The 144,179-nt window shown below is 42.0% G+C and overlaps 1 long non-coding RNA gene across 1 annotated transcript; it reads right to left on the reverse strand.

Moving 5' to 3' along the window:
• Positions 1–8,637: 8,637 nt before the first annotated feature.
• Positions 8,638–79,814, reverse strand: LOC137498403 (uncharacterized). Its single transcript, XR_011017782.1, has 3 exons — positions 79,664–79,814; positions 49,752–49,880; positions 8,638–8,853 (listed from the first exon to the last, which is right to left on the reverse strand). It is a non-coding gene; the product is annotated as an uncharacterized lncRNA (long non-coding RNA).
• Positions 79,815–144,179: the final 64,365 nt, after the last annotated feature.

A 144,179-nucleotide genomic window follows, 5' to 3' on the forward strand; every position in this document is an offset into this window, starting at 1 on the left:
TTATCAAGGTCACTCACTCAAGCCTTTATAGATGGAATGAGTAGGTGTACGGAGGCCAAGGGATGCAATAAGCAGAACATTTTAAATTTAATGAAATATTTATTTTCAAAATTAAATAATCTTCCACAACAGTCTTGGTTTTTCTGCCGACAAGTTTTCTATGCTCCTTAACAGCTTTCTGCGAAGAGGTAGCTTGCTTCCGAAATTGTAATGCCTCCTGCAACATTCAAATTAAACAAAACCTTTATTGATTATGAAATATACTATGTATGTTATGCTTTACAAAGAAGTTAATGCCGTTCTTACCTTGTTGTCATTCATGTGGTTTGTTCCTTTTCTGAATCACCGTCATAATGTACTGAAATGAATGGAAATAGTTCATCCATACACTGTGTACAGTGTTTGATCCTCGGATTCGGTCCATCCCAATCATCATCATCATCATCACCACGAATTTTCACCTCGATGCTTTTATTGACGTTGACAGGTTCTGCATAAAGGTACATCGATTGACATTTTACTGTGTAGAAGAAGGATGTCCCAAAATGCATTTACGAAAGGGGCATCGTACGGAGATAAAAATCCTGGTGGTAAACATTGAATCAGATGTTTTGGCATCTGATATAACTCTCTATGTTTATAGAACATCTTAATAGCGTCACTTACTTGTGTGAGATAAATAAGATGTTGCGTATTAGCATGCGAACAGCATGCGCATTGACCGTTTTGTTTGTTATCAAGACGATTGTCGGTGACCGTATTGTCATTTTCTTCTTTCTGTTCCATAACGTACTTTATCGAAGCACACACTAATGTTCATGAAAAAAGGCTATCCTTATTTATAGTCTTGTAACAATATTCGTTAGCGGATGGTAAGTTGAGAGCTGTCAGGTCCAAACCACTCACTCAAGCCTTTATAGATGGAATGAGTAGGTGTACGGAGGCCAAGGGATGCAATAAGCAGAACATTTTAAATTTAATGAAATATTTATTTACAAAATTAAACAATTTTCTACAACAGTCTTGGTTTTGCTGCCGACAAGTTTGCTATGCTCCTTAACAGCTTTCTGCGAAGAGGTAGCTTGCTTCCGAAATTGTAATGCCTCCTGCAACATTCAAATTAAACAAAACCTTTATTGATTATGAAATATACTATGTATGTTATGCTTTACAAAGAAGTTAATGCGGTTCTTACCTTGTTGTCATTCATGTGGTTTGTTCCTTTTCTGAATCACCGTCATAATGTACTGAAATGAATGGAAATAGTTCATCCATACACTGTGTACAGTGTTTGATCCTCGGATTCGGTCCATCCCAATCATCATCATCATCACGAATTTTCACCTCGATGCTTGTAATGACGTTGACAGGTTCTGCATAAAGGTACATCGATTGACATCTTACTGTGTAGAGGAAGGATGTCCCAAAATGCATTTACGAAAGGGGCATCGTACGGAGATAAAAATCCTGGTGGTAAACATTGAATCAGATGTTTTGGCATCTGATATAACTCTCTATGTTTATAGAATATCTTAATAGCGTCACTTACTTGTGTGAGATAAATAAGATGTTGCGTATTAGCATGCGAACAGCATGCGCATTGACCGTTTTGTTTGTTATCAAGACGATTGTCGGTGACCGTACTGTCATTTTCTTCTTCCTGTTCCATAACGTACTTTATCGAAGCACACACTAATGTTCATGAAAAAAGGCTATCCTTATTTATAGTCTTGTAACAATATTCGTTAGCGGATGGTAAGTTGAGAGCTGTCAGGTCCAAACCACTCACTCAAGCCTTTATAGATGGAATGAGAAGGTGTACGGAGGCCAAGGGATGCAATAAGCAGAACATTTTAAATTTAATGAAATATTTATTTACAAAATTAAACAATCTTCTACAACAGTCTTGGTTTTGCTGCCGACAAGTTTGCTATGCTCCTTAACAGTTTTCTGCGAAGAGGTAGCTTGCTTCCGAAATTGTAATGCCTCCTGCAACATTCAAATTAAACAAAACCTTTATTGATTATGAAATATACTATGTATGTTATGCTTTACAAAGAAGTTAATGCCGTTCTTAAATTGTTGTCATTCATGTGGTTTGTTCCTTTTCTGAATCACCGTCATAATGTTCTGAAATGAATGGAAATAGTTCATCCATACATTGTGTACAGTGTTTGATGCTGCCATCTCAACAGGTCCTAACCTCGCTCTTGCCATCTTAACCACGTGGAGGGCGCGGGATTAAAAATCCATGTGCTTTTTGACAGCTGTCAGGTCCTAACCACGTGCACTTGTTTTGCCACGGAGTTTAAACAAGTGAACATGGCTATCCTCACTGCTGCCATCTTAAGCATGTAAGTGGGGCGCGGGTTTTAAAATCCGCATGCTTTTTGACAGCTGTCAGGTCCTTTGAGCACGTAGTCTTGTTTTGAACGTGGCTAACCTCAGTGCTACCATCTTGACAGCGCCAAATCTAACTGTGAATTGCGGAATTTAAATGAACTTAACAGGACTTAGCCACGCTGCCGAATTTTTTGAACGATCCTAAAGCTAGGGGGTCTATTCTCAGGTTAGCTGCACATCTCGACATGCCCCTTCCCGTTACTACCTTGAAGGGGTCTAAGTTATCATGCAAGCTGCCCTTCCCGACAAGACCCTTCCCGACAAGACCCTTCCCGACATAGTTTTCATGCAAGCTGCCCTTCTCGACAAGACCCTTCCCGACACAGTTTTTATGCAAGCTGCCCTTCTCAAACGACACCATCTTAGAGGCGGCCTAACCTCAGAGGATTAATGCAAGCTGCCCATATCGACATGTCCCCTTAGCCTCAAATACTATCTTGGAGGGTTCTAACCTTACTAGACTCCATCTGCCTCCGCAGTGGCTTAGCCGCGTTCCTCCTCCTCCTGACATTTCTGTATCCGACAGAGTGACATGACAGGACAGCACAGTCCCTCCTCCTCCTCCTTACAGTTACAGATGTCAGCTCAATACCCTCCACCTCATTACAGTACAATATCCGACAGCGTGATGTCATAGAGGACAGCACAATCCCTCCTCCTCCTCCTCACAGTTACAGTGGTCAGTTCAATCCCCTCCTCCTACTACAGTTCTGTATCCGACAGCGTGACATGGTAGAGGACAGCATCATCCCTCCTCCTCCTCCTCCTTACAGTTTCGGAGGTCAGCTGAATCCCCTCCTCATTACAGTACTATATCCGAAAGCGTGACGTCATAGAGGACAGCACAATTTCTCCTCCTCCTCCTCCTCCTCCTCCTCATAGTTACGGTGGTCAGTTCAATCCCCTCCTCCTACTACAGTTCTGTATCCGACAGCGTGACATGGTAGAGGACAGCATCATCCCTCCTCCTCCCCTCCTCCTTACAGTTACGGAGGTCAGCTCAATCCCCTCCTCGTTACAGTACTATATCCGAAAGCGTGACATCATAGAGGACAGCACAATTCCTCCTCCTCCTCCTCTCAGTTCCGGAGGTCAGCTCAATCCCCTATTCCTCGTACAGTTCTGTACCCGACAGCGTGAGATGATAGAGTACAGCACAATCCCTCCTCCTCCTCCGCTGCGATGACGTCAACATAGTTATGCTTGTTTAGTAGTGTTCGTTAACAAGGTTACTCTCTAGTAAACTCAAACCTTTACGACAGGTGTAAAGGGAATGCAATAAGTAGAACATTTATTTACTGGTTTTTATTCCATTTCTACATGTTATGTCACATTAACGTCATTGTTGTAACTTATATGCGTCTTTGCACAACAATACGCCTACGACGTAATCTGTCTTCTATTTCTTGAATCTCTCGTTCATACACTGTGTATCCATAACCTTGATACGTTCTTAGGAGTTGTAATCGTTCAACGAGTATCTCACATCTGCATAGGGTAACAGAGTTTTGCTAATACGTGTAGACAGTTGATGTGTAGAAAACGGGAGAACTTGTTTAGATGCGGTATGTGCTTCTGCAATGTTACCAGTAGATAAAAACTCAACACGGTTTGATTCAAAAGAACGGGTCAAACCTTCTTCCTTTTTTTCTACTACCACATCTTGCTTCTCTTCTTGAGATGTTTGCACACCTACAGAACATGTTGTCGGCTTAGAAAATAAAGTAGAATGAAAAAGATCCGATGGAAAAGAAACGTTGACTTCTTCTTTTTCTTCCTTATGCTGTTAACATGTTCCTGAATTGCTGACTAATTTTTACAAACATATAAATCTGAATTTAATATGGAAATTATGAAAATTAACATTCATTAAATAAAATACACACTCGTTGGACCTTGTACTCACACTTAATTGTTACCTGCTTACTTACACATACGTTATTTGAAGGGCGCCAGCTGCCACTCAGTGCAGCAATAATAGAATGAGACTCTTGACTATCTCTAGGGTGTGGGGTAATAAGCTTACTTTTGACAACATACCATATAAGTTCTGGGAAAAGGAATTGGCGTTCGGTTTCCCCATTAATTTTGAGGTTAAGATATTTTACTGTCAATGAAATGAAACTATGGATTCGTTTGATAGAACAATATATATTCTTTAAATAATATATCAAAAAATAGTGAGTCTTGTTGCGATAAAACAGATGAGAATATGAAATTATGACATTACAACTGAAAGAAACTAGGCATGAATTTGAATTCTTCTTGACCGGACATTTAACAATTTATACGAAATATTTCCCTCACTGATTCACTTGACTGTACCTTCAACACTTTAAGTGTAATTACGACGTAATCCATTGATCTGGCGTTTACTGTAGATGTGTCACGCCTAACTTGGTGATACATCCTTGTGACTGCTTCTTCTCCATATCATCTGACTTCTTTGTAAGTCAATATGGTATTACCTCTTGGCAGGTCCAGGGTTGCCCTCTCTGACTTCATGGTAAGCCCTTGCGTCCGTGTCTTCAACTGAGTGAGCGACCAACCTTTTGGCCTCACTCTCTCAATGACCAATGATTAATGGCTCACTGAGTCTTCTCCATCTCTCGTTCACACTCGTTCACTGACCAACTAAGGCCTCTTGATCTAGTAGACTTCTTCACTGTACTGCATCCGTATAACTAATGACTCACGCTACAGTATGCACCCACCTTTTATAGACGTTGGTTGACACAGCTACGTAATCTCCAGAAATAACAATGGCATACTCCCACCTACGCGACAAATATTACACACAGTGGTGAAATAGCCCTGGGGCGGTCGACTCTCTGAGCGAATATATTAAATAAATACGATGACGTAGCCAAGACTTGGCGATGACTTGGCAGAATCGCCAACAATATTGCACAATGCACCAACGTCACATCCAATCTCTGATATATACAACAATTCTCACTGTACAGGTATTGAGTGTTATTCTACACATACGTATATATGCATACATCCAAGTACAATCTTGCAAGCAACAGGCATTGCAAAATAGAATTGAATAAGACTGATAATTACAATAATAGTAATAATATCACAGATAAAATAATAATAATACTGATATAATAATAATACTGATATAATAATAATAATAATAATAATAATAATAATAATAATAATAATAATAATAATAATAATAAATATAATAATAATAATAATAATAATAATAATAATAATAATAATAATAATAATAATACAGATATCATCTTGTAACGGGATTTGAACCGTTACAATGCATCTCCTCTTTTTCTGGTGGGGTGAGGTTAGTAACAGAAGTTGTAGTAATCTGAGACGATGTCATATCGTTTCGATCATGCTTCTTTGTATCCCGTTTTCGACATTTGGTCAATGTTTCTATGCGTTCTACTGGTAGATTACTTAAAGAAATGTGTTTAGAATGTGCATGTCGTGTGAGATTATCACGTCTGTTGAATATAGCAGCACATTATTTGCATGCATATATTCCGATGTTATGCTTTACAGTTTTATGTCGTTGAAGATTGTCAAGCCTTGAAAAATTCACACTACAATGATCACACATAAACATAATAGATGTTTTACAGGTAGATATGATGTATAGTTTTACACTGCAACCGGCAAATAACAACTGCCTATCTAGCTGTAAAACTGCCCCTAATAAGGAGGAGGAGGGAAGGAGTATCTAACAGATAAGGAGGAGGAACGTAGCTGACCTGTGAGGAGGAGGAGTGGTATGGGAACGCGACTATGTCTCTTCCTTATCTGTTAGATACCCCGCCCCTCCTTCTTACAGGTATTTTAAAGCAGAAACAGGTTTCATGTCGAGAAGGGCATCTTGCTATAAAACTATGATCTCAGACCTTACCAAAATGGTGTCGAGGAGGACAACTTGCTTTAAAAATATGTTGGGGTCAAGAAGGGCAGCTCGGGAAGGGTTTTATCGAGAAGGGCAGCTTGCATGAAAACTTAGACCATTCCAAGAGAGTAACGGGAAGGGGCATGTCGAGAAGTGCAGCTAGCCTGGGGATAGACCCCCTAGCTTTAGGATCGTTCAAAAAATTCGGCAGCGTGGCTAAGTCCTCTTAAGATCATTTACATTCCGCGCTCCGCAGTGAGGTTTGGCGCTATTAAGATGGTAGCACTGAGATTAGCCACGTTCAAAACAAGTCCACATGCTCAAAGGACCTGACAGCTGTCAAAAAGCATGCAAATTTTAAATCCCGCGCCCCCTTACATGCTTAAAATGGCAGCAGTGAGGATAGCCATGTTCACTTGCTTAAATGCCGTGGCAAAACAAGTGCACGTGGTTAGGACCTGACAGCTGTCAAAAAGCACGTGGATATTAAATTACGCGTCCTCCATGTGGTTAAGATGGCAAGAGCGAGCTTAGGTCCTGTTAAGATGGCAGCACTAAGGTTAGCCACGTTCACTTTTTAGATTCCGCGCCCACGTGGTTTGGACCTGAGAGCTGTCATAAGCACGTGGATTTTAAATTCCGCGACCCCTATGACGTTAAGATGGTAGCAGTGAGGTTAGTGCCTGTCAAGATTGCAGCACTGAGGTTAGCCATGTTCACTTGTTTAAACTCCGTGGCAAAACAAGTGCACGTGGATACGACATGTCAGCTGTCAAAAAGCAAGTGAATTTTAAATTCAGCGCCCCTATATGTATAAAGGGGCAGCAATGAAGTTTAGCGCCGTCAAGATGGCAGCGTTGTTATGTTGCACTCTTAGGCGTCAGGAAGGGCAACTATCCGTCAAAGTGAGGTTAGGCCACTCAATATGGCGACTGTGAGGTTAGGCTCGCTCTCTTATGCAAAATCCGCGAATCGGCATTGTACAACTACTATACTAGGGGTCAATGTCCTTGATCCTCAACCGGCATAGTTACACTACTAGCCCGGATGTAACCCGACACCGGTGGGAAAATGCTTACGCAGTTCCCATTGTTTCTGAACTCTCACTGCTCCTCTACTCACCGACACAGATAGGTCTTTTTTTGCTATTTGTTTTACGTCGCACGGACACAGATTGGTTTTATGGCGACGATGGGATAGGAAAGGCCGAGGAATGGGAAGGAAGCGGCCGTGGACTTAATTAAGGTACAGCCCCAGCATGTTCCTGGTGGGGAAATGGGAAACTACGAATAACCATCTTCAGGACTACCGACAGTGGGGTTCGAACCCACTATCACCCGGATGCAAGCTCACAGCTGCGCGCTCCTAACCGCACGGCCAACTCGCCCGGTACAGATAGGTCTTATGGCGACGATGGGATAGGAAAGGCTTGGGAATGGGAAGGAAGCGGCCGTGACGTTAATTAAGTTACAGCCCCAGCACTTGCGTGGTGTGAAAATGGGAAACCACGGAAAACCATCTTCAGGGCTGGCGACTGTGGAGTTCGAACCCACTATCTCCCGGATGCAAGCTCACAGCCCCATAGAAATCTGATCGTTAGACGCAAATTCAATTTGGAGTGAACATCCAGTTGACGCGCCATTGAGCCTAGCACGCTCTGCACACGCAACACTGTGGGATACCACACCAAACTTCCTATCGGACGTGTCAACAATTACTGTAACTTGCTCCGCATTGGCCACGGTCACGACACACAGCGTGCTCTCGCGGCGAGCTAGTTTAACTTACTTTTTGATTTGCCCTCGTATGAGCTAGCCACATTCTAACACTCGGTATAACGTTGTATAATGTATCTGATTACAATTCATTTTTATCTTCACTCAGACAGGGGTAGAAATGTTTGTTCTTACCCTCGAATGAAGACATTTCTGTAGAGAGACATATTTGAAGACAATGCCTGATATATTTGCCTTGGATGTAAAATTTTTGTCCTTCATATCTGTTTAAATATGTAATGGTTTCATAATTTTTTCTCTAAATGAGAAAATATACTACTTTTCTTTTAAATACTAGTTTTTCATATAAATACGATCAAATTGTCTTCATGATAGTTTTAGAAGACATTGTTGTATTTACCTACGGGGATGTAAGATATTTCTCATATCTGGGAAGGTATTTATACCTCACACTAAACGAAACGAACGCGCAATTCGTTCAAAGGAATCGATGGTACAAATGATACCTTATGTAGGTACCTTGAAATGTAGCTTCGTGTTACACATATTATATGTTTCGTAGCTGAGGCGAATGAAAATATAACATATTTTATGAACCTACTTTATTAAATATTAAGATTTTTGAACAAGTTAATACTGATTTATCAGGACATGTTAACATACATAAAATTATTTATTAGATTGAAGTATTTCTTCAATGTCCATACAGTCTCTATCGCTGCTTCACCATGACAACTGCCGACACCACTTCTTCAGACTTGCCTTTGTACGCTGAATTGCTATCACCGGACGGTCGAATATTATGGTCCACATGCAATGCAATACCATCTGTAACACAAAATAAACCAAGGAAAAATAGAGAAGTTTAACATTGTTCAGCATAGGGAATATCTCATTAGTGTATGTGGCAGGGACTTTTTAAAATCTAAATTCAACACTTTGGTATGTTTGAAGTTCGTTTCCAGAAAACTTCATTTTCACACAGCGGCTGTTTGATATCTCAAAGACTATTCAAGATATCTCAATGAAAGTTTGCATGATTGTGTATTGTACTAACATGAATACCATGCTCTAAAATATTTAGTGTAGTATAGTATAGTATAGTATAGTATAGTATAGTATAGTATAGTATAGTATAGTATAGTATAGTATAGTATAGTATAGTGTATTTAGTGTAGTGTAGCCAACAAAAAAGTTCAGGCAGAGTAAGAATGTGAAAAAAATAATTTCCTGAATCTATACGTCAATAATTGTCGTTGTGTATTGCAGCCCTGAATCTTGCCAACAGTTTAATACAAAATTCATGTAAAATGTAAATTTGTGGGGTACTTACCATATGAACGCTGTACAACTATACAAAAATAGCTGAATGTTAATGACGAACGACTACAAGCATAATAATTAGCTAACTGTGTTTAATAATCCTGTTAATTTTTATTTCTTTACAACATATAGTTAATAGGAAAAACAGCCATGTGAAAGATGTACCTGCCCCCACCCCCCTTAACTTTCCAGCTTGAAGGTACTGCTGTGCTTTCTGTTGGAGTTTACAAATCCTGATAAAGGAGATTATACCGAGCAAGTGGCTGCGCAGTTTTGGATCACGTGGCTATCAGCTTGCATTCTGGGGATAGTGGACTTGAACACCACTATCCGCAAACCTGAAGATGGTTTTCCATGCTTCTCCATTTTCACGTCAGAAGAATGCTGGTGATGTACCTTAATTAAGGCCACGGTCGCTTCCTTCCCACTCCTAGCCCTTTCCTATCCCAACGTCGCCTTAAGACCTATCAGTATCGATGAGACATATAGCAAAAAGTAAAATAAAAAATGAGGATTACAAACAGCTGAATGTGAAACCATAGGGAATGCAGTGAAATGGAATAGTTATAGCCATTATAACCCAAGAAATATTGTAGATGGTAGAACATCTGTCAATTAAGGCCACGGTCGCTTCCTTCCAACTCCTACGTCTTACCTCTCCCATCGTCGCCATAACACCTATCTGTGTAGTGCGACGTAAAGCCACTAGCAAAAAATAGATCATCTGTCAGCGTAGCCTGAGCTATCTCAGCCTTCAGGGAAGAGGGTTGTGTGTTGTGGGTGAGTGTTTTTAAACAGAACCTCAGCCCAATTATGTAGATGATGGTGGTTGTGCTTTAAGGGGCACCTCTACGGTGACCACTTTCAAACTTCGGAAATGGTAGACATGTATACATAAGCTACAACATGTCTGGTTCTAACCATACCTTCACTATTCATATTTAAAAAATTAGAGAATTATTTTATGAAAGGAACATGTGAATTTCTTATTTTTATTTTATTTTAAGTCACTTTAGTGCCAATAAAGCTTGGGGTCCAGTTAACATACCAGGAGAACTACTAAAGAATATGGGTGAGAAAATGAAAGACCTACTTTATGATGCAATCTGCAGATGCTACGATACTGGTAGTGGCAAAATTCCTGAAGACTTCACCACAAGCAGAACAGTTATGATACCAAAGAAAGAAAGAAAGTAGTTTAGAATGCTCTGAACACAGAACCATAACACTGCTCTCTCATGCATCCAAAATATTATTGTTAAGAATAAAAGCCAGGATAAATAACAAACTTGATTTCCAAATTGATCCAGACCAGTCTGGTTTCAGGAAAGGGATGGAACAAGAGAAGCAATTTTGGTTCTAAGAACAATGTTAGAAAGAAGAATGGAGATGAATAGACACACATATATAGCATTTTTAGATACTGAAAAGGCTTTTGATCATGTAAATTGGGACCAACTCTTCAAAACTATTAAATCTTCGGGATTAGACTCTAAAGATACGAGGCTGACACTAAGACTTTATGAAGATCATACTACAATAGTAGACATCAAAGGAAGCAGCCAGGAAGTAAAAATCAAGAAGGGAGTAAGCCAGGGTTGCCCACTATCACCGTACCTCTTTAATGTATTCATCGAAAAAGCTTTAAAGAAGTTCAAGACCAACACAAAAGGAATTAAAGTAAATAGACAATAAATCCATTATATTCGCTTTTCAGATGATATAGCAGTGGTTGCAGATTCAGAAAAGGAATTATCCAAGGTGCTGAATGTACTGTCATCAAATTTAGTACATTTATACTTCAACATTAACGTGAAGGAAACAAAAATATTAGTTACAAGTAGACATCCTGAGCGAAATCACACCAACATCAGGCTTGTTAACAAAGTAGTGGAGCAAGTCACCAGTTTCCCTTACCTCGGAAGTCTAATCACAAATGATAACCGTTGCAGCGAAGAGATAAGAATAAGAATAGCGCTTGCCAAACAAACATTCAGCAACAAAAGAAATCTTCTAACCAATATACATCTAGATATTGAGATTAAGAAAAGTTTTGTGATGTCATTTGTGTGGAGCATACTCTTATATGGATGTGAATCTTGGACAATCCAAGAACAGGATAGGAAACGGCTTGAAGCATTTGAGATGTGGGTCTGGGGGCGAATGCTAAAAGTCAGTTGGACTGAAAAAAGAACCAACGAAAGTATCCTGCGAGAAATACAGGAGAAGAAACAGCTGATGATAACAATACATAGAAGAGCAGCTAAATTCATTGGACCCACAGTGCGTCATAATACCTTTCTGACCAATCTATACTAGAAGGAATGATCTTAGGAAAGAAGGGGAAAGGTCGACCTAGGAAGCAATTCCTTCAAGTAATGATGCAAAATGTTAGATGTAGTTCCTACTGTGAGATGAAACGACAAGCTGAAGACAGAAGACAATGGTTGAATGGACAAGGCATTGCCTTTAGACACTGATTAATTGATTGATTGATTGATTGATTGATTGATTGATTGATTGATTGATTGATTGATTGATTGATTGATTGATTGATTGAACTTAATTAAAGTTTCCTGAAATTGGAGGACACCCGCAGGTAAAACATTTGCTATTTGCTTTACGTCGCACCCACACAGATAGGTCTTATGGTGGCGATGGTTCAGGAAAGGCCTGCGAGTGGGAAGGAAGCGGCCGTGGTCTTAATTAAGCTACAACCCCAGCATTTGCCTGGTGTGAAAATGGGAAACCACGGAAACCATCTTCAGGGCTACCGACAGTGGGGTTCGAACCCACAATCTCCCGGATGCAAGCTCATAGCTGCGCGACCCCAACCGCACGGCCAACTCACCTGGTCAGATAAAACATAGAAACATACTGTATAATAATACAAATAATGAAAAGAAAACCAAAAACTCCTCTAAGTGAATATCTCAAGTTTTAATTTTTATACTTTTATACTTTTATGCTTTTGTCGTCTTTTGGCTATGAATTTCTTGTACATCAACCTTATGAATACATTTTTACAGATTTGTAGCTCTGCTTCAACCGAGTCCACTTGCAGACGTTTTTTATCCTTTGCCCATGTTGAAATCATTACAGAAAAAATATAACAGTATGAACATTACAACATGGAATTAAATGATACAGAATGTATCTATACATTTGTAACAAATGCCATGGGGGAATTCCTGTGATTAAAATAACAAAAATACCTCTGTGAACATATGTCCAACAATGCGCTGGTATTGAGGTGCAGGTGTTGCATCTGGCCACTACCATACTAACGTTTTTGTCGTCCGTCTTCCGTTTTGTTTCCCAACGAGGCCACATTTGAAAAAGATGGAATTTGAAACTTGTATAATTTACACACGCGTGGGCAGTTGAAAATCCCCATGGTATAAATGTTGCTGATCATCTTCTTTTTTTTTTTACTATTTGCTTTATGTCACACCGACACAGATAGGTCTCATGGCGACGATGGGATAGGAAAGGCTTAGCAGTGGGAAGGAAGCAGCCGTGGCCTTAATTTGCCTGATGTGAAAATGGGAAACCACGGAAAACCATCTTCAGGGCTGCCGACTGTGATTCGAACCCACTATATTCCGAATGAAGCGCACAGCTGAGCGACCCTAACCTCATGGTCAACTTGCCCGGTTTGCGAAGGTATTCCGAAGAGGTACTAAAATAGGAGAATAGACTATATGAGTACGAAGAGGTGAAATTTGCTGTGTCCGCCTTCGCTGGGATTGTTTGCCTTCTTTTAGTTTAGTCTTTTTACTTTCTACTGGTTTCGTAATTTTCCATGGTGAGACAGCTTTTCTTCAAACTTCATCTTTTTTTGTACTACCTTTCTAATAAGGGAGCTTCGGACCTCTCGGCGACATTCCTTACGAAACTTTCTGGAGTAAGCAAGCAAGAGACGAATTTAACTGGTGTAAAGTGCGGCATTTTGCAAATTACCCACAACATCTAAGACAGGGCTTACGAAATAAGGTTGCGCGACTGCAATGTTTTGTACAATAATGATGTGTGAAACACACTGTTCCTGAGGGCCATGATGTCATTATGTGATACTGCGCATGTTTGGCAGGTATTCTGCCTTGTGTAGGCCTAAATCAGTGACTCTTGCTTCCGCAGTCTAGCAAGGGCCTCTTCCTATGCTAACGTATACCGTATGTAGAATGTGCATACACGTTTTGTGTTTAGCGAAATGGCTTTTTAATTCTCGTGCTATGGTACAGGTACCGGTGATGGTGTGACCATGCGAGTTAGCTGCGTGGTTCAATCCGCATAGCTGTGAGCTTGCATTCGGAAGATGGTAGTTATGAACCCCACTGTCGATGGTCCTGAAGATGATTTTCCATGATTTCTATTTTTCACAACAGGGTGTAACTTAATTAAGGTCACGGTCGCTTCGTTCACAGTCCTAGCGCTAGCCATGTCCTGTCCCATCGCCTGAGTTGGTGCGACGTAAAACAAATAGTAAATGAAGAGAGAGCCAGAGACTGGTGAGTGAGGTGATTCAGAATTAACAAGCGGACAACATGTCTCCAGAATACATCGACAGGCACATTGCACATAAGTTATATAACCAACTGGAATAACATGTCACTGACGGCGCAGCGCTATATTGTGGAAAGGACAGAAATAGCTGCGTTGTGGTGGTGGAACATGGAAGGGACACTTTGTCGGAAGTTAGAGACACACCGGAGACATCACCACACAACGTGGCAACCAGTTCCAGTTCCTATGAATCATCAAACCACACGAACCCGCTCTTCAGAGTGAAACGGAAAATCAATTAAATCAGTCAACATTGCTCTTCATTTAGGGCAGTCACCCAGGTGGCAGATTCCTTATCTCTTGTTTTCCTAGCATTTTCTTAAATGGTTACAAAGAATTTGGAAATTTATTGAACATATCCCTTGATAAATTATTCCAATCCCTAACTCCCCTACTTATAAACGAATATTTGCACCTATTTTTGTCCTCTTGAATTCCAACTTTATCTTCATATGTGATCTTTCCTACTTTTAAAAACACCACTCAAACTTACTCGTCTACTAGAACGGTTTTCTGAAAGAAAATAATTCAAGGTACTGTACTTAAGACTGTGTCAGGATCGCAAAGAAAAGAGTTTCAGCAACTGCTCGAAAATGAAATAAATCACCTGGAAAAGTAAAGGAGCTTGAGAGAGATGGGACGTTAGAACACAAAACGACTCGAATTCGCAAGATTTTCTACAGTTGAAAAATAAAAATTGTCGCACCTCTCGAGACGTGAAATATAAGAAAGTCCACTTCTGGTATTTTCGGCTTTGTACAGTTATCGGAATATGTTTGGCAACACGGCCCGTAGTTCTCACTCATTGTGCCAGTCGCTCTCGCTCTACCCTCACTCCACTCCCTTCTCCTCGTTGCATGCACTTGCACACAGCACTATGAAATTATAAGCACATGGCATACTCGCACATAGGCCTAACGCAGTGGGTCAGCTGTAGGCTACAAAATTCGTGCCTACGGTAACAGCTAATGTTCGAATTCCGGTGTGACCGATGTATATTTGTTTCCGAATGTATACACCGTGTTGGCGTCAGACAACGGACCCACCAAGTTTGGAAGAGCTTATTTCGATGCTAAATACTTCACTGCATTCTGACATGGCACATTCCCCTATTCACGCGCATCAAGAAATCAAGTGCTGGCTCTCGTCCAACACGGCAAGTTTATCATTCATGAGGAAGCGATTCGGTGTGGCGTTTCGCATAGGGCTACTCAGAGATGGATACAGCAATGACGGGTGTCAGGGGAAAATGGACGTCTACCGGGTACGGGTTTAAAGCGGGTTTCGACCAGAGAAGAAGACAACACGTTATTTGAAACTTCATAGGAGAATCCATTCTTAAACTCGGCGGAGCCCATGCAGTCGAACAGTTTTACTGGATGTCAATACACGGTCTGTTAATGACTGCGAGAAGCCCGACTCCATTGCAGAAAAGCTGTCGCCAGGCGCGCCTTTGCCGAAATTGAGTCAAATCGTAATTTAGATCTTATGATCTCTGACGAGACTTCTTTCATTTCGGCGGAGATCGGGCCGGTTCATGTTTACAATCCACGGGGAGCCCGATACGACAATATACAGGGTTATTCACCTAACATGTTACACGGAAATAACTTCTAAACCATTAAAGATATCGGGATTGTGTTTTCATATTCGTAAATGGTACCCAGGGTCGTATAAAATAACGTGCTACTTAGTCTCATGGGATGATTAATAACAGAGATATTGATACTAACTCCATATTTTTAAATGGAATGGCACAAATTCCTACAGCTCTCCTAAAAGTTCAACTGCGTACAAGTTCAAATATGTAAGTATTTTTAAAATCGAACAGTTACTTTATGAGATATTAATAAAAACCGCATTTGGGCTTTTGCGTGCCGCATCAGACGGCGTGCAGTCGGCCAAGGACGTATTGGCAAGCAAGCTGTTTCCTGGCATTGATTCCAGCCACAGAACGAATACCAGGCATGTACTGTAAACATAATGTGATATACCGTAACATACCCTGGGTGTGCAACGCTATTGTATGACTGGCAAACACACAACGGGGAAGGGAAATTAAATTTGTTTTGTTTTGTTTTGTTTTGACATCCATGTGTAATAGGTTGCGCTCAGTTTAGAGTCGTTTTTCACGGATGGGAATGGGAGGGATTCGGAAAGGACGTCGGCCGTGGCCTATACCAAAGGTACCTATCCGGCATTTGCCTGGTGTTGAACATGGGACACTATGAAAATTACTTTCAGGTTGGGCGAGGCAGAACTCGAACCTGCGCTCTCCCGAATGCACGCCACTACAGTCGCGCTTGAGCTCCGTGGAGATTAATGCGTGTAGAATAAATAAATTATAGTGTTGATGCCATCCCACGACGATCAGCTCTGAACATCCCACATAATAAGTCGAGCTGTTTGTCTCCTAATGTCTAACCTATCCCAACCCAAATAATCCAGCATTGGTAACACTGCTTCTTCGCCTAAAATAGCCCAGCACAAAACGAGGTGCGCTTTGTACTACACACACACCCAGCAAACGGGGCTTCATGACCACACTGTCAAATCCCCGGAAATGAAATAACAACAAACAGCCACTCTTCTCCGCAGCCTGTCGAGTTTCTTAATCACGTGTAGCGGCTAGCATTCGTAGCTGTCGCCGCGGTGGTCCGGGTTCAATTCCCGGCTCTGATAAGCAATTTAATTCTGGTTGGAGGGCTGGAACGGGGTACACTTCGCCTCGTGAGGCAAAACGGAGAAGAGATGGGTTCGGTAACCATCTCAGCTATCCTAGAAGTGTTCCCGTGGTTTCCCACCGCTACTCCAGGGAAATGTCGGGATGGTTCCTTACTTACGATAACGGCCGCCTCCATCCCAATTCCCCATCTGAATTACAAATACAGTACACTACTACAGACATCACAATAACATAGGATATCAGGCACATTCTAACACACACACACACACACACACACACACACATATGGGGCTACACGACCACGATGTTCAAGCCTCGGAAATGAAATAACAACCACTATTCTCTGTACCACTTCGAATGTCTTAATCACGTACCTCGGACATTATTAATTTGCTTTTCTAGAAGGAGCTTTTCAGGTGTTTTGTGTTATGTTTATTCCTCAACTCATACAGTAGTATGTACTGTGCACTAAAACCAGTGACAATTATAGCTTTCGTTATGTTCCTTTCAAGCCAAAGTACTTATTTTATTCCCTCCCTGTCCTGTCATGAGTTCGCCTGTCATACACACTTTGCGAACCAATCACATGTGTACGATATGCTTACATTCCTGGTATCCATACTGTGGCCGGAATCACACCCAAGAACCTACTCGCGCGTGTCCTTGCCCAACTTCACGCTGTCTGATGCGGCATGCAAAACCGCGCATGCTGTTCTTATTTACTGTATATCTGAAAAAGTACTTGTCCGATTTTGAAAATAATTACATATTTGAACTTGTACGCAGTTGTACTTCTATGCCAGCCGCATAAATTTGTGCAATTCCATTTAAAAATATGAAGTTAGTATCAATATCTCGGTTATTAATCACTTCATGAGACTAACGTTATTTTATAAGTCCCTGGGTACCATTTACGAATATGAAAACAGAATGGCGATATCTTTAATGGTTTAGAAGTTATTTCCGTGTAACATGTTAGGTGAATAACCCTGCATATATTGCCGAGTGTTCACGCAGTGGCCGTATATATGTGTCGTGTTGAGGGTGGATATCATCTGATGTGACTGGAGTGCTTCATCAGATAAAATATGACTGTCTCAGATCGGATCAATATTTGGACATTCTCCAGAATACAATGGTTCCGGATGTGAGAAAGCGCCATCCAGATGAAGTAATACAATTCATACATTACAACCCCCCAATCCACCCGAGCGGTCGCGTTCAGCACTGGTTTTCTGAATAAGACACCATTGAACTGCTCAGTTGGGTCATTCGAGCCCAATACTTGAACCCTATTGAGCATGTGTGAGCAAGTGGAAATGGCATATATAGAAACATTGGCCTCCCCTCCCCTGCGTTCGCGTGGTGCTTTTTTGGGGTGTTTCGTTGGACACATGGGAGGATATCCCCTCGATGAGGAAGCTTGATGAGATAATGCCACCTCGGTTCTGACAAATTGTTCAAGCTGACGGATATTGGACGAGGTATTAACTCATGTCTAAATCATTCCTTTTCGGGACTAACATATATTTTTTACAGTTGGCTTTACGTCGCATCGACACAGGTTTATGGCGACGATGGGATAGGAAAGGGCTAGAAGTGGGAAGGAATTGGCCGTGGTCTTCATTAAGGTACAGCCCCAGCATTTGCCTGGTGTGAAAATGGGAAACTACAGAAGTTCATATTCAGGGCTGCTGACAGTGGGGTTCGAACCCACTATCTCCGGGATGCAAGCTCACAGCTGCGCACCCCTAACCGCACGGCCAACTCGCCCGGTCTCTAACATAACTAAAAGCACAATGACAAATTTCGTGATGAATAGAAATACACACGTGTTTGGTTAACGTAATACTCTTAAACGTTTTTTTAAATAACGCTTTGAGGATCCAAAAAATTTTCACCTTGACAGACGGTTACGCTTCCTCATAGCCAACTGCCACTCGCTTGAGCGTGCTTAATTTTGTAAGTTTATTCCCCACTGTGCATGGAACTATAGCATATTTACACCTCCATAAGAGTCCTTCGAGGGGTCAGTGATGATAAACTGCGCGCTCATTGCAACAATTCGGAGTAGAAATGCAAAGTATGTTAGTGTGGTACATTTGCGTAATAGAGTAAGGGAGTCCAGTAAAAAAAATGCCGATACCCTCACCTCCTTGTCAATAACCACGAATCTTTCCCCTACAGTAATCTGGCCGTCATTTCACGTTTTCATTTAGCCATTATGGCAGTTTGTCGGCCGTTTTTATTGTATTCTGCTATGCTATTCTGATTTGCGGATAACTGCATTGTGTACTGACAGTCGCATTTCGTCAGAAACGTGTCGTTTAAAAATAAATGAGTTAGATTACTTTTTGTTACAGCTGTACCACCTCGCTCTAGGACGATGATATCCGGTGCAGGACTTAACATTTTTCATTTTCTATTGTTCATCTGTACACCAAACTCCGGAATGTGCGCGCCATAGTAAATACATTTCACTGCTGGTGTTATAGAAGCATCCATATTGCTGGGCATTCCCAATTTTAAAGCCAGGAAGTATTTCCACTGACATTTCAAACGCCGATATAAAATAACATCACGCAAGATCACAATGTTCGTTATCAGGCGGTCTTACTTTTGATACCATCGTGAGGACTAGAGAGAGGATTGGAGTTTGTACGCAATGTTACGGCCTTCAGTTATGCTAATGAAATAGGTGCCGGCTTGATGTTCAGTACCGACCGAAGGCGACTGAGTATGAATTCACATCAAATAGGACACTGTCAGTGACCGAGGAAAATACGACTGAAGCTGTTGTTCAAAGCGTCGAGTCTACTGGCCATTCCTACACCATTCAGGTACTTATTTCCATGTCGGGACGCCTCTCAAAGCAACTGTACATCTGCTTTCCCTAATATAGGCCTACATATCAACAAAAAGTTACAACACACAGTTATATCATGTCTGGAAGTTGCTATTGTGACCGTTTCTGTGCATATCGGGAAGCCAACCTGTAAGTCGTTTGTGAACGTACCCACAACTGTACGTAGTGCTACGTACTGACAGGAAGCCACACTCGAATGGGAGACAGCGTTTCAGTTGAAATTGGAGCACCGGTTAGGAAGCATTGGAGGCGTGTTTAACCTGTGTAGGGAACTTCCATCATACCATGAAGGACATAATCAACTGCTCGTCGTGTCCGTATACTCACGTTATGGCAAGAAGGGTTTTTTTTGCTAGTTGCTTTACGTCGCACCGACAGAGAGAGGTCTTATGGCGACGATGGGACGGGAAAGGGCTAGGAGTGGGAAGGAAGCGGCCGTGGCCTTAATTAAGGTACAGCCCCAGCATTTGCCTGGTGTGAAAATGGGAAACCACGGAAAACCATTTTCAGGGCTGCCGACAGTGGGGTTCGAACCTACTATCTCCCGGATACTGGATACTGGCCGCACTTAAGCGACTGCAGCTATCGAGCTTGGTGCAAGAAGGTTTGTCAATCAGGAAAATTTATCGACGTGCACAACGTAGTCAAGGTGATATAGTGCGGACATGGAATCGGTTCAGAATGATAGGTAGTGATGAGGACTTAGGTCGAACAGGTCATACACCCGCGACAACAGCCTGTGATGATCGCTACCCTCGTCTGTTGGATCCGTGGAACCGAGGGATGAGTGCTGCAGAACATAATTCGGAGTTCGTGGGATCTACAGGACGTCATGTACCCGATAAAAATCTCAGGGGAATGTTGTGTGGTGGAAATCTGCATTCCCGACGACTATCGAGAGTTCCACCTTGTACACCATGACAACGTGCAGACCGTTAGGAATGGGCACGAAATCATCCTGCATGGACGCCCCAGGATTGGTGTACAGTGATATTTACCGACGAATGCCAGATATGCTTGGTCCCTGTCAAAAGCAGGCATCAGTTTTGGAGGGAGCACGGCAATATTGCACGCCTCCAATACTTGTGCAAGAAGGTGGTGGTGCAGTGATGGAGTGACTGAAAATCTCTCGTGGTTGTCCAGAGCACCATAAACACTCTACAGTACAAGAACAACATTCTGCAACCAGTGGTCGAACCGTATCGCCAGCAATAAATTTGGAAAGTAATTCTAATGGTCGATAACGCACGTGCCCATGGTTCAGTTCGTGATAATTCCATTCTTCGTCGCACGTGGATCTCCTATCAGGAGTGGCCAGCCTATTCCCAGACATGAACCCCTTTGAACATGTTTGTGATCGGTAAGGTATGCTACTTCTGGACGTTCAGACCAACCACGTAGTCTGCACGACTTAAGCAGAATCTCCTGTGAAGAATGGGAATACGTAGACCAAGGCTGGCTGGATGACGGTGAATTAAATACCACGATGGACTGAAGCCTGTATCTGAGCAAGGGGACTTGCATCTCCGTATTAATGTTTATCATGATAGACGTGTAAAATCCCCACGTGAAACAAATGATGTTGTCTTGTACAGAAATGTATTTCTTGTGGTTTGTTGAACTGAAATGACTAATATAAAGAATGTTAGGGATATACGTGTAGTTATTTCTTGTAGCAATAGATAACGATGTGACTAACGCTATATATCAACCTTTTAGTAATCCTCGGAAGTCACTTTCGTGAGCAAAAGGATTTGCTGTTTTTACAATAGGTAATCTTGTGAATGGGTAGCTCTCCTTGCATAACTTGCAAGTTACATTCTATTCTTGCCAAACTGGTTTCATTTTATGTTTAAGAGCAAATGAACTACGTTAACAGCTGAAGGCTACTGCTACAGTACCACGAGATGTTACGTAACATTCTGGCCAACTGGTTTTATGTCTAAGAGCGACTGAACTACGATAACAGCTGAAGGCTACTGCTACTAGGGTATGGCAAGTTACGTAACATTCTCGCCAGACTGATTTTGTGTTTGTTAGTATTTTTTCCGTCCTAGAGGCTTCAGAAACACTAGGTCGTCGGTTTCGGGCACTGGAGATGTATCGCATGGTTGGTGTAAATGCGGGTACTTTTGCTGCTACGTCCTTTAGGGGATTGGAATGTGTGTGGTCAGCAGCCCCATTCTCTAGTGAGTCTGGAAATGACCTGAACACCTGTGTCGGTTACGTGAAATATGGTACGATCTCCGTTTTGCTTTGGGTAAACGTAGAAGATGTGTACGTAAACAAAGTCCCTTACGTCAACGAAGGAATGCATGGGACACAATGTCCAAATGATTAGTATCAGAATTGAATTTTTGGAGCACTTATAACGTTTTGTTTCGAAGGAAAAATGGGCTTTTTTAAAACTAAATAAATTATGACCGAGCTCGATAGCTGCAGTCGCTTAAGTGCGGCCAGTATCCAGTAATCGGGAGATAGTGGGTTCGAGCCCCACTGACGGCAGCCCTGAAGATGGTTTTCCGTGGTTTCCCATTTTCACACCAGGCAAATGCTGGGGCTGTACCTTAATTAAGGTCAAGGCCGCTTCCAATTCCTAGGCCTATCCTATCCCATCGTCGCCATAAGACCTATGTGTGTCGGTGCGACGTAAAGCAAATAGCAAATATAAAGTAAATTAAGCCCACCTAAAATTCGTGGTTCTGCCGGGCTGAGTAGCTTAGACGGTTGAAGTGCTGACCTTCTCATTCCAACTTCTCAGGTTCGGTCCTGGCTCGGCCCGGTCCTATTTGAAGGTGCTCAAATACGTCAGCCTAGTGTCGGTAGATTTACCGGCACCTAAAATAACTTTTGCGAGACAAAATTCCGGCACCTCAGCGTCACCGAAAATCGTTAAAATAGTTAGTGAGACGTAAAAAACAATAACATTATTATTTCGTCCTTTCGAATGAAAATCACGTGTGTAATGGTAAAAAGAGCATTCAAACTTACTGCTGCTTTCGCAGAGCATATTAAACGCACAACATCAAAATAAAAGTTGCCAGTCTGAGTCGTTCAGACAGTTAAATCACTGGTTTCTTGGTCCCAGCTTAGCAGGCTTGATCCTGGCTCAGTCCGGTGGTATTTGAAGGTTCTCGGACACGTCTGCTTCCCATCGGTAGATTTACTGGCACGTTAAAGAATACCTGTGGGCTAAATTCGGACACCTCGCGTCCTTAGTGTAACGTAAACATTATTATTATTAGTCTATTACTACTAGTATTAAAATAAAAGATAAACGCTATACTCCAAATTTGTAAACCTTAATCTGCCAGAATGCACTAAAGAAAATAGTGAACTGTCAACAAGTCCGAATTATTAATCTTATAACTCTGGATATGTCTCCGAAATTTCTGGGACATATGCCCCATCGTGAATGAACCACATCCGCTGAGATCTGTAATGGAACATCGTCCGGAAGCTCTATCAGAGAAGACTGCAGAAAATGGTGATAACAAAAGCCAGTTAATCGCGCAGACAGCTCCAATAGTCCAACAAGTTGATCTCCCAAAATCACGACCCAACGATATACAGGTGCTAGGGGTATAAGTGCAGATATTTTGCTAGTCGACAAAGAAAAATATATGCCATAATATATGCTATGTACTTTTTACCTTGTCCTATTAGTTTTCCCATAACTGAGCCAAATATTCCAGGACCTAATGTGCTTTGAACGGCCGTAGCAGGATTCGCCTGTTATGTCATTCTGTCCACGTGTAGTGGAAGTACAGTAGCAGAGTACAGGGATTGTTGAACCTGTTTGTTATCGCAGGCCAACACATATTGTTCTGCACTTCCTCTAAAGGCTTGGCAAGTAGGGGAGGTTGACTTACGTGCCAGGCCACTTTCTGCACTCGAAAACTGGTCTAGGGTCATCTGTATGAAAAGTACACAGAATCCTTACAGTGACGTCGAAGATCCGTACCAGCACATACATGCGAATCAAGTGTTGTGTAGTTGTGTGCGATTTATAAGACGTCAATGGCATTAATGTCCGGCTCCATGGCTAAATGGTTAGCGTGCCTGCCTTTGGCCACAGAGGTCCCGGGTTCGATTCCCGGCAGGGTCTGGAATTTTAACCTTAATTGGTTGATTTCGCTGGCACGGGGGCTGGGTGTAAGTGTCGTCTTCATCATCATTTCATCCTCATCACGACGCGCAGGTTGCCTACGGGAGTCAAATCAAAAGACCTGCATCTGGCGAGCCGAACTTGTCCTCGGACACTCCCGGCACTAAAAGCCATAGGCCATTTCATTTTTTCAATGGCATTACTCAGTGATCCAAGCTGACAAAATGAAAGGAAATAGTTAATGAATAAATGAAACATGGGCGCAATATTTCTGTACTGTTATTGCGACAGTGTACGATGAATTTCTGACAATAGACAATGCGAGTTGTCTATGCTTATTTATACAATTTTCAGGTCAGTGAGAGGACGGTGGACACTGAAAGAAAAGGCTATAAATATTCAGTGACATTGTTATTATTGAGACATATTTCGAAAACCGTAGTTGCATCTATGCGTGAACACTGCACGAAGGAAAAAGGCTACTGCGGAATTGCCGCCGGGTATTTGTAATAGAAGGCTTATTATTCTTCTTCTTTCTTTGTTTACCCTCCACGGTTATTTTCCTTCGGACTCAGTGAGGGATCCCGCCTCTACTGCCTCAAGGGCAGTGTCCTGGAGCGTGAGACATTGGGTCGGGGGATACAACGGGGAGAATGACCAGTACCTCGCTCAGGCGGCCTCACTTGCTATGCTGAACAGGGGCCTTGAGGGGGGATGGGAAGATTGGAAGGGATAGACAAGGAAGAGGGAAGGAAACGGCCGAGGCCTTAAGTTAGGTACCGTACCACCTGGCATTTGCCTGGAGGAGGAGTGGGAAACAACGGAAAACCAATTCCAGGATGGCTGAGGTGGGAATCGAACCCACGACCTCCCAAGGCTGAGTGGACCCGGTTCCAGCCCTCGTACCACTTTTCAAATTTCGTTGCAGATCCGGGAATCGAACCCGGGCCTCCGGGGGTGACAGCTAATCACACTAACCACTACACCACAGAGGCGGACTGAAGGCTTATTTCTGGACAGTAAGTGCCGATACGTAAAATGATGACTGTAATTGACCCGTTTAATTAGAACTTCTGTATTAATAATGTTTCTACTACTACTACTACTACTACTACTACTACTAATAATAATAATAATAATAATAATAATGTCTTTACGTCCCACGAACTGATTTTCACGGTTTTCGGAGACGCTGAGGTGCCAGAATTTTGTACCGCAGTATTTTTAATGCAAGTAAATCTACAGACACGAGACTGGCGTACTTGAGCACCTTCAAATACCACGGAACTAAGCCGCCATCGAACCTGCCAAGGTGAGATCAGAAGACCAGCGCTCTATCGTCCGAGCTAGTCAGATCGGCATTAGAGTTTAGAGTAAGTTGGTCGTGCGGTTAGGGGTGGGCAGCTGCGAGCTTGCATTCTGGAGATAGTGGGTTCGAAATCCACTGTCGACAGCCGGAAAGATGGTTTCCGTGGTTTCCCATTTTCACACCAGGGAACTGCTGGGACTATACCTTTATTAAGGCCTCGAACGCTTCCTCCCCACTTATATCCCTTTTCTCTCCCATCGCCACCGTAAGAGTAAGTTTATGCTGCAGCTTCGCTGCTGGCTCATGGATGCTCGCCCTAGCACCTCGCTGCTGGCTATACCTTGGCTGCTCGCCATGGAGCATTTACCCTGCAGCAGCCCCGAGCGCACGCTGCTAGCAGCTTGCAGCTGTAGTCGAAAATTCAAATCAAAGGAACTGATAATTAAGGCGGTTTGTATTTTGCATAATTTGATTATAGATATAGAGGGCATGAACACTTAGACTACGATGACGTACTTCCAAGAGCTAGCCCGTTGAGGAGAAACAACACAGCTCCAGCTGAAGCTTCTGAAAGGCGGAATAAATTCAGAGATTTTTTTAACGAGTGAGTCGCAGTTCTGTTGGCGAGTGTATCTTACAATAATTTGGTGTACTGAATGTAAAATAAAAAGTGTAAAATGCTTCACCTGGATTTTTCAGTGCATTTCTACTGCGGGAGTTGATTGAAAACTGAAGCTACAAATGCTTCATTTCGTAATTTTATAGTGTACTTTTGATTAATGTAAAATAGGGGGTTATGGAGTATGTCATTTTGACTTAAGTTAGGTCTCCTTAACAAAATGTGTTTACAGTTTGAAAAAATAACTGTCGAACTCGAAAAACGAGGTACTTCATACAAATCACATGCTTGTAATGATACATGTCCTCAAAATAGCAAGAATAAAAGAAAAAAGTTGACGTAATCGTTCCACATTCTTTTGCCAAGTCATTCTATAGTTTGATGATGATGAAGATGATGCTTGTTGTTTAAAGTGGGCTAACATGTAGGTCATCGGCCTCTGATGGTACGACATGAGACGAAATGGATTAAAAGTTATAATTAAACCATTGACTAGGATTAGAAAAACGATAATGATGAGGAAAATTATTATGAATTTAAAATAAGTAGTGGACCTAATTCGCAATGCCTCATTTTCGTCTAAAGTTAAAAAGAGTAAAACGTAATAAAATTGAATAAGGCACTGACATAGAAGTAAAATAATATTTATTTAATTCCAATTAAAAACACGCAAAGATAAACACACAGTCAATAGAAAAAATAGTTTTTTTCTATTTGCTTTACGTCGCTCCGACACAGATAGGTCTTATGGCGACGATGGGATAGAAGAGGCCTCTGAATAGGAAGGAAGCAGTCGTGGTCTTAATTAAGGTACAGCCCCAGCATTTTCCTGGTGTGAAAATGGGAAACCACGGAAACCATCTTCAGGGCCGCCGACAGTGGGGTTCGAACCCACTGTCTCCAGGATGGAAGCTCACAGCTGCACGCCCCTAATCGCACGCCAACTCGCCCGGTAGAGTAAAATAGTAATTAACAATAAACCAATTAAAACACAAATTGAAACTTTACTTTTAAACACGATAAAACAAGCCACGCTCCCTCATAAAACGTAGGAAAAGGTCTACTAGCCGCTCGTCATCTCCTCACTCCTTTTATCTCATACTAGCAAGATACCCGTGCTTCGCTACGGTATTATACTGAAATTTATAATTGAATGCTTATCGTTTTATATATAACCCACCGATATTCGCAATCTGACTCGTTTTCTGAGAGATTCCGCCAAAATTCGCGATCTGACTCGTTTTCTGAGAGATTACGGCAACGTTCCTCCCATTTTTCAATCTTTTCTCCAGCAATCGATTTCGTACTTCCCGGGATAGGTCCAGGTATTCCACCCGGTCAGTTGGGTCCCTAAATCATTGCCATCTTTTCCTATAAGCATTTTTAATGTGGATCAAATTCTTGAGGAGATACGGCGTGGTGTCTTCTTGGGTGCCTTGGCGGTACTGAACCTCTACTAGGCGGTAAATTACATCTGCTGCCGTTGTCATTGATGACAGTATGACCAGCACCATTGTTGCCCGTAGGCAAGTGCGCAGGACTTCTGGCGATGCGACTGACATACTTCCGTGCATTATTGACCATATTACAGAGGTGAACAATTGCATTGTCAATCATATATCTATCGTTTATTTCAAATATGTTTAAATTTTTGTTTATAGCCAGAAGAATCTACTGTAATCTAAGAAGGTTCTCCAAAGGAAAAGATGGCTCTTGAAAACAAACCCAGGAGAGATTAAAAATGATCGGTTTATGATCAGAATAAGACATTGAAAATCCACAGCCTGTTTCCAGTCATTCAACCGGGTCAGGAATGGAATGAATAAGCCCTGCCGAAGCCTGTCGCACCCCCGTGGGGGAATGATTAAATGAATGACAAATGAAATGAAATGATATTGGAGAGTGTTGCAGGAATGAATGATGACGGGAAAACCGGAGTACCCGGAGAAAAACCTGTCCCGCCTCCGCTCTGTCCAGCACAAATCTCACATGGAGTGACCGGGATTTGAACCACGAAACCCAGCGGTGAGAAGCCAGCGCGCTGCCGCCTGAGCCACGGAGGCTCCTTATAGGTAGATTAGGAACAGTAAAATCAATTGGTCTCACCTCCGTTTTCACCCCACCGCGGTTAAGTTGATTTACCTCCCCCCCCCCCCAGCAAAAAAAAAAAAGAAAACGTGTTCCTTTATGTTTAAAGGAGATTCCAAATACCAATGCTCACGTGTGTTACCTTCAGTTTTGAGATATAAGTATTCCCATAAAAATAATTCACTTTTTTCACTTACTTTCACACTCCACGCCCCCCTTAAGTTAATTTTCCGGCAAAAAACACTTGTTTCTTTAATAGTAAAGGATCTTCTAAATACCGATTATCTTCAGTTTTTGAGATATGTGTCCTCAATAAACGAATTCAACTCTTTTTCACACTCGCCCCCAAAAATGATTCTCTGCCCCCCCCCCAAAACGCGTCGTTTTATTTTTAAAGATGATCTAAATACCAATTTTCACGTCTGTAACAACTGTAGTTTTTATTAGATTTAGGGCTAAGTATCCTCATACAATTAATTCAATAAATATTTCAATTTTTCACCCCCCCCCCAACCTTCATTGGATTTTCCGAGAATACCTGTTTCTTTATTTTAACAGGAGATTCCAAATACCAATTTTTACGTCTGCAAAATTTTACGTTTCTGAGATATACTGTAGATATAGTCTTTCTAAAAATTCACCCCAAATATGTCACTCCTGTTTAACCCACATTAATTAGATTTTCCAAAAACAGAAAAATTATTGTTTCTGTATTTTTAAAGGAGATTCCATATACTAACTCTCTGGTCTGTAATATCTTCAGTTTCTGAGATATCAGTATCCTCCTTAAAGACATTTAACCCCTTATTCACACTTTTCACCCCTCCTATTGGGATTTTCCGAAAACAAAAAAATACGTGTTCTTTTATTTTTAAAGGAAATTCTAAATATACATTTTTACATCTGCAAACTTTTGAAGTTTTGAGATATAGATACACTCATTTTTAAAATACACCCCCCCCCTTCACCCCCCCTATTTGGATTTTCTAAAAACAAAAAATAAATGTTTCTTTATTTATAAAGGAGATCCCAAACACCGATTTTCAGGTCTGTAAAATCTTCAGTTTCTGAGAAATAAGGATCCTTATTAAAGGCATTAAACTATTTTTCACCCATTTTCACGCCTCCTATACGTGTTTCTTTATTTTGAAAGTAGGTTCTAAGTACCAATTTCTACATCTGTAAACTTTGAAAGTTTTGAGATATAGATACACTCATTTAAAAATTCACCCCCCTTTCAACCCTCCACTATTTGGATATTCCAAAAACGAAAAAATACCTGTTTCTTTATTTTTAAAGTAGATCCCAAATACCAATTTTTAGGTCTGTAATATCTTCAGGTTCTGGAATATAAGTAGCCTCATTAAAGGCATTCAACCAATTTTCACCCTTTTCCACCCTTCCTATTGGGATTTTCCGAAAACAAAAAAATTACGTGTTACTTTATTTTTAAAGGAGATTCTAAATACTAACTTTTACATCTATAAACTTTAAAAGTTTTGAGATATAGATACACTCGTTTTCAAAATTCACCCACTTTTCACACCCCCCATTAATTGGATTTTCCAAAAACAAAAGAATACGTGTTTCTTTATTTTTAAAGGAGATATCAAACACCAATTTTCAGGTCTGTAATATTTTCAGTTTCTGAGATATAAGTATCGTCATTAAAGGCATTCAACCCATTTTTCACCCCTTTTCACCCCTCCTATTGGAATTTTCCGAAAACAAAATAATACGTGTTTCTTTATTTATAATGAAAATTCTAAATACCAATTTTTACATCTGTAAACGTTTAAAGTTTTAAGATGTAGACACACTCATTTTAAAATTTCATCCCCCTTTTCACCCCCCCATTATTTGGATTTTCCAAAAACGAAAAAATACCAGTTTCTTTATTTTTAAAGTAGATCCCAAATACCAATTTTCAGGTCTGTAATATCTTCAGGTTCTGAAATATAAGTAGCCTCATTAAAGGCATTCAACCTATTTTTCACCCTTTTTTACCCTTCCTATTAGGATTTTCCGAAAACAAAAAAGTACGTGTTTCTTTATTTTTAAAGGAGATTTCTAAATACCAAATTTTACATCTATAAACTTTAAAAGTTTTGAGATATAGATACACTCATTTTAAAAATTTCATCCCCCTTTTCACCCCCCATTATTTGGATTTTCCCAAAACGAAAAAATACCTGTTTCTTTATTTTTAAAGTAGATCCCAAATACCAATTTTCAGGTCTGTAATATATTCAGTTTCTAAGATATAAGTATTCTCTTTAAAGGCATTCAACCCATTTTTCACCCCTTTTCACCCCTCCTATTGGGATTTTCCGAAAACAAAAAAATACGCGTTCCTTTATTTTTAATGAAGATTCTAAATACCAATTTTTACATCTCTAAACTTTAAAACTTTTGAGATATAGATGCACTCATTTTAAAAATTCACCCCCCTTTTCACCCTCGCATTAATTGGATTTTCCAAAAACAAAAAAAATTTGTGTTTCTTTATTTTTGAAAGCGATCAAAAGTACCAATTTTGAGGTCTGTAATATCTTCAGTTTCTGAGATATATGTATTCTCTTTAAAGGCATTCAACACATTTTTCACCCCTTTTCACCCCTCCTATTGGGATTTTCCGAAAACAAAAAAATACATGTTCCTTTATTTTTAATGAAGATTCTAAATACTAATTTTTACATCTCTAAACTTTAAAACTTTTGAGATATAGATGCACTCATTTTTAAAATTCACCCCCCCCCCTTCACTCTCGCATTAATTGGATTTTCCAAAAACAAAAAAATATGTGTTTCTTTATTTTTCACAGCGATCAAAAGTACCAATTTTGAGGTCTGTAATATCTTCAGTTTCTGAGATATAAGTAGCGTATCCGGATTAAAGGCATTCAATCCCTTTTTCACCCTTTTTCACCCCTCCTATTGGGATTGTCTGAAAACAAAAAAATACGTGTTTCCTTATTTTTAAAGAAGATTCTAAATACCAATTTTCACATCTGTAAACTTTTAAAGTTTTGAGATATAGACACACTCATTTTAAAATTTCACCCCCCTTTTCACCCCCTTAGCGACGGAATATCCAAAAAATCCTCTCTTAGCGAGCACCTACATCTTAATATGAATATATCCTCAAAATTTCATTTCTTTATGTCCAGTAGTTTTGGCTCGGCGATGATGAATCAGTCAGTCAGTCAGTCAGTCAGTCAGGACAAGCTACTTTATATATATACTAGCAAGATACCCGTGCTTCGCTACGGTATTATACTGAAATTTATAATTGAATGCTTATTGGTTTAGATATATAATCTGCCGAAATTCTCGATCTGACTCGTTTTTTGCGAGAATCCACCAAAATTCCCGATCTGACTCGTATTCTATTAGATTACGGCACGTTTCCTCCCATTTTTCAATCTTCCTTTCCAGCAATCGATTCCGTACGTCCCGGTCTGTAAATCTTTGCCATCTCTTCCTATAATCATTTTTAATATGGATAAAATCCTTCAGAAGATACGACGTGGTGTCATACTGGGTGCCTTGGCGGCACTGAACCCGCGGCTGGATTGCATTCTTAGTCATTGCCCATCCAGGAGCCGTTTCTAGCGCGGATCGCACATTTGACGACGGTCCGGACCATTATTATTATTATTATTATTATTATGTGTTGCTGGAATGAATGATGACAGGGAAAACCGGAGTATCCGGAGAGAAACCTGTCCCGCCTCCGTTTTGTCCAGCACGAATGTCACATGGAGTGACCGGGGTTTGAACCACGGAACCCAGCTGTGAGAGGCCGGCACGCTGCCGCCTGAGCAACGGAGAATCCTTCATTAAGGACAGTAAAATCAATTGGTCTCACCTCCTTTTACACCCCACCGCCGATAAATTTATTTACCGCCACCCCCCCCCCCGAAAATATTTAAAAGAAGGCGTATTTCTTTAAGTTTAAAGGAGATTCCAAACACCAATGTTCAAGTCTATTACCTCCAGTTTTGAGATATATGTATCCCCATAAAAATAATTCACTTTTTTCACTTCATTTCACACTGCTCCCCCCCCCCCCTAAGTGAACTTTCCCGCAAAAAATACTTGTTTGTTTAATAGTAAAGGATCTTCTGACTACCAATTATCGCGACTCTAACGTCTTCAGTTTTTGATTTTTGTGTCCACATAAAAAGGAATTCAACTCCTTTGCACTCCCGCCCCCAAAAATGGTTTCTCCTACAAAACGCGTTTTTCTTTGTTTTTAAAGGAGATCCAAATACGAATTTTCACGTCTGTAAAAACTTTAGTTTTTATTAGATGTATGTATTCTCATACAATTAATTTTTCAATTCTTTCACCCCCCACTTCATAGGATTTTCCGAGAGTACGTGTTTCTTTACTTTTAAAGCAGATTGCAAATATCAAATTTCACGTCTATAACATCTTCATTTTTGAGATATCAGTAGCCTAATTAAAAGGATTCAACACCATTTTCAGTCACTTTTACCCCCCCCCTCCACCCAAGTGGTATTTCCGAAAACTAAAAATACACGTTTCTTTATGTTTAATAAAGATAAAAAACCATTTTTCACTTCTGTAACATGTTAAGTTTTTTTAGATTTACCATAAAAGTTCTCATTTAAAAATTTCACCCCTTTTGAGTTCCCTTTAAGTTGAGTTTCCAAAAACAAATCACCTATGTTTCTTTACATTTACAGGAGATTCCAAACACCCACTTTTTACGCCTGTAACATTTTACGTTTCCAAGATATTCTGTAGATATAGTCTTTCAAAAAATTCACCCCAATTTGTCACTCCTATTTAACCGCCATTAATTGGATTTTCCAAAAACTAAAAAATACGTGTTTCTTTATTTTTAAAGGAGATCCCTTATACAAATTTTCAGTTCTGTAATATCTTCCGTTTCTGAGATATATGTATCCTCATTATAGGCATTCAACCCATTTTTCACCCTTTTACACCCCTCCTATTGGGATTTACAGGAAACAAAAAATACGCGTTTCTTTATTTTTAGAGGAGATTCTAACTACCAATTGTTACATCTGTAAATTTTAAAGTTTTAAGATGTAGACACACTCATTTCATAAAATTCACCCCCCTTTTCACCCCACAATATTTGGATTTTCCAAAAACGAAAAAATACGTGTTGCTTTTCTTTTAAAGTAGATCCCAAATACCAATTTTCAGGTCTGTAATATCTCCAGGTTCTGAAACATAAGTAGCCTCATTAAAGGCATTCAACCCATTATTCACCCTTTTACAGCCTTCCCATTGGGATTTTCCGAAAACAAAAAAATACGTGTTTCTTTATTTTTAAAGGAGATTCTAAATACCAATTTTCACATCTGTAAACTTTTAAAATTTTCATATGTAGATACACTCATTTTAAAAATTCACACCCCTTTTCACCCCTGCCGCCATTATTTGGATTTTCCAAAAACGAAAAATACCTGTTTCTTTATTATTTTTAAGTAGATCCCAAATCCCAATTTTCAGGTCTGTAATATCTTCAGGTTCTGAAATATAATTATCCTCATTAAAGGCATTTAACATATTTTCACCCTTTTCCACCCTTCCTATTGGGATTTTCCGAAAACAAAAATATACGTGTTTCTTTATTTTAATGGAGATTCTAAATACTAATTTTTACATCTATAAACTTTAAAAGTTTTGTGATATATATAGATACACTCATTTTAGAAATTCACCCCCTTCTCACCCCCCATTAATTGGATTTTCCAAAAACAAAAAATACGTGGTTCTTTAGTTTTAAAGGAGATACAAAACACCAATTTTCAGGTCTGTAATATCTTCAGTTTCTGAGATATAAGCATCCTCATTAAATGCATTCAACCCACTTTTCACCCCTTTCCTCCTTTCCTATTAGGATTTTCCGAAATCAAAAAAATAGGTGTTTCTTTATTTTTAATGAAGATTCTAAATACCAATTTTTACATCTGTAAACTTTCAACATTTTGAGATATAGATACACTGATTTTAAAAATTCACCCCCTTTAAACCCACTCATTAACTGGATTTACCAAAAACAAAAAAATACGTGTTTCTTTATTTTTAAAAGAGATAAAAAGTACCAATTTTCAGGTCTGTAAAACCTTTAGTTTCGGAGATATAAGTACCGGTATCCTGATTAAAGGCATTCAACCCCTTTTTCACACTTTTTCGCCCCTCCTATTGGGATTTTCTGAAAACAAAAAAATATGTGTTTCCTTATTTTTAATGAAGAGTCTAAATACCAATTTTTACATTTGTAAACTTTAAAAGTTTTGAGATATAGATACACTATTTTTAAAATTTCACCCCCCTTTTCACCCCCTTAGCGACGGAATATCCAAAAATCCTCTCTTAGCGAGCACCTACATCTTAATATGAATGTATCTCCAAAATTTCATTTCATTATGTCCAGTAGTTTTGGCTCGGCGATGATGAATCAGTCAGTCAGTCAGTCAGTCAGTCAGGACAAGCTATTTTATATATATAGATATGAAACTCTTGTGATGATCCGCGTGCCGCTGGCTCCAAATCGCATTGCGTTCGAAGACAGGTTCAGATAACAAGTGTTCACTGAACGTGTGTATTGAGTGCCAAGATAGGAAGAGTGGGAGAGCGGGTGACCTTCAAAGAACCAGTCACAGTCCAAGTTACAGGATAGCCGGCGATGGGCCAGGCTCGAAAAACAAACGTGTTTGAGACCATGGATGTGGCGAGGATAGCAGCCAGCAGCGCAGCTATGAGCCGGGCTCCAGGGTAAAAGCACTGATTGAGATCCATTGGTTTGTTTCATCATCGCCTAACATCGAGCAGCGAAGCTTGGCGATGTGCCAGTAGCCACGCTGCAGCATAAACGTACCTAAGACCAATTTGTGTCGGTGCGACATCTTCAGGGCTGCCGACAGTGGGATTCGAACTCACTATTTCCCGGATGCAAGCGCACAGCCTCGCGCTCCTTACCGCCAACTCTCCTGGTAATAATAATAATAATAATAATAATAATAATAATAATAATAATAATAATAATAATAATAATAATAATAATAATAATAATAATAATAATAATATTCACGTCTCAATGGAGACGCGCGGTGTCGTAATTTTCCCCACAGGTATTCTTTAACGTGCCTATAAATCTAATGATCAGAAGCGGGCGTATTTGAGCACCTTCAAATACCACCGGACCGAGCCAGGATCAAGCCTGCTAAGTTCATTGAAACCAGTGCTTGAACCGTCTGAGCCACTCAGCCTAGCAACGTTTATTTTGATACGTTTAATAGGCACTGCAAAAGCACCAGTAAGCTAGAATGCTTTAATTTCTCATTAAAATGTTCTTTTCGTTTGGAAGCACGAAAGGAAGGTACGTTTAATTTATTTATTTTTATAACATGTCCCTTGTTGGTATGAAGCAAAACGTTCGATGTGCTTTGACAATTCAATTCCGATATTACTCATTTGGACATCCTATCCCAAGCATTGTTTCGTTGACGTAAGAAACTTTATTTAGGTACATGTCAACACGCTTTTGCCTAGCAGACAAACCGGACATCCTATAGGTTTTGTCAGTCTAGCTTAAGCCAGTGAGGAGGACGGACGTGTCGTGTGGCGTGCGCCTGCTGAGTGGAGTGGATTAAGAGTGAGGAAGCGGTAAGGTCAAGCGGTCGGCAAGGAGATAGATACGATGAATTGGGTAGACGTAGAGGTTATGAGGAAAGTAGTAAGAGAAGTAATACAGGAGGTATGTCCGTTTGAACAATTAAAGAAAATGCTTCAAGAACAAGGCCAGGAGCAAGAAAAGACGAGACAGTGGATCCAGGATTATATGAAGAATACGAAGGCGATGATAGAAGGCAGCGAGAAAGAACTGGTGTCACTAAGAGAGAAAATAAAAAATATGGATGAAGAGATGGTAAACCTGAAGAACGAAATCGAATTCTGCAGACAGGAGCGCAAGAAGAAATCCATATTTATTTATGGGGTGGAGGAAGACAAGGCAGAATCTAAAGTGGACATTATTTACAAAGTGGTAGATGTTATACAAAAAAAAATGAAAATAGATTTCAGTGAGGTAGATATAGACAATGTGGAGAGAGTTGGCAAGGTGGGAGGGCACAGGCCCATAAAAGTGTCGCTGCTATCTTCATTGATGGCAGACATAGTGATAAGGAACGCTGGTAATCTACAGTGTGAGAACATTAGAATTAAGAGAGATTTCGGAAGAGAAGAGAGTAGAAATTTTAAAATTCTTAAGAAACATCTTGTGAAAGCAAAACTTCAGGGATTGAAAGCGTATATTAGTGGTCAGATACTCGTGGTGAGCGACAGGAATTGGACCCGAAAGTGGACAATATCGAAACTGAAATTAATGGATGAGAGTTTGAGGCAAGAAGAAACTAGCAGGGCTGACAGTTCGAGGCAAGAAGAAACTACCAGGGCTGATGTACATACTGTAAATGAAGGAACACTGAGTAGATGGGGTTCCTGGGAAGAGATCATGAAAAGAGCTGAAGAAAAAGTAAATGCAAGAAGGATGGAAGTAGTCAGGAATTTAATGAACGAATTAGTGTCGGAAGTCTGCGCGAGGGAAGAAAAAGAACCACAGGGGAAGACAAGCGGACAGAATCGGAGCGAGAATAATGGTTTGAGGGAGGAAGCAGAAGTAAGAAGTGCCGTGATCAAAGGGAGAAGCTTGAGTTTGAAGGACCTATGGGACAAAAAAGGAAAAATGGAAGGAATAATTACGAGAAGTAAAAAGTCAAGTAACAGTAGTAAGTAACATAGTTTGCCTATGATGGAGGACAGAAGCGTAGTTATGGTGGTGTTTGTATGTGTGTATTTACTCAAGTAATGGTGCCTGTATGTGTAGTATAATTGTAATTGAAGTGATGGTGTCTTTAGGTAGAAGATGGATAGACCAAGTGTATGGTATTTATTCAAGTGATGGCATGACGGAGATCGTATTGGTGAGTGATTTATTAGTTAATGATAAGAGGTATATATGTAAGGATATGTGGTATGGAATTGAAGAGAATGATTGTGGAGTGCGATGGATGGATGATAAGAGAGGTAGTGAAGCTTAGAGGGTATTTATTCAAGTGAAGAATGATAAGAGGTAGATATGTATTGATGTTTAGAAGTTGGATCAGAGTTTAGATGGATGGATGATAAGAGAGGTAGCGAAGTTTAGATGGTACTTACTCAAGTAATGATGTCTATATGTGTAGTGTAATTGTTACGAGTTTGGAGATATAAAGGAGGTTGGATAGTATCTACTGGAATTGAAGTGTTAAATATGAAAGGTGATGATAATAGATATATGATGGATGAATGATAAGAGAGGTAGCGAGGTGACAAGGTGTTTTTAAGTGTACTGTAATTGTATGGCACTTATTCATATAATGGTGTCTTGAGATATAAGATGGATGGATTGTTGAGTTCGAAGGGCATTGTAATGGTTAAAGTAAAGAAGTGATGGTATCTGCATGTGTATGGTATGATGGATGAATGATAAGAGAGGTAGCGAGGTGATAAGGCGTTTTTAAGTGTACTGTAATTGTATGGTACTTATTCAAGTAATGAGACTTGAGATATAAGATGGATAGATTGTTGAATTCGATGGATGGATGAGAAGAGGGGTAGCGAAGTCTAGATGGTATTTATTCAAGTAAAGATGTCTTAATGTGTATTATAATTGTAAAGTGAATGAGGACTGGAATTGAAGTGTTAAGTATGACGATGATGGATGAATGTTAAGAGAGGTAGCGAAGTTTAAATGGTATTGGTAAGTGATTTATTAGTTAATGGTAAATCGGCAAGCAAAGTTGGTTTTAGATGATTATTTAATAAGATTAAGCATGGTTGAATAAGATGAGCAGGAATAGATAGGTAGTGCAGTGATAAAGTTGCAACATGAGTAGAATACGTATTAGCAGAATGTGAGTGTAACGGAAGTATGGAATCAGCAACCACGAGGGAGTCAAGTAGAGGAAATGTAGTAGGAATGGAATGTGCTAAGGTTAGCATGTATGGGGTCTGTGACATTCATAATACCGCTGAAGCATGGAATCAGCAACCCTGAGAGAGACAAGTAGAGGAAATGTAGGAGGAATGGAATGTGCAAAGGTTTGTGTGTATGTTCAGCAGGGGCATTGTGGCGAATGGATGATAAGAAAGATAGCGAAGTTTAGTGGGTATTTATTCTAGTAAAGGTGTCTTTATGATAAGAGGTAGATATGTAATGATATGTGGCATGGAAATGAAGTGAATGAGTGTTGAGTTCGATGGATGGATATTAAAAGAGATAGCGAAGTTTAGAGGGTATTTTTTCAAGTGAAGGTGTATTTATGGATATTAGGAAAGATAGCGAAGTTTAGAGGGTATTTATTCAAGTGAAGGTGTATTTATGTGTATTGAGACAGTATTGGTTTTGATTTATTAGTTAATGATAAGAGGTACTAGGATAGAATTAGTATAGATTTAATGTTGTAATTAGTTATAGGCTTAATTCAGATGTAGGGGGTGCCCTAGCATGTGAGCTGGTCATCCGTCCATGTTAGAGGCAGCTTAGGATAGATTAGTATAGATTTAGAACTAGTATAGATTTAATGTTGTAATTAGTTATAGGCTTAATTTAGACGTAGGGGGTGCCCTAGCATGTGAGCTGGTCATCCGTCCATGTTAGAGGCAGCTTAAGATAGATTAGTATAGATTTAATGTTGTAATTAGTTATAGGCTTAATTTAGAGATAGGGGGTGCCCTAGCATGTGAGCCGGTCATCCGTCCATGTTAGAGGCAGCTTAACAGATTTAGCTAGGGGTGGAACCTTGCATGGTTGTCCGGTATTCCGCCTGTGTAGGGTCCACCAAGTTAGTAGTATGTAATTTGGCTTAGGCTGGACATTGTTATTTTTCTTTATAACGGATCAAATGGGTATTATTACTGTAGATCTAAAGAAAAATAATAAATCTAAATCTAAATCTAAATCTAAATCCTATAGGTTTTGTGCTTTTAGCTATGTTGTGCATTATAACAAAATGAAGAAATGAAGTCCCGGGTGTTTCTGCATACGGCGAATTGGTCTCCCAAAAATCCATGATAATGAAATCACACCCTGGGAGAATATTCAACGTAAGCAGCGCGACAAAAGCACTAGACGTGTCACATGCCGGTTCGGTTTCCTGCCGTTCCTAGCGACGGGGATGTGGTTGGACGAGTTCCTGCCCCCCTACATGATACAGGACTAGAGATATGAGCTGCCTGCCTGACCTTCACCTGAATAACAGCTGTCAGAGAGGCGAATTATAGTCCGTACTAGTACGCGAGTTACTTAGTAGTAGTCGTGGTAGTAGTAGTAGTAGTATTTAAATAATGCCAGTGTATGAATACCACGAATACCATGATATGATGCTAGTGTGCCGTGCGGCAGAAGAGAATACGGGTCGCGCTCCATGAATCTATCGGGAAAGGCTTCCCAACAGACGGGTGCCGAATCCAGCAACGATACTTGCTCTACTGCAGCGTATTCGCGATACAGGTTGTGTTAAATCACGCTTTGAAAAGCGAGGGCCTGAACGGCTACTTGTAATCCTAGACGCGGAAGAATACATCCTGACAATAGTAAACGATGATCCCGGGCGCCGTACGCGTAGTATAACACGCGCCGTCGGTGTACCAACTTGGACCATACGTAGTACACTGCATGAAAAGCGAGTGCACGCTGACCACATTCAACGGGTGCAGTGTCTTTCACCAGCTGATTACCATTTTTTACAAGTTGATGTACGTTGCCACGACAAAGATAGGTCTTACGGCGACGACATGACAGGAAATGGCTAGGATCGAGAAGAAGCAACCGTGGCCTTAACTAGTGTACAGCCCCAGCATTTTCCTGGCGTGAACATGGCAAACCATGGAAAACCATCTTCAGGGCTGCCGACAGAGGGGTTCGAACCCACTATATCCCACTGATGGGCTGTGGAACATCCCCATTCAGTAAGACAAGGCAATTTCCAGCACCGGTTCGGATTTAACACCTGGATGGGCGTAGTAGGAGTCGGTTACGTGGACTAATCTTTTTATTAATGTTACCTCGCTCCTGTAGATACAGTACTTTACTGGAGCTTTCAGAGGACGTGTCGCGTCGACTACGCAGAACCACTTGGATTTTACACGATGGTGCAGACATTTCCTCAACGGTGGACAGGACGATGTGGAACTATTAATTGGCCACCCAGATCTCCAGGCCTTATTCCAATGGATTTTTATGTCTGGGAGGACATGAAACACAAAATATATCGAACTGAAGTAACCACTTCGGATGACCTCCGTGAACATATTTTTTAAGCAGCAGAGGATATTCTGACGAACCCTGGTGTCTTGCTCGAATTCGTCGCAACAGGATTCGAAGACGTGAAGCCTGCAGAGAAGCCCATGGTGATCATTTTGAAAAATTGCTGCGAGTTTTACTTTGGTATGTCAGATCATACGCCATTTCTGCAGCGTTAATTACTTGCGAGTACAGTACAGAATCGATATAGTACTTTGAGTCTCCATAGTTCGATATTCTCATAAATCTGAGCAGGGAAATAGATGTACCGGTAACAAAAATTATAAATCGAGAGTTTCAGTGAGCGAGTGCCTTGTACATGACGAAAGCTGAACACAACACACGGAAGAAGTGCTTGTTAAAACGCTGCACATTGACCTTAAACGCAGTTCCCCAGTTCCTCAATCCTACCTTGCACGTGGTTTGGGTTCATTACGTGTGTTCGACCAGTTTATATTTTGTTTCTTATTTACTACGAGTTAAAACAAAAGACACCCTGCGTTTTGAAGGACCGATGACCTTAAAACAGCAATCATCATCATCATCATCATCATTATCACGTTTAAAAAATTCAATAAAATGTTTGCTTTGTATTCATCACTACTGAAATAGGAACTATTTGTTAACATTTAAATTAAGAAGGTTGCCTAGAGTGTTTTGTTAATTTACAAAAGACAGTTTAAATTTTATTTTAGTGTAAGGCAATCTGTATGTTTCCGTTTTCTAAACTGTTGTACTGTAATATTTAACATGGGTACATTTTTTGTACACATGCGTTTTCGTGTACGTTCGTAAATCCATGCTTTTCTATTCGAGATAGTCTTATTACCGTCCACCTGGATTTAAGGAGCCCCTACTGTATATCAGTTCATTCTTTTCTACAACAGAATGTTACTATCACGACTGTAGTTCCTACGACCATGCTACTCTTTTTTCTGTGTCACTAATGTACGCCTTGTTTGGCTCTGTCCTGCTTGACTATGTGGCTCTCGTTACCTTCTTCTTCTTCTTCTTCTACTGTTGGAGCATTATATCTTAATAGGTATACTGTATTCTACCGACATCATTTTAACACGCAGTAGCGTAATATGCTGCGATTTGTTATTAGCACTATCATACTAAAAATGTAGGATGTAGTTGTTGCGGAATCTTCTTAGATACGTTCGACATCTGTGAATTGTGTGTAATTTGATAACTCATCTCGTACTCATGAAAGCGACCGTCGGCCTGGCGTTCATGTTAATAGCTACATGTTTCTAACGTGTAATCTTGTTTATGTTTCTCAGATTTGTTGATGTGTATGTTTGATGTTTACACACAATTCGATGTTACAGCTGACTCATCTCCACGAGCTTTACCTGGTTCCCGTCTTACGCATAGTAATCTGTAGTTAACTACTGCGACCGATGTTGTCTCACGTGACTTACATTTCATCTTGTTTCCTCCTAAACCACGCATATGTTACTATTTTCTTCCACGTATTTCAGCTCTTAATGACCTAATAATAATAATAATAATAATAATAATAATAATAATAATAATAATAATAGTGCTTTACGTCCCCCTAATTACTTTTACGGTTTTGTGAGACGCTGAGGGGCCCGGATTTATTCCCGCAGGAGTTCTTTTTATGTACCAATAAATCTACCGACACGAGGCTGACGTACAATATTTGAGCGCCTTCAAATACCACCAGACTGGGCCAGCTTCGAACCCGCGAAGTTGGAGTCGAAGGGCCGACACCTCAACCGTCTGAGCCACTCAACCCGGCAGGAGGCACGAAATGTAGGTACGTTTAATTTATTTAGTTGTATAACATGTCTATTATTCGTTTGAAACAAAACGTTCGATGTGCTTCGATAATTCAATTCCGATGCTACTCATTTGGAAATCCTATCATATGCATGCTTTCGTTAGCGTAAGGAACTGCCATCTTTCTTCTACCTTTACGCAATGCACAACGGGAATCGTACCGTATTTCACGTCCCGGCGCGCCAATCCCTACCAATAATTATACCACACGCTCGTACAGGTCCCGCACCGACAAAGGTTTTCAGGTCACTTCCACACTCACTAGACCACAGGGCTGATGACCACATATATCCCAATCCCCTAAAGGACGTAACAGCAAATGAACCAGTATTAACGCTGTCAATTCGATACATCTCCAGGGTCCGAAAACGATGACCAGGGTTGTCTGAAGCCCGTAAGACGGAAACTAAATACTAACAACAACAAAACCAGTCTGGTGAGAATGTAACAAAACATGGCATACACTAGTAGCAGCCTTCAGCTGTTATCGTAGTTCAGTTGCTCTTAAACTTAAAACCAGTTTGACAAGTATGTTACGTAACACCTCGTGACATTGCATAGGTGGCGTTCAGCTGTTACAGTAGTAAATTTGCTCGTAAACATAAACAGAAACCAGTTTGGCACGGATGGCGCGTGACTTGCCTGTTATCAAAGGAAAGCTATTCATTCAAAAGAACAAGGTATACTACCTATTCTAAGAACATCGTATCCCTTTGCTCTCGAAAATAACTTCCGAGGATTACTGAAAGTTTGATATATAGTGGTTCCTCACATCGTACTCTATTGCTACAAGAAATATCTGCACGTATACCCCTAACACTTTGTATAGAAAACCTGTGCTGGAAATGACCTTGGCGAATGACATGATGTTTTCTTCTGTCCGTATATGGGCATTGTCAAAATTAATGATACGCTCCCGGGTAAAGGATACCTCCTCTACATTATGGGTGGGGTATACACAAGCAGTCGCGAACACACGATACACCAGGTCATAAAGAGCTGAAAGGCAGAGAGAAATAGTAAAATATGCGTGGTTTAGGAGGAAACAAGATGAAATGCACGTCACATGTGGTAAAATCTGTCACAGTAGTTAACTACAGAATTATATGCGTAAGACCAGAACCAAGTACAGCTCTTGGGGATGAGTCAGCAGTACCCTCGTATTGTGGTTAGCACGAGAGTACGAAGTGTGACAAACAGGTTTTGTGTATACACATCAAGCATACACATCAGCAAATCTGAGAAACATAAACAAGGTTACACGTGACAGACATGTGGCCACCAACCTGGAGCAGGCTGACGGTCGCTTTCGCGGGTACTCGATAAGTTATCAAATTATACACAATTCACAGATGTCGAACGTATCTAAGAGGATTCCGCTACAACTAGATCCTGCATTTTACTATGATTGTGGTAATAACTAGTCGCAGCAGATTACGTTACTGCATGTTAAGACGATGCCGGTAGAATACATCTGAGATAAGGCATAAGGCTCCAGAAGAAGAAGAAGAAGAAGAAGAAGAAGAAGAAGGCAACCGTAGACAAAGTCAAGCATGACATATATGAACAAGGCTCACACTAGGAACACAGATATAAGAGTGACATGGCCGTACGATCTACAGCCGTAAAAGTAACACTCTGTTGTAGACAAGAATGAACTAACATACAGTTGAGGCTAGGTAATTCCAGGTGGACGGTAACGAGACTATCTCGAACAGAAAAACACGGATTTACGAGATTACGAGTACATGAAAAAGCCTGTGTACACGAAAAATTTACGTATGTTAAACATTACAGCAAAGTAGCTTGGGAAACAAGTACATGCAGATTGACTTACACTAGGGGTAAGACTACGCAGAAAGAGTTTTGAAGCAGCAATCATTAACAAGCGGTCCTGAGCACTTGAGCGCGTAGAATTTAGCCAGCAGTTGAACACGGCCATGGCAAGATAATAGCAGAACCAGCTCTATTGCTCACACGCTTTTATTGCCCACCACCGTTTCAAGCCAGATCAGTTTGTTTCCTGCTGCTCAGCTGTAAGCGTGTTGTCCCGAGCTCACCATGTCTTTTGGAACAGATGAATTGATTTTATCAGTTTTTAAAAGACCGGTACTGTGGGATGTATTTCACAAAAAAGACAGGAACATTACCTAACTGAGGTAGTTTATTATTGTGCATTGTTCTGAATATCATTATGTATTTTTTACCTTTATATGAAAATATGCTTTTTTCGGTTAATAAAAAGGTGTGGTAATTTCTATAGTGACGTAATGTAATTTTCTTATGGATTTAGTTTCCTCTATTAATCGTCTAATGTTTAGTTTCCTTACTTTGTACGAAGATCCATCCATAAGTGATTTAATATATCCCTTTTCCACCTTAATACGAAAGTATGCTTCTTTAATGATCTAATATCTGTATTTTTTATATGAAACTGTGCTTCTTTACGTTAATCAATAAAATGCTATTGCAAATACAATAGAACTACTGTTGTTATTTTACTTACCCCAAGGTAACAACAAGCCTCTGCTCTACTATGAATTTTTTTGTAATTTAGTTGCATTCTTCGCAATCTGGGTTTCAGTTTATGTAATAATTTATCAAATGTCTCTACATACATTGGCAGGTATTCAAAAATCGTTCATTACAGTTGCATAATTCTTTATACAAGTTATTGAACTCGCCATGTTCTTCCCTCGTAAATTAATTTCATGAATCCACTGTCTCTGACTGTCAATCGGATAAATTTACACTGGAGAAAACTCATTTAGCAATAATAATCTCGCAAATTATGATAGTACCGGCGGCATGTCTGTACAACCGCTGTTGCTTTCTGTTTGGCCAAAGTACCAGCGCTGCTCAACATTGCTTTCCTGCTTTCTCTCGCTTGTTACTTCTCCAAGCTTAAAGCTGCTTTCTGTGTGTCCTTAGCCTTAAAGACATTTAAAATTATCTTTTGTAAATTAAAAAACGCACTAGGCAACTTACGTAAGTTAAACTTTAGATTGCCTATTTAGTAGTGATGGATACAAAAACACACATTTTATTGAATTTTTAAAATGTGATGATGATGATGATGATGATGATTGCTCTTTTAAGGTCATCGGCCCTTAAAACGCAAAGTACCTTCTGTTTTAACTCGTAGTGAGTACAAAACAAAATATAAACTGCTCGACCACACGTAATGAATCCGAGCCACGTGCCGGGTAGGATTGAGGAACTGCCGAATTGCGTTCAAAGTTAATGTCTAACGTCTTAACAAGCACGTCTTCCGTGTGTTTGTTCAGCTTTCGCCACGCACAAGCCATTCGCGCACTGAAACTCTCGATTTATAATTTTTGTTACCGGTACATCAATTTCCGTGCTCGAATTTATGAGAATATCTAACTATCGAGACTTAAAGTACTATATCGATTCTTTACTGTACTCCCGGTCAATACGCTGCAGAAATGTAGTGCTATGGCGTTATCATCTGGCATACCAAAGTCAAACTCAACTCGTAGCAATTGTTCAAACTGGCCATCCTGGGCTTCTATGCAGGTTTCACTTTTCCGAATCCAGTTGCCACGCATTCCCAGGACACCAGGATTGTTTCGAATATCTTCTGCTTCTTGAAAAATACCTTCTCGGAGGTCATCGAAAGTGGTTACTTCAGTTCGATATACTTCTTTTTTCATGTCTCCCCAGACATAATAATCCACTGGAGTAAGGTCTGGAGATCTGGCTGGCCAATTGATGGATCCACGTCGTCCTGTCCACCGTTGAGGAAATGTCTGCACCATCGTGTACAATCTACATGGTTCTGGGTAGTCGAACCGACGCGTCCATTGAAAGCTCCGGTAACGTACCTATGAGCAAAATAACATTAATAAAATGATGAATAGTGCAAGTAACCGAACTCCTACTACACCCATCCAGATATTAATTGAGAACCGGTGCTGAAAGTTGCCTTGTCGTAGTGAGAGTGGATGTTCCACAGCCCATGAGTGGATATAGTGGGTTCGAACCGCTCTGTCGGCAGCCCTGAAGATAGTTTTCCGTGGTTTCCCATTTTCATACCAGGCAAATGCTGGGGCTGTACCTTAATTAAGGCCACGGTTGCTTCCTTCCCGATCCTAGCTCTTTCCTGTCCCGTCGTCGTCATAAGACCTATCTGTGCCGGTGCGACGTACATCAACTTGTAAAGAACAAAACTTGGCAATCAGCTGGTGAAAGACACTGCACCCGTTGAATTTTGTCAGGATGCATTCGCTCTTCTTGCAGTGTCCTGCAAACGGTCCAAGTTGGTATACCAACGGCACATGTTATACTACGCGTACTGATCCCGGGATTTTCGTTTACCATTGACAGTATGTCTTCTTCCTCATCTAGGATTGAACGTGGCCGTTCAGGCCCTCGTTTTTCATAGCGTGATGTAACACAACCAATATCACGAACACTATGCTCTACAACAAGTATCGTTGCTGGATTCGGTACCTGTCTGTTCAGAAATCTTTCCCGACAGATTCGTGGAGCGCGACCCGTATTCTGTTGTGCTTCACCATACGCTAGCAGCATATCAAGGTCTTCGTGGTTTTCATACACTGACATTATTCAAATACTACTACTACTACTACTACTACTACGGAACTCGCGTACGACTAGTACGAACGATAATTCACTTCTCTGACAACAGTTATTCAGGTGAAGATCGGGCAGGCAGCTCATAACTCTAGTCCAGTTGCATGAACGGGAGGGAACCCGTCTAACCACATCCCCGACGCTTGGAACAGCAGAGTACTGATCTGGCACGTGACACGCCTGGTGCAGGTGCCAAACTGCTTACGTCGGATGTTCTCCCACAGTGTGATTTCATTAACATGGATTTTGTGAGAACTACTCGTCGTATGTAGAAACACCCCCGACCTTAATTCTTCATTTCTTATAATGCACAAAACAGAGCAAACACAAAGCCTATAGGACGTCGCATTAGACTGCTATACATCTCTAAATACCGTCAGGAAAACATTTTCCCCTCTAAACCACGCGCATTTTACTATGCGATTTGCGCGTATTTCAACTCTTACTGACTTGGGGAATCGTGTGTTCGCGGCTGCCTAGTTATATCCCACCCACACTGAATGTGGTGATAGCCCCATGCTCCAGCGTGTGTGGAAGTGACATGACTATCTGGTGCAGGGCCTGTACGATCATGTGCTATTATAATTATTCCAGCGTAAGTTTGGGATACGCGCTTCGGGACGTGATATATGTTACGGTGTCCGGTTTTCATTGAGTAAAGGTAGGAGTAGCAAGGCAAAGTTGTGTACAAGAACAAAGTTACTTACGTCAATAAAAGAATGCATGGGATATGATGTCCGAATGATTAGTATCAGAATTGAATTGTCGAAGCGCATCGAACGTTTCGTTTCAAACGAATATTGGGCATGGTACAAAAGTAAATAAATTAAAACGCACGTTCATTTCGTGCTTCCAAACGAAAAAAAAATGTGTAATGATAAAATAAAGCAGTATAAATTACTGCTGCTTTTGAAGTGATTTTTAAACTTTCAAAATGAAAGTTGCCAGGCTGAGTGGATCAGACGGATAAAGCGTGGCAGGCTCAATCCTGGCTCTGTCCAGTGGTATTTGAAGGTGCTCAAATACGTCCCCTTCTCATCAGCAGATTTACTGGCACGTTAAAGAATACCTGCGGCCAAAATACCGACACCTCGCGTCTCCAATGGGACGCAAGCAACAACAACAACATTATTAAGAATATTATTATTATTATTATTATTATTATTATTATTATTATTATTATTATTATTATTATTATTATTATTATTATTATTATTATTATTACTCGCCAATAATATCTGCCCAGAAAACACTTCTCATCGTTTATAACTATGGATCTCAACGGTTGTATAATGTCCTAAATATGATGACAATTCAAAATTGGTTTTTCGTCGCACCGACACACAAAATGGCGACGATGGTACAAAAAAGGAATAGGAGCTGGAAGGAAGCCGTTGTGTCCTTAATAAAGATACAGCCCCAGCCAGCATTTGCCTGGTGTAAACATGGGAAACCACGCAAAACCGTCTTCATGGCTGCCGAGAGTGGAGTTCGAAGCCACAATCGCCCGAATACATGCCTACAGCTGCGCACCCCTAACCGCACTACCAACTTACTGTAAGCTTTAATGCTGGGCTGGGTAGTTAAGACGATAGAGTGCTGGCCTTCTGATCTCAGCTTGGCAGGTTCGAAGGCGGCTCAGTTCGGAGTTACTTGAAGGTGCTCAAATACGTCAGTCTCGTGTCAGTAGGTTTATGTGCATGTAAAACCTCCTGTGGTACAAAATTCTGGCACCTCGGAGTGTCCAAAAACGCTACAAATGAGTTAGTGGAACGTAAAAATATTATTTTTAGTAGTAGTTGTAATAATTATTACGGAAGCTCTAATTAAACGGGTCAATTACAGTCATCATTTTACCCATCGGCATTTAGTGTCCAATAATAAGCCTTTTATTAAAATACCCTGCAGCACATCCTTATCAGCTTCGATCAGTTTTGAGTAATGTCATTGGCGTTTTGTAAATCACACACAACTGCACAACACTTGATTCTATGTGTGCTTGTACGGATATTCGATGTCACATACTGTACGTAAACGAGTACAAAATAACACTCGGCGGCAATAAGAGAATGTACAAAAGTGGATACCTCGGTAAGGATTATGTATACTTTTCACATAAGAGTACCCTAGACCGGTTTTGGAGTACAGCAAGTGGTCTGCCACGCGAGTCAGCCTCCCCTACTTGCCAAGCGGTTAGGGGAAGCGCACAGCAACATGAGTTGGCCTGTGATAACAAAGAGGTTCAACATCCCCTATACTCTGCTACTGAGACTACACTGCAGGAGGACAGTATAACATAACCGGCGCTTCCTACTACGGCCGTTCAACACATTAGGTCCTGAAATGTTTGACTCAATTATGGGAAAATTAATAGGGCAAGGTAAAAGTTCATGGCATATATTCCGAGATGTATTTTTCTTTACATACTAGAAAAATATCTGCACCTATACTCCTGACACCCTTAATGTATCCTCCTCAATCACGTCTGTGTTTTGGTTTTCTATGCCATCAACTACATAATACATAATACAGAATCTTTTGTTGATGTGTGTAATAATGTTATTGGTTTTATGCCCACTAAGTACTTTAACTGTTTCGGAGACGCCGAGATGCCGGGATTTTGTCCCGCAGGATTTATTTAGTCTGCCGATAAATCTACTTGTACGGAGCTGCCGTATTTGATCACCTTCAAGTATCACCGGACTGAGCCAGGATCGAACCTGCTAACTCGGCTTTGAAAGCAAGGTCTTAACCGTCTGAACAACTCAGTCCAACATCTGCTTTCAGGAAGTGAGTGGTAAATTTGGCAAACGTGTTTCCAACACACTACAACGTAACCCGTCTCCACATATAGAATATGACTGCAGCACCATTAGTAAGTCGTCAACAGTTCTTGTATTGTTCTAGATGCGTAAAATACTGGAACTGAATCGTATCTTCTGCTGGATTCATGGTCTGGTCAAACCAACAAAAGTTTGTCGACCAAATCCTTCGGATATAGGGATGTGAATTTGCACAGATAAACAAGTTCGTGTAAAAGTTTGGTGTTTGTAAATTTGGTTTGAAAACCGGAGTGATTTTACTTACAACGGAAGCTAATCTAGCTAATCCAGTTAACTCCTCATAACCATGGAAAATATCAACAGCAAGTAGAGAGAATTACAGCATCGAGCACATAGTAGAGGAAGTTACGAGACCCAACATAGGTCTTATTTGAAATCCTTCGGGGCTGATGACCTTCGATGTTAGGCCCCTTTAAACAACAAGCATCATCATCATCATCAACCAGAAATCCTTCAATGTACAGCTCTTGATGAAGAACGTGGTCAGTTTTAATCTTACGTTGGATATAGACTTGCTACCCAAAAATGAAGTTACCTGAAAGATGACTGTTATTATCTCTTGAAAGATCAGGTGGTGTGATGTCATATGCTCTAGCAGGAACAGAGTCATCTGGGGCATTTATTGGTATCCATCTAGATGGAAGACTTGCCGTCGTACGCGGAGCTGAAATAAATAAAATGTACCTTTATCAGCTGTATGTTTGTGTTAATAATTTCAGTACATAAGCTATTTACAACGTGGTATATATTCCTGTTTACTAAATGAATAAATGGCAGCATTGCTATTATGGCGTATTATTTGTTATTTCGATAGGTCATTCGGAAATGAAAGACTGTTGCCCAACAGGAAAATATAATCACCTCATCTATGCATATCAAATATCTTGTCCTGACTGACTGACTGACTGACCGCTTCATGATCGCCGAGCCAAAACTACCGAACATAAAGAAATGCAATTTTGGGGCTACATTCATATTAAAATGTAGGTACTCATTAAGGGAGGATTTTTGTATATCCTGCCGCAAAGGGGGAGAAAAGGAGGGGGAGTTTAAAAAATGAATGTATCTATATCTCGAAAACCGAACAGTCTAAAGACGTGAAAATTGGTATTTGGAATCTCCTTTTAAAATAGAGGAACAGGTATTTTTTGTTTTTGGGAAATCAGCTTAAGGGGTGGTGAACAGGAGTGACAAATGGGGTGAATTTTTTAAAGAGAATATCTACAGTATATCTCAAAAACGTAACATGTTACAGACGTGAAAATTGGTATTTGGAATCTCCTGTAAAAGTAAAGGAGCACGCATAATTTGTTTTCTGAAAATTCACTTAAGGGGAAGTGTTAAAGGGCGTACATTTTTAAAATGAGCATGTATATGGTATATATCAAAAACTTAACAAGTTACGGACGTGAAAATTGGTATTTTTAATCTCCTTTAAAAATACAAGTAACACGTATTTGTTTGTTTTCGGAAAAAGCACTTCAGTGGGGGGGGGGGGGGGGGTGTAAAATGGACTAAAAAGGGGTTGAATTATTTTTAGGTGGATACTTATATCTCAAAACTGAAGGTGTTACAGACATGAAAATTTGTATTTGGAATCTTCTTTAAAAATAAACACGTATTTTGTTTTCCAAAAATCCACTTAAGTGGTGGGGTGGGTGAAGAGAAGTGAAGAAAGGGTTTAATTCTTTTAATGGGGATATTATACATTAAATAATGAAGATGTTACGGACGTGAAAATTGTTATTTGGAATCTCCTTTAAAAATAAGGAAACACGTATTTTCTTGTTTTAGAAAAATTCCTCTTAACGGGGTGAAAATGGTGAGAAAAGGGTTGAATACCTTTTTGAAGATACTTATATCTCAAAAACTGAAGATATTACAGTAATGAAAAGTAACATTTGGAACCTGCTTGTAACAATAAAGAAACACGTATTTTTTGTTTTTAGGGAAACCTACTTAGGGGGAAGGGAACGGGCCTCACAAAGGGGGTGAATTTTTAAAATGAGTATATCTAGAGTATATCTCAAAACGTAACATGTTACAGACGTGAAAATTGGTATTTTTAATCTCTTTTAAAAATAAAGTAACACATGGGCGTAAAAAGGACTGAAAGAAGGGTTGAATTATTTTATTAGGATACTGGTATCTCAAAATCTGAAGATATTACAGACGTGAAAATTGGTATAAGAAATCTCCGTTAAAAATACAGAAACACGTATTGTTTTGTTTTCGTAAAATCCACTTACGGGGGTGTAAAAAGGACTGAAAGTGGGTTGAAATATTTTTCGAGAATACTTATATCTCAAAAACTCAAGATGTTACAGACATGAAAATTAGTATTTGGAATCTTCTTTAAAAATAAAGGAACACGTATTCTTTTGTTTCCGGAAAATGCAATTAAGGGTGGGTAAATGAATTGAAAAACAAGTTGAATTCTTTGTGTGAGATACTTATATCTCAAAAACGAAGGATGTTACGGACGTGAATATTGGTATTTGGAATATCTCTCAAAAATAAAGAGACACGCATATTTTGTTGGGGGGGAGGGAATCAAAATAAGGGGGTGTTAAAGCTGTTGAATTCTTTTTATGAGGATACAAATAAGAAGTGGACTTAAAACAATGCACCCCTAAGTAGTTTCGACTGGGGGATGAGGAATGAGGACAAAATTATACGTTTATATGAAACCGATTGAATTACGAAGTTAAAATGTCAAATGATATCCTAGGTGTTAAATAACAGAAGGTCTGAAACAAATTTAACTCCTCGGAGAGTTAAATTGGGGTTAGTTTCCGAAAACAAATATATTTATTCCTTCCTCGGAAACCGTTTAACGTCCGAAGACAAAATTCCAAATAGCGGTATATATTTTAAATCCTAGGTGTGAAATAGGAAATATTTTTAAATGTTTTATCGCTGAAGGGTTAAATGAGGTGAGCTCCGTAAATAAAATTATTCATCCCTCCAAAACCGTTTCGCGCACAAATTTGTTATTTTACGAGAAGGGTCTTCTTTTATGTCCTAGGTGTAAAATACCGTATAATTCAAAATAATTCTTCCCTAAGGAATTTAGATGGTAGTTGTCTCTCTAAAACACAATATCCACTCTTCCGAAACTCTTCATAACTTTATCTATGAAGGGAGGTCTTCTATATCCTAGATGTTAATAAATATTTCAAAACATTCGCCTCTTAAAAAATTATTCATCCTCCATTACTGTTCGACGTACAAAATTAAAATTTCACAGGTTGGTCGCTTTTACGTCCTAGAAGTTAAATCAGATGTGGTTTAAATCATTTAAATTCTTCCGTACGAGGTTCAGTGTGAGGTAGATTATAAAATAAATAATCATTCCCCCAAAACCGTTTAACGTACGAACTAAAAACGTATTTTACAGACTTATCTGACTGCGGACTCTCCAAAATATAAAACATTGAATAATTACTTTCATATTAAAGCCGTAGCGAAGCACGGGTGTCTTGCTAGTTGTCTGATAAAAGTTGAAAACGGAGGACTCAGCAAAACTTTTTTTTCTAGTTGCTTTACGTCGCACCGACACAGATAGGTCTTATGGCGACGATGGGACAGGGAAGGGTTAACAATGGGAAGGAAGCGGCCGTGGCCTTAATTAAGGTACAGCTCCAGCATTTGCCTGGTGTGAAAATGGGAAACCACGGAAAACCATTTTCAGGACTCAGAAAACTGCTTGTCTAATGGAGAAAACTTGAATACGCCAGAATATCATCCGCCTTACTTTCGAATCCACATCCGGACGGATAACCTAAAAATACCACCGCAAAAATTTCCGGTACGAGCTGTGCAATTGAAGCACTGTTTTCGCGGAAAGGAAGTATATGTAGAGGCTCCTAAATATAGCCTTTACAGAGCTTAAAGTGATGATCCAAGAGAGGTTTTCTAGCGTGAAGATTATGCGTTTTAATAGAAAAATATATATTGACATAATGGAATATAATGTAGGTAATATTAGAATCACAGTGGCGTATTTTTATATGATCTTAGTGTAAATTGTTATAGCATATCGTTATTTGAATCTTTGAGTATTAACTGTAGCATTTGAACTGTCACTACTAGGTTATTATTAAAGCGACTTTATTGTGTCGAAGTTACGGCTCCTGGCCCTTTCTCACACTTAAACAATTCATGTATATAAATGAATACTAATTTACAACATGATATATACAATTTTACAATGTAAGAATTTCAACAATTTACAAATTAATATATGGTAACAGCATAACAACTGAAATGACGTAATTAAACATATTAAATCTTTACAACCTAAAGTATGAACTAAACTAACTAAAGTATCACTAACTAAAATAACTAAAGTAAGTGAAATATAACTAAAGTGTAAAATGGAACACGTTACAATACACAACCATATTCACTCTCATTCATGCATCCCATTCACACTCAAGAAAGACTGGAAGTGTTTATATGACGACGCTGGCGGAGGATTTTAATCTTTGCCTTAGATTTGGCTTCCCTGATGCCATTAAGGAGTTCATTGCACCAGCTCGTGGCGGTGACTGTGAACGATTTGTTTAGGTTGCGGTTCAATGTACAGGAATTTCTAGCTTGCAGCCTGACCGGGTACTGAACATGTGTAGTGAACTACGATAGTGAAATCTGGTGGGTAGGTAAGGAGGAGTGCTTTCAGAAAGCACTTGATACACCAAAGTAGTTGCATGGGACGAATGGGTTAGTCATCTCCAGCACTCATGACTATCATAGTACCCTATTTTTAGACATATACCCATCAATAGCATTGTTAGCGTGGAAAAACATGAAGTCCTAGCATCTGAAATCAGTGGTTTACTTTCTACCCTCAGCGAGTTGTCTCATTCGGGGATTTTCTTCTTTCATTCCTGATATACTGCATTTCATTTGTTACAGTCACTAATTCTGCAACAGAAATTGCGGTAATACTGGCACCGGGTTAAATTTCAAGAATCTTTTTCGGCCATATTTGTTGATTTTGAAACTTCTCGGCATATGCAAATTTGTCAATAATCTTGGGTCACACAGGAGGTCTCTCTCTCTCTCTCTGAATTAAGTGCGTAAGAAATTGAAGCTTCGGCAGTTTGATGTATGATTCAAACAAAGCAAGCACGAAGTTCTGTGTGACTGTTGACGTTGTGATCATAGCCAGAGATCCTACCATAGACCATGACTTTTAATTTTCAAAATGCTACATACTGTACATTGGCCTGAATTCGTACCGTGGTTGCTTTGGTGAGTAGACTGTGAAGTTATACTCCAATGTATGTTTCGCCTTATGGTGGAATTATATGATTATTTATTAGAGATGAAAATAATTCACTATTTTTTCACTCTACCTCCTACTTACGAGGGAAGGGCCCGATGCGTGACGTCGCTTTTGACGAGACGTGTTCAACTCAAGTTCCGCTGCGAAGTACCTTTTTTGCCGACATTCGTTTTTACGCCATTTATAACGTGTTAGAAGTTCTGTGGCGAGTTCGCCATGCGATTAGGGTGGCGTAGCTCTGAGCTTGCATTCGGGAGATCGTGGGTTCGAATCCCATCGTCGGCCTCCCTGAAGATGGTTTTCCGTGGTTTCCCATTTTTGCACCAGGCAAAAGCTAGGGGATATATCTTAATTAACGCTTCCTTACAAATCCTAGCCCATTCCCATCCTTGCATCCTCGAAAACCTTCGATGTGTTAGTACGACATTAAATCACCAGCAAAAAACAAAACAAAAACAGTTCAATGTTTGAATCTCTCGCCTGCCGGTGGCGAGACTTCTTGCGCGAAGTAATGTTGTGGAAGGAGGAAGGGAAATTGTGCACTTGAGTTACGAACGTTGAACATGGTATTTCCTTGCTATCAGATAGTTATGGGAATGCCAGTGTCTCCTTGCTGCCATAGATAAAATAGTTGTTTTGTAAAATTAGCAAGTTTCGTGGTCGTTGGTGATTCGTGAACGTTCCCAACTACACTCATGCTCAAAAATTAAGAATAATGCTGATACATGGTGAAACAACGCTATGGTGGGCGGTTTCAGGTTTTAAATTACCTCGGGGTATGACCATGTGGTGCATTTGACCTGCGGTCGTCGCACGGTGACGCTGGCAGCAGTCCAAATACGCAGAGGTGTGTTGGTGCATGTCAGAATACGGTGCAGCGAGTAAGTGTGCAGATGTTTTCAGACGTGGTAATGGTGACTGTGTGGTGAAAATGGCTCAACGAACACATATTGATGACGTTATGAGGGGTAGAATAATAGGGCGACTGGAGGCTGGTCAAACACAGCAGGTCGTAGCACGGGCCCTCCGTGTTCCACAAGTGTGATCTCAAGATTATGGCAACTATTCCAATAGACAAGAAACGTGTCCAGGCGCTACAGTACGGGACGTCCGCAGTGTACAACACCACAAGAAGACCGATATCTCACCATCAGTGCCCGCAGACGGCCACGGAGTACTGCAGGTAGCCTTGCTCGGGACCTTGCCACAGCCACTGGAACACTTGTCTCCAGGCACACAGTCTACAGACGACTGAACAGACATGGCTGATTCGCCCGGAGACCTGCAAGGTGCATTCCACCGACCCCTTTTCACAGGAGAGCCCGTAAAGCCTGGTGTCAAGAACACAGTACATGGTCATTGGAACAGTGGTACCAGGTTATGTTCACGGAGGAGTCCAGGTATAGTCTGAACAGTGATTCTCGCCGGGTTTTTGTCTGGCCTGAACCAGGAACCAGATACCAAACCCGTAATGTCCTTGAAAGGGACCTGTATGAAGGTAGTGGTTTGATGGTGTGGGGTGGGATTATGATTGGTGCACGTACACCCCTGCATGTCTTTGACAGAGGAACTGTAACAGGTCAGGTGTATTGGGACGTCATTTTGCACCAGTATGTCCGCCTTTTTAGGGGTGCAGTGGGTCCCACTTTCCTCCTGATGGATGATAACGCACGGCCCCACCGAGCTGCCATCTTGGAGGAGTAACGTGAAACAGAAGATATTCGGCGAATGGAGTGGCCTGCCTGCTCTCCAGACCTAAACCCCATCGAGCACGTCTGGGATGCTCTCGGTCGACGTATCGCCGCACGTCTTCAAACCCCTCGGACACTTCAGGAGCTCCGACAGGCACTGGTGCAAGAATGGGAGGCTATACCCCAACAGCTGTTCGACCACCTGATCTAGAGTATGCCAACCCGTTGTGCGGCCTGCGTACGTGTGCATGGTGATCATATCCCATATTGAAGTCGGGGTACATGCGTAGGAAACTGTGGCGTTTTGTAGCACATGTGTTTTGGGACGGTTTTCTCAACTTATCACCAATACCGTGGACTTACAGATATGTTTCGTTTGTGTTCACTATGTGCCTATGCTATTAGCGCCAGTTGTGTGGCACCACAATATGCAATTATCCTTAATTTATGAGCATGCGTGTATTATGCCTAAGAAAGATAAATGAAGGAACATGTACGAAAAGAAATAAAAAGAGAAGAAAAATCGAAATGAAGGAACAGTAATTGGTAAATGTGTATAACAGAAAAGATTCTAAATAAATCGAGAAGATGTATTTTTGCTTTTATTAGGAAAGTTTTCGGCGTATGACAAATTACAAAATGAATCACAAGTAAAAATTAGCAATTCGCATGGTATTTCACCTGTTGAACTTGACGGTGTTTACATAACTACAGGCCTCATACTGTTCACAGCAGTGATTATCTTTCAAGAAGTGCTGGAAATATGTTTCTTTGTAACACCAACTACACCGTAGCATTGTCATATTTACACATTTTGAACACTCATGAAATCTATATATATAAAATAACTTGTCCTGACTGACTGACTGACTGAGTGACAGACTGACTGACTGACTGTCTGACTGACAGATTCATCATCACCGAGCCAAAACTACTGGACATAAAGAAATGAAATTTTGGGGATACATTCATATTAACATGCAGGTGCTCGCTTAGGGAGGATTTTTGGAAATTCCGTCGCTAAGGGGGTGAAAAGGGGGGTGAATTTTAAAAATAGGGATATCTGTATCTCAAAAACTTGAAAGTTTACAGACGTAAAAATTGGTATTTGGAATCTCTTTAAAAATAAAAAAATATGTACTTTTGTTTTCGGAAAATCCCATTAAGGGGGTGAAAAGGGGGGAAAAGGGTTCGAAAATCTTTTATGAGGAGACTTATATCTGAAAAATTGACGATGTTACAGACATGAAAATTGAAATTTGGAATCTCCTTTGAAAATAAAGAAACGCATTTTTGTGATTTTGGATAATCCGAAGAATAGGGGGTGAACAGGAGTGACAAACGGGGTGAATTAAAAAAAGACTATATCTGAAAATTATCTCAGACACGTAACACATTACAGATTTGAAAATGGTATTTGGAATATCCTGTAATTGTGAAGAAATTTAATTTTTTTCGGAAAATCCACCTAAGGGGAACTGAGAACGGGTCTGACATTTTTAAAGTAGCGTATCTACAGTATACCTCAGAAACTTAACATGCTGCAGACGTGGAAATTGGTATTTGGAATCTCCTTTAAAAATAAAGAAACACGTATTCTTTGGTTTTCGGAAAAACACCTTAACGAGGGGGGGAGGGGTGAAAGTAGTTGAAAATTGGTTGAATTATTTGTATGAGAATATATATATCTACACAAAAAGCCTAAAGATGTTACAAACCTGAAGGCTGATATTTGAATCTCCTTTAGAAATAAAGAAACACGCATTTGGTAGGTGGGGGGAGAGGAGAAAACGGAGATGAATTCCTTTTACAAGGATACATATATTTAAAAACTGAAGATGTTACAGTCGTGATAATTGGTATTTGGAAGCTCTTTTAAAGAAACAGGTACTGTTTGTTTTTGGAAAATTCACTTCAGTGGGGAGTGTGAAAGGAAGTGATAAAAATGAATTATGGAGGAACTCATATCTGAAATGCTTAAGGTTTCACACGTGAAAATTTGTATTTGGAATCACGTTAAAAATAAAGAAATGCGCATTTTTGGAGGGGCAACTTAACGGCTGGGGTGAAAAAGGAAAATAATTATTTTTATGAGGATACTTATTTCTCAAAAACTGAAGATGTTAGAGGCATGAACATTTGTATTTGGAACCTTCTTTCAAAGTAAAGAAAAACGTGTTCTTTTGTCTTCGGAAAACCCACTTCAGGGGTGAATGAATTGAAAAATTAGTTGAATTCTTTGTGTGAGGAAACTTATATCTCAAAAACTGAAGATGTTAAAGACGTGAAAATTGGCATTTGGAATCTCCTTTAAAAATAAAGAAACACGCACTTTTGGGGAGGGGGGAATCAACTTAACGGGTAGGAAGGAGGGGGTGGGTGAAAAGGAGTTGAATTACTTTTATGTGTATACTTATATCTCAAAAACTGAAGATGTTACAGACGTGAAAATTAGTATTTGGAATCTCCTTTACAAATGAAGAAGCATGCATTTTTTTCGGAAAATCGACGTAAGGGGTGTGTGGTTGAAAATAAGTAAATAAGGAGTTGAAATATGTTTATGAGGATACCTTATCTTAAAAACTGAAGTTGTTACCGGCGTGAAAAATGGTATTTTGAATTTCCTTTCAAAATAAAGAAACACGTATTTATGTTTTCCGAAAGTCCGCTTAAGGCGGGAGAGGGTTGGAGAGAAGTGAAGAAGAAGAAGTTGAATTATTCCTATGAGTACACATTTATCTTAAAAACTGAAGGTGTTGCATTCGTACAGGTATGAAAACTGGTATTTGAAATCTCCTTTAAAATAACGAAACACGCATCTTTTTTTTCGGAAAATCCAGTTAAGGTGCTGAAAAGAACTGGAAAAGCGGATGAATTTTTAAAACGAGTACCGGTATATCTACACTATATGTCAAAAACTTAACATGTTAGGGACAAGGAACTTGGTATTTGGAAAGTCCTTTAAAAATACAGGAACCTGTACCTTTTTGTTTTCGGAGAAGGCTCTTAACAGGGGATGAAAAGAAGTGAAAAATAGTTGAAATATTTTTAATGAGGATACTACAGACGTGAAAATTGGTATTTGGTATCTCCTTTAAAATAATGTTTTCGGAAAGTACACTTAGATGGGGATGAGGGTAGGGGATGGACTGATCAAGGGGTTGAAATCCTTTATGGGGATATTTATGTATATCTCAAAAACTGAAGATGTTACAGATGTGGGAATAGGTATTTGGAATCTCCTTTAAAAATAAAGAAACATGTATTTATTTTTTCGACTTGAGAGAAGACTGTTTCTCACATGTACAGTTCTATGTTGCATGGTCGTCTTAGCCTCAAAAGGTAACACCACAAACATGTTTAACAAATAATTTCTGGGGTAAATGAAACTCACTTTTTGGATAAGTTCTTATACTTTAGGAATTTTCAGATAATGTCTTAGTACATTACCGAGGAACGATTACTTTGATCAAATTACGAAATCCACGCGAGCGAAGCCGCCGGTAATTGCTCCTCTATATAAATGAAATAACATGTCCTGACTGACGGATTCATCATCACCGAGCCAAAACTACTGGACATATAGAAATGAAATTTTGGGGATACAGTTATATTAGGGTGTAGGTGCTCACTAAGGGAGGATTTTTGGATATTCCGTCGCTAACGGGGTGAAAAGGGGGTAAATTTTTTAAATGAGGATATCTATATCTCAAAAACTGAAATTTTTATGGCCATAAAGGTTGTTATTCGGAATCTCCTCTAAAAATAAGGAAACGCGCATTTTTTTCGTAAAATCTCAATAAGGGGGTGGAAAAAGGGGGATAAAGTTTTGAACACCTTTATTGAGGAGAATTGTACCTCAAAAACTGAAGATATTACAGACATGTAAATTGGTATTAGGAGTCTCCTTTGAAAATAAACACTGTTTTGTGTTTTTTGGATAATCCGATGAATAGTGGGTGAAAAGGTGTGACAAACGGGGTGAATTTTTAAAAAGAATATATCTGCAAATTATCTGAGACACGTAACATATTACATATTTGAAAACTGGTACGGTATATGGAATTTCCTGTAAAGAAACATAAATATCTTTTTCGGAAAATACACTCGGGGAACTGAAAAAGGGGGTGAATTTTTAAAATTAGCATATCTACAGTATATCTCAAAAACTTAACATATTTCAGTCGTGGAATCTCCTCTAAAAATAAGGAAACACGCATATTTTGAGGGAGTGGTGGGGGAATCAACTTCAGTGACTGGGGTGAAAAATGAGTTGAATTCTTTTTATGAGGATACTTATATCTCAAACACTGAAGATGTTAGAGGCATGAAGATTTGTATTTTGACTCTTCTTTCAAAGTAAAGAAACACGCGTTCTTTTGTCTTCGGAATATCCACTTAAGGGGTGAATGAATTGAAAAATTAGTCGATACTTTTTGATAGTTGCATTACGTCGCACCGACACAGAGAGGTCTTACGGCGACGATGGGAAAAGGAAGGGCTGGGAGTGGGAAGGAAGCTGTCGCATGGCCGTCTTAGCTCCAAAAGGTAATACCACAAACAAGGTTTACAAAGAATTTCTGGGGTAAATTAAACTCAATTTTTGGGTGAGTTTTCATACTTTAGGAATTTTCAGATAATGTCTTAGTACAATGCCGAGGAACGATTACTTTGATCAAATTTCGAAATCCACGCAAGCGAAGCCGCGGGTAATTGCTAGTGTGTCATATGCAAGAGAGAACTGGGAAGGCTACACAGCAGCAGAGTTGCCAGGCATAATGTAGTCGGATATGATAATTGGTAGTACACGAACGACTGCAAACAGAGTGTGTTAATGCGAACATACATGACGAACTCGTCATTCTGTAAGGTAACTGCGTCCCATATTCTTCGAACAAAGACTTCCATACACGGAAACCGTACATGTCCAAAGGCTGTACGAGTGAAGTAGTGTGTTTGGGCAAAAGTTTGACTGCTACTGCCTTGCTTGGAAGAACGCATATCAAGTAGTGTAACGTGCTCCTGCCATAACCTTTGTATCTACGTTTCTACGAGTTTCTGGAATAATCTTCGCATCTACGTCTCTACATACTCCGGCAATATCTTCGTATCTACGCTTCTACTGGATCATCTACTTTCTACTTAATTATTCTAACCTGCTTTTGCCATCTACCCTTCCACGTATTACTGGTTTAATCATATTTTGTGCTCACCCGTCTCTCCGCTCCCATAACTCACTGCATACCGGTACTGTCCGTCGCTCTGTGTCTACCTACCACTACCTACGTCATCTGCTACGTCACCTCAACCTTCTCGAAATTACTAGTCTTCGCTTCCTTGCGTATATATAATGGACAGCCTCGCTCGTCGAACCAAACGGAGCTCCTCAAAAAGCTGCCGCATGAAGAGAGAAAATATTATTTCTCTAGGCCGAGAGTAGACGCACATTTAGCGATTCGGCTGCACATGACGAGCTTTGAGAGCTACGAAACCGCTATCGAGGTGCTAAAACGGCTAAATATTACATTTGTAAGAATATTGCCCAATAGCACTATGAAGCGGTTCGTAGTGAGGACCCCCGTTAACGGAAGTAATGCGGACGAAATCCAGCTTGCATTGAAAGCTCAGGATATCCCCGCATTCTCCGTTGTGCGGATGCGAGCAGGGAATAGGCCAGCCAAGGGCAACCTATTCCTAGTTGCAGTGGCGGATACCCCAGACGCGGACAATCTGCGGAAAATGCGGATGCTCGCGAACATGCTGGTGTCGGTCGAGCCATACCGCCCCCCAGCCACTGGCCCCCAATGTGGAGTGTGTCAGAGGCATGGCCATCCAGGGGCGGCGTGCCGACTGGAGCCCAGATGCCGCAGATGCGCCGCCTCCCATTTGTCCCGTGACTGCCCCCACGGCAACGACCCCGCGTACTCTAAGTGCGCTAACTGCGGGGGAAAACACGCGGCCAATTTTAAAGACTGTCCTAGCCGCAAGGACTACGAAGCCGCTCATCAAGGCAAAGGGCCAAAGGGTAATAAGCGTGGCAACCCTAAGGCCCAAGCAGGCCCATCAGGCACAGGCGCTTCACGCAAGAAGAACCCAGGCCCATCAGGTACAAAGGACCCTTCAGGTCTCGCAGGCCCGTCAGGCACAAAGGGCCAAAAGCAAGGTCCTTCAGACAACCAGCGCCCATCAGGCGGAGGCATTTTAAATTTCAAGCCCGTACGGACGGTAGGTAAACACAACCACGGGCCCTCAGCCCAACCAGCCCCCACCACCGTCCGAGCTAAGACCTCAAACAAGAACAACAAGAAGGCCCAGCCCCAAGAAAACAAACAAAGGCAGGTTAAGTCCACGCCAGCACTTCCCGAGCTACTAGAAGGCCCACCCCAGGCCAGCTCCACCCCCCGCAGAGAACCTGCCGATAGTCAGCCGGCATCCGCACCACCACCCCCCTCGCCCTCACCTCTCACCACACCAATCTCACCAACAACACAGATACAGGCAAAACAGCCAGAGGGGAACTGGCAGTAAAGGCGTTCAGGGAAAGGATAGAAGAAATCCTGAAAACCTTCTTTCCGAACCTGAACCTGTCGGTAGCCATAACCACTGGGGTTATGATGGCCAACATGCTCCCCTACCCCTGGCTAAGGGACCTGGCTAATGCAATCTCCGAACTCCTAACCCCGGATGGCTGAACAACCCAACGAAGATAATAATAATAATAACAATAACACGCAGGAGCTTCGAGTTCTAATATGGAACTGCCAAGGCGTCAGGTCTAGGAAATATGAACTCGAAGCCTTCCTAGCCGCGAACTCAATACACGTAGCTCTCCTAACAGAGACCTTCCTCCCTCCGGGGAGGAAGTTCACTATAAGAGGCTACAAAATGCACAGAAGCGATAAGGCTAACAAAGTTGGAGGAGTGGCAGTCCTGGTAAGGAAGGACATCAAGCACATGGAGGTAGACATACCAGAGCTGGTCACGCTAGAGGCATGTGGAATAGCCCTACCAGTGCAGGGAACACTCATAAATGTAATAGCAACATACTCCAGACCGACAAGCCTTAACACTCACGACATAGAAACAGTACTAGGGCTAAATCGGAACACAGTGCTAGGAGGGGACTTAAACTCGAAACACGCCACCTGGGGATGCCTGAAACCAAATCCAGCAGGCACAAGGCTGTATGACCACATGCTATCCCAGGACTATGTGGTAACAGCCCCCAGTGAGCCCACGTTCCTAGCACCGAACGATCACGTATCCGACATACTTGACATAGCCCTATTGCGACATATTCCTCAAAGGCATAGCATTAAGGTAGTGAACGACCTGGGGTCGAGGCACCAACCCGTGATATTTACACTAGATGCGAACCCAGAGGAATATGAGAAAAACCCCAGACGCCGGCTCAACTATAAAGCAGCCAACTGGGGCAAATTCGAACGCAAGCTAGACACACTCCTACAGGGAAGCGAAGTCATGCTAATAGACAGCACAGCCCAAATTGACGAAGCAGTCAAAACCCTCGTAGAAGCAATTCAAACAGCCACAACTGCGAGCATACCGCTAAGCAAACACAGAGAATCACCTCTTTTCGAGATTCCAGCGCACATAAAAGAGTTAATACTCAGGCGCAACAGCCACAGGCGTAACTGGGCTCGACATCACAGAGACGAAGACCGCGAGATGAAAAACGAACTAAACACGGAAATTCAAACTCAACTACTGGAATACAGGTCGGAAAAGTGGAACAACCACCTCAAACTTTTCGACACCAACACCAGGCCAGTGTGGAACTTAGCGAGACACTTCACGCGATAAACACACAGCATCCCTACCATCAAGGGACCTAACGGCCCAGTATACGAGAACCGTGACAAAGCCGAAATCATAGCGGACTCCATAGAGGCGGCTTTCACTCCAAACGAAATACCATCTGACCCAGCCTTCATCAGGCAAACTGAGGCAAAGGTAGCAGAATTCCTTGAAAACGCACCTAAGCCGGAGGTTAAGAGGACAAATATACACGAAATTAAGTGGATTATAGGTCATCTTAACTCCAAGAAGGCGCCAGGCCCAGACGAGATCCAGAATATAATAATTAAGAAATTATCTCTCAACGCCCTAACACTACTTACCAGCATCTTCAATGCAATGTTCAGACTCCAATATTACCCTGAACAATGGAAAAGGGCTAGGATCCTCGTATTTGGAAAACCAGGCAAAGACAAGTCAGACCCCAACAACTACAGGCCCATCAGCCTTCTGGACACCCTCAGTAAAGTATTCGAGAAAATACTACTGAAAAGGTTAATAGGGCATATCAAGGAAAAAGGTATAATTCGCAACGAGCAGTTTGGCTTTAGGAACGCTCATTCTGCACCACAACTGCTCACTCGATTCATAGAACAAGCCACCATAGGTCTCAACAAACGAAGAGACACAGGAACGGTTTTCCTTGATATCCAGAAAGCATTTGACAAAGTCTGGCACGAAGGCCTACTAGCGAAACTAATAGACCACGAATTCCACCCAGGCTATATAAGACTTATTAAATCTTATCTGGAGGGCCGAGAGTTCAAAGTAGACGTACATAACACGCTGTCAAGCACACGCAGGATTAGAGCGGGCGTAGCCCAAGGGTCCCTTATCGGCCCAATCCTCTTCGTCCTGTATACAAACGACATGCCTACTACCGAACTCACTACCACACACCTCTACGCTGATGACACCGCTATCACAGTTCAACATCCACAGCTAGCGTGCGCTCGAAAGAGGCTCCAAGTAGCACTAAGAACTCTCGAGCCTTGGCTAACGAAATGGCGCATCAAGGTCAATGTTGACAAGTGCCAAGCAGTGCTGTTCATTAAGAAGAACAGACTCACACGCAAACCAGTCAACATAAAAGCGCTAAAGCTTTTCAACGAAGATATAGTGTGGCATGACAAAGTCAAATACCTAGGAGTAGTCCTAGACAGAAAACTCACCATGCTACACCACATCAATGAAATTCAAAGAAAAGCACACATACGACTTAACCAGCTATATCCTATACTGAACAAAAAGTCCAGTATTAACACGGAAGTAGCCATAAACATGTATAAGGCCCTAATCAGACCAATAATCATGTACGCAGCCCCAGCGTGGGGGTTCACTGCAATGACGAACCTGGATAAGCTGGAATTAATACAAAATAAATGCCTACGAGCAGCGACCAGACTCCCTTACGACACGCCAATACGCCAACTACGCAGAATTGCGAAAGTCAGCTCAATAAGGCACCATATACGTAAACAGACACTAAACATGTACAGAAAGTCATGGAGTAATAAGATCAATCCGTTAATAAGCGGGATCGGACGCTACGACGTCGATCTGTACAAAAAGTATCCTACACCCAAGCACATTCTGTTCAGCCACAGGGTTGGGTGGGCGAGGGGCCGATAGTCAACCCCCTCCCGCCAAGCTGACACCTATATACTACATTAACCCACACACTGCAGACACCTATGTAAATATGTAAATATGTTTCAGCTGTCCTAGACCCAGGGACCAGGCGAGGAAGGTTGACAAAATGTACAACCTAAGAAGACGACGGCAACGCAGCCAGACGGCCAAGGACGTATCAATCCACCCCCGCCCCCCTACAGAGACATGGGAGCGGAACACCATCCCGCGCCCTATAAGCAGCACTAATAACTATCTATCTAATAAGTTACTTCACTCCAATCTAGGTTGAACGCTGGACATGAGAGCAGGCAAACAGCCGGCACTCCAATGAGAACTTGTATATACATATGTTATTAATAACCTTAGTTTTAGATCTGCAGTGACAAGTGTGTTCAAACAACACCGCATAGAGGGACATCGACAGGAGGAAGAAGATAGCCCCTTGCATACAAGGCTTGGCTCTAATTCCCCCCTCTCCAAAAGGAGACTTGGCACCAGGGACTGCTGGCTGCTGGACAATGGGACGAATCTGTGGCCCAAAGCCCAGACGCTAGCAGACCCGAGCCGACCCGGCAGTGACAAGAAGGACTGATCCCCATAACAAAAACTGCAAGGAAATGGTTATGATTGCATGACACCTATTCCTAACTAACACAACCTCTGGACTTTATCCAGCCCACATCCTTGCATGTGCTATCACAATATGTCAGGTTTTACATGTAGGCTCTTTCTTCTTTCTGCCTATGTGGTTTTTCCCTGACCCTTCAATACCATACTTCAACACCATATACCTAACACAAACTCTTGCCGTGGTAGCGAGTCTGACTCGGAAACCGGCAGATACTCCTTGTATCACCTCCCACTCCTCCCTGCTATCTCTTTCTTCTTCTTAGAAATAATAGCATGTCGGAGGCCATGTAGATTGAGTCGATGGTCACGCGGGGGGAGCGGGCTTCGGGGGCCCCCCCGAAAAAAAAAATCGTCGAACCAAAAAGGACGAGCTGACTGCCGTAGTGAAAGGACATACGTGCCTCGCGCTGCGCTCTCTCTCTCCTTGCCAGGCGCTCTGTACTTTTCAAGTATCAGCCAGGCACTTGTACTTATTAGTACATTTTCGAAGGAGCATTGTCTGAGCTGTAGCACTTCTCAGTGCTCGCTCTTTCTTCTGTTTCAGGTTATCTTACAGGAGGACCAAGATGGAGAAGCCGACCCTACCAGTGCGACTGGTCGACTACGACTACCAGGGAGCCGTCGAGAAGCTGCTGGACACGCTCGACACGGCGGATGTCCCCAGCTATGAACGCCCGGGACTGGTGGTGTTCAACCGGCCGGGGGAAAGCGACTACCAGGGGACGCTGCGCGTCTTCGACCACCTGAATGCGACTGCGGAGTTCATCGGAGAGCCACTCCTGCCGATCATCGGCATTATGGTTGCTTCCTGGGCGATCATCATCCGCCCTAACGACGCAGCCAGCTTCAGGGTCTACGAGGAGCGCGCGTCCCAGCAGTTCCAGGTTGCCCGGCTACCAGGACTCAGGGAGCACCTAGACGTCTCGGGCTATCAGGAGGCAGCCTCGCAGACGGAGCCAACGACCGAGGACGACGGCGGCGCTCCCGAGCGCCGCGACGGCGCGACTCCAGTTGGAAAGCTGTACTTTACGAAGTACACGCAGACCAACAAGGCGACAACCAGGGCGAAGTGGTCGCAGACGCAGACCTACCAGGAAGGGCCTGTTACCCGGGCGCAAACCAGGAACGCGCCCGTGATGGTGGAAAGCAGCACAGCGGTGGAGAAGGACGCCCCCTGGCGTACTGAGGCTGCTGCCCAGGTCCAGCCTGCCTGCACGTCTGTCGAGTTGCAACCTCGATGTGCGCCCCCCAGGACTGGGAACGCAGTCGAGTGTTATCACCGACCGACGCCACCGCCACCGCCAGCCAGGAGAAAGAAGAAGATGGCGACACAGAGGAGCCGGCAGCTACCCCGGGGTCACCAGCCCGGGAGGAGGGCCACCAGGGCGAGGCCTCTTCCCCAGCCGAGAAGCAACCCTTGGGACCGACCGACGCCACCGCCGCCGCCAGCCAGGGGAAAGAAGAAGATGGCGACGCAGCGGAGCCATCAGCCACCCTGGGGTCACCAGGCCGGGAGGAGGGTCACCAGGACGAGGCCTCTTCCCCCGCCGAGAAGCAACCCCCGGGAAGAAGAAGCAGAAGACGACGCCGCACCAGGAAACAGATGGCGACGCTGGCTCACCAGGAGAGGACCGCCAAGCCGCAACCCAGGACTGCTCCCAGGACAGCAGTCAACCGAGGAGCCAATCAGGATAGGACCTCAGCGGGTAGCGGCAGTCAGGTGAGAGTGAAACGTCCCCCTCAGCAGCTCTTGCAGTGTTTCCGCTGTCTGAGGTGGGGCCACCGTCAGGTCAGCTGTGGGCTCGAGGTGAGGTGCAACCGCTGTGGTGGTGATCACTACTACACGGCCTGCGCAACACTTAGAAACGCGCCGGTGTGCTCCAACTGCTCGGGGGGCCACCTGGCCTCCCATCGCAGTTGCCCAGTCTACCGGGCCATGGCGCGGGCAGAGAGGAAGGAGGCCCGGCGCCATGACCCACCCCCTTCCAGGAGGCCCCCGCCTCGGCGGGCTTGGCCTCATTCTCCGGGATCGGAGACTGGATACGAGTTACCCCAAGGAGGTGGAGTCGTGCGACAGGCCCTAGTGGTACTCGACGCATGGCTCCGCAGCCGGCAAGGACCGTGCTAGTCACAGCAGTGCCCAGACGGACTGATCCCCAGGTGATGGAATGGCAAGGAATTGGTTTATGTATTGTGCATGTTACCTGTTCCTAACTAACACAACCTCTGGTCTTTTTCCAGCCCACATCCTTGCATGTGCTATCACAAGATGTCAGGTTTTACATGTAGGCTCTTTCTTCTTTCTGCCTATGTGGTTTTTCCCTGACCCTTCAATACCATACTTCAACACCATATACCTAATACAATCTCGCCTAGTAGCGTGTCTGACATGGAAACAGGCAGATACTCCTTGTATCACTTCCCACTCTTCCCTGCTATCTCTTTCTTCTTCTTAGAAATAATAGCATGTCGGAGGCCATGTAGATTGAGTCGTTGGTCACGTGGGGGGAGCGGGCTTCGGGGGCACCCCCCGAAAAAAAACACGTCGAACCAGCCTGGCATCGACTTGTGTACAGTGTGTGTGAGTGGAGGGGCCACTGACCTCGTGCGGCTTGCCATGCGATGCATATTTCTATTCCGTCCAACTGGAAACATGATATCATCGGATCTGGGTGAGCTAAAAACCCACATGTTATTTTTTGGAACTCTAAATTAGCCCTTCAGGGGAGCTGGCTGTTTATTTTGTCTAGTTATTGAAGGCCTTGATCTGGCGCGTCCTGATTTAAATTTTCACCTCATGAAAAGTTTTAATGTGGACTAAGGGTGACCATCGTCGACATAATTCATTCAAGCATTCAAACGAGGAAAGTAACGGGTGGATGAACTCTCTCAAGTTTGCGCAGTTGGACTCCTATTTTTCTTTCCTCTCTTATTCTTGCTATTTTTATCTTCCCTTTTTCGCTCCTTCTCCCTGTTTCACTTGGATTATTAAACTTTTGTAAAACACCCTGGAGGTGTTGGATTTAAATTGTGGCCAAATATTATTGTTGTCATGGAAAAATGTTGCTCTTTGAAAAGTTTACGTCTGTTTTCCTGAAAAGAATGTTATATGACATGATAATGTGTGAACTATTTTGAAAATTGTAAGAACTCCTGGCTAGTAGTTCCCTTTACTCCCCTCTTATTTGTGAATTGTCGAACTTTCTTCTCTTTAATGAAAGTAGGAATTGCATTAATGGTCTTCATCCATGTTTATCTCGGACCTTTTTTAGATCCTAGATTAATCTGTGTGTACTGTGCAAAGATATTATTATAATACAGTTGTTTATCTGCGCTATCGAATTGTGCTCCTTGTCTTCTATTGGGTACCTAGCACGGAACCTCTCCCCCTATTCCCCCATTGTTGCTTCCTGTCACTCTGCTCGTTGCTATTTTGTTTAAGTAAAATCTTGGTGCGATCAATCTTGTTAGAAGAATTGCTGATATATTATTACCACTGCTTTTGAATCGTCCTATTTTTCTAACAGCGGCGATGAAAATATACTAAGCAGAAATAACTTATGTTGTAAAATCTTCGCCACAAATGGTATCCGACATTTTTTCTCTTCATTCTAACTACACTTTCTTGTCTAAACTAGTACTGTTTCAAATTAATATATTTCTTTAGGTATTCTCGAATTTTGTCCCTTTGTTGTTGTTGTTTCAACATTATGGCCTGCTTTTCGGATAATTTTCCATTAGGTGAGGATAGTAACTTATCCCCACCCCCACTATATCGAAATCTGTCTTTACCTAATATTCCAACTGCTGATTTAATTTCTTTTTTCTGATACCCCAACATTCTCTTCTTATGTTGCTTCACCCGGTTTATTGACTGATTCTGATAGTAAGCCTTCTCCATTGCTTCAACAACATTCTATATCTCCGGATCCACATTTTTATCCCCCTCCTTCAGTAACTCAATACATGTCTGTTGATACCTCCTTGAATGTAAAGGTTATAAAACAATCTCTTGATCAAGTACCCGAATTACAATCTACTGATCCTCGTAGTATGACTTTGTGGCTCTTCTCCGCTCGTAAATTTCAAAACATCAAATTAGCTTCCTTTCCTCAATTAATGGGATTGCTGTCCCCAAAACTACTGGTTTTTCACTAAATTTAGGGTTGATAATATGTTTAGTTTTTCAAACTGGTATCAACTTCGCACTGCCATACATAATTATTTCTTACCTTACGAAATAAGTTGTAAGCTTAGCCTTGAATTTATCCGTCGTCACTAACTCCCCACGGAACCTGCTCATGATTATCTTGATTCGATTGGAACCTACAGTGATGTTTGAAACATCGCTTAATTTCTATTGTCCAATTTTACGCTACTCCTTCCTTTTGGCTGCTTTTTAAAGCTTTAAGTCCTCCTACGTCCATGCTTCAGCTCTACAACCTAGCTCAATTTCATGCCATTAATTCTTTGGGAGACATTTCTTATTACTCATCTATCCCACCTCCGTAGATTCTTGTACTCCACCTTCTACTTCTTTAGCTTTACCTTCTACGTCCGTTTCTTCTGATAATACTCGTTCTCCTATTATTTGCTTCCGTTGCAAAGGAAAGGCTCACATTTCTTGGAATTGTGCTACTCCCTACTCGGGAAACGTGTCTTACCCGCGTCGTTAGACAGTAGGCGTAATTATGGGAAAATCTGTCTTCTGTTGTTCAGTTTCCTTCTAACTTTGTTCCCAATGGTCGTTCTTTGCCACTTAAATTTTCTTCTCAAACCTTTTCGAGTGAGGGCTCGTCACTCGCACCCCCTACTTCTCATATTGTTTTGACCATTAATAATGTCCCTTCAGTTGCTCTTCTTGATTCTGGGGCTGCTGTTTCCTTAATCAGTTTATCCTTTTTTGAATATTTACAAAATATATTTTCCGATCTTCATTTATCTCCTTCTACTTCCCGTTGTATTTCGACCTCAAATCAACCTATTGATGTTCTTGGTCATATTTCTCTTACTGTCAAAAAATCAACATTTTTCCTGGCCGTTTACCTTTCTTGATGTTTCTGACTCATCTTCCCCTATTATTTTAGGGTATGATTTATTCCCATACTGGCCTCATTTTTGATTCACTGAACTCTACGGTTTCTTTCCATTTTTCTTCAGCAGTTATTCCATTAAATAATAATGCTGATTATCCTTATTTGACCTCACCGATCTCTCCTAGTATTAATTCTATTCATTCTGATCAAATTGTCTCTTTGTTAACGGAATTTTCTGACATTATCACTCATGTTCTTGGTACAGTAAAAAATGTCAAGGCTTATGTTGACTTAATCAATACTACTCCGGTTTGTTCATTCCCTCATTTTTAAGCCCTCCTAGAAAGAAAATTTTAAATCAATTAGTTGATAAAATGCTTTAAGTCAAAACTACAATACCTTCTTCTTCTAATTTTGCCTCCCCAGCCTTTAATGTCGATAAACTCGATGGATCTTCAAGATTTATCGTGGATTATAGAAAATTAAATGCCTGGATACTATACGATGCTTATCCTATGCCCAAATTGCAATCCGCTTTTCAACATTTTTCCAGTGCCAAATATTACTCCATTTTTGATCTTAATTCTGCGTACAACCAAATTCCCTTACATGAAATTAGTTCCCGTTACACTGCTTTTATTACTCCTAATGGTCTTTCTCAGTTTCAAAAAGTTCCTTTTGGCCTAAATTTAGGTTCCGAAATTATGCAACGCTTTGTTGATTCACTTTTTTCTGACATAAAATATCAATATCTGTCCCCATTTATCGACGATATTCTTATTTATTCCCCTGATCTTCAAACTCACCTACAGCATGTTCGTGAAATCCTAACACGTATTCGCTCGGTAGGTTTGACGGTAAATTCTTCCAAAGTCTTAATTGCTCAAACTTCGATTAAGTTTTTAGGACATATTCTCAGTTCTAACGGTGTTGCTGTCGATCCGGATAGGGTTTCTGCTGTTTACAAGGTACCTCATCCTAAGAACTTAAAGCACTTACGTTCCTTTCTTGGCATGGTGGGATTTTATGGCAAATATATACCAAATTTTCCTCATATTTCTGAACCACTTAACTTATTGGAACCCAAAGGCGTAAAGTTTCACTGGAATGAACCGCAGCAAAACGCCTTTTTCTGTTTAAAGGCCAAATTATCACAAGCTCCTCATATACAAATTCCTGATTTTAATATCAAGTTTGAACTTTGTACGGATCCCTCCGATGTCGCCATTGGCGCTGTTTTACAACAAACTGTGCAGGGTGAAACTCGCCCTATTGCCTATTTTAGTCGCTTATTGTCACCTATGGAAAGTAAACATTTCGTATATGAACGGGAAACACTTGATTTAATACTCTCAATTGAACATTTTGCGGAGTATCTCGATCATCGAGAGTTTATCGTGAGCACTGATAACAAAGCCCTTTCTTGGTTACTTAATAAAGCTCCGAAAATTGGACGCACTGGTCGTTGGCTGTTTCGTTTGTCACGTCTTAAATTCTCTCTGGTTTTCAAAATTCAGTAGCTGATGCGTTGTCCGGCCTCTTTGAAGATCATCATCTTAATGATTCTGAGATAAACCACCTTCCAGTTGCTACTGTAAATCCTGTTTCTTCTCTCATAAATTTCCCTTTGTCTTTTCAGTCATGTCAAGACCATCAGAACCTTGATCCATACTGTCAACAATTAAAAAACGATATTTCTTCTAATAACTATTCTGGTCCCTTTCGTATTGTACACTGACTGACAGAGCAAATGCAACGCCAAGAAGGAGTGGTCAGAACTTTATGCCAATTGCAGGGTAGACTGACGTCACTGAGGTATGCTCATGATGTGAAATGCGCCGCTGTGCTGCGCACGTAGCGAACGATAAATGGGACACGGCGTTGGCGAATGGCCCACTTCGTACCGTGATTTCTCAGCCGACAGTCATTGTAGAACGTGTTGTCGTGTGCCACAGGACACGTGTATAGCTAAGAATGCCAGGCCGCCGTCAACGGAGGCATTTCCAGCAGACAGACGACTTTACGAGGGGTATGGTGATCGGGCTGAGAATGGCAGGTTGGTCGCTTCGTCAAATCGCAGCCGATACCCATAGGGATGTGTCCACGGTGCAGCGCCTGTGGCGAAGATGGTTGGCGCAGGGACATGTGGCACGTGCGAGGGGTCCAGGCGCAGCCCGAGTGACGTCAGCACGCGAGGATCGGCGCATCCGCCGCCAAGCGGTGGCAGCCCCGCACGCCACGTCAACCGCCATTCTTCAGCATGTGCAAGACACCCTGGCTGTTCCAATATCGACCAGAACAATTTCCCGTCGATTGGTTGAAGGAGGCCTGCACTCCCGGCGCCCGCTCAGAAGACTACCATTGACTCCACAGCATAGACGTGCACGCCTGGCATGGTGCCGGGCTAGAGCGACTTGGATGAGGGAATGGCGGAACGTCGTGTTCTCCGATGAGTCACGCTTCTGTTCTGTCAGTGATAGTCACCGCAGACGAGTGTGGCGTCGGCGTGGAGAAAGGTCAAATCCGGCAGTAACTGTGGAGCGCCCTACCGCTAGACAACGCGGCATCATGGTTTGGGGCGCTATTGCGTATGATTCCACGTCACCTCTAGTGCGTATTCAAGGCACGTTATATGCCCACCGCTACGTGCAGCATGTGCTGCGGCCGGTGGCACTCCCGTACCTTCAGGGGCTGCCCAATGCTCTGTTTCAGCAGGATAATGCCCGCCCACACACTGCTCGCATCTCCCAACAGGCTCTACGAGGTGTACAGATGCTTCCGTGGCCAGCGTACTCTCCGGATCTCTCACCAATCGAACACGTGTGGGATCTCATTGGACGCCGTTTGCAAACTCTGCCCCAGCCTCGTACGGACGACCAACTGTGGCAAATGGTTGACAGAGAATGGAGAACCATCCCTCAGGACACCATCCGCACTCTTATTGACTCTGTACCTCGACGTGTTTCTGCGTGCATCGCCGCTCGCGGTGGTCCTACATCCTACTGAGTCGATGCCGTGCGTATTGTGTAACCTGCATATCGGTTTGAAATAAACATCAATTATTCGTCCGTGCCGTCTCTGTTTTTTCCCCAACTTTCATCCCTTTCGAACCACTCCTTCTTGGTGTTGCATTTGCTCTGTCAGTCACTGTAAATCAACTCATTGTTCTCAAACCTACCCTCGGGCTACTCCTCGTTTGGTTCTTCCTTCCACCTTACGTCCCATTATATTTCAATATTTTCAAGGTTCCTCTAAGGATGGACATTTTGGAATGGCGAAATCTTATTCTCGTATTGCCTCTCAGTTTTATTGGCCCCAAATGCGAAATGATGTTTTCTCTTGGGACCGATCTTGTGACCCATGTCAAAAGCACAAGCCCCCAAATCATCAACCTGTCGGGACATATGCTGCCTCCCATTCTACTTACCCAGCGGAGAAATTCTACATCGATATTGTCGGTCCTTTGGTTAAATCTTCCAAATCGAATTCCTACATATTTACCTTATTGGATGGTTTTTCGATATTTCTTGTTGTACGTCCATTACGTAATATTTCTCCTCAGATTTTATTAATTTACTAACTAATCACGTTTTTACTCTTATTGGCATTCCAAAAATTCTGGTCTCTGATAATGCTGCTACTTTTATTTCAAAAGTTTTTTATAACTTTTGTTTTTTCTATGGAATCAAAAAAGTTTGTACCTCACCTTATCACCCTCAGGCAAATATTGTTGAGCGTTACCACCGGAATCTTAAATCTTTTCTTTCCATCTTTTATTCCCAAGATCAAAAATCATGGGATACCGAACTTCCTTACTTTTGTTTAGCTTTAAATGCTACTCTTAATGATTCTACCTCCTTTTCTCCCGCCAAACTGTTCTTGGGAAGAGATCTTCATACTCCTATCTTTAAATTGGAATTTACCCTCTTTATTGCATACCCCCCCTCATCTGCTTACTGACTTTCTATTACAGGAAGCTCTTCGTAATTTTAATCATGCGAGAGATCTTCACAGGAAAACATGTAATTCCCGCCTCCGCCCTCCCAACTTTAAGATCTTTGATAACGTTTTGTTAAATATCCACCCCATTAGTTTTACCCAACATCACATATTAGCTAAGCTTTCTCCTCATTGGATCGGCCCATATCGAATCCTTTCTTCCCTTCTTCTGTTACTGCTCAATTACAGTCTATTTCTAACACTCAGGATATTCGGAAGGCTCATTTTTCCGAACTTAATAAATTTTCTTTTTGAATCATTTTATTTCTTTTCTTTTCTGTCCTTGGGTACGGAGGGAGAATTCATTCAAAATTTGTTTTATGACAGTTATGCTTTCGTTATGTCTACACTGATTAATCTGATCCACTTTTTTGAGAATATATCTATTTGCTTTGTGTTTTGGCTGACCCAGTCCCTTACCCCTCCACCCACACACACCATGATGTCATACTCTCCCATGCCCTTTTTTGAATTGTAATTTCTTTTACTTGGAGTCTCCTTTTGCTTTTTTCGAAATATTCACGGGAAATTCTCTATATATTTATATTGGCTACATTTTTTAAACAATGCAATTCAATTCGGTCCGGACCGCATCTCTTTTTGTCCCTCCCCTTTTTCTCTTCTCCTTCCTTTTGCCTTTTCTCTCTCCCTTTCCCTTTTCCCTATTTTCCCTGCTTCGCTTGTTTCTTTGTTTTCCAAACTTCTGCTGTTCCTTTGTTTTTGTTTTCGATACTGCGATTCTTCTGGTCGCCGATCGTCGATTCCTGAGAAGGCGACGCTCATGGACATCGCTGCTGCTTCGCCGACCTGCTTTCGCCCATCCTTCGGATACCGCCCGGCGGCAGGAATATGTAACGTGCTCCTGCCATAACCTTTGTATCTACGTTTCTACGAGTTTCTGGAATAATCTTCGCATCTACGTCTCTACATACTCCGGCAATATCTTCGTATCTACGCTTCTACTGGATCATCTACTTTCTACTTTAATTATTCTAACCTGCTTTTGCCGTCTACCCATCCACGTATTACTGGTTTAATCATATTTTGTGCTCACCCGTCTCTCCGATCCCGTACCTCACTGCATACTGTCTGTCGCTCTGTCTATACCTACCATTAACTACGTCATCTGCTACGTCACCTCAACCTTCTCGAAATTACTAGTCTTCGCTTCTTTGCATATATATATAATGGACAGCCTCGCTCGTCAAACCAGCCTGGCATCGACTTGTGTACAGTGTGTATGAGTGGAGGGGCCACTGACCTCGTGCGGCTTGCCGTGCGATGCGTATTTCTATTCCGTCCAACTGGAAACATAATATCGTCGGATCTGGGTGAGCTAAAAATCCACGTGTTATTTTTTGGAACTCTAAATTAGCCCTTCAGGCGAGCTGGCTGTTTATTTGGTCTAGTTATTGAAGGCCTCGATCTGTGCCTCCTGATTTAAATTTTCACCTCATGAAAAGTTTTAATGTGGACTAAGGGTGACCATCGTCGACATAATTCATTCAAGCATTCAAACGAGGACAGTAACGGGTGGATGAACTCTCTCAAATTTGCGCAGTCGGACTCCTACTTTTCTTTCCTCTCTTATCCTTGCTATTTTTATCTTCCATTTTTCCCTCCTCTCCCTGTTTCACTTGGATTATTAGACTTTTGTAAAACACCCTAGAGGTATTGGATTTAAATTGTGGCCAAATATTATTATTGTCATGGAAAAGTGTTGCTCTTTGAAAATGTTACTATTTTGAAAATTGTAAGAACTCCTGGCTAGTAGTTCCTTTTACTCCCCTCTTATTTGTGAATTGTCGAACTTTCTTCTCTTTAATGAAAGTAGGAATTGCATTAATGATCTTCATCCATGTTTATCTCGGACCTTTTAAGATCCTATATTAATCTGTGTGTACTGTGCAAAGATATTATTCTAATACAGTTGTTCATCTGAGCTATCGAATGGTGGTCCTTGCCTTCTATTGGGTACCTACTACGTAACCTCTCCCTCTATTCCCCCAGTGTTGCTTACTGTCACTCTGCTCGTTGCTATTTTGTTTACGTAAAATCTTGGTGCTATCAACCTTGTTAGAAGAATTGGTGATATATAATTACCATTGCTTTTGAATCGTCCTGTTTTTCTAACAGCGGCGATGAAAATATACTATGAAGATATATGTTGTAAAAATCGCCACAGTAGTCTCAGAACTCCGTTCATGTGTCCAGAAGTAGCAAGCTGTTGTCGTCTAATTTAGTAAAACTAGGTCACCCATCCAACATTCCATAATATTCTTAATCGTCTTCCCTGATTGCGATGCCCTTATATACAGAGTTGAAATGCTGAAGAAGTTTTCTTCAACGATTGGCCCGAATTTTCTGCCCTTTTCATGGAGAACAACGGAGAGTGGCTCTCATAATTTTCCGACTGATAATACTAGCGACATTAACGTGTAACTAGGAATGGTGCTCGTCACAGATTGCACGACTCCATGCACACTGCAAAAATCATTCTTTTCGAGTGTTCGTCCACTATGGACCTCCACATGAAAGCCACTGTGGTTGATATTGTAGTAACAAGTATTGTCATTTTGATTCATTGTCAGACGTGCGCGGATTGAGTCAAGGAACACTTATGATTTGTCCGCAATTTGTTCTCTATCCTCTTTTTCCTTGACCATCGTAAATGTCGTAATCGTGCCTGAAGCTTGTCAGGTCTAAATTGCGGTATTTATTTACGAATTACTCCACGATATTTCGTAGGTTTATTATTGTAATTCCCATTTTTCACTTTAAAGTGAACGGTCGAATTTCCAGGACGTATATATAAGGAAGTACAGTACTTGTACGTGTTTATTTTGTAATTGGCTTTTGGTTTCATCGGTCCTGCAGCCAGCTACAATTTCGCATTTTCCTTATGATGTGACTTGGTAAACTGAGCTAATACATTTGAGGAGAACACAAACACCCAGCTCCTAAGCCAGGGAAATTAACCAGACGAGGATATTATCCCCGATACGGCCGGGAATCGAACCCCCGCCCCGAACCGAAGGCCACTTTTTTGATCATTCAGCCAAAGAGTACGTGTTGAACGTTCGCAAGGCAAGCCGTTCAACACCACTTCCTCCTCCGATTATATTACCCTACAGGAGGAGTCATGCCACCGGCAGGTGAGCGATTCATGTTTCACACTGGGATGTCAGTTGAAGACCACCACGGTCATACCAAGTCTCGTCAAAATCCGAGTGTCACACTTCAGACCCTTCCCTTGTTAGTATCTGGAGCATCTGTGTTGTTTGCGTGAGCTCAGTTTGCTTCAGAAACTCATGGGTGTCGGCTGCAAATATATTACAGCGGGACATGACCCATCTGCCGCATCCCCATTACTTCTCGATCAAATCCTCCCTGTATCGTGTGTACAAGGAGTCTATGAATATAACTTTAGGTCTTACACTTTGAGATGTTGTAAGATGAGGGCGCACGGTTTTGAGTTAAGAGCATCGCAATTCCGTAACGTAACGGTTAGCACTATTAGCTGACATCCGGGGAAGCCTGCTCGTTTCGCAGTCCTGCGAGAGATTTGATAATGGCAGGAGGGGCGGTATGACATGGTACAGTACGGCACGTGCAGCTCACCTCCATTGGGTGTGCATGAAAAGAGCTGTACCACCTCGGGATGAGGACACGGATTTACTTGACTTTTTACCACAGTATTCCTATGGGAACCGGGCGAGTTGGACGTGCGGTTAGGAGCACACGGCTGTAAGCTTGCATCCCGGAGATAGTGGGTTCGAACCCCGCTGTCGGCAGCCCTGAAAATGGTTTTCCGTGTTTTCCCATTTTCACACCAGGCTGTACCTGAATTAAGGCCACGGCCGCTTCCTTCCCACTCCTAGGCAATCATATCCCTTTGTCGCCATAAGACCTATCTGTGTCGGTGCGACGTAAAACAAATAACAAAAAAATCCTATGGAAAACCTGTGGAAAGGCCTAGAACAAAGTGCCACCTTTCTGTTTGGGACGAATTTCCATACCGTTACGGTTCGTCATAGTCGACTTGTCAGTGTGGTAAGAGACATTTCAATACAGCATGGTATGGGTGGAAAGTTGGGGCAGCCCCGCTGTGACAGAGATATCACATTCACACAGTAAATACATATAGCTGATAACAACGCTGAACCTTGAACTGATCAATAAAAGTGAACCAATAACTAACTGATAATATCAGAAATGCAGTTGGAGCAAATATAATATGTTTTGAACTGCCAACAACGTGTAGGCCTACTACTCATGGTCAGATAATTCATGGTATCAGCAAGAAAAATGCTTAACTCTAATGTAGAACTCAGTCCGTACTTACTTGAATCTGAAGGATTGGAAAATGTGTAATGAGGTGGTGGTTTCCCTCGGGTCGCTGAGTCTTCTTTTGACTTGTGGATACCTTCCCTTGTTGGGCCATTCTCTAATCGGCTGTGTACTGATGCCTCCGACACACCTCGATATGGTTCGATCAGGACCGCTTGGATCTCATCAGTAAACTGTTCTGGTGTAGAGACAGATATCTTTGTATAGAGATTGGCACCCTGAAACTCTTCCAGATGCATTCGCACCTGATCTAGGTTTGTTCGTGTATCCCACTGTTCAGGCACGAAGTAGGAGTTAGTGTGATCTTGAGATGGCATGTGAGTAGGCAACTTCGGTACGTCATAGCCAGATGTTTGCTCCAATGGTATTATATTTGTTACTGATCCATGTCCACTTCTTAATATAGATGACTTGGAATGTCCGGCGTCGTAGTTCATTTCATGGAGAGGGTAATACTCATTTGTGATTACTCTTCTCGAGGCACTAGTCGGAGTCTGGTAAAAAACGGGTTGGTAATTTTTTGGCACATATACGGGTTTTGGTAACCCGTAGGTTGTAGCTTTTATTGGGGGCGGTAGCGTTACTCTGTTGTTGTAATACTGGGATGAAGCTGTCATGAAATCATCTTGAAGAAAATGAGAATCCGCTATGGAATCATAAGTGAGGTCAATGTTGTGGTGCAGTCCAGTATCAGCATGCTGTAAACAAGAACAACACATTAATGAGAAAGTAGGCTCCGTAATACCATAAACGTTAAACGACCACATAGTTCTCTACTTTTATACAAGACAGTGAGAATGTAAACCACACTCACAGATTTTGTATGTATTAATTCTAAAGAACTGTAATTGGTGGTAATATTCACTCCGGACTATGAAGTAGTTACATTTATAAATAATTAATTTTAGGAGCCATAATCATTATGGTCGTTAATCCTGACGTTTTGTGATTGCTTTTTGGTAAGTCACTACCTGAAGTAATGTTCATACGCGTTACTAGAATGGGGCAAAGAACATTTATTTTGGAGGCTATTATTAATCATTTTCTGGGATTAGTGTGTATAAGCTGAATGAAATCGTATTGAAGACGACAACTGTCACTACTGAGCTTCGAACATTGGACCTCCGGATGGAATAGCTCCCTTATCGTCTAAGCCAGGGTCTCTCAAACGCCCAAAATCTCACGCGTGCAAATCGAGGCCCAAGAGCTCTGTGCACTGTGCATCGGTCCCGCTCGGTTCAGCTCGGACCAACGCTTCGTCTCTAGGCTACTCAGCTAAGCTCGGCTCTACTCGGTTCAAGTCAGCTCAGATTTAGAGCGCTACGGAGCAAGTGTGGTAGAGGGAGACAGGGGGAACGAGCGAGACAGGCGTGAGGAAAGAGAGAGTAAGCTCTATTGCTCCAAATCGAGGAGTGGGAAATCTGCACTCTGGTCAACCAAGGGAAGTCGTCTTTTGCACCGTGCACAGTGCATGCACCAAGCGCATGCACCCTGAGAGGCCCTGGTCTAAGCAATGTCAGTGAGTGAGGAGTTGTAAGAGCTGCAGGGGATAAGCAGAGAGGATAAATCTTAGACTAATTAGTTTACAATTTGTAACAATTCCTCAAATTTAATGGCTGAGGAAAACATTTTCATTAGCCCCATATACTTCATAATATTTGAACGATGTTTGGCGAAGTTAGGGCAAGTAGCCCTGGGGTACATCTAACCATATTTTACAACTGTTATGTACAAATACATTAAATTGTAATGTGCTATTGTGAGATTTAATGTTGGTAATCTCAAGAAATTTTGCATATTCTGGTTTAATGTACTTTTAATTTTGGTGTCTGTATGTACGTAAATTATACATTACGCAGGGTATACACAAAGAAAAGAACACACCGTCAGCTGTGCAAAAGCAACAGAAACCGAACAAAAACAAAAAGTTGGTAATGTTAGATTTTGAACACAAAATTTCGTCCACTGTGAGTAGATCAGTACTTCGGGTCCTGAGGCATGCTTGAACACGACGAGATATACATATAACCAAATAATTCAATATTTTGGGGGGAGGGGTTGCAGATTATTCCTCTCTTGGATATCAGCTTCAATCAGTTGTTGTTAGAAGGAGGTTTAGTACGGTGGGCAATTCCTGTCTTCAGTTCGCGTCATTCATGTTCAACACAGAATATGCCGGCCACACCATTTTCTGTATGCCATGCGTCTCAAGGAACTGAGTGATCGCTCCGTCTCGATGGGCACGAACATTATCTGTTGTAAGAGGTCCGGAAGCTCAACAACAATTCTTCCTGGATCTTGATCTCTGTTATTGGCAGTGATGGAAATGGTGATATCCTTGTATACGACTCATCCAAAAAAAATTTTCAACTCCTAAACATTATGTGGTCAACAGTTACAACGTCTAACTGTTAAACTAACAAACGGTTTTAATGATGGAGATCCAGTCACTAGGAACAGTTGCCTTTGCTTTGGAATCCACCAAATTCATGCCCTCATCGTTCTCAAGATAGGAAGCCCCTTATTGGAAAAATTAAAGTGTGTTCTCAACGTTCACCATGTTGAAGAGGAACCGAAATAAAGTAAATTTCTTCTGTTTTCGACTACACGAGTCACAGAACATACTCAGGTGCATTATATTAGAATGGTGTAGGAGAAGTGATGCAACAAGAAGCATACATCGCCACTTCTCTTTTTGCCTCCATGCTCCAGATACACGTGAAAAATACTTTGCGAAGTGGACAGTACATCGACGTAAAATACAAACACAGATAACTGTCTCCTGTAGTAGACATCATTCGCGGAGGTTTTAGTAACAGCTAAATCTCTCCCACAGTCGAAGAAAATCGCCTCAAATTCATATTGACATTTTTATTTCTCCTTACGTCTTCTTTTTCTATACTAATATATAAAGAGGTAAAGTTTGTTTGTATGTTATGGCTAATCTCATGAACTACCGGACCGATTCTAAAAATTATTTCACTAATAGAAAGATACATTATCCCTGATTGCTATAGGCTATATTTTATTTTCAAAACAATTCGAGGGGGGGGGGGGCGACGTGGGGAGATATAAAAATACTTGGCTAATATAGGCGAAATATCGAATTTGTCGTACAAGAACGAGACAAAGCTCAATTTAAGCCCCTTGACGCAAAGAACAAAACTCGGTAAGCCCTACGGGCCCGAAAACCATGTCTTAGGGCCCCAAAACCAACCTTTATGGAGATATTGGCACCTCACTACTCCTGCTCTAGGAATCGGATAAAGAAATGAACTGCCGTAACCATGGCAACGTCAGCTCCAGTATTCTTACAGCAGCGAGATTATCTACAATATATCACACAAAACCTAACATGCTACACACATGCAAATTGGTATTTGGAAACTCCTTTAAAAATTAAAAAATCACACATTTTTGTTTTCAGAAAATCCACTTAAGGGGTGAGGGCGGTGGGGTGAAAAGAAGTGAGGAAGGAGTTGAATACTTTATATGAGGATACATATATCTCAGAAACTGAAGATGTTACAGACGTTAAAACTGGTACTTGGAATCTCTTTTAAAAATAAATGCACATACTTTTTTGGAAAATCCACTTAACGGGGTGAAATAATAAAAAAGCGGGTGAATTTTAATATGAGTATCTTCTTCTTCTACCGCTTTTCCCACACCGTGGGGTCGTGGGTGCTTTGTCACACACACATATATATACTGACTGACAGTGACAATGCAACACCAAGGAGGAGTGGTTCGAAAGGGATGAAAGTTGGGGAAAAAACAGAGACGGCACGGATGAATAATTGATGTTTATTTCAAACCGACATGCAGGTTACACAATGCGCACGGCATCGACTCAGTAGGATGTAGGACCACCGCGAGCGGCGATGCACGCAGAAACACGTCGAGGTACAGAGTCAATAAGAGTGCGGATGGTGTCCTGAGGGATGGTTCTCCATTCTCTGTCAACCATTTGCCACAGTTGGTCGTCCGTACGAGGCTGGGGCAGAGTTTGCAAACGGCGTCCAATGAGATCCCACACGTGTTCGATTGGTGAGAGATCCGGAGAGTACGCTGGCCACGGAAGCATCTGTACACCTCGTAGAGCCTGTTGGGAGATGCGAGCAGTGTGTGGGAGGGCATTATCCTGCTGAAACAGAGCATTGGGCAGCCCCTGAAGGTACGGGAGTGCCACCGGCCGCAGCACACGCTGCACGTAGCGGTGGGCATTTAACGTGCCTTGAATACGCACTAGAGGTGACGTGGAATCATACGCAATAGCGCCCCAAACCATGATGCCGCGTTGTCTAGCGGTAGGGCGCTCCACAGTTACTGCCGGATTTGACCTTTCTCCACGCCGACGCCACACTCGTCTGCGGTGACTATCACTGACAGAACAGAAGCGTGACTCATCGGAGAACACGACGTTCCGCCATTCCCTCATCCAAGTCGCTCTAGCCCGGCACCATGCCAGGCGTGCACGTCTATGCTGTGGAGTCAATGGTAGTCTTCTGAGCGGACGCCGGGAGTGCAGGCCTCCTTCAACCAATCGACGGGAAATTGTTCTGGTCGATATTGGAACAGCCAGGGTGTCTTGCACATGCTGAAGAATGGCGGTTGACGTGGCGTGCGGGGCTGCCACCGCTTGGCGGCGGATGCGCCGATCCTCGCGTGCTGACGTCACTCGGGCTGCGCCTGGACCCCTCGCACGTGCCACATGTCCCTGCGCCAACCATCTTCGCCACAGGCGCTGCACCGTGGACACATCCCTATGGGTATCGGCTGCGATTTGACGAAGCGACCAACCTGCCATTCTCAGCCCGATCACCATACCCCTCGTAAAGTCGTCTGTCTGCTGGAAATGCCTCCGTTGACGGCGGCCTGGCATTCTTAGCTATACACGTGTCCTGTGGCACACGACAACACGTTCTACAATGACTGTCGGCTGAGAAATCACGGTACGAAGTGGGCCATTCGCCAACGCCGTGTCCCATTTATCGTTCGCTACGTGCGCAGCACAGCGGCGCATTTCACATCATGAGCATACCTCAGTGACGTCAGTCTACCCTGCAATTGGCATAAAGTTCTGACCACTCCTTCTTGGTGTTGCATTTGCTCTGTCAGTCAGTGTACATGGCATTCGTAGATCTAGAAAAGGCATTCGATAATGTTGATTGGACCAGGCTATTTATGATTCTGAAGATGATAGGGATCAGATACCGAGAACGAAGAATTATCTACAACCTGTATAAAAATCAGTCTGCAGTGATAAGAATCGAGGGCTTTGAAAAAGAAGCAGCAATCCAGAAAGGAGTGAGGCAAGGCTGCAGTTTGTCCCCTCTCCTTTTCAATGTTTACATAGAACAGGCTGTAAAGGAAATCAAAGAGAAATTTGGAAAGGGAATCACAGTCCAAGGAGAGGAAATCAAAACCTTGAGATTTGCCGATGATATTGTTATTTTATCTGAGACTGCAGAAGATCTCGAGAAGTTGCTGAATGGTATGGATGAAGTCTTAGGTAAGGAGTACAAGATGAAAATAAATAAGTCCAAAACAAAAGTAATGGAGTGCAGTCGAACGAAGGCAGGTGATATAGGAAATATTAGATTAGGAAACGAAGTCTTAAAGGAAGTAGATGAATATTGTTACTTGGGTAGTAAAATAACCAACGATGGCAGAAGTAAGGAGGACATAAAATGCAGACTAGCACAAGCAAGGAAGAGCTTTCTTAAGAAAAGAAATTTGCTCACTTCAAACATTGATATCGGAATTAGAAAGATGTTTTTGAAGACTTTTGTGTGGAGCATGGCATTGTATGGAAGTGAAACATGGACGATAACTAGCTCAGAAAGAAAGAGAATAGAAGCTTTTGAAATGTGGTGTTATAGAAGAATGCTGAAGGTGAGATGGATAGATCGAATCACGAATGAAGAGATACTGAATCGAATTGGTGAGATGAGATCGATTTGGCTAAATTTGACGAGAAGAAGAGATAGAATGATAGGACACATCTTAAGACACCCAGGACTTGTTCAGTTGGTTTTTGAAGGAAGTGTAGGTGGCAAGAACGGTAGGGGTAGACCAAGGTATGAATATGACAAACAGATTAGAGCAGATGTAGGATTCAATAGTTACGTAGAAATGAAAAGGTTAGCACAGGATAGGGTGGCATGGAGGGCTGCATCAAACCAGTCTATGGACTGATGACTCAAACAACAACAACATATTTATGTATGTATTTATGTATGTATGTATGTATGTATGTATGTATGTATGTATGTATGTATGTATGTATGTATGTGGATTTGACCCTGTTTTACGGCTGGATGCCTTTCCTGACGCCAACCCCGTGTGTAGGAATGTAATTACTATTGAGTTTCCTGTTGTGGTTTGTAATGTGGTGTGTTGAATGAATAAGAAGAGGAGAGTGATGGGACAAACACAAACAACCTGTCCCCGAGCCAGATGAATTAATCACACGCGATTAAAATCCCCGACCCAGCCCGGAATGGAACCCAGAACCCTGTGAACCGAAGGCCTCAACGCTGACCACTCAGGCAAGGAGTGGGGCAGTTTTAAAAAAGAGTATATATACAGTATATCTCATAAACTTAACATGTTACAGACGTGAAAATAGGTATTTGTAATCCCCTTGAAAAATAAAGAAACACGTACATTTCTTTTCGGAAAACCAAGTTAAGCTGGAGATCGAAAATAAGTGAAGAAGGACTTGAATTCTCTTTATGAGGATGCATATATCTAGATAATTAATATGTTACAGATGTGAAAATCGGTAATTGGAATCGCCTTTAGAAATAAAGAAACCCCTTTTTTTCAACTTAAAAGAGGACTGTTTCTCACATGTAGAGTTCCATGTAGCATGTTCCAGATTTAGCTCTGGCAGTAGCCTGGTCATCTTAGACCCAAATGTGGTTTACAAAGAGGTTCTGGGGTAAATGAAATGCAATTTTTCGGTGAGTTTTTATACTTTAGGTTTTCAGATAATATCTTAGTGTAGTACCGAGGAACAATGAATTTTTATCAACTTACCAAATCCTCGCGAGCGAAGCCGTGGGTAACAGCTAGTCTGTTCTGCTTAGCTAAACTCCTGCTGCTCCTATACTGAGCGCGAGAAGAATACATTGAGCTCCTTCTTCCCCTGTAGGTATGTCGAAGAGTCCCTTCTTTCCTTGTACGCTCTTTATTTTTCAGCTCATTTCTCTGGAGGGAATTCCTTCTTTCATAGATATAGTTGCGCACTAGGATGTTCAAGTGAACATCAACAGACGTAGTGAAGATTGCCATTAAAAAATATGCAATGAGTCCCTTCTCTCCCTGTACCCTTCTACATGGATTAACAACTGAAAGATATTAAGTGGCAGGGAGGGATTCAGTTAGATGAAAACGTAGTGAGGAGTTTGGCCTATGCTGACGACTTGGTCTTAATGGCAGATTGTGCCAAAAGCCTGCAGTCTAATATCGTGGAACTTGAAAATAGGTGCACCGTTATATGATGTGAAAATTAGCCTTTCCAAGACTAAAGATGTCAGTAGGTATGAAATCCAAAATAATTGAATGTCAGAATGGGGATACAAAGCTGGAAAAGGTAGGTAATTTCAAGTATTTAAGATATGTGTTCTCCCAGGTTGATAATATAGTAAATGAGATTGAATCAGAGTGCATTAAAGCCAATGCAATGAGTTCGCAGTTGCGATAATCAGTATTCTGTAAGAAGGAAGTCAGCTTCCGGACGAAACCATCATTACATCGGTCTGTTTTTGGACCAACTTTGCATTACGGGAGTGAAAACTGGGTGGACTCAGGATATATTATTCATATTGAACCCATGACCTTTGTGCCCTAAGAACATTATTCATAAATTGACAAATCATTTAGAAGTTCGATTCTTGATAGCATGGATTTGACACGTGACGAGGGGGTGATTACCTTCGGTCCCACGCTCTGGGATACGTGACGTCAGCCACACGTGTCGACGGCGGAAGAATCTCAAGTCATTTTTGTGAACTATTTCAAAGCGCGTGTACATGGCGTGACCCAAGCCAAGTCAAAAAATATAGTGCCTGTCAAAGGAGGTCAATTATCCCACAAATCGAACCAGTATAAATTTTAAATGTCCATGAACACTACCGCCAGAAATGTAGCAAGCATGTAGTCACTTTCAAAACTCTTGAAATTACAGTTTAGTTAAGTCAGAAAATTTATAGAAATTTTCTTGGCGGCAAAGGGGAGATATCCGAAGAGAGGGGGTAACTGGTATAAATATGAAGGGACGCCATGACGAAGTCTCCTTCTCCGACATTTAGAGTACGAAGCGGACGAAAAACTGTTGAGCTGCTCTGTGAAATCAAACAACAAAAGTAGACTGAGTTCAACCGCAGATTTTAGCCATTGTGGCTGGGGTCTTGACTCCATGTGGAGATAGTTTCTTGAGTGGAAATAATTGTACCAGATAGGACGGTCAAAGTACTGAATAAATTCTAATGTGATAAAGTAATTCGTGTGCCGAAGTAATTATAGTCCATAGTGTGCGCTCCACAAACAAGTGAAGGGTATTTTCTTTTTTTTTAATGCTTTATTCCAAGAAACCTGAAGAAATATAATAATGATCTGTAAAGCCATGAATGTAAAAATGGCTAAATAAAATGCCAGGGTCGCAGGTGAGCCCTATGATGAACAATGGTGTGACTACATAAGGTAATGTGACTTTCTATCTTACTACCTATTATATCTTGTTTCATGATCTCTAAAGTGTATTTGAATGGGGATATACGACGCAGTGGTCACCCCTATTAAGTTTTGTAAATGTGAGAATACGACTAAAAGAGTCATTTGTTTTATTTTTCACTTGGAAAATTTTTTGAAGTCTTGCGAGTGCCGTATAATGTTGTAAAAAGTTATTGAATAAGGTTTCGAAGTGATATCACGTCCAATGTAGATCGTCATCCGTGTGTGTGTACTGCCTATATTTTGTGATGTCAAATTAAGATGTTCATTCGACGTAAAATTTTTCTGTCTGTAATTTTGACGTAAATAATGTAGGAATCCATGGTTACTCATTTTCAATCGAGTGGAAGCGCGCTGTAGGGTGAGAATCTGGGGTGAATTTGGTCACGGAGAGAAACGATTTCTAGGCCCATCTTAAATTGTGTCTGACTGACAATAAAAAGATCTAGTAGAAATTTTCAGTCATTTTTCGTAAAACTCAAGTTATTAAAAATACGATATCATGTTATGCGAAGCTGTTCATCATTAATGCATTTGCGTATTAGACGTCATGAATTCTAGTAAGGATTTTATTCCAGTTCTTTGTCGGTGATAGTTGTGGAGTTGGGAAACAGAGGTTAGTTTTGTCGTATGAGTTGAGTTGGGATGAGCGAATCGGGTTAGACCTGTCATTCATAGCCGGGACATGGAAGCCCGAGGAATATTTTATAATGTTGGGAATGGAAAGAAATATATAGAAATCCATAGCGGTATTAATTTGCGACGCGTATATTTATTGTGGGCATCTTGAAGCATAATCTGTGCATTTTGTTGGTTAGAATATCGTATTTGTTTAATTATGTCAGCAGAGTTTAAAAGGGAGCATTTTGAGAAGCCAGTCAACTGGAACAAACCAGGTGTTTCATGTTACTGCCAAGCGAACTTGGGGACGAGAGGCCTCAGCTGAGAGGGTTACACCGTAAGATAACGGGACAGGCGTGGAATTGAGATTGTATTCTCGGCCGGGGAGAACGTTAAAATGCTGGATTTAGTTGAAATTCATAGCCGGTAAAAATCTGAGTATTGTGGAATACTGTAAAATTTGTTTAACTGGGGACGTAATGAACATTTGAAACCACGAACTTCGAGTATAAGGAACAGAGTAACCAAATTCAGGGTTGTCCAAAATATAGAGCGAAGGTTGTGATTACGGTTTGTCTGTGAGGGGTGCGCAAAATTTATAAATGGTATGACGATATATGACATCGTAATTATATGGCGAGTTGTTTGGTTTGTACGTAGATTATTAGGATATCCAAGTGTTAATAACGGCTAGGACTAGATTAGATTTAAAGTGTGAGATCATGAGACAAGATATATAACTGGACATGAATCATGTAACAATTCCTTTCCAGCCAGATAAATATCACAAGATTGAATTTACATCACAGCTGCGTAGGAATTTGTGAAGAAACCAGAGTCCGCGGAGATAAAATTTACTGTTCTTTAACATTTCGTTAAATCATTTAAATTTATTTAATTATTAAATTCAGTGAAACTGCATTTTGAAATAACTTTAATCAAGCGAATAACTTGGAGATGCATTCTGGAAATGTTAGTTTGTTTTCTGGGGAATATTTAAAAGGTAAAGTTACGATTAAGGGGACATATCCGAAGGAAATGGATTTTACTGCCACAAAGTTTGTGAGCATTGCTATTGTTGTAATTATTGAACTTTGATTGATTGAGCAGTGAATATGCTGGGGATAGTAAAGTGGAAATTTTGGTCATCAACCGATGTAATTTAATTGTGTTTAGCCTTCAGCCTAGAAACTTGGATGGTCAGGGGGTCATCGACCTCAGTGACTTAGATTAGGGCCATATGCCACTGTAGCATAATTTCCTTGCGGTCATCATCCACAATGACTTTAAAGTAACTTAGGAGTTTAGATGTCGGTCCATGACATAGACGCAGGTCACATCGATTCAGTTAAGCGTCCATGCCGTAGAACCACTGTGTGGCACACACCAATTGGACTGCCTTAATTATACCCAGAGTCCAGAGTTCGTGTTACGAGGGCTGGACCATAACGAATCACTATGATGGTACATGTGGTCTCACATGGAAGCCGAATTTAAGGATTTCTAGACTTTCCTTTCTTAAATAATTAATAATTGAGACAATGGTTTCTAGTAAGAATGCCCATCAGGCAGTTACGTTAAAGTCTCACACCAGTGTTCTGACCTTTGTGTAAAAATGATTGTGGTGTCCAGAGGACAAAATTGACTTCTATGATACCGTTGACATATCAGATTGCTTCAGAATTTTCCTGAATAAATAGGAATCTTTTAAACAGACCTTTCATTCCAGTAGATAGATTAGAATTACTGAACCCTACCTTTACCTCAGCAAGTGACGAAGAACCCGATACGACCCAAGAGACAGATCTCATGAACTTTGCTGATAGGTAAGAAAGGTAGGTATCCCTCAATATGGACCAAAGGGTACAATATATTAGAAGTAACAGATACGAAAGAAGTATATTTTTCACGGGTTCGGCCGCCGCCACCATCTCCGGCCCTCTTGGAAGATGCCTGATCCGGTGAGTGACGTCACAGCGCGGTGCGGTCTGCTAGCTAAAAGAGTGCCCTTATCTTTATTTGGTTAAGAGCGGGCTCTTAACCGCTCTTAACCTTACATGACCTTACGCTTAATCTTACAAACATCGGGTTCGATCCTAGGCTTAAGGGCCTTAAAATTACAGGCCCAATTTCGATGCCAAAAAGTGCAAGCTTACCCTAACAGCCAACGTGATTATGGTTAAGAGGGCAAGGTTAAACTAACAGACATGACGTGTCTAGACTTAACATCGCAGATCCCGGGTTCGACTCCCGGCCTAAGGGCGATAACCGTACAGACCCTAGTTCGAAGCCTAAGAGTACAAGCTTTAACCTAAGAGACTCAAAGATCAACACCACGGGCTAACTGCATAAGAGTGGGAAGCTTAACGTAACAGACTTCAAGTTCGATACCCGGGCTAACTGCAGGCCTAACATTACGCTGACCACGAGTTAACGTAACAACCTCCTAGGACTTGGAGCTGAACTTGGAACAATACGACGGCTATAAGGCTTAATACTATGCTATTAGACTTCATGTTCGATATCCGGGCCAACTGCAGGCCTAACGTTACGTTTACGGCGCGTAAACATAACTTAACCTCCCAGGACTTGGAGCTGAACTTGGAATAAGGTGGCGGCTATGAGGCTTAATACGTATGCTATTAGACTTCATGTTCGATACCCGGGCTAACTGCAGGCCTAACGTTACGCTTACCACGCGTTAACATAACTTTATTTTCTTGACACGGCATAAGCCCAAAAGCCTATACAGTATCATGGAATGTAATTTCCTTTAAACTGGATAATGGCAGTCTTCCTGGCGTCGTCGATCTTCATGACACAAATTTTGTAAAATTTCATCCTCTGCCCAAATGTGCGCGTCTGTTTCTTAGCGAGGTTTGAAGTTGACGCTTGTAAAATCTCGAAAATATTCCTTGGTCACCATACGCACATGGAAAGGGTTATTCACTCGGCGATTTTCTACTCGTACCATTCTGTACCAGTCCTCTGGAGTAAATACATAGTTCGTTTTCCTAATCTCTTTCTCAATGACACCAAAATCACTGTCAGAGGGCAAAAAGGTATGTCCAGGAACCAAGTAATAATGTTCTATGGAATAAAAAACTCGAGCCATAACATAAGGCAGGGAAGGAGCTTGTGAAACAGCCTTGACAACGCAGCAGACTACTCCAGTGGCTCAAAACGCTTAAGGCTTGACGTTCACTAAACCAACTATCGATAAGGAGTAACCTAAGTCTAGTGGTAGTCCGCCTCTTGATCTCAGCATACGCCACTGCCCAATATACAGGGTGAACTATAATAAAACCGACAAACTGAAGGGACTGATTCCTGACTGGAAATGGAGGAAAAAATGTCCTACAAACATGTGTCCGGAAATGGACAGTGTGCGTGCAACGACAACAAATAGTCCCGGAACACAGTACATCAGCTGAATCGCATCTACGTCACGGCAGATGTTCAAAGTGGCCTCCATGGGCTACAATGTACGCGTTCAGACGTCGTATCATGGACTGCCTCACTCTTTCGCACGTTCCGGCCTCTCGCCGAATAGCGACACAGGCGTCGTGAACAGGCTATTGAAGGGTCTGCACATCAGGAACTGGTTCAGCATACACAACGCTTTTCAGATGTCCCCAGAGGTAAAAAATCCAGGGGGTTTAAGTCCGGTGATCTAGGAAGCCATGCAACAGAGCCTCCGCGTCCTATCCAACGACTGGGGAAGATGTTGTTGAGGTGTTGGCGAACTGAAATGAGGAAGTGTGGTGGTGCTCTATAATGCAGAAACCACATAACCTGTCTTACTGCCAAAGGCACATTCTCAAGCAATCCAGGCAGAGTATTCTGCAGGAAGTCCAGGTACGTTCCTCCGTTAAGGCGTTGTGGAAGAATAACTGGTTCAAGTATGTGGTCGTCAAGAATCCCTGCCCAAACATTGATGCTGAACCGATGCTGGTGAGACGCTTCAACCATTCCCCGGGGATTTTCTGTAGCCCACAAATGAAGATTATGCCGATTGACGATGCCATTTCTGGTAAAGGTTGCTTCATCGGTAAAGAGGACTGATGACAGAAATCCCATAACTGTGATGACCTGGTTCAAAAGCCATCGACAAAATCCATCCCGTAGAGGGAAATCCGCTGCTGATAATCCTTGCACTCGTTGCAGGTGATAGGGATAATAGCGGTTTTCATGCAGGATACACATAATCGTAGTCTGGCTTACACCATGTTGGCCGGCCACTTGCCTGGAGTTTGTATTAGGGTTCGTCTCAATGTCCTGCAGAACCTGTTCCTTCAGATCTGGTGGATGCACAGTTCGCCGCCTCCCAACACGTTCGTCTGTCTGAAAGGACCCATGATCACACACACGCCCAAAAATAGCTAGAAACGTTGTGTGATGTGGTTGGTGTCTGTGAGGGTACTTGTTTTGGTATAGCCGTGCTGCCTCTCGACCGTTTCCATTGGCTTGGCCGTACACAAACACCATCTTTGTTCCCGACATGCATACTGGACCATTCTGCTTCCGACATTACGCTGCTTCAATCACACTATCTGCAACAGAGGAAACACACTGCAAGTAGTCAGAAAAAATGTCATTCGTCAGTGCCATCTACCGTCGCAACGATGCATTTCCGGACACATGTTCACGGGATATTTTTTACTCCATTTCCAGTCAGAAATAAGTCCCTGCAGTTTGTCGGTTTTATTAAAGTTCATCCTGTATAATACCATAGGCTAGCAGAGGATAGACGAATGCAAAATACATGATTCGACAAGCCTCAATATTAATATTTTTTTTCAAAGACATTATCATGAAATAAATTTTACTAAGCTTTGTCCCTATAAACTCTGTGTGTTTTTCCCAGGTTAATAGTCCATCTATCCACAAGTCGAGAAACTGTGTTGATGTTGAGTATTCAAGTAACGTCTCTCCAAATGATATTGGGCAACATTCTATAGGGTATTGAGATTAATCTTATGTTAAACCCAATTACTACTACTACTACAATGTTTTCATTCCTGCCCTGAAGATGGAGGCAGGCCTCTTAGACGGTAATGAAATAACGTATGGCTTTAGTGCCGGGATGTGTCCAAGGACTTCGGCTCACCAGGTGTAGGTCTTTTGATTTGATGCCAATAGGCGACCTGCGCGTCGTGATGATGATGAAATGATGATGACGACGGCACATACACCCAGTCCCCGTTCCAGGGGAATTAACCAATTATGGTTAAAATTCCCGACCCTGCCGGGATTCGAACCATTCTCAGGACAGCCGATGGTTGGGGCCAGTCGTGAGAGTGCAGAGCTGTTGGACCACGGACCAGCCGTGGGCACTTTTGGGCCAAGACCCACTCTGCATCTACCGACCTCCAATCACGGAATTTTTTGTTTACTTTATCTTCAAACCAGCTCAGGATATTACTCACTACATTGCTTGTCTTTAATTCTAACTCTTCAGCGCATATGTCAGCTACAAAAACAATAATATCATCCGCAAAAATGTTAATTACACTCATTGCAAATTATTTACAATTTGGACTACATCATTGCTGAAGATAAAAGTCCACAGCCTGTCTCCAGTCATTTGATCGGATTCAGGAATGGAAGGAATGAATACCCCATCTAGCAGTGAGGATATGGATTGTGCCGACTGATGACTGCCGAACCCTGTCTCACTCCTCTGGGGCAAACAACATCATTGATATATACCAAAAATAATAACGGTCCTTACACTAACCCTTATGGAACATTATGAACTATATTTCTGGCACAGGAATAAAATAATATTCTTAGTTTCATTTTTGCTCATATCAGTACATACTATCCCAACGATCTCTTTTCTATCCCCTAAAATGACTCGAACCACTTTTAGGCCATTCCTAGAACTCCATACAGATATAATTTTCTAAAAGCAAGCTGTGGTCACCAGTATCGAAAGCTTTCGTTATATCTAAGAAAATACCGAAGAATGCATCCTTCCAATCTAGAGTCTCGTACAACAGTTCAATAAAGTTAATGAATGCTGTGGAAGTAGATTCATTTTTGCGAAAGCCATTTTGGCAAACTCATAATATATTATATTTCTCCAAGAATGATAGTAGCCTATTACACATAATTCTTTCTTTCCAGTATTTTGGAGAATACAGACGGGAAGGAGACGGGTCTATAGTTTCGAGCATCATCTTGAATACTTTCGTATATATCGGTGCAACTTTTGTTATCTTGAATTGTTTGGAGATCTGCCAGTGGTTAGAGACAAATTAATCAATAAGACAAAGGCATGAATGTATATTGGAAACAGCATTTAATAAGGTAATTTGAATAACCATCTAAACCAGAAGATATCATATTACAAATTTCTTTTATTATTTTCTCTACTTCTCGCTAAATCGAAGGAGTTTTTTTTTCCTAGTTGCTTTACATCGCACCGACACAGATACATATTATGGTGACGATGGGACAGGAAAGGGTTAGGCGTGGGAAGGAAGCGGCCGTGACCTTAATTAAGGTACAGAGTAGTATAATGGGAGAGTTCGGCCGCCGCCTCCGCCGCAATGCTCCCAGTGGCCCCCTCCGCCTCCGCCTCACGGGTGGCCCTCCCAGTGGCCCCCTCCGCCTCCGCCTCACGGGTGGCCCTCCCAGAGGCCCCCTCCGCCTCCCGCGGGAAATTTGAATTGGTAAACAAAGCCACGTGCTTTTTGACAGCTGTCATCGACAACAACGCATCGCTAACCTCAGTACTGCCATCTTGACGGGCCTAAACCTCAGTAGTGCCAACTTAACCTAACTAGCGCGAGGTAAACAAAGCCACGTGCTTTTTGACAGCCACGTGCTTTTTTGACAGCTGTCATCCGCCATCTTTAAACCACAAAGAACTGTGCTGCCCTCTATATCGCAGTAGCTGCAAAATTCGTCACCTGTCATCGGCAGTGCTGCCATCTTGACGGGTCTAAACCTTAGTGCTACCAACTTAACCTAACTAGCGCGAGGTAAACAAAGCCACGTGTTTTTTGACAGCTGTCATCCGCCATCTTTAATCTATAGAGCACAGTGCTGCCCTCTTTAGCTACTTACCTTTGAAATGTGGTGGCGGATAATTTGAAAAATGCTTTTTGACAGCAGCCATCTTTGTGCACCGTGCTGCCCTCTTAAACAAACTCACGTGCTTTTTTCTGACAGCTATCATCCGCCATCTTGCATCACAAACCTCAGTGCTGCACTCTTTAGCTAGATACCTTTGAAATGTGGTGGCGGCAATTTGAAAAATTCTACATTGTCTTGTTTGGAAACAAACCCATGCGCTTTTTTGACAGCTATCATCCGCCATCGTTAATCCAGAGAGAACAGTGCTGCCCTCTATGTGGTGGCGGCAAATTCTACATGCTCTTGTTTGGAAACAAGCTCACGCGCTTTTTTGACAGCCGTCATCCGCCATCTTTAATCAACAGAACACAGTGCTGCCATCTTTAGCTAGATACCTTTGAAATGTGGTGGCGGCAAATTCCACGTGCCCTTGTTTGGAAACAAAGCCATGTGCTTTTTTGACAGCTGTCATCCGCCATCTTTAATCAACAGAGCACCGTGCTGCTATCATGCGGACAATTTCATCACCTGTCATCCGCCATCTTTAATCCACAGAACACCATGCTGCCCTCTTTGTGGCTACTACCTTAAGCACGTAGTAGCGGGCAATTTGAAAAGTTCTGTTAGCTATCATCCGCCATCTTTAATCAAGAGAGCACCGTGCTGCCATCTTTAGCTAGATACCTTTGAAATGTGGTGGCGGCAAATTGAAAAATTCCACGTGCTCTTGTTTGGAAACAAACTCACGTGCTTTTTTGACAGCTACCATCCGCCATCTTTAATCAACAGAGCATAGTGTTGCCCTCTTTAGTTAGATACCTTTGAAATGTGGTGGCGGTAAATTCCACGTGCTCTTGTTTGGTAAACATAGCCACGTGCTTTTTTGACAGCTGTCATCCGCCATCTTTAATCCAGAGAGCACCGTGCTGCCCTCTTTATCGTAGTAGATGTAAATTCGTCACCTGTCATCCGCAGTGCTGCCATCTTTAGCTAGATACCTTTGAAATGTGGTGGTGGATAATTTAAAAAGAAAAATTCCACAGCAGCCCTCTCTCGACGCTAATTGCATAAGATGGCGGCTATACATGTCTCCTTAAGGGTGCTTACGCAAGATGGCTGCTATACACAGGTTCTTATGGGACTCCCTTGGGATGCTTGCGCAAGATGGCAGTTATACATGGCTCCTTATGAGATGCCCTAGGGATGCTTGCGCAAGATAGCGGCTGCTCTTATGGGACGGCTTAAGGGTCCTTGCACAAGATGGCTTGAGACTCCCTAAGGATGCTTACGCAAGATGGCGGACACAAGATGGCGGCTATACACAACTCCTTATGAGACGATTTAAGGGTGCTTGCGCAAGATGGTTGCTACTCTTATGAAGAATGCTAGCTTAGAGGCTAACGTGTCGTGCTAGTTCGATTCATTAAATTTAGGTCTTAAATGCAAAATGTTAAATATATCGAAAACGGTGCACCGTAGAGCAAAACGGACAACATTTTTCTGCCTAATACCTAGGTTCGCAGTATGAGGAACAAGAAAACTATAGTCTAATGATGGGATCAACGGTTCGGTTCCTACTTAGGCCCTTTGGCATTTGCTCTGTCTTAGCTTGTATTGAAGCGAGTCTTCGTAACATGATCAGGTCAAGCTATGGTAGAGAGTATAACGTACCGTGCTGGTTCGATTCATTAAATTTGGAGGCTTAAATGCAAAATGTTAAATATCTCGAAAACGATGCATCGTAGAGCAAAACGGACAAAATTTTCCGCCTAATACGTAGGTTCGTAGTATCAGGAACAAGAAAAAACATAGTCTAATGATGAGATCAACGGTTCGATTCCTACTTAGGCCCTTTGGCATTGGCAGCTATCTATTTCTATAAGATGGTGGCTGCTCTTATGAGAAACAAGATGCCTTGAGACGTCCTAGGGATGCTTACGCAAGATGGCAGACACAAAATGGTGACTATACATAGCTCCTTATGAGACAGCCTAGGGGTGCTCGCACAAGATGGCGGCTACTCTTATGAAGAAAGCTAGCTTAGAGGCTACTGCGCAAGATAACAGCTGCTGTTATGCATGCGGTGGAGGGTAATTTGAAATTCTATATGCTTAATCAACAGAGCACCCTGCTGCCCTCTTTAGCTGAAATGTGGTGGCAGATAATTTGAAAAATTCTTTTGACAGCTGTCATCTTTAATGGCGACTATACATAGGCTGTTAAGGCCTTATCATTCTCCTCCTCCTCCTCCTCCTTCTCTACCTCCTCCTCCGCCTCTTATGTCAAGGCATAGTTTATATCGAACAAGTTTAAACCTGCATCGCGAAGGCAAGCGTGTGCAGCGATAACATTATTGTGCATGTTTAGACTTTCAAAACATAAGAAGAGTAGAATCAAACGCTGTACTCCATACGACATGTGATCAGAACATTGATTGATGTGTTCAGAACACAAAATAAGTGATCATGACTAGAATCGAACACTGTACTCGATACAACATGTGATCAGAACATTGATCGATGTGTTCAGAACACAAAATAAGTGATCAAGACTAGAATCGAACACTGTACTCAATACAACATGTGTTTAGAACATGTTACTGGGTACCCTTGTTCTAAGAAGATCAGAATGAAAACATAACAAGACTAGAATCGAACACTGTAATCGATGTTGTTAACCTCAACATATGATCGGAACATTGTTTGATGTGTTCAGAGCAAAAGTACAATTTTGATAATTTGCTTAGTGTAAAATCAAAAACTATGGAAACACACTGTGCACATATCGCGTAGCTAACTCGCTCAGTAAGCAATATTGCAAAACTACAACTTCAATGATTTGCATAGTGTAAAAATCAAAAACACACTGTACCCATACTGCGCAGCTAACTCGCTCGGTAAACGATATAGCCAAAGTATAACTTCAAATTATTTACCTTCCATCATTCGTCTTGTGTGAAAATCAGTTGAACAAGTTATCGCATAAACATGGCTGAAAAAAAATCGTGACAGGGTATGGAACCCAGGGGTTACATCTTATCAGAAGGGCAAAAAGGATGAAAGGACTCTTCCTCCTCCTTACCGCACATTCCTTGTAGGGCTAATGGGCAAAAGGGCTAATGGGCTAAAGGGCTAATGGGCAAAAGGGCTAATGGACTAAAGGGCTAATGGGCTAAATGGCTAAAGGTGCAACAACCTCATCGATCGCTATCAGCAAGAACGCTTGTACTTTGTTAAGTGTAGAAAATTAATCTTTATTGGTAAATGTTTTTATGTTCAGAACCAGGAATGGAAACTAGGGGTTACGTCTTACCTAATAAAATCCCTGAGGTGCGATGAGTTACGTTTTTCTAACTAGTGTTTAGAACACTGAACTTTTCAAGATGGCAAGAGTGAGGTTAGCAATGTTCTGTTGTTGGATTTTAAATTCTACGCTATAACATGCGTAAGGTGGCAGCCTTGAGGTTTACCGCCGTAAAGATGGCAAGAGTGAGGTTAGCAATGTTCTGTTGTTGGATTTTAAATTCCCCGCTATAACATGAGTAGTATAATTGGACAGTTCGTCGGCCACCTCCACCTCGGGCTCCCAGAGGCCACCTCCACCTCCACCTCAGCCAGAGGCCTCCCAGAGGCCACCTCCACCTCCACCTCAGCCAGAGGCCTCCCAGATGCCTCCTCCACCTCCACCTCAGCCAGAGGCCTCCCAGAGGTCTCCTCCACCTCCCGCGGGAAATTTGAATTTGTAAACAAAGCCACGTGCTTTTTGACAGCTGTCATCGACAACAACGCATCGCTAACCTCAGTACTGCCATCTTTATGGGCCTAAACCTCAGTAGTGCCAACTTAACCTAACTAGCGCGAGGTAAACAAAGCCACGTGCTTTTTGACAGCCACGTGCTTTTTGACAGATTTGTAAACAAAGCCACGTGCTTTTTGACAGCTCTCATCAACAACAACGCATCGCAAACCTCAGTACTACCATCTTGGCGGGCCTAAACCTTAGTGGTACCAACTTAACCTAACTAGCATGAGGTAATCAAAGCCACGTGTTTTTTTGACAGCCACGTGCTTTTTGACAGATTTGTAAACAAAGCCACGTGCTTTTTGACAGCTCTCATCAACAACAACGCATCGCAAACCTCAGTACTACCATCTTGACGGGCCTAAACCTTAGTGGTACCAACTTAACCTAACTAGCATGAGGTAAACAAAGCCACGTGCTTTTTGACAGCCACGTGCTTTTTGACAGATTTGTAAACAAAGCCACGTGCTTTTTGACAGCTCTCATCAACAACAACGCATCGCAAACCTCAGTACTACCATCTTGACGGGCCTAAACCTTAGTGGTACCAACTTAACCTAACTAGCATGAGGTAAACAAAGCCACGTGTTTTTTTGACAGCCACGTGCTTTTTGACAGATTTGTAAACAAAGCCACGTGTTTTTTGACAGCTCTCATCAACAACAACGCATCGCAAACCTCAGTACTACCATCTTGACGGGCCTAAACCTTAGTGGTACCAACTTAACCTAACTAGCATGAGATAAACAAAGCCACGTGTTTTTTTGACAGCCACGTGCTTTTCGACAGATTTGTAAACAAAGCCACGTGCTTTTTGACAGCTGTCATCGACAACAACGCATCGCTAACCCCAGTACTGCCATCTTGACGGGCCTAAACCTCAGTAGTACCATCTTAACCTAACTAGCGCGAGATAAACAAAGCCACGTGCTTTTTGACAGCCACGTGCTTTTTTGACAGCTGTCATACGCCATCTTTAAACTACAGAGCACCGTGCTGCCCTCTTTCGTCACCTGTCATAGGCAGTTCTACCATCTTGACGGGCCTAAACCTTAGTGCTACCAACTTAACCTCACTAGCTCGAGATAAAAAAATCCACGTGCTTTTTGACAGCTACGTGCTTTTTTGATAGCTGTCATCCGCCATCATTAATCTATAGAGCACAGTGCTGCCCTCTTTAGCTGAAATGTGGTGGCGGATAATTTGAAAAATGCTTTTCGACAAGCAGCCATCTTTAATCCAGAGAGAACAGTGCTACCCTCTATGTGGTGGCGGCAAATTGAAAAATTCCACATGCTCTTGTTTGAAAACAAACTCACGTGCTTTTTTGACAGCTGTCATCTGCCATCTTTAATCTATAGAGCACAGTGCTGCCCTCTTTAGTTTAAATGTGGTGGTGGTAAATTCCACGTGCTCTTGTTTGGAAACAAAGCCACGTGCAGCTGTCATCCACCATCTTTAATCAACAGAGCACCGTGCTACTATCATGCGGGCAATTTCATCACCTGTCATCCGCCATCTTTAATCCACAGAACACCGTGCTGCCCTCTTTATGGCTACTACCTTAAGCACGTAGTAGCGGACAATTTGAAAAGTTCTGTTAGCTATCATCCGCCATCTTTAATCAAGAGAGCACCGTGCTGCCATCTTTAGCTAGATACCTTTGAAATGTGGTGGCGGCAAATTGAAAAATTCCACGTGCTCTTGTTTGGAAACAAACTCACGTGCTTTTTCGACAGCTACCATCCGCCATCTTTAATCAACAGAGCATAGTGCTGCCCTCTTTGGTTTGAAATGTGATGGCGGCAAATTCCACGTGCTCTTGTTTGGTAAACATAGCCATGTGCAGCTGTCATCCGCCATCTTTAATACAGAGAGCACCGTGCTGCCCTCTTTATCGTAGTAGATGTAAATTCGTCACCTGTCATCCGCGGTGCTGCCATCTTTAGCTAGATACCTTTGAAAAGTGGTGGCGGATAATTTAAAAAGAAAAATTCTACAGCAGCCCTCTCTCGACGCTAATTGCATAAGATGGTGGCTATACATGACTCCTTAAGGGTGCTTACGCAAGATGGCTGCTATACACAGGTTCTTATGAGACGCCCTTGGGATGCTTGCGCAAGATGACAGTTATACATGGCTCCTTATGAGATACCCTAGGGATGCTTGCGCAAGATAGCGGCTGATCTTATGGGACGGCTTAATGGTCCTTGGACAAGATGGCTTGAGACGCCCTAAGGATGCTTGCGCAAGATGGCGGACACAAGATGGCAGCTATACATAACTCCTTATGAGACGCTTTAAGGGTGCTTGCGCAAGATAGTTGCTACTCTTAGCTTAGAGGCTAACGTGTCGTGATAGTTCGATTCATTAAATTTAGGGCTTAAATGCAAAATGTTAAATATATCGAAAACGGTGCACCGTAGAGCAAAACGGACAACATTTTTCTGCCTAATACCTAGGTTCGCAGTATGAGGAACAAGAAAATCATAGTCTAATGATGGGATCAACGGTTCGGTTCCTACTTAGGCCCTTTGGCATTTGCTCTGTTTTAGCTTGTATTGAAGCGAGTCTTCGTAACATGATCAGGTCTAGCTATGGTAGAGAGTATAACGTACCGTGCAGGTTCGATTCATTAAATTTGGAGGCTTAAATGCAAAATGTTAAATATCTCGAAAACGATGCATCGTAGAGCAAAACGGACAAAATTTTTCCGCCTAATACGTAGGTTCGTAGTATCAGGAACAAGAAAAAACATAGTCTAATGATGAGATCAACGGTTCGATTCCTACTTAAGCCCTTTGGCATTCGCAGCTATCTATTTCTACAAGATGGTGGCTGCTCTTATGAGAAACAAGATGCCTTGAGACGTCCTAGGGATGCTTACGCAAGATGGCAGACACAAAATGGTGACTATACATAGCTCCTTATGAGACGGCCTAGGGGTGCTCGCACAAGATGGCGGCTACTCTTATGAAGAAAGCTAGCTTAGAGGCTACTGCGCAAGATAACAGCTGCTGTTATGCATGTGGTGGAGGGCAATTTGAAATTCTATGTGCTTAATCAACAGAGCACCCTGCTGCCCTCTTTAGCTGAAATGTGGTGGTGGATAATTTGAAAAATTCTTTTGACAGCTGTCATCTTTAAACAATGGCGACTATACATAGGCTGTTAAGGTCTTATCATTCTCCTCCTCCTCCTCCTCCTCCTCCCCCTCCTCCTTCTCTACCTCCTCCTCCGCCTCTTATGTCAAGGCATAGCTTTATATCGAACAAGTTTAAACCTGCATCGCGAAGGCAAGCGTGTGCAGCGATAACATTATTGTGCATGTTTAGACTTTCGAAACATAAGAAGAGTAAAATCAAACGCTGTACTCGATACGACATGTGATCAGAACATTGATTGATGCGTTCAGAAAAACAAAATAAGTGATCAAGGCTAGAATCGAACAATGTACTCAATACATCATGTGTTTAGAATATGTCAGGGGATACGCTTGTTCTAAGAAGATCAGATTGAAACATAACAAGACTAGAATAGAACACTGTAATCGATGTTGTTAACTTCAACATGTGATCAGAACATTGACTGATGTGTTCAGAACACAAAATAAGTGATCATGACTAGAATCGAACACTGTACTCGATACAACATGTGATCAGAACATTGATCGATGTGTTCAGAACACGAAATAAGTGATCAAGACTAGAATCGAACACTGTACTCAATACAACATGTGTTTAGAACATGTTAGGGGGTACCCTTGTTCTAAGAAGATCAGAATGAAACATAACAAGACTAGAATCGAACACTGTAATCGATGTTGTTAACCTCAACATATGATCAGAACATTGTTTGATGTGCTCAGAGCAAAAGTACAATTTTGATGATTTGCTTAGTGTAAAATCAAAAACTATGGAAACACACTGTGCACATATCGCGTAGCTAACTCGCTCAGTAAGCAATATTGCAAAACTACAACTTCAATGATTTGCATAGTGTAAAAATCAAAAACACACTGTACCCATACTGCGCAGCTAACTCGCTCGGTAAACGATATAGCCAAAGTATAACTTCAAATTATTTACCTTCCATCATTCGTCTTGTGTGTAAAAATCAGTCGAACAAGTTATCGCATAAACATGGCTGAAAAAAAATCGTGATAGGGTATGGAACCCAGGGGTTACATCTTATCAGAAGGGCAAAAAGGATGAAAGGACTCTTCCTCCTCCTTACCGCACATTCCTTGAAGGGCTAATTGGCTGAAGGGCTAATGGGCTAAAGGGCTAAAGGGCTAATGGGCTAAAGGGCTAATGGGCTAAAGGGCTAAAGGAGCAACAACCTCGTCGATCGCTATCAGCAAGAACGCTTGTACTTTGTTAAGTGTAGAAAATTAATCTTTATTTGTAAATGGTTTCATGTTCAGAACAAAGAATGGAAAATCCCCGAGGTGCGATGAGTTACGTTTTTCGAACTAGTGTTTGGAACACTGAACTTTTCAAGATGATAGCAGAGAGTTTAGCAATGTTCTGTTGTTGGATTTTAAATTCCGCGCTACAATATGCATAAGGTGGTAGCCTTGAGGTTTACCGCCGTAAAGATGGCAAGAGTGAGGTTAACAATGTTCTGCTGTTGGATTTTAAATTCCGCGCTATAACATGCATAAGGTGGCAGCCTTGAGGTTTACCGCCGTAAAGATGGCAGAAGTGAGGTTAGCGACGCTCTATTGTCCTTCAAATTGAGGTTACGGTTCGTCAAGAAGACAGCTGTCAAAAAAGCACTTGGCTATGTTTACCAAACAAGAGCACGTGGTCGTGACGTCACGGTCACGTAGTATGTTGCCTCAGCATGTAAAGTTCAATGTCTACACCTACGTAGTTAACACTCTGCTATGTTCACAAGATTTTTTACACATAACTATTCTTTATGCTTTAAGATCATGCACATAGGCTATGCTAAGATAGCAGTACAAACACATGCGAACTTTGTACATTCTAATGGAATAAGTTTAGTACTGTGTGCATCATGGATACATGATGTGTGCACGCATTTAATCTTGACTATACGTAATGCTGCTGCTTTGTTTACAAGATTTTTATACATTGCTATTCTTTATGCTTTAAGTTCGTGCACGCACAAGCGATACTCGTACGCTCTAGCAGGAGAAGTTTAGTACGATATTCGATACATACATTATCGATAGGTGATGTGTACACGCTTTAGAACATAGCTCATCTTTATGCTTTACGTTCGTGCACAGGGGTTTGGGATACACAAAAGCGATTGCTACATGCTCTAGCGGAAGAAGTCTAGTACGATAGTCGATGCATGTAAAATCGATAGGTTATGCTAAGATAGCAGCACACTTACATGATTTTAGCACAATCTAGTGGAAAAAGTTTAGTATGATAGTCGTTTCGTGCAAAATCATTAGGTAATGTGTAAACGCTTTGAAACAAGGCTATTCTTTGTACTTTAAGTTCATGTGTATGAGTTATGCTAAGATAGCAGCACAACCTTGCGGAAGAAGTTTTGTACGAGAGTCGATACATGCAAAGTCGATAGGTAATGTGTACACGCTTTGAAACATGGCTATTCTTTGTACCTTAAAGTCATACGTATAGGTTATGCTAAGATAGCAGCACAATCTGGCGGAAGAAGTTCAGGGTGATCTGTACACGCTTTGAAACAAGGCTATTCTTTGTACTTTAAGTTCATGCGTCTTAGTTATGCTTGCGATAGTCGATGCATGTAAAATCGATAGGTTATGCTAAGATAGCAGCACACTTACACGATTTTAGCACAATCTAGTGGAAGAAGTTTAGTACGAGAGTCGATGCTTGCAAAATCATTAGGTAATGTGTACACGCTTTGAAACAAGGCTATTATTTGTACTTTAAGTTCATGCGTCTTAGTTATGCTAAGATAGCAGCACAATCTACCTGAAGAAGTTTTGCACGAGAGTCGATACATGCAAAATCGATAGTTGATGCGTACACGCTTTAAAACATGACTATTCATTGTACTTTAAGTTCATGGGTATAGGTTATGCTAAGATAGCAGCACAATCTAGCGGAAGAAATTTAGTACGAGATTCGATGAATGCAAAATCAATAAGTAATGTGTACACGCTTTGAAACATGGCTATTCTTCGTACTTTAAGTTCATGTGTATAAGTTATGCTAAGATAGCAGCACAACCTAGCGGAAGAAGTTTAGTACGATATTTGTTGCATGCAAAGTCGATAGGTAATGTGTACACGCTTTGAATCATGGCTATTCTTTGTACCTTAAGGTCATGCGTATAGGTTACGCTAAGATAGCAGCACAATCTAGCGGAAGAAGTTTAGTACGAGAGTCGATGCTTGCAAAATCGATAGGTAATGTGTACACGTTTTGAGATATAGCTCTTCTTTGTTCTTTAAGTTCATGCGTCTTAGTTATGCTGAGATAGCAGCACAATCTACCTGCAGAAGTTTAGTACGAGAGTCGATACATGCAAATTCGATAGTTGATGTGCACACGCATTGAAACATGACTATTCATTATACTTTAAGTTCATGGGTATAGGTTATGCTAAGATAGCAGCACAATCTAGCGGAAGAAATTTAGTACGATATTTGATGCATGTAAAATCAATAAGTAATGTGTACACGCTTTGAAACATGGCTATTCTTTGTACCTTAAGTTCATGTGTATAAGTTATGCTAAGATAGCAGCACAACCTAGCGGAAGAAGTTTAGTACGATATTTGTTGCATGCAAAGTCGATAGGTAATGTGTACACGCTTTGAAACATGGCTATTCTTTGTACCTTAAGGTCACGCGTATAGGTTATGCTAAGATAGCAGCACAATCTAGCGGAAGAAGTTTAGTACGAGAGTCGATGTGTGCAAAACCGATAGGTGATGTGTACACGCTTTGAAACATGGCTATTCATTGTACTTTAATTTTATGGGTATAGGTTATGCTAAGATAGCAGCACGATCTAGCGGATGAAGTTTAGTTCGATGGTCGATGCATGTAAAATCGATAGGTCATGTGTACACGCTTTGAAACATAGCAATTCATACTGCTGCTCTGTTCCCAAGACTTTTAAGCATAGCTAACCCTAATACTGCTCTTAACGACGTCGAGCTAAGGATTGATTACGTGACCGTGACGTCACGACCACGTGCTCTTGTTTGGTAAACATAGCCACGTGCTTTTTTGACAGCTGTCTTCTTGACGAACCCTAACCTCACTTTGAAGGACAATAGAGTGTCGCTAACCTCACTTCTGCCATCTTTACGGCGGTAAACCTCAAGGCTGCCACCTTATGCATGTTATAGCGCGGAATTTAAAATCCAACAGCAGAACATTGTTAACCTCACTCTTGCCATCTTTACGGCGGTAAACCTCAAGGCTACCACCTTATGCATGTTGTAGCGCGGAATTTAAAATCCAACAACAGAACATTGCTAAACTCTCTGCTATCATCTTGAAAAGTTCAGTGTTCCAAACACTAGTTCGAAAAACGTAACTCATCGCACCTCGGGGATTTTCCATTCCTTGTTCTGAACATGAAACCATTTACAAATAAAGATTAATTTTCTACACTTAACAAAGTACAAGCGTTCTTGCTGATAGCGATCGACGAGGTTGTTGCTCCTTTAGCCCTTTAGCCCATTAGCCCTTTAGCCCATTAGCCCTTTAGCCCTTTAGCCCATTAGCCCTTCAGCCAATTAGCCCTTCAAGGAATGTGCGGTAAGGAGGAGGAAGAGTCCTTTCATCCTTTTTGCCCTTCTGATAAGATGTAACCCCTGGGTTCCATACCCTGTCACGATTTTTTTTCAGCCATGTTTATGCGATAACTTGTTCGACTGATTTTTACACACAAGACGAATGATGGAAGGTAAATAATTTGAAGTTATACTTTGGCTATATCGTTTACCGAGCGAGTTAGCTGCGCAGTATGGGTACAGTGTGTTTTTGATTTTTACACTATGCAAATCATTGAAGTTGTAGTTTTGCAATATTGCTTACTGAGCGAGTTAGCTACGCGATATGTGCACAGTGTGTTTCCATAGTTTTTGATTTTACACTAAGCAAATCATCAAAATTGTACTTTTGCTCTGAACACATCAAACAATGTTCTGATCATATGTTGAGGTTAACAACATCGATTACAGTGTTCGATTCTAGTCTTGTTATGTTTCATTCTGATCTTCTTAGAACAAGGGTACCCCCTAACATGTTCTAAACACATGTTGTATTGAGTACAGTGTTCGATTCTAGTCTTGATCACTTATTTCGTGTTCTGAACACATCGATCAATGTTCTGATCACATGTTGAATCGAGTACAGTGTTCGATTCTAGTCATGATCACTTATTTTGTGTTCTGAACACATCAATCAATGTTCTGATCACATGTTGAAGTTAACAACATCGATTACAGTGTTCTATTCCAGTCTTGTTATGTTTCAATCTGATCTTCTTAGAACAAGCGTATCCCCTGACATATTCTAAACACATGATGTATTGAGTACATTGTTCGATTCTAGTCTTGATCACTTATTTTGTTTTTCTGAACGCATCAATCAATGTTCTGATCACATGTCGTATCGAGTACAGCGTTTGATTCTACTCTTCTTATGTTTCGAAAGTCTAAACATGCACAATAATGTTATCGCTGCACACGCTTGCCTTCGCGATGCAGGTTTAAACTTGTTCGATATAAAGCTATGCCTTGACATAAGAGGCGGAGGAGGAGGTAGAGAAGGAGGAGGGGGAGGAGGAGGAGGAGGAGGAGGAGGAGGAGGAGAATGATAAGACCTTAACAGCCTATGTATAGTCGCCATTGTTTTTAAAGATGATAGCTGTCAAAAGAATTTTTCAAATTATCCACCACCACATTTCAGCTAAAGAGGGCAGCAGGGTGCTCTGTTGATTAAGCACATAGAATTTCAAATTGCCCTCCACCACATGCATAACAGCAGCTGTTATCTTGCGCAGTAGCCTCTAAGCTAGCTTTCTTCATAAGAGTAGCCGCCATCTTGTGCGAGCACCCCTAGGCCGTCTCATAAGGAGCTATGTATAGTCACCATTGTGTGTCTGCCATCTTGCGTAAGCATCCCTAGGACGTCTCAAGGCATCTTGTTTCTCATAAGAGCAGCCACCATCTTGTAGAAATAGATAGCTGCGAATGCCAAAGGGCTTAAGTAGGAATCGAACCGTTGATCTCATCATTAGACTATGTTTTTTCTTGTTCCTGATACTACGAACCTACGTATTAGGCGGAAAAATTTTGTCCGTTTTGCTCTACGATGCATCGTTTTCGAGATATTTAACATTTTGCATTTAAGCCTCCAAATTTAATGAATCGAACCTGCACGGTACGTTATACTCTCTACCATAGCTAGACCTGATCATGTTACGAAGACTCGCTTCAATACAAGCTAAAACAGAGCAAATGCCAAAGGGCCTAAGTAGGAACCGAACCGTTGATCCCATCATTAGACTATGATTTTCTTGTTCCTCATACTGCGAACCTAGGTATTAGGCAGAAAAATGTTGTCCGTTTTGCTCTACGGTGCACCGTTTTCGATATATTTAACATTTTGCATTTAAGCCCTAAATTTAATGAATCGAACTATCACGACACGTTAGCCTCTAAGCTAGCATTCTTCATAAGAGTAGCAACTATCTTGCGCAAGCACCCTTAAAGCGTCTCATAAGGAGTTATGTATAGCTGCCATCTTGTGTCCGCCATCTTGCGCAAGCATCCTTAGGGCGTCTCAAGCCATCTTGTCCAAGGACCCTTAAGCCGTCCCATAAGATCAGCCGCTATCTTGCGCAAGCATCCCTAGGGTATCTCATAAGGAGCCATGTATAACTGTCATCTTGCGCAAGCATCCCAAGGGCGACTCATAAGAACCTGTGTATAGCAGCCATCTTGCGTAAGCACCCTTAAGGAGTCATGTATAGCCACCATCTTATGCAATTAGTGTCGAGAGAGGGCTGCTGTAGAATTTTTCTTTTTAAATTATCCGCCACCACTTTTCAAAGGTATCTAGCTAAAGATGGCAGCACCGCGGATGACAGGTGACGAATTTACATCTACTACGATAAAGAGGGCAGCACGGTGCTCTCTGTATTAAAGATGGCGGATGACAGCTGCACATGGCTATGTTTACCAAACAAGAGCACGTGGAATTTGCCGCCATCACATTTCAAACCAAAGAGGGCAGCACTATGCTCTGTTGATTAAAGATGGCGGATGGTAGCTGTCGAAAAAGCACGTGAGTTTGTTTCCAAACAAGAGCACGTGGAATTTTTCAATTTGCCGCCACCACATTTCAAAGGTATCTAGCTAAAGATGGCAGCACGGTGCTCTCTTGATTAAAGATGGCGGATGATAGCTAACAGAACTTTTCAAATTGTCCGCTACTACGTGCTTAAGGTAGTAACCATAAAGAGGGCAGCACGGTGTTCTGTGGATTAAAGATGGCGGATGACAGGTGATGAAATTGCCCGCATGATAGTAGCACAGTGCTCTGTTGATTAAAGATGGCGGATGACAGCTGCACGTGGCTTTGTTTCCAAACAAGAGCACGTGGAATTTACCACCACCACATTTCAAACTAAAGAGGGCAGCACTGTGCTCTATAGATTAAAGATGGCAGATGACAGCTGTCAAAAAAGCACGTGAGTTTGTTTTCAAACAAGAGCATGTGGAATTTTTCAATTTGCCGCCACCACATAGAGGGCAGCACTGTTCTCTCTGGATTAAAGATGGCTGCTTGTCGAAAAGCATTTTTCAAATTATCCGCCACCACATTTCAAAGGTAAGTAGCTAAAGAGGGCAGCACTGTGCTCTATAGATTAAAGATGGCGGATGACAGCTATCAAAAAAGCACGTAGCTGTCAAAAAGCACGTGGATTTGTTTATCTCGAGCTAGTGAGGTTAAGTTGGTAGCACTAAGGTTTAGGCCCGTCAAGATGGCAGCACTGCCGATGACAGGTGACGAAAGAGGGCAGCACGGTGCTCTGTAGTTTAAAGATGGCGGATGACAGCTGTCAAAAAAGCACGTGGCTGTCAAAAAGCACGTGGCTTTGTTTATCTCGCGCTAGTTACGTTAAGTTGGTACTACTGAGGTTTAGGCCCGTCAAGATGGCAGTACTGGGTTTAGCGATGCGTTGTTGTCGATGACAGCTGTCAAAAAGCACGTGGCTTTGTTTACAAATCTGTCGAAAAGCACGTGGCTGTCAAAAAACCCGTGGCTTTGTTTACCTCATGCTAGTTAGGTTAAGTTGGTACCACTAAGGTTTAGGCCCGTCAAGATGGTAGTACTGAGGTTTGCGATGCGTTGTTGTTGATGAGAGCTGTCAAAAAACACGTGGCTTTGTTTACAAATCTGTCAAAAAGCACGTGGCTGTCAAAAAAACACGTGGCTTTGTTTACCTCATGCTAGTTAGGTTAAGTTGGTACCACTAAGGTTTAGGCCCGTCAAGATGGTAGTACTGAGGTTTGCGATGCGTTGTTGTTGATGAGAGCTGTCAAAAAGCACGTGGCTTTGTTTACAAATCTGTCGAAAAGCACGTGGCTGTCAAAAAGCACGTGGCTTTGTTTACCTCATGCTAGTTAGGTTAAGTTGGTACCACTAAGGTTTAGGCCCGTCAAGATGGTAGTACTGAGGTTTGCGATGCGTTGTTGTTGATGAGAGCTGTCAAAAAGCACGTGGCTTTGTTTACAAATCTGTCAAAAAGCACGTGGCTGTCAAAATAACACGTGGCTTTGATTACCTCATGCTAGTTAGGTTAAGTTGGTACCACTAAGGTTTAGGCCCGTCAAGATGGTAGTACTGAGGTTTGCGATGCGTTGTTGTTGATGAGAGCTGTCAAAAAGCACGTGGCTTTGTTTACAAATCTGTCAAAAAGCACGTGGCTGTCAAAAAGCACGTGGCTTTGTTTACCTCGCGCTAGTTAGGTTAAGTTGGCACTACTGAGGTTTAGGCCCGTCAAGATGGCAGTACTGAGGTTAGCGATGCGTTGTTGTCGATGACAGCTGTCAAAAAGCACGTGGCTTTGTTTACAAATTCAAATTTCCCGCGGGAGGTGGAGGAGACCTCTGGGAGGCCTCTGGCTGAGGTGGAGGTGGAGGAGGCATCTGGGAGGCCTCTGGCTGAGGTGGAGGTGGAGGTGGCCTCTGGGAGGCCTCTGGCTGAGGTGGAGGTGGAGGTGGAGGTGGCCTCTGGGAGCCCGAGGTGGAGGTGGCCGCCGAACTGTCCAATTATACTACTAACATGCATAAGGTGGCAGCCTTGAGGTTTACCGCTGTAAAGATGGCAGCAGTGAGGTTAGCGACGCTGTATTGTCCTCCAAAGTGAGGTTAGGGTTCGTCAAGGAGACAGCTGTCAAAAAAGCACGTGGCTATGTTTACCAAACAAGAGCACGTGGCTGTGACGTCACGGTCACGTAGTATGCTGCTTCAGCGTGCAAAGTTCAATGTCTACACCTACGTAGTTAACACTCTGCTATGTTCACAAGATTTTTACACATAACTATTCTTTATGTTTTAAGTTCGTGCACATAGGTTATGTTAAGGTAGCAGCACACGTACAAGCGATGGTCGAACGCTCGTGTAGAAGTTGTTTAGTACGATAGTTGATGTATGCATTATCAAAAGGTGATATGTGCACGCTTTTAAACCTTGCTATTCTTACTGCTACTATGTTCGCAAGATTTTTAAACATCGCTATTCTTTGTGCTTTAAGTTCGTGCGCATAGGTCGTGCTAAGGTAGCAGTGCAAACACATGTGAACGTTGTACATTATAGCGGAATGTGTTTAGTATAATAGTTGATGCATGCAAAATCGATAGGTGTTGTGTACACACATTGAAACTTAACTATTCTTCGTGCTTTATGTTCGTGCACATAGGTTATGCTATGATAGTAGCACACTCTAGCGGGAGAAGTTTAGTACTCTAGTTGATGCATGTATAATCGATAGGCAATGCGTACACGCTTTAAAAACATTGCTATTCTTACTGCTGCTGCTATGTTCACAAGATTTTTATACATCGCTATTCTTTATGCTTTAAGTTCATGCGTATAAGTTATACTAAGTTAGCGGCATAGTTATAAGGTTGACGCACGCTCTAGTGGAAAAAGTTTAATACGAAAGACGGTGCATGCAAAATAGATAGGTGATGTGTACACGCTTTGAACTTGGCTATTCTTTATGCTTTAAGTTCGCGCACATAGGTTATGTTAAGATTGCAGCATGCACAAGCAATGATCGCACGCTCTAGTAGAAGAAGTTTAGAACAAGAGTTAATGCGTGCAAAATTGACAGGTGTTGTGTACACGCTATTCTTTGTGCTTTAAGTTCACGCACATAGGTAGCAGCACACAATTGCGAACGTTGTACACTCTAGCGGTAGAAGTTTAGTACGATAGTCGATGCATGCAAAATCGATAGGTGATGTGTACACGCTTTGAACTTGGCTATTCTTTGTGCTTTAACTTTATACACATACGTTAGCACTACACATATGCGATCGTTGTACACTCTAGCGGGAGAAGTTTAACTTTATACACATACGTTAGCAATACACATATGCGATCGTTATACGAAGGTCGATGCATGCAAAATCGATAGGTGATGTGTACACGCTTTGAACTTAGCTATTCTTTGTAGTTTAAGTTCATGCGTATAAGTTATGCCAAGATAGCAGTACAATCTAGCGGAAGAAGTTTAGTATGAGAGTCGATGCATGCAAAATCGATAGGTAATGTGTGCACGCTGTGAAACATAGCTATTCCTTGTACTTTAAGTTCATACGTATATGTTATGCTAAGAGAGCAGCACAATCTAGTGGAAGAAGTTTAGTATGATATTCGATGCATGCAAAATCGATAGGTAATGTGTACACGCTGTGAAACATGACTATTCTTTGTACTTTAAGTTCATGCGTATAGGTTATGCTGAGATAGCAGTACAATCTAGTGAAAAAAGTTTACTATGATAGTCGATTCATGTAAAATCAATAGGTAATGCGTGCACGCTTGATAGTCGATTCATGTAAAATCAATAGGTAATGTGTGCACGCTTTGAAACATGGCTATTCTCTGTACCTTAATTTCATACGTATAGGTTATGCTGAGATTGCAGTACAATCTAGTGAAAAAAGTTTACTATGATAGTCGATTCATGTAAAATCAATAGGTAATGTGTGCACGCTTTGAGACATGGCTATTCTTTGTACTTTAAGTTCATGCGTATAGGTTATACGAAGATAGTAGTACAATCTAGCGGAAGAAGTTTGATACGAGAGTCGGTGTATACAAAATCGATAGGTAATGTGTACACGCTTTGAAACATGGCTATTCTTTGTACTTTAAATTTATGGGTATAGGTTATGCTAAGATAGCAGCACAATCTAGCTGAAGAAGTTTAGTACGATAGTCGATGCATGTAAAATAGATAGGTGATGTGTACACGCTTTAAAACATGGCTATTCATACTGCTGCTCTGTTCCCAAGTTTTATAAACATAGCTAATCCTAATGCTGCTCTTAACGACGTAGAGCTAAGGATTGAATACGTGACCGTGACGTCACAGCCACGTGCTCTTGTTTGGTAAACATAGCCACGTGCTTTTTTGACAGCTGTCTCCTTGACGAACCCTAACCTCACTTTGGAGGACAATACAGCGTCGCTAACCTCACTGCTGCCATCTTTACAGCGGTAAACCTCAAGGCTGCCACCTTATGCATGTTATAGCGGGGAATTTAAAATCCAACAACAGAACATTGCTAACCTCACTCTTGCCATCTTTACGGCGGTAAACCTCAAGGCTGCCACCTTACGCATGTTATAGCGTAGAATTTAAAATCCAACAACAGAACATTGCTAACCTCACTCTTGCCATCTTGAAAAGTTCAGTGTTCTAAACACTAGTTAGAAAAACGTAACTCATCGCAACTCAGGGATTTTATTAGGTAAGACGTAACCCCTAGGTTCCATTTCTGGTTCTGAACATAAAACCATTTACCAATAAAGATTAATTTTCTACACTTAACAAAGTACAAGCGTTCTTGCTGATAGCGATCGATGAGGTTGTTGCTCCTTTAGCCCTTTAGCCCATTAGCCCTCTAGCCCATTAGCCCTTTTGCCCATTAGCCCTTTAGCCCATTAGCCCTTTTGCCCATTAGCCCTACAAGGAATGTGCGGTAAGGAGGAGGAAGAGTCCTTTCATCCTTTTTGCCCTTCTGATAAGATGTAACCCCTGGGTTCCATACCCTATCACGATTTTTTTTCAGCCATGTTTATGCGATAACTTGTTCGACTGATTTTCACACAAGACGAATGATGGAAGGTAAATAATTTGAAGTTATACTTTGGCTATATCGTTTACCGAGCGAGTTAGCTGCGCAGTATGGGTACAGTGTGTTTTTGATTTTTACACTATGCAAATCATTGAAGTTGTAGTTTTGCAATATTGCTTACTGAGCGAGTTAGCTACGCGATATGTGTACAGTGTGTTTCCATAGTTTTTGATTTTACACTAAGCAAATTATCAAAATTGTACTTTTGCTCTGAACACATCAAACAATGTTCTGATCATATGTTGAGGTTAACAACATCGATTACAGTGTTCGATTCTAGTCTTGTTATGTTTTCATTCTGATCTTCTTAGAACAAGGGTACCCCCTAACATGTTCTAAACACATGTTGTATTGAGTACAGTGTTCGATTCTAGTCTTGATCACTTATTTTGTGTTCTGAACACATCGATCAATGTTCTGATCACATGTTGTATCGAGTACAGTGTTCGATTCTAGTCATGATCACTTATTTTGTGTTCTGAACACATCAATCAATGTTCTGATCACATGTCGTATGGAGTACAGCGTTTGATTCTACTCTTCTTATGTTTCGAAAGTCTAAACATGCACAATAATGTTATCGCTGCACACGCTTGCCTTCGCGATGCAGGTTTAAACTTGTTCGATATAAACTATGCCTTGACATAAGAGGCGGAGGAGGAGGTAGAGAAGGAGGAGGAGGAGGAGGAGGAGAATGATAAGGCCTTAACAGCCTATGTATAGTCGCCATTGTTTAAAGATGACAGCTGTCAAAAGAATTTTTCAAATTATCCGCCACCACATTTCAGCTAAAGAGGGCAGCAGGGTGCTCTGTTGATTAAGCATATAGAATTTCAAATTACCCTCCACCGCATGCATAACAGCAGGTGTTATCTTGCGCAGTAGCCTCTAAGCTAGCTTTCCTCATAAGAGTAGCCGCCATCTTGTGCGAACACCCCTAGGCTGTCTCATAAGGAGCTATGTATAGTCACCATTTTGTGTCTGCCATCTTGCGTAAGCATCCCTAGGACGTCTCAAGGCATCTTGTTTCTCATAAGAGCAGCCACCATCTTATAGAAATAGATAGCTGCCAATGCCAAAGGGCCTAAGTAGGAATCGAACCGTTGATCTCATCATTAGACTATGTTTTTTCTTGTTCCTGATACTACGAACCTACGTATTAGGCGGAAAAATTTTGTCCGTTTTGCTCTACGATGCATCGTTTTCGAGATATTTAACATTTTGCATTTAAGCCTCCAAATTTAATGAATCGAACCAGCACGGTACGTTATAGTCTCTACCATAGCTAGACCTGATCATGTTACGAAGACTCGCTTCAATACAAGCTAAGACAGAGCAAATGCCAAAGGGCCTAAGTAGGAACCGAACCGTTGATCCCATCATTAGACTATAGTTTTCTTGTTCCTCATACTGCGAACCTAGGTATTAGGCAGAAAAATTTTGTCCGTTTTGCTCTACGGTGCACCGTTTTCGATATATTTAACATTTTGCATTTAAGCCCTAAATTTAATGAATCGAACTAGCACGACACGTTAGCCTCTAAGCTAGCATTCTTCATAAGAGTAGCAACCATCTTGCGCAAGCACCCTTAAAGCGTCTCATAAGGAGTTGTGTATAGCCGTCATCTTGTGTCCGCCATCTTGCGCAAGCATCCTTAGGGAGTCTCAAGCCATCTTGTGCAAGGACCCTTAAGCCGTCCCATAAGAGCAGCCGCTATCTTGCGCAAGCATCCCTGGGGCATCTCATAAGGAGCCATGTATAACTGCCGTCTTGCGCAAGCATTCCAAGGGAGTCCCATAAGAACCTGTGTATAGCAGCCATCTTGCGTAAGCACCCTTAAGGAGTCATGTATAGCCGCCATCTTATGCAATTAGCGTCGAGAGAGGGCTGCTGTAGAATTTTTCTTTTTAAATTATCCACCACCACATTTCAAAGGTATCTAGCTAAAGATGGCAGCACTGCGGATGACAGGTGACGAATTTACATCTACTACGATAAAGAGGGCAGCACGGTGCTCTCTGGATTAAAGATGGCGGATGACAGCTGTCAAAAAAGCACGTGGCTATGTTTACCAAACAAGAGCACGTGGAATTTGCCGCCACCACATTTCAAAGGTATCTAACTAAAGAGGGCAACACTATGCTCTGTTGATTAAAGATGGCGGATGGTAGCTGTCAAAAAAGCACGTGAGTTTGTTTCCAAACAAGAGCACGTGGAATTTTTCAATTTGCCGCCACCACATTTCAAAGGTATCTAGCTAAAGATGGCAGCACGGTGCTCTCTTGATTAAAGATGGCGGATGATAGCTAACAGAACTTTTCAAATTGCCCGCTACTACGTGCTTAAGGTAGTAGCCACAAAGAGGGCAGCATGGTGTTCTGTGGATTAAAGATGGCGGATGACAGGTGATGAAATTGTCCGCATGATAGCAGCACGGTGCTCTGTTGATTAAAGATGGCGGATGACAGCTGTCAAAAAAGCACATGACTTTGTTTCCAAACAAGAGCACGTGGAATTTGCCGCCACCACATTTCAAAGGTATCTAGCTAAAGATGGCAGCACTGTGTTCTGTTGATTAAAGATGGCGGATGACGGCTGTCAAAAAAGCGCGTGGGCTTGTTTCCAAACAAGAGCATGTAGAATTTGCCGCCACCACATAGAGGGCAGCACTGTTCTCTCTGGATTAACGATGGCGGATGATAGCTGTCAAAAAAGCGCATGGGTTTGTTTCCAAACAAGACAATGTAGAATTTTTCAAATTGCCGCCACCACATTTCAAAGGTATCTAGCTAAAGAGTGCAGCACTGAGGTTTGTGATGCAAGATGGCGGATGATAGCTGTCAGAAAAAAGCACGTGAGTTTGTTTAAGAGGGCAGCACGGTGCACAAAGATGGCTGCTGTCAAAAAGCATTTTTCAAATTATCCGCCACCACATTTCAAAGGTAAGTAGCTAAAGAGGGCAGCACTGTGCTCTATAGATTAAAGATGGCGGATGACAGCTGTCAAAAAACACGTGGCTTTGTTTACCTCGCGCTAGTTAGGTTAAGTTGGTAGCACTAAGATTTAGACCCGTCAAGATGGCAGCACTGCCGATGACAGGTGACGAATTTTGCAGCTACTGCGATATAGAGGGCAGCACAGTGCTTTGTGGTTTAAAGATGGCGGATGACAGCTGTCAAAAAAGCACGTGGCTTTGTTTACCTCGCGCTAGTTAGGTTCAGTTGGCACTACTGAGGTTTAGGCCCGTCAAGATGGCAGTACTGAGGTTAGCGATGCGTTGTTGTCGATGACAGCTGTCAAAAAGCACGTGGCTTTGTTTACCAATTCAAATTTCCCGCGGGAGGCGGAGGGGGCCTCTGGGAGGGCCACCCGTGAGGCGGAGGCGGAGGGGGCCACTGGGAGGGCCACCCGTGAGGCGGAGGCGGAGGGGGCCACTGGGAGCATTGCGGCGGAGGCGGCGGCCGAACTCTCCCATTATACTACTGTACAGCCCCAGCATTTGCCTGGTGTGAAAATGGGAACCACGGAAAACCATTTTCAGGGCTGCCGACAGTGGGGTTCGAACCTACTATCTCCCGAATACTGGATACTGGCCCCACTTAAGCGACTGCAGCTATCGAGCTCGGTAATCGAAGGAGTAAGAAACATGAATAATACATTTCTATGAATTGTATTCACGATTTTTCTTATCATTGATGTTTTCAAATTTACCGCTAAACTGACAATTACTTCTTGAAAATAGTTGCTGAAGATTTCTGCAACTTCTTCTGGATCACCGACTTCCTTTTCCACATTGGTACGAGAAATATTCCTTTCGTTAGCTACAGAGTTCCTAATTGTAATGTTTCACATACATTTAAACCTATTTTACTTAATTCTCATTATGCAATCCTTTGGCAGCCTGCAAAACTTTACTATATATTTGCTTATATTTCATATAATAATCCTGCAATTCAGATGAGGTGTTACTCCCTTTGACACATTTGCTTAAAAAATGTAATCATCTACTTGCCGTTCTAATTGCTGTAGTAATCCATCCATTCCCATAATTCTTTACCATTATTCTTTTAACTGGTATTGCCATATCATGGTAATAGCTGAACAGACCTAAAAACTCACTGAAGGCTTCATTAGTTAAATTACTTCTGTGTACACTCTCCCAAGTTTGCTTGGCCAATAACTGGTTAAAATATGTAATATTTTCCTCGTTACTCATCTTAATATTCCTATAACTGGCATTGGCATTGTTTAAATTTATGTTTATTCTTATCATAACATTTAGATGAACATTTTGAGCAAAATGATCTGAAAACCCTACGTCATGAACTTCTATTTCATAATTCCACTTTTCCTCATTCAATACAACTTGATCTACTGCCAACTTGGTATCTCCAGGTATTCTAATTGGTTGATTTACAACTTCCTTTAGACCATACAAGGAAAGCAACATCTCCAGCCTTTCCTTGTCTCGCCAAGCATTATTTTCTAAAAGATATTTATTAAAGTCAGGGAAGGGATAGACAAGGAAGAGGGAAGGAAGCGGCCGTGGTCTTGAGTTAGGTACCATCCCGGCATTTGCCTGGAGGAGATGTGGGAAACCACGGAAAACCACTTCCAGGATGGCTGAGGTGGGAATTGAACCCAGGACCTCCCGAGGCTGAGTGGACCCCGTTCCAGCCCTCGTACCACTTTTCAAATTTCGTGGCAGAGCCGGGAAACGAACCCGGGCCCCAGGGGGTGGCAGCTAATCGCACTAACCACTACACCACAGAGGCGGACCATGATTATTACATTCTTGTTCTTATTCTGTACCTCATCGAAAATAATTTCGATATTATTATATATTATTACTAAAAGGATTTCTATAAATGTATACAAATATTAACTTATACTGTATTAGTTAAACAAAGCTAGCCTCGAAACGTTCTGTACATTCAAATACTGACATTTTTCCAGCAGCTTCCATTTGATATTATTATTTACGTTTATACATGCACCTCAATACAGAACTTACTTGCAATACATAGTTTGAAATCTTATCTTCCTCCAACCAATGCTCAGTTAAACATAAAACATTGTATAATTTTCTGTTAATATTACCTCCATACTTAAAATTGCATTTCTTAAAGATTTAACATTCTGATGGGGAAAAAAAATGCTCTTCATTATTGTTAGCTTTCATAGACATCACAGCACAATTGCAATCGCTACCTACCCTGTTTCGTCTCTGGAAAAGCTGTATTAGTTTTGTCACTTCCATAGTCTAGTCCCAAGTTTCTTTCATTTCGTCCAGTCATCTTCAATTCTTGCGCGTGTTCTAGATTTTTCACAACTACTAGACACAGAATCATCTTCACCGTCAGCCATGTCAACACTAAAACATGTTATTCCAAGCGCGTGTGCTATTGGCTACCACTTGTTGACGTAATGTTAACGCTTAGCTTAGCTCCCTCTCGCAAAATATTTCTTTTGTACAGTGGGAGAGTAAAAGTGGATAATAATTGAGTGCATGAGTAAAAGAAGGGGCTAACCCAAAAAAAAAACAAAGTTTCGAGATAAGTAAGGTTTTATTTAGATTGTACAAAACACACAACAAAATTGAAATTTTTAATATAAATGTGTAACTCAGAAAATGAAGAGTAAAATAACATTTTAAGTTTAATCATTAATAAAACTATATTGGTTTTAAAATAATATTGTATGCAAAGAAAATAATACTGTAAATTAGGCACTTTTTCCCCTTCTTGGTTTTCAGTATCAAGATCTTCATTCACTTTCTTAGTAGTTGGTTTGAGGCTTAGGTATAGTCCGTGATGCACTGCTGGAATGTATGTCAGTAGACGCAGCAAATCTCTGTGTTTTATGTGATTAATATCCTTTCCTGATGAGTACAGGGTAGTCAGGTTTTCCAGTGCTTATTTCAACACTTCGTTTGTAAGCAGCAAAAGTTCATATTTTCTTAAAACAACCTGGGAGGCCAAAAAAGAACAAAAAGATGACTGAGGCATGTGGGTTAGCCCCTTCTCTTACTAACTGTACAGCTGATTCCCAAGGTCTTCAGATTTCTGTGTGTATTTGGACAGACAAGGAACTAATCCACAACAACAAGTAGGTAGTGAGTGCACAGGATTGCTAAGAAATACCAGCACTATGCAAAAACACGATAAAACGAATCTCTGAGGGTTAGCCCATTCTCTTATTCAGGCACTCAATTATTCGTATATTATGGGATAACAGGTATGTATCCAAATATGTCAATAACTCATTTTTTAAAAATTTGTGGGTTAGCTGCCTCTCGCATTTCAGAACACATTTCAGCTAAGTAGAATTGTGATTCATAGGAGAATACAATATCCGTTCTAGTCACACAGTTCGAGCAAGCCTGGCAGTCTTATATTTGTCGATGATAGCCTTCGAAGAGGGTGAAGAGCACAGTGACTAACCGTTGTGCAATACACGTAGGTTAATGTGCTACTGCACTGACGCAACACTAACGTAGCAGGAGTAGCAGAACGGTCATTCGTTGCATTTTTCACAAGGTGACGATTCACTGGAGGAATTCTCTGTATCAGATATCAAACCATTCTCTGCGTATTTTCTACTCAACAAGATCGTTGACCGTGCAGTTTCCTTAATTGAACCATTACACTTTCGCATTCTTGCAATGTGTTCACTATTAAGTTAAGTGCAGGGTTTAGGGGCTCAGCCCCGTTCCCATCCCAGTGCCGTCGAAACCTTCCATGTGTTTGTGCAACGTTAAAACAACTGATACACTGTGGTTACGATTTGACAATCGCATAAGCATCCCTCCTAAATTTTACCCTGAGTGTACCAATGTAGGTTTCTCATTTTCCAAGCATTCATTTTTCATAATTCAGGTCTAGAGTTCGATTGCATTGCGCATTGGACTTATAATACTAGATACTTGCCTTGTCTAGGTGAAGTGTTCCTGGGAAGGTAGAAGCTCCTCTCACAATCAGGGCTATCATGAGAGAAAAGACCTGAAAAAAGAGAAAATGTATTGTATAACTAAGGTTGAAATTAAATTCTGAAATACCGTCGAACGTGTGCGTCTGAATTTTTAATATCTGCATCATCATGTCGGTGGTATTTACGTACGATTTCATTACATAGATATTTTTGAATCTCTGTTCAATGAATGTCGTGTACTATACTTCTTGCTATAAGAGGTTTTAAGGTGAAACAATTTAATCGTGGTAGATTATGCACTGTAAAAGTGCCGAGTACTGTTTTCCTTTTGACCACATTTCAGAAAGTGCAGATGTTGTGCAAGCTGCATCGTGTTTATTATTAAGGCATTCCGGGAATATGTACATTGAAAAAATGGATTTGAGAGTACTATGTAAATATGACAGAGGTATAAATGTGGTATAACAGTAAGTGATATCTAACATCGAGTCATCTCCTTGCAATACAGGCGCTTGGATGAGTGTAAAGCATAGGCTTCCAATATCCGTAACCTACCTCCTCTGCGAACCATGTGACCTTGCCGCGGTGGGGAGGCCAATGACGCAGATAGCCGAGCCGCAGGTGCAACCATATCAGCTGGGTATCTATTGAGAGACCAGACTAACGAATGGTTCATCGAAAGGGGGGTAGCAGCCTTTCGGAAGTTGCAAGGGCGGCAGTCTGGATAATTGACTGATATGGCCTTGTAATAATACTCAACATGGCTTAGCTGTGTTGATACTGCTACACGGCTGAAAGAAACGGGAAACTACAGCCGCAACTACCTCCCGAGGACATGCAGCTCTCTCAGTATGAATGATGTACTGATGATGGCTTCCTCTCGGCTAAAATATTCCGGAGGTAAACTAGTCCCCCATTCGGATCACCGGGTGGGGACCACACGAGAGGGGGCGATCATCAGGAAGATGGATACTGACATTCTGCGAGTCGGAGCGTGGAATGTTAGAAGTTTGAATCGTTGTGGTAGGTTAGAGAATCTGAAAAGGGAGATGGATAGACTAAAGTTAGATGTAGTTGGTATAAGTGAAGTACGTTGGTAGGAAGAACAGGATTTTTGGTCAGGTGACTACCGAATTATCAACACGAAATCAAACCAGGGAAATGCAGGAGTTGGTTTAATAATGAATAAGAAAATAGGGCAGCGGGTAGGCTACTACGAGCTGCATAGTGAAAGAATTATTGTCGTCAAGATAGACACCAAACCAATGCCCACCCCAATAGTGCAGGTCTATATGCCTACTAGTTCAGCGGATGACGAGGAAATCGAAAGAATATATGAAGAGATAGAAGATTTAATACAATATGTAAAAGGTGACGAGAATCTAATTGTGATGGGAGACTGGAATGCGGTGGTAGGCCAAGGAGGAGAAGGTAATACAGTAGGAGAATTCGGATTGGGACAAAGGAACGAAAGAGGAACTCGGCTGGTTGAATTCTGCACTGATCATAATCTAGTCCCTGTCAATACTTGGTTCAAACACCACAAACGACGGCTGTATACGTGGACGAGACCTGGAAACACTGGAAGATATCAAATAGACTTCATTATGATTTGGCAGAGATTCAGAAACCAGGTGTTGGATTGCAAAACTTTCCCAGGAGCAGACGTGGACTCTGACCACAACTTGTTGGTCATGAAATGCCGTCTGAAGTTGAAGAAATTGAAGAAAGGAAAGAATGCAAAAAGATGGAATCTAGACAAGTTGAAAGAAAAGAGTGTGAGGGATTGTTTCAAGGAACATGTGGCACAAGGGCTAAATGAAATAATGAAATAATGAAATGAAATGGCGTATGGCTTTTAGTGCCGGGAGTGTCCGAGGACGGCTAAATGAAAAGGCTGAAGGAAACACAATAGAGGAAGAGTGGATAGTCATGAAAAATGAAGTCAGTAGGGCTGCTGAAGTGATGTTAGGAAGGAAGAAAAGATCAACTAAGAATCAGTGGATAACTCAGGAGATACTAGACCTGATTGATGAACGACGAAAAAAAAAATGCTAGAAATGAAGAGGGCAGGAAAGAATACAGGCGATTAAAGAATCAAGCGGATAGAAAGTGCAAGGTAGCTAAGGAAGAATGGCTGAAGGAGAAGTGCAAGGATGTCGAAGGTTGTATGGTCCTGGGAAAGGTAGATGCCGCATACAGGAAAATCAAGGAAACCTTTAGAGAAAGGAAAGCTAGGTGTATGAATATTAAGAACTCAGATGGAAAGCCACTTCTAGGGAAAGAAGAAAAAGCAGAAAGATGGCAAGAACATATCGAACAGTTGTATCAAGGTAAAGATGTAGATTATTTGGTTCTGGAACAAGAAGAGGCTGTTGATGCTGATGAAATGGGAGACCCAATTTTGAGGTCAGAGTTTGACAGAGCTGTGAGAGACCTAAATAGGAACTAGGCACCTGGAATTGATGACATTCCTTCTGAATTACTGACTGCCTTAGGAGAATGCAGCATGGCAAGGTTATTCCATTTAGTGTGTAAGATGTATGAGACAGGAGAAGTCCCATCCGATTTTCGGCAGAATGTTGTTATACCTATTCCCAAGAAAGCCGGTGCTGACAGGTGTGAAAACTACCGCACCATTAGTTTAGTATCGCATGCCTGCAACTTTTAACACGTATTATTTACAGAAGAATGGAAAAACAAGTTTAAGCTGAGTTGGGAGAAGATCAATTTGGCTTCAGAAGAAATGTAGGAACACGTGAAGCAATCCTGACTTTACGCCTGATCTTAGAGGATCGAATCAAGAAGGACAAGCCCACGTACATGGCATTCGTAGATCTAGAAAAAGCATTCGATAATGTTGATTGGACCAAGCTATTTACGATTCTGAAGGTGACTGGGATCAGGTACCGAGAACGAAGAATTATCTACAATCTGTATAAAAATCAGTCTGCAGTGATAAGAATCGAGGGCTTCGAAAAAGAAGCACCAATCCAGAAAGGAGTGAGGCAAGGCTGCAGTTTGTCCCCCCTCCTCTTCAATGTTTACATAGAACAGGCAGTAAAGGAAATCAAAGAGGAATTTGGAAAGGGAATCACAGTCCAAGGAGAGGAAATCAAAACCTTGAGATTTGCCGATGATATTGTTATTTTATCTGAGACTGCAGAAGATCTCGAGAAGCTGCTGAATGGTATGGACGAAGTCTTGAGTAAGGAGTACAGGATGAAAATAAATAAGTCCAAAACAAAAGTAATGGAGTGCAGTCGAACGAAGGCAGGTGATGCAGGAAATATTAGATTAGGAAATGAAGTCTTAAAGGAAGTAGATGAATATTGTTACTTGGGTAGTAAAATAACAAACGATGGCAGAAGTAAGGAGGACATAAAATGCAGACTAGCACAAGCAAGGAAGAGCTTTCTTAAGAAAAGAAATTTGCTCACTTCAAACATTGATATAGGAATTAGAAAGAGGTTTTTGAAGACTTTCGTGTGGAGCGTGGCATTTTATGGAAGTGAAACATGGACGATAACTAGCTCAGAAAGAAAGAGAATAGAAGCTTTTGAAATGTGGTGTTACAGAAGAATGCTGAAGGTGAGATGGATAGATCGAATCACGAATGAAGAGATACTGAATCGAATTGGTAAGAGGCGATCGATTTGGCTAAATTTGACAAGAAGTTGTGCAGTTGGTCTTTGAAGGAAGTGTAGGTGGTAAGAATAGTAGGGGTAGATCAAGGTTCGAATATGACAAACAGATTAGAGCAGATGTAGGATGCAGTAGTTACGTAGAAATGAAAAGGTTAGCACAGGATAGGTTGGCATGGAGAGCTGCACCAAAGCAGTCTATGGACTGATGACTCAAACAACAACAATCCGTAACCTCAGCACTATGTGAGATAGAGTGGTTAGTTCTAAGCCCGTGCACCATCGCCCCCATGATGTACCTGGTAGTCATTTCTGGTGTAGGCTGAGTGAGCCCCTCAGCCTCTCCAGAAGTGGAATTCTTATTTCTAGATGTTTCGATTTTCTGACGGGGAATTGCACCCAAATCCTTTCAGGTTAACCGAGCGCACCTTCACCGACTAGGTAGCTCACGATATTTAACATAGACCCATTAAACTTATCTGCACACAGTCACTGAGGATAACATTATGGAAGACGCAATTTTTTTAAGAATGTCGAAAGACCATTTATCGCAAGTTTAAATTAGAAGTTGTTCTGGCTCACACAGCTGTGGAGCTTGTATTCGGGAGATAGTGTGTTCGTACCCCACTGTCGGCAGCCCTTAAGGTGGTTTTTCGTGATTTCCCATTTTCACACCAGGCAAATACCTGGACTGTGAGTGCACCTTAAACAAGGCCACCAGTCCTAGCCCTTTTCTATCTCATCGTCGCCATAAGACCTATCTGTGTCGGTGGGACGTAACGCAAATAGTAAAATAAGCTGGGCATTACGGACTGGTAGTTAACATTAACGATTTTGACCGGAGGGTCTCAGATTAGTTTCCCGGTCCTAGTCTAGGTTTAAGATTATTTGGTGGACTAGAACAGAGTTTATCCTCGCGAGGATAATTTACGGTTGTTTAAATAGATAGTAAATTAGCACTCCTCGCTTAAAAACAAAGGTTGCCTTCATACATTGCTCGGTATCCACGTGCGATGAATTGGGTAGCAGTCGCCTTGGATTAGAGGGGCGATCGAAATGCCTTGTGAACAGACCTTCGACGTTTATCTTTAATTGGCTATTCTATGGATGTTTAAAGTCCAGAAGAATGCTCTTGTAGCCCTTATTTCAAGTCTAGGACCACTTTTATCATCTAAAAGTGGATCTATAAAATCATAAACCTTAGAAAATTCGATAAAAGGGATAAGAAGAAATAAGAAAGAGACCCAAGATAATCGGTGCTATCTTCACCGGGCCTGCACTTGTGGTTTGGGGCCGACCCTTTGATTTGTTAACATGGATCGTAGACAGACGCTTCTGCTGCTAGTGGCGATATCCCAAGTAAACCATGGAGGGGTCCGCCTCTGTGGTGTAGTGGTTAGTGTGATTAGCTGCCACCCCCGGAGGCCTGGGTTCGATTCCCGGCTCTGCCACGACATTTGAAAAGTGGTACGAGGGCTGGAACGGGGTTCACTCAGCCTCGGGAGGTAAACTGAGTCCGAGGTAAAAACCAACCCTGGAGGGTAAGCAGATTTGTCAATGTTATGAAACTTATTATTATAATTCATCGTATACAGTGTGCTGATACGACTGTATATGATTAATTGTAATAATAAGTACTACCATCAGCACTGTTAATAAGATGGTTTTGATATTTTATAATCATCATCATCATCATCATCATCTGTTTACCCTCCAGGTTCGGTTTTTCCCTCGGACTTGGCGAGGGATCCCACCTCTACCGCCTCAAGGGCAGTGTCCTGGAGCTTCAGATTCTTGGTCGGGGATACAACTGGGGAGTATGACCAGTACCTCGCCCAGGCGGCCTCACCTGCTATGCTGAACAGGGGCCTTGTGGAGGGATGGGAAGATTGGAAGGGATAGGCAAGGAAGAGGGAAGGAAGCGGCCGTGGCCTTAAGTTAGGTACCATCCCGGCATTCGCCTGGAGGAGAAGTGGGAAACCACGGAAAACCACTTCGAGGATGGCTGAGGTGGGAATCGAACCCACCTCTACTCAGTTGACCTCCCGAGGCTGAGTGGACCCCGTTCCAGCCCTCGTACCACTTTTCAAATTTCGTGGCAGAGCCGGGAATCGAACCCGGGCCTCCGGGGGTGGCAGCTAATCACGCTAACCACTACACTACAGAGGCGGACTTTATTCTATAATAATGTTATTAAAATATGAAAAATAATCAAAATATGAACTACATGTTCTAATGCTAAAATATGTGTCCCTCATCCGTCTTAGCAGGTTCACGTCTCATTACTTACAAAATGAGCCTTTATAGATTAAGTTTCGTCTAAATAATTTTAGACCGAATTAAATAGATCTTTTCCCTGGCCTCTTTCCAGCTAAAAGGGGTCGCCACTAATGTGGATTAACTCAGTTTAACGACCGGGTGCCCTTGTGACGCCAATACTGTACGGTGGGATGTATTCACTATTGCGTGTTGGCTGGTAGTATGATGAGTTGTATGTAGATGAAGATGTGTATTAATACGACCACAAACACTCAGTCCCCGAACCAGAGGAATTAACTATACACAGTTCAAATCCTAGATCCGTCCGGTACCGAGCTCGATAGGTGCAGTCGCTTAAGTGCGGCCAGTATCCAGTATTCGGGAGATAGTAGGTTCGAACCCCACTGTCGGCAGCCCTGAAAATGGTTTTCCATGGTTTCCCATTTTCACACCAGGCAAATGCTGGGGCTGTACCTTAATTATGGCCACGGCCGCTTCCTTCCAACTCCTAGCCCTTTCCCGTCCCATCGTCGCCTATCTGTGTCGGTGCGACGTAAAGCAACTAGCAAAGACCCGTCCGGGAATTGAACCCGGAACTCTCTGAACCGAAAGCCAGTACGCTGACCATTCAGCCAGGGAAACATGAAATCTTTACACTGAGAGAGTAAAATAAACCACTAGTTACTTTAGCTGGACTACGACTGTCAGATAAACAGCCAGATACGTAGGCTGCAGTTTTGCAAACTAGAAGTTAAATATTTTCTTGCGTACTACCAACGGATTTTAAGTACGGTATTGTAATGCGGAAGATGTAGTAACATTTTTATTGGGTTGGTAACAAGGTTACTGAAAATATAGTGATATTTAGCGCGGTGGTATACGTGTTCCCTGGTGTTTTCGTTTGTTTAGCTCTATTCCTTTTGAAATTGTATTACTAGAATCCGTCCGCCTCTGTGGTGTAGTGGTTAGCGTGATTAGCTGCCACCCCCGGAGGTCCGGGTTCGATTCCCGGCTCTGCCACGAAATTTGAACAGTGGTACGAGGGCTGGAACGGGGTCCACTCAGCCTCGTGAGGTCAACTGAGTAGAGGTGGGTTCGATTCCCACCTCAGCCATCCTGGAAGTGGTTTTCCGTGGTTTCCCACTTCTCCTCCAGGCGAATGCCGGGATGGTACCTAACTAAAAAGGCCACGGCCGCTTCCTTCCCTCCTCCTTGCTTATCCCTTCCAATCTTCCCATCCCTCCACAAGGCCCCTGTTCAGCTTAGCAGGTGAGGCCGCCTGGGTGAGGTACTGGTCATTCTCCCCAGTTGTATCCCCCGACCACGAGTCTGAAGCTCCAGGACACTGCCCTTGAGGCGGTAGAGGTGGGATCCCTCGCCGAGTCCGAGGGAAAAGCCGAACCTGGAGGGTAAACAGATGATGATGATGATGATTACTAGAATCCAATATCAGACTCTTATTAAGCTATAATGTGGAAGTCCAGGTCAAAAACATAATTAGGACTGAAATCTACACATACGAAGAAATGTTAAAATTAATTAACTGTATAACGAAACTGAAACTGTTATAGAAAATAAAAAGACTGAAAATGTAACCTGGACGCAAAAGTTAAGATTCAGGTTATGTATATTTTTTGTCTAGTACAATTTACGAGGTTGCGCGTTACGACGAAAGTAAAGTTTATATTCGTAATTAATGCCACTGATGCAGCGTGGGATCATTAATTTTATTATTAATTCAAAAATTGTTTGCTCATTGAATAAGTAGTTAGTTTCTTTCTTTTCAATACAACGTGACTGGCAAGCATTTATCTCACTTTAGCGTAAATACTTTTGTATTCTGTTTACCCTCCAGGTTCGGTTTTTCCCTCGGACTTAGCGAGGGATCCCACCTCTACCGCCTCAAGGGCAGTGTCCTGGAGCTTCAGACTCTTGGTCGGGGGATACAACTGGGGAGTATGACCAGTACCTCGCCCAGGCGGCCTCACCTGCTATGCTGAACAGGGGCCTTGTGGAGGGATGGGAAGATTGGAAGGGATAGGCAAGGAAGAGGGAAGGAAGCGGCCGTGGCCTTAAGTTAGGTACCATCCCGGCATTCGCCTGGAGGAGAAGTGGGAAACCACGGAAAACCACTTCCAGGATGGCTGAGGTGGGAATCGAACCCACCTCTACTCAGTTGACCTCCCGAGGCTGAGTGGACCCCGTTCCAGCCCTCGTACCACTTTTTTCAAATTTCGTGGCAGAGCCGGGAATCGAACCCGGACCTCCGGGGGTGGCAGCTAATCACGCTAACCACTACACCACAGAGGCGGCTAGTAAAAGAAATATAACCTCCTTAACATCCTCATTCGACGGACGAATCGCCATGAACAACGTCGTATACCTTTACTCTATATGTGCGTCGCGGATAGATTTGGAATAGAACCCACACTTTTGACACGCATTTTAATGATTAGGAAATGTGTGCTATCACCTCTAGTACCCTACCGACTACCATTTACAAAGTAAAAAAGTGTTAAGACTATTGGGACTCGAACCCACGAAAAACTGATTATCGGCAAACGTTGCTACCCTAACGACTACGGCTACCTATGATGTTGCGCTTGAGTACTTGTGTACTGCTGATATATTGAGTAGCAACAACTTGCTAGCTTGGGAAATCTTTAAGAATTCTGTGATAGCTGGACAGGAAGCATGACATACTTCATAAATATATACATAAATTACATTGGAACAACTTAATTTCCCACAGCATCATGCAGATGTAGATTCATCTTCATGAGTAGCCATCTTCATTCTTTACGGTAGCGTCCCCGATAAGATCTAAGTCCCAGATAGGAGCGTTACCAGCCTCTCCATATTCGGCATAGCTATACTGGAGAATATTTTCCCAGATTGCACATAAACGAAAGTCGTAGTACGCGGTTTCAACCGAACTTCCAGGTAAATGTCCAAACTGCCAAATAAATTTATACCGCACTTTTATCTGGCTGTCGTAGTACAGGCCCTTAACACTGCTTACAACACGTTACAAGTAGCTCTCAGTATTTTCTGGCATAAGGTTGTATCTTCTGTCAGTTAGTACTGCTTTTACCTAAGCACCTCGCTAGCTTGATAATCCCATGTTGCAACAGCTGTGATGGGCCTTGTCCTACCACGTGACTGTTGCTCAGCCCGAAGGCGTGCAGATTTCGAGATGATGCATAGTCAGCGCGACGAATCATCTCGGCTGTTAATATTGGTTTTATTTACTAGCTGTATAGAGAGTAGAATACTTCAGGTTATTTTCCAGCAGTAAACTTATTTAGTAGAAACGACTTTTCCAGATATCCCTGGAACATCAGGTAATTCTTCCTTCAGGCGTTCTACATACTGGAGTGCTGTGTACAGTGACCACTTCTTCCAGCTTCTCCAGCACAGCAGACACATTGGCAAAAATGTGCCTGCATTTACAGTCGCTCAAAAAAAAAAAAAAAAAAAAAGAGTGAGTTCATGGTATTGTATAAGTTCCTCGCATCTACACTTTTCTCAGAAACAATTCAACCTATAGATATGGTTATGATGGGTATCCACAGGGTTTGTAACTATATGGGAGGAGAATTATATTTTTATAATATTTTTAATAATTCTTACAATTTGCTTTACGTCGCATGGACACAGATAGGTCTGAGGCGACGATGGAAAAGGAAAGGGCTAGGAATGGGAAGGAAGCGACCGTGGCCTTGATTAGTACAGCTCCAGCATTTGCCTGGTGTGAAAATGGGAAAAGTCTGGTAAAATATTAAACGTGAAGAACTTACAGTACCATGTACGCTTCCTTTTTTTAGCGACTGTACGTCAGTTCTCTTTGTTGTTGTTTACTGCAAAAAGTGGTTTGGGTTTTTCAGACGTACTTCCTGGAAAAATAACTGGATACTATATCTGGAAACCCCGGTTCATTGATTATGGAAATATTAACGTAAAGGAGGGAGGAAAAATCGTGCAAAATATTAGAATATAAGATGTACAGTAGAGTCTCGATTATCCGACCTAAACGGGATCTGGATTATGTCAGATCACCGAAAATGTCGGATAATGCAGAAAAACTTTGAAAATGAACTGAAACAAACAGGAAGGCTGTACTCTAGTCCTTAAACAATCACATGTTTTATGGTACTCTATTTATTGCATTATCAATTCAATTGTACAGTACATGCAGTATTGAACGAAAGCATTCCAAATGTCTTACGAAAAGTAACTGTTCAACAATGTCTGCTTGCCTGCTGATCCGCGTTTTCTTGCTGCGAGATCCCGCCATCGACGAAAAATCAGCACCTCCGTTGCGGTTGCTTCCGGTTGTTGCTCAACGTAGGTTAATGCCATTTCCAATGCACTTAATCCTTCGCTGTGTGTCATCGTTTTTTCCTCTTATTCTGCAGTGCCTAGTTCTTCTTCATCATCATCCTCATTTCCATTAGAATTCACAAAATCAATAATATCAGAGTCAGTTCAAACAGCTGATCTTGTGCACACCACCTACATCTTCAGTCGTAGCATCCTCACAGCCAGGAATGCAATTCAATAGGGTCACATTATTTTCCATATCTTCTTGTACCACCTCTCGATGTTCAACCTCACTCAACAATATGATCCAAGACTTTGCTAATGTCGTTGTTTCAACTTCTTCCAAAGACTGCGCTATCCCATATGCCGCGTCTTTCATGTTGATTCGTTTTAACTTTTCTATCATGTCGTTGCCATTGTCCATTTCTTCTATCAGGGATGAAAGGAGTTTCCGCCGATATTTCCTCTTGGATGTTTCCAGCACACCTTGGTCCATTGGCTGGCATAATTACGTCACGTTAGGAGGAGGAACATGACTTTGATGTCACCACTTCTAAGTTGCTCTTCATTTGGGTGTGATGGAGCGCTGTCTAGCAGAAAAAGCGCTTTTCTAGGGAGATTGTTCGAAGCTAGAATTTTTTCTACATCTGGAACAAACTGTGTACAAAACCAGTCTTTAAAGATGTCAGCAGACATCCAGGCAGCCTTCTGAGTCATGTAATGGACTGGAAGAGCATTAACAGAAATGTTTTTAAAAGCCCTTGGCTTCTTTGCTTCACCGATCATAAGCAATTTTGCTTAAGTTCCCAGTAACATTACTACAGGCAAGAACAGCAACTTTTCCCTTACTACGCTTGTAGCCAGGTGCAGACGTCTCGGCTTGGGCTGCGAGAGTTTTTGATGGCAGCATCTTGAAATTTAGCCCAATCTCATCACAATAAAAAATCTGATCACCGATTAATCCTTCAGCAAGAATTATTTCTTGAAACTCCTTTTTAAATTTCACAACCTTATCGGATTTAGCTGACAGTTTTTCTCCACAGATATTAAGCTGCCTAATGCCATACCGTTTTTTCCACCGATCAAGCCATCTAGCACTGGCAGTAAAATTAAGGTCCCCTCCATTAAACTCCTTCTGGAAATACACCGCCTTTTCTTGCAGAATGGGGCCAGATATTGGCAAGGCCCTTTTCCCGGTGTTGAGTGAACAAAAGAAATAGCGCTTCACTTACGTTTTCGTACTCACATTTTTTCATTGTTTTTCTAATTTTCAGTGCATCACTTGTTGTTAAGGTAGAGCACCACTTTTCTATTTCTTCCCTCTTTTTTTCCAGTCTCCCACTATAACATGTCCAACACCATAATCTGAAGCCACATTCTGAAGAGTTTCCCCTTTGTCCAGTCTCTTTAATACACTCAACTTGTCTTCGATAGAAACAATCACTTTCTTCCGTTTACTCGCCATACTCACAAAGGATATGAAAACTATAATATCCGCACCCAAGCAATACTACAATGAACAATGACTCAAGACTCGCTGCACCTGTCCTTGAGAGAAAAACCGGTCCTACCGCCAGCGGTCAGGCCAGTGCTTGTCCCACGGTCACACCCTCCATACCGGGTGTCCCTGAATTTAGTCTCCACCAAATGTTCAAATTAGGTCTACCAATGTCGGATAACACGGAATGTCGGATAAGCGAATGTCGGATGAGCGGGACTCTACTGTATATCTTTTTTAGGGCGGGGAATTGTAAATCTTACAAAATATGAAATAATATTAATATTTTCATGAAATATGTAAATTTTACCAAAGCCGTATGGATTACAAAAAAAATCACACGAATTGAATTCCATAGACTGCAAATCGCAAAACCCGTGTTCCCATACAACTAGTTGCCGCAGTTTAAATTAAGAAAGTGCATATTTTGCTTGTCTTGAACATCAGAGCCGACAATCTTTGAATTATTCCTTTTGGATTTCCTTATTTCACTCCCAGGAAAATGTCAAGACGATGTATTTCCCAATAAGATAGCTCACGTTCTAATTCAGGAAGTATGAGAGCAGAGTAACATCGTCACTGCCTTCTCACCTAGGACAATGTGGTTCGAATCCTGTCCATTTCATTTAGAATTTATATATGAAAATTCTCGTCCTTGTGGTTCGGACTTCACGTAAAATGACGGTCCCGATCAAGATATAAACAGTTAATGTAAAACTACTAGCTTGCTTGCTTCTTTCTAATTCTCTGACGAAATCACTGATACACATATCAGTGCAGGTTCCTTAGATTCGCAGCTCCTTAAACAGGTTTCACACACACACGCTAAGTTCGTAGGTCTCGTGATCATGAGGACGCTAGTTAAAAATCTAACAGGTCTGATGACTAGAAGTAACAGATAGGCTCTCGCTCTAGTCATTGGCAGTTAGAGAAAGTCACCAACTGAACTCAAAATAGCAGAACATGCTTTTCTAAACTGTTAGAAAAACGCGACGACTGGTAAAAGGTTCACTATTTTCCAATAGAAGAAAGCATCTTATTTTCGACAGTCAAAGCTGTAATTTAGTAGCATAGGACACTTACTCGCTTGATATTGCTACCTTCAGGGACAAGAGTTTTTAGTGGTTATTCTATGAATCTTCACAAGTGGATGTTTCTATTATAATATTAATTGCTACCAGGATACAGTAAAGTGTAAAAAAGCAAAGCGGAAGGTAAAGGCTTCCGCTATCCGTATCCTCGGCAGTTGATGGCTGCCTTTGCCCTCAGGAATTAACCTAGTACTCATTTTTTATGAAGGCTGAGTGAACCTCAGGGCCATGTGCACCTCCGGAAGTGGACATCTCGTTTCTTAAATCTTACGACTTCCTGACGGGGATTCGAACCCACGTCCTTCCGGGCGAACCGAGCATGCCTTTACCGCCTCGGCCAGGCAGCCCCTACAGTAAGGTGTAACGAAGCTAAAAAAAAAGGCGCTATTTAGCATCTGCATAGAAGTGAGGGAATTAGGTTAAAGTTGGGAAGTAATGTGCTCACAATCAGTTTGCCACCGTGGTCAATTTGTTTTACAAGGGCATGTCATCGGAATGGTTCGGGTTCAATTCCTAAATGAGCTACCAATGTAAGGCTAGTTTAAGGGAGTAGAACGGTGGCACTCGTGCTCCGGAACACAATCAAGAAGAGAAGTGAGTTGAAAACCTACTCTCGATCATCGGAGAATTCGTTTACGACTTCAAATCCTGGACGAAATCTTACATCCTAGTCAGTTACAAATACAAACTTTTACAGCTGAGTCGGTGGATCAAAGGTAGGTTATCCAACTCATGATCCCAGAGCAGGGTGTTCGCTCCCAGCTGAGGTAACTTAGTCGATTTTTGACGGCAGTCAAAACTCTTGGTAATCCACATAATTGTGCCTAGCTGCTAAAAATCTCAGGTGGCTAACTCAATATCATCCGGAGAGAGAAAAAAAAAAAAAAAACGATTTAACTCAGACATAGTATCCATTCGATAGAATTCCATTTTCGTTGCTAAATAGCAACAAAGTCGGAATGTCGAAATTGGTAGGCAAGCCACTTACTGGCACCACTTCAGAAGTTCTGTAACTTGGTGACAGGTCAACGATTACCAACAAACTTTCACCGATACCACAACTAGGCAGACTTTACACAGATTAATGTTACACGAGTGTGTTAACTAGAATGTCTTAAGTCCCTGACATGTAGCAGCACTAATACCATACTAATGAACAACGTCCGGCTTCATGGCTAAGTGGTTAGCATTCTGGCCTTTGGTCCATGGGGTCCCGGGTCGGGGATTTTCACCTTTATTGCTAATTCCAATGGCTCGGAGGCTGAGTGTGTGTGTGTGTGTGTGTGTGTGTGTGTGTGTGTGTGTGTGTGTGTGTGTGTCGTCTTCAGCATTAGAATTTATAATAGGTAGGTTCCCATCCTCACAGACGCGCAAGCCACCTATACGTCTTCAACTAGTATGACCTCCACCAGGCCTCTTCGGAAGCCATACGCCATTGTTATCATGAACAAGAACAACAAAATTAACAACACGTGTCGAAAGTCACCATCACAAAGAATTCCATAGACCTTTCGAGGAATCAATATGTGACCACTTGTGGTCTAAGGATCATGCTGCTACTCAGACGCAGATGTTTTTCACATTACCCAAGGGTATATCATGCGTTCACAATGATAATAATAATGATAATAATAATAATAATAATAATAATAATAATAATAATAATAATAATAATAATAATAATAATAATTGTTACCGTGGTTGGTGGATCAGCAGAGGTGAAAGAAGGTGCCGGGGTGAATGGGTCTAACTACCCAATCAAATTTAATTGTAAAACTGTAACAAGGTTATTTCCTTTTTTAGAATTTCAAACTTAACAATCTTTCACTAAGTGAACACAATAATATATCGGGTACAATGACAAACTAGACACAAGACAAGAAAGATCCCAATTTTAGTGATTTTTACACTCTTGGGCTTCGCGCCCCTAGTTTTACAATTTTGAGCTCTTAGCTCAATTTTACCAAAGCACAAATTTTAATGCAAGGGCAGAAATCCCCTAATGCCTGGAGCACATGCTCTCAAAATGTCAATGTTAAGCCTCCCAGAGGCACCTTTACAACACTTGAAAAGAGCTGACACGCTCTCAGTTTTCCAAACCTCTTAAAGGCAATACCAGACTTTACAATTAATTGCCATCAAGGCACAACTTACAAAAATGACACGGGGGTATCTTGTACCCAACCTACTGGGCCTTAGCGGAAAAAGAACAGGTTAAGTAAATGGCCCGAAATACCAAAATGAATGGAGGCGTGTACTTGCACTCCTAAATACTCATTCTAAAACCTAAAAGGCACTAGGCTGATGAAACAGGGGCTATTCCCAAACTATGGAGATGACTCGTAGAAGAAAAATTTAAGACATTACAGAAAGGAAGAAAACCAGTTACGAAACGTATTCACCTCAAACCAATATGAAGGGGAGCTCGAGAGGGTACAGCACTCTCTATCCCCGATTTACAGTTAAAGATTTTATGAAGTTTCACATAAGCCGGCAAAAAATTACATATTTAGAAAAGTAACATGGAAAAGTTTCGGACCTATCCCTCGGGTTAAACTGCGGAGCTAGCAAGAGGTGAAGATGTTAAGTGGCCATACCTTGTCGAAGTACTGTTGCCTGATGAAAGAGGTACCTCCCGCCTCCGGCTTCACATACACACTTAGTTAGATGTTGATCAAGTGGCCAAGAGACGGGAAAATACGCAATTTATAAACCCTCGGGGAAGGTTCGAGACCTTTCCTGAATAATGAAGACCCACCCACGGAGTTTTATTGCTTAACATCAAAAGTTACACTCAAAATCGAAGAAGAAATGCGCGATAGGCTAACAATTAATTACAGAAATTAAGGATTGGCTGAATTCAAAACGTCCGCCTCTGTGGTGTAGTGGTTAGCGTGATTAGCTGCCACCCCCGGAGGTCCGGGTTCATTCCCGGCTCTGCCACGAAATTTGAAAAGTGGTACGAGGGCTGGAACGGGGTCCACTCAGCCTCGGGAGGTCAACTGAGTAGAGGTGGGTTCGATTCCCACCTCAGCCATCCTGGAAGTGGTTTTCCGTGGTTTCCCACTTCTCCTCCAGGCAAATGCCAGGATGGTACCTAACTTAAGGCCACGGCCGCTTCCTTCCCTCTTCCTTGTCTATCCCTTCCAATCTTCCCCATCCCCGCAAGGCCCCTGTTCAGCATAGCAGGTGAGGCCGCCTGGGCGAGGTACTGTTCATTCTCCCCAGTTGTATCCCCCGACCAAGAGTATGAAGCTCCAGGACACTGCCCTTGAGGCGGTAGAGGTGGTATCCCTCGCTGAGTCCGAGGAAAAAACCGAACCTGGAGGGTAAACAGATGATGATGATGATGAATTCAAAACTGGCGGAAAGAAAAGATAAATATTGCCAACCCAAAGATGAATGACCAAAATTTAGTAAAGAAAAAACTTATGAATACAAAATTTCTTCAAAAAAGGTTCTTTCACTTCGCACCAGGGTGCATGATCATAGTTTGTGTAGTGACATCTATGAGAGAATGCACACACTTCTTGATCAATGGAAAACAAAACAAGTTGAAATTCACACAGTACTGGCAACTTCATAATCACAAAATGACGGTAGTGACATCTTCTGAGGAAAAGTTTAAGTAGGTCTAGTTCCAAGTTCAGTGTTTCTTCTGTAGAGGAGTTCTAATTGGCGCGAGATTTAAATGTGCGGCGTAGAGGTGTACCTCCCGGTACAACAATAATAATAAAAATATTAATAATAATAATAATAATTAATTTTAAAATAATGTACTGCATTTGGTTTTACGTCCCTCTAACTACTGTTAATAGTCGCCATAAGACCTATCTGTGTCGGCGCGAGGTAAAGCCACTAGCAAAAGAACTACTGTTACCATTTTCAGACACACCCAAGTGCCAAAATTTTGACGCACATGATCTATTTTTCCTGGCAGTAAATCTACCGACAGACGAGCCTCCGTGGCTCAGACGGCAGCGCGTCGGCCTCTCACCGCTGGATACCGTGGTTCAAATCCCGGTCACTCCATGTGAGATTTTTGCTGGACAAAACGGAGGCGGGACAGGTTTTTCTCCGGGTACTCCGGTTTTCCATGTCATCTTTCATTCCAGCAACATTCTCCATTCTCATTTCATAGCATCTATCATTCATTAAGAAATCACTTTGGGAGTGGCGACCCCATCGTACTAACAGCCTATATCTGCTTCATTCATTACATCCCTGACCCTGTCAATGACTGGAAAACAGGTTGTAGGTTTTCATTTTTTAAATCTACCGACACACATCTGGAGTATTTCAGCACCTTCAAATACCACGGCTCTGAGTCGGGATCAAAACCGCCAACTCGAATTCATATTATGTCTATTTTTTTTTTTTTTTTTTTTTTTTTTTTGCTAAGGGCTTTTACGTCGCACCGACACAGATAGGTCTTATGGCGACGATGGAATAGGAAAGGCCTAGGAGTTGGAAGGAAGCGGCCGTGGCCTTATTTAAGGTACAGCCCTAGCATTTGCCTGGTGTGAAAAATGGGAAACAGCGGAAAACCATCTTCAGGGCTGCCGATAGTAGGATTCGAACCAACTATCTCCCGGATGCAAGCTCACAGCCGCGCGCCTCTACGCGCACGGCCAACTCGCCCGGTTGTCAATGTTTTGGGATGAAAGTACTGTACATCAAATTGCCATGCCTGCCTAACATGCACTTTTTAAGATAACAGTGTCCGCCTTCGTCGAGTCATGTTTATCGTTATTAGCTGCCGTGCTCGGAGGCCCGGGTACGATTTCCCGTATACCGGGCGAGTTAGCCGTGCGATTATGGGCATGCAGCTGTGAGCTTTCATCCGGCAGAGGGTGGGTTCGAACCCCACTGGCGGCAGCCATTTTCCGTGGTTTCCCATTTTAATAATGTTATTGGCTTTAAGACCCACTAACTACTTTTACGGTTTTCGGAGACGCCGAGGTGCCGGAATGTAATCGCGAAGGAGTTCTTTTATGTGCCAGTAAATCTACCGACACGAGGCTGACGTATTTGAGCACCTTCAAGTACCACTGGACTGAGCCAAGATCCAACCTGCCAAGCTGGGTTCAGAAGGCCAGCACCTCAAACGTCTGATCCACTCAGCCCGGCAGTTTCCTACTTTCACACCACACAATTGCTGGGACTGTATCCTAATTAAGGCCTCGGCCGTTTCCTTCCCCTTCCTAGGCCTTTCCTATCCCATCTTCGCCATAAGACCTATCTGTGTCGGTGCTATGTAAAGCAAATAGTAATAGATTTCCCGTACTACCAGAGATTTAAGAATGGCAGGAAGGCTGATATGAGGTTAAAATTGTGGCTGGAAAGAGTCGAACCACCCCGAAACGAGGACAGGAATGTATTTAACATTATTTAAACCTCCTCTTTAGGTTTTTACATGTTACCCTACTTCTACGATTACCGGGCGAGTTGGCCGTGCGTTTAGGGGCGCGCAGCTGTGAGCTCGCGCATCAGGGAGATAGTGGGTTCGAATCCCACTGTCGGCAGCCCTGAAGATGGTTTTCCGTGGTTTCCTATTTTCACACCAGGCAAATGTTGGGGCTGTACCTTAATTGGTCCCTTAAAACAGCAATCCTCATCGTCACCATTATTATTATCATCATCATTACGTTTTCGTATTTTACCTATTTGTTTTATGTCGCACCGACACAGGCAGGTTTTATGGCGACGATAGGATAGTAAGGGCATAGGACTGGGAAGAAAGTGACCGCGGCCGTAGCAAAGGTACAGGCCCAGCATTTGCCATGTGTGAATTTGCAAGTGATTCCAGTTGAAATTTGATTGTAAAATCTAAGGACATTCCGAAGAAAATTATTTCTATGGCCGCTATCACGTGCTTAGGACTAGAATCAAACCACTCAGTTTTGACATTTGTAACTACTTTCATGGCATAGGTTCTAGAACGTACAATGTTAGGGGTGGTAGGCAGTAGATAAGGCATTAATTTATCCTGGCAGCGAATAATATTACTTACAGTTTGCTCCGATGATAGAGTACTGACTTTTTGAGCCCAAGTTGGCAGGCTCGATCCCGGCTGGGAACCAAGCTAGAGACCCTCTGAATAGAAGGCCGCGGCGCTAAGGAGCCAGACAAAACTTGTAGATTTTTTTTTAAATGTCAACGTTGCAGATAATCCGCGAGAAAGCCTTCAAGACAGACGACGCCACTCCTGTACCCGTGTCACGTCCCAAGCAGTCGTTAACCCGACAGACGCGATCGAGTCGCCGGAAGGACGGAAGAGTGAGGGAAGGAGGTCGCCGCCGTGCGCGCCTTGGACGCGGGTGACCGAATGCCCTAGTTGGACAGAAGGTCATCTTACTTTCTTCCTTTCCAAGGCCAGCTGGTTGAATTCGAGCGTCTGTCCTCCTCCATTTAGTAAACAAAAGGCGTGCTCGGTTCACGCGGAAGTACGTGGGTTCGATCCACCGCCAGGAAGTCGAGAAATTTAAGAAACGAGATTTCCCCTTCCGGAGATACATAAGGCCCTGAAGTTCTCTCAGCCTTCACCAAAAATAAGTACCAGGTTAATTCCTGGGGGCAAAGGCGGCCGGGCGTACAACTAACCGCTCTACCCCTCCAAGTGCCGAGGTTACGGACAGTCCGGCTATATGGCTAAATGGTTACCGTGCTAGCTTTTGGTCAATGGTTTCCCAGGTTCGATTTCCTGGCGAAATGGTCAGTGTGGTGGCCTTTGGTCACTGGGTTCCCGGGTTCATCCTCCCCAGTTGTATCCCCCGACCCAGAGTCTGAAGCTCCAGGACACTGCCCTTGAGCCGGTAGAGGTGGAATCCCTCACTGAGTCCGACGGAAAAATCGACCCTGGAGGGTAAACAGATAAAGAAGAAGAAGAGACATAATTATTGTAAAGTCAAAAGATCTGTAGAATATTTTCTAAGAAGCCTCGAAAGTTGGATTTTAGATTGTAAACTGAATATACCATTCGTTGTAAAACTGTTGGTCCTGGTCCGATTGTTCTTGTTCTGTAAGCTCTTGTCTTGTATTTCAATCTGAGTATCAACATAATTCACTTATATCAGTGTTATTATAATGGCAGGCATGCATGAGCGCAGCGCACACGCACAAGCACCGTCATTATGTTCTATCATAATTTTGTAGCTATACTCCCGCCCTTTGGCCAATCCTGGCTACGCTACTGGTTGCTGATATTTCCAAATTTACTCCATTACTAACTACAGTTACATACACAGTACTTTGAGCATTAGCCTGCTACACGGAGAGTGAAGAAAGGAGATAGCTAAACAACTTCTTGAATAATCCCATCAGACTAAATGGGTTAAGATAAGACGTCAGAGGTGAACCTGCCAATAATTCACCTGAAAGAGACGTCACTTAGGTGCACATGGATTTAAGACAGGTATATCATTGTACAACGCCGACCTCGCGGTGTAGGGGCAGCGTGCCTGCCCCTCACCCGAAGGCTCCGGGTTCGATTCCCGGCCAGGTCAGGGATTTTTACCTGCATCTGAGGGCTGGTTCGAGGTCCATTCAGTCTACGTGATTACGACTGAGGAGCTATCTGACGGTGAGATGGCTGCCCCAGTCTAGAAAACCAAGAATGCCGGCCGAGAGGATCAGTCGTGCTGACCACACGACACCTAGTAATTTGCAGGCCTTCGGGCTGAGCAGTGGTCGCTTGGTAGACCATGGCCCTTCGGAGCTGTTGCGCCATGGGGTTTGGTTGTTTACATCATTGTACAAGACGTACAGGCAGGAATGAGGCATGCTTGCAAGAAATTATAATTAGGTCTGGGAATGAGGTCAAGTTAACCTACAGGCCAGTTCGAAAATGGAACACGTTTGTTAAATAGATGACCTAATCACTGCAACTGACAATAGTAATGAAGACGCTAATTTGATCTCGACACGCTAAAAAGTTAAACATCAATGACTAGTTCGTAAAAATCCGTGAACAGTGAATACAGAACCATCACCGTGCTGGTCATAAAGGCCTATGAGGTAGAGGAGGATAACATATTCTACTGTGGTTTTTAGCTTTGGCATGGAGTGGGAAAGAATGTTCAGCTCTCTTTGCTCCTAGGGTACTCATTTCCGTTGTAGACTGAGTGAATCCCAAGGTCATGTGTACAGGTAACTGGACTGGCTGCGCAGCGGAATTGGTTAGGAGTTCGCCTTCTAGGCACAAATTCACTCGATCAAATTCTGTTTCGATAGTTATTTGTAAATGTCATTGTAATGAACTCTGCAATCAACCAACATCGTACATTAATTGTAAATAGCACTGTAATGAACTACCATTGTAACAACTGTAAAAATTCCAAGATCAATAAAGTACTTAGTCAAGAGGTAAAAAAAAACCTCCATCTCCTTCACCGAATCACACCTCCCCAACCGATCCTCCGACTCCATCAAATCTCCAAACCCACCGAATCTCCTGGCCAGAGAGAAGGAAGTTGGGGAATGAAAACCTTTCCTAAGTCCGTCTCAATCGACTGGCATTTAAGGGTACTTAATGCAAGAGATGAATATTACTAGATATATATTAACACTGATCAGATCAAAATTCTGGCAATCGGGCGTCTCTTAAAACCGATAGTAATATATGGAACGTTAAACATGCAACATTATTTTTAAAAATGGTAGTTGCTCTTCTAAATTGTTCTACTTCTCGACAGTGAATCAAGCCCACGTCCTTCCGAGAGAATCAAGGACGCCTCTGGAGATTTTTCAGAATTTTTGAAAGCATATTAGGAAAAAGTTAACGTTATTCCTTTAGCACGATTGCTGCACACACACACGCGCGCGCATGCACGTCATCAGAAAGGAATGGCGGCGCTGATTTTTAAAAATTAAAAGATGGAGACAAAGTATTGGTTGCTTGCTCCATATCGTAGATATCTGAAAACCTGTGTTATATCTGTTATTGGTGTTCGTAATTACGGACTGGAACATTTTCGTACTTGACTATGTGTGTGAAACCTGCCTGAGGGATGACCTTAGGTCTAGAACAAGGATAAGAACATGGAAACGGCAGCATATATCTGGAGTAAGCGTCGAAATGTACGGGGAAAATCATAGTCTGGATGATCACTGAACTTTGCAATGGCCCGGGATCGAACCACCTAAT

This window comes from Anabrus simplex, chromosome 2 (genome assembly GCF_040414725.1).
Source record: "Anabrus simplex isolate iqAnaSimp1 chromosome 2, ASM4041472v1, whole genome shotgun sequence".
Taxonomy (NCBI): Eukaryota; Metazoa; Arthropoda; class Insecta; order Orthoptera; family Tettigoniidae; genus Anabrus; species Anabrus simplex.